The sequence below is a fragment of the Lissotriton helveticus genome, chromosome 7 (assembly GCF_964261635.1).
Source record: "Lissotriton helveticus chromosome 7, aLisHel1.1, whole genome shotgun sequence".
NCBI lineage: Eukaryota > Metazoa > Chordata > Amphibia > Caudata > Salamandridae > Lissotriton > Lissotriton helveticus.
In genome coordinates this window covers 1422372292-1422516470 of record NC_136068.1, presented here as the reverse complement: position 1 = coordinate 1422516470, position 144179 = coordinate 1422372292, and the positions used below count along the sequence as shown (strand labels likewise).

General features: G+C 43.0%; 1 protein-coding gene across 1 annotated transcript; it reads right to left on the bottom strand.

The window, feature by feature from the left end:
* Window positions 1–43781: 43781 nt before the first annotated feature.
* Window positions 43782–143958, bottom strand: LOC144770324 (myosin-3). Its single transcript, XM_078654756.1, has 40 exons — window positions 143897–143958; window positions 141778–141989; window positions 140448–140591; window positions 140206–140362; window positions 130754–130781; window positions 128892–129009; window positions 126256–126348; window positions 121452–121515; window positions 121263–121361; window positions 118325–118428; window positions 113560–113698; window positions 111134–111252; window positions 110886–111035; window positions 100360–100530; window positions 99957–100266; window positions 99647–99711; window positions 97539–97626; window positions 97335–97452; window positions 86114–86237; window positions 85073–85209; window positions 84076–84331; window positions 68140–68382; window positions 67074–67250; window positions 66838–66983; window positions 66661–66751; window positions 61816–62205; window positions 61592–61718; window positions 58082–58200; window positions 57373–57569; window positions 55426–55609; window positions 53249–53414; window positions 49209–49333; window positions 47727–48035; window positions 47434–47637; window positions 47218–47343; window positions 46211–46381; window positions 46011–46115; window positions 45827–45922; window positions 45059–45196; window positions 43782–43930 (listed from the first exon to the last, which is right to left on the bottom strand). The coding sequence occupies exons 2-40, from the start codon at window positions 141979–141981 to the stop codon at window positions 43907–43909; spliced, it is 5826 nt and encodes a 1941-aa protein (XP_078510882.1). The 5' UTR covers window positions 141982–141989; window positions 143897–143958; the 3' UTR covers window positions 43782–43906.
* Window positions 143959–144179: the final 221 nt, after the last annotated feature.

Sequence of the window (144179 nt, the reverse complement as noted above, 5' to 3'; positions counted from 1 at the left end):
GAGGAGACTAGTGAGGAAGGAGACGGACACCTGGGGTCCCAAAGCCGGCTGTGATCCGATCCTGCCCACACGGGCTACGCCGATAATTGTGCCACGCCGGATAGAAGCGGAGGGAGAGGTGTGTTGGAGGGCCAATCGAGGCCTGGCTTATTGTCCGAGGTGCGCCGTGGTGATTGAAGCAGCGCTCCATCTTGGAATCATGGGCACTCGGAAGGGGGATAGACCAATACCGAGCAGAGCTATCCCTAATCTACAAGCTGCATTCGGTACATGAGTTATATGATATTTCCAGGAGACGGAGGTGACCACAGTAGAAGCAATTCCCATGTAGAAGACTCCCATGCATGTGAGATATACTAACCTTATCTGCAACAGCTATTCTGAAGGCTAGCACCGTGTTACCCCAGGTAATGCTCATTGAAGCGACTTAACAGAAGCCCAGAGTAAAGTGGGTACTAGAAACAGACAAGGCTGCTGCAAATCTATTTGCCCAACCTGAGCCCCCACATGCTGTGAGGAGCGGAAAGGCACAAAGGGAGATAAGGTAGTGCCAAAACCTTCAGGAGCTGGACGAGGCGGTGGGGAATCCTTCCATTTGTGACAATACTACTCTCCATTGTAAGCTAAGCGGACCACTGGGGGGCCGCTGGCCCCCGGCAGCCAAAGTGGCAGACCACTACTGGTTCCTCAAGTGCTACAGATGGGCTCATTCGACAATGCTGTGTAAGCCACAGCAACTGGTTCCATGCTAAGATCACCTGTTTTTGCCTGGTACTAATGATTACTGTTTTTGGAGATTCTGATCTAAGTTGTCCTTCTCACCACTAGTTTGATTGAGATAATACACACCAGGCAGACTGCTGTTCGGCTATATAGAGGACTCGCTGAAAAGCCTAGGGCTAGAGCAGAGACACAACCTCTCTCCCTACTGCTAAATCGCAGCGCACACTGTGAGAGGAGTGCCACGAAAGCTGCCCAGGCAACAAGAACTGAATTAAAACCCCTTCTGAGACTGGTTCAGAAACTGGGGATCCACCAGCAGACCCGGATCTGAAACAAATCCTAGCTGCCATGCAGCACAGCTTGAGCAAAACAGATGGGAAGATCGACGCGCTCACTTTCCATATGGACAGGATGTCTGAGTGATTGGATAAGCATACAGAAAGGTTGGACACAATAGAAAAAAGGGTCTCAGACACAAAAGCCTTAAACTCTAGCTCACTTTCACAAACAAATATGGACAAACTGTTACATGTCAAGCAAGCCAAAGCTGAAGATTTGGAGGAGCGGTCAAGGCGCAATAATATAAGGATTTTTAGGATAGCAGAGTCAACTAATATTACAAACATGGAACTCTTTGTTGAGCAGCTACTCGTCACTCTCCTGGGCAGATATATGTTCTCTCACATGTTTATAGTAGTGCACACACACCGTTCACTGGCCCCTAGACCGGTGCCAGGTGCTGCCCCACATCCCATCCTTGCCAAACTACTTAACTATAGGAATCGAGTTGCGGCTCTTTGTAGAGCCAGAGAACTTGAACGCTACACTATGGGGTAATGGACATCTCCCTATACCCAGACTTTACGCAGTAGGTGCAGGACTCTTGGCATTGTTCATACCAATAAAGAGGAAGCTCTAAGACCTCAACCTGGTTTACAATGTGATGTATCCTGCACAATTGATAATATAAGTAGACAGAAAAGTGCATATATTTACTGACCCAAAGCAGACACTACAGTTCCTTAAGAAAAGAGACGACAATAGATCTTGGAACAGATCCCCAAGATCTCCCACTTGCGTGGGGGAGGATGCTCCAGACTTGGAAGAGTAGTGAAGACTGTAAAGATGCTTTGCCATCTTTCATGAGGTTATGGGACCCTCTGCAGATTAATAATGGTCAATCTGGCTAATTCTGGGCCTGGTAAAGCCTATGGACATTGTGACAATTAAGATTAAGGTGATTTGGTTTTACTGTAAAAGAAAAGAATAGGCTCGTTGGGTTAGCTGAGGGTCTTATGGCATTTTGCCTAGAACATTGATCTTCAGAGGCATTGCATGGGACAAAGTGACCGGCTGATACCCTTCTAGGGAGGGGATAGCATTGTGTAACCTTTCTTCCCTGTTAGACTGTTTGATGTGATACTGACAAACCTGGCGAGGACTGTGGGGCGGGGGATTAGTCGTAGAGGAAGCATGTAGGACATGATCTGTGTTACAGCACGAGAAGCGCACTATACTTACAACTATGTTAATAGCCAGATAACAGACGTGGTACGTTGCCGGCACGTTGCAACATTCACCCTTGTGTGTTACAGACAGCGTGTTTATGAAATTGTTTTGTTTATTTTCCTAGGAGGGGGATTGTTTCATAAGAGGAGGGTGGGCAAACTATTGACTATGCCATGTTGGGGGGGGGCACAGCGTGGGTGGGGGGTCTTAGCCAGAAGGCTTTTCTATTGAATCAGATGGGTTTATGATCCTAAGCTTTGGCTGGCGATACATCACACACAGTGGTGTAGTATTTCAATATGACAGATAAAATTGCTATGATAGAAGCCACACAAAATATGCGCTGTAGAATTAGATTCCTGACATGGAACATACATGGCCTAAATCATAGGAAAATACGCATAGTAGTTGCATACTTCAAAAGACACCATGTTGATGTAGCATTAAATCAAGAGACACACTTAACCCCTGCTTAAACAAAAACGGCTGCATGGCCACCATTGCACCGCAGGGTTTACTTCATGTGCCAGAGGCATCCTTACGTGGGTGAACTCAAAATCAGGCATTACACTACAGGAAGTCAAAATAGATCCAAATCTCAGGTTTGTTATCTCTAGATATCACAGAGAATGGCTAAATGTAAAGCTAATCAATTTATATGTCCTCAACCACAATGACCCACAGTTTTATCATTCACTTGGCTCCTGCCTGCTCCAAGACATGGATCTTCCACAAATTTGGGGAGAGGACTTCAATTGTGTTTTAGTCCCTGTCCATGATGCTCCAAGGGTCCTCCTTGTCACCCTTCCGCTGCTGCAAGAGCAATAGCAGACATTACTGACCAGCTAGGCTTACTAGATGTATGGCAACTGCTTTCCCCTGGCACCTCAGGATACACTGAATAGATTTCTGGGAAATATCCATGCGTCTGCTCATCTGGGTTATCACCCGTGAACCGCTCCCTCAAACTTATTTAGATCATTCTCTGGTTTTGCTAGATAGTGAACTATCTACTAAGAAATTCAAGCCATTTACTTGGAGGTTCCCCCATACTACCTTATGGATCCAGATATGGGCTCCTCCATTGAGGCGCTCTTTAAAGACAATATAGGCTCAGTCACTAACTTCTCCACTGTCTGGGAGACGTTCAAGGTGTTCATTAGAGGAATGGCTATTTCAAAACACGCAGGAGTGCTCCGCCCACCATGAGATAGACTATCAAGACTAGAAAAAGAGATAGCTCATCCGGAGCTGACCCATCAACAGGACATTTAGGTGAAACATCTTGGCAAATACGCTACAGCTAAGGCATATGGTGAGGTTGAGCGCCCGGTACTGTCCTGGTAGTGCTACAACACCAAAAAAAAATAATCGGGCACGATTGTTGAAAAACAAGAAGAAGGTGGTAGCCTGTTGCATGAGACCTCCCTCATTGTTGAGAGATTTAGTAGATACTATGCGGAGCTATTTGCTCATGGATAACATCGGCTGATGAAGCAATACATGAGTACTTGGAGCATATCCAAACGGGATGTATGACGTTACAACGCATACTTTCACAACGCATACCATTACAACGAAACTTTTACAACGCAGGATCCATTACAATGCATGCCTTTACAACGCATGCCATTACAACGTAGCTGCTATTACAACGCATGCCATTACAACGTAAGTATGGGTAAGTATTTTTTTTTTATTTAATGGGAATGTAATAGTAGTGTAAGTGTTATATAGTGTAGGGGTTAAAATTACTATTCTAACTCCAGGGGGGCGTAATAGTAGGGTAAATTTGGATAGTGTAGGGGTTAAACTATTCTAACTCCAGGGGGGCGTAATTGTAGGGTAAGTGTTTGATGGTGTAGGGGTTAAAATGAAATTAAATACTTACCCATACTTACGTTGTAATGGCATGCGTTGTAATAGCAGCTGCGTTGAAATGGCATTTGTTGTAATGGCATGCGTTGTAATGGATCCTGTGTTGTAAAAGTGTTGTTGTAATGGTAGTGCGTTGTTTTAGTGACCTTGTAAAGGATGTTTCCCATCCAAATGGTATGGTTCACCAATACGCACAGGGAACACCTAATGGCACCTTTCGATACCAGGGAAATTCGGATTGCATTCAAGGCAATGCGCTTTGGGGGTGCTCCTTGTTTAGACGGCCTTACTGTGGCCATTTATAAAGCTTTTCAGTAATTTCTTATACCTCATTTAGCCGACCTATATGAGGAAATGGTTGAAGCTGACATGATGCCCACTTCCATGAGAAAGGCACTGATAATTACTCTCCTGAAACCGGGGAAGCCTCAGGATAACTGCTCTTTCTATAGACCCTTAGCCCTACTAAACGTTGACACTAAGATCTTTGCCAAAAAATTTGCTAATCTGCTAGCCCCATTGGTCCCATTGTTGGTCAGCCCAGCGCAGGCTGGCTTTATTCCAGGACGTAACATAACTTACGATCTCAGAATTATATTTCGGACCATCCAAAGCATTAAACCAGAGGTCAGAGCTGCATCAGTCTTTTTAGATGCTGAAAAGACATTTGACTCAGTAGAGTGGTCATTTATGAAAGCTGGGGCTGGTGAGGTCTTTCTCCATTTAGTTGCAGTATTATATAATGCCCCAGTTGCCAGAATCACATTGGGCAATATAGTCACATCCTCTAAAGCTGTCTCAAGAGATGACCCAAAGGGGTGTCCATTACCTTCTCTTCTATATGCCCTGGTTGCAGCGCCCCTGGTATGTGCACTGAGAGAATGCCATAGACAATGGGGAACGGCGCTTCCCTGGTAACCGCCTAATTGTTTTGGCATACGCTGATGATATGCTCTTTTATGTCCGGGATCCCGAAAGACAACTTACCCCAGTGCTCACAGAGGTGGTCCGTTTTGGGAAACTATCGGGCCTAAGGGTTTATTGGGCCAAATCTATAATTTACCCCTGACACCATCCATGGCTCCATTGAAATTGGATTTCCCTCTACAATGGACCACAGATTTTGTACGTTATTTAGGAATTCAAATTCATACTGACCCTGGGATAGTACTATCTGACAACTATGGAAAGGCACTTTTCAAGTTAGAAAAGGATGTCGCTTGATGGATTAGGCTGCCTCTCTCATTGATCAGACATATCTCACATATGAAAATGATTATTCTCCCCAGATTCCTGTTCCTTTTTCAAAATATCCCATGCTTCTTCTGAATCATATATTAGATACCCTTCCCTCATTGCTGTGAAAATTGGCCTGGGTCGGTAAGCACCTGAGAGTTAAATGGGAATCTCTCACCATGCTATCCTTTAGGGGTTGCTAAATGCCTCAGATTTAGATATACTATAGAACTGCACAGAGCTCACATGCACACTTTTAGATACATGGGCCAAAGGGCTTACCACACCTACATATTGAGAAAGATGTTGCTGACCTCGATGCACTCTCTCTGGTGCTGTTTAGAACCCCAAGCAGGAGATATAGTACCCTAGACTCTCAAAACTCAACGGTACATGCTTTGCGAAACTTGCTGAATAGATAGTCATGAGCTCTTATGTACTCCCCTCTGCCCCCACTAGAATGATGTTCCTGGTTCCCGATGGGGATAGAAAGAGAGGTTTCCCTAGCATTATGGAAATTTGACATCACTAAGATGGCTGACCTTTTTCAAAGGAGTGGTACGGAAGTGGGAAGATATAATGGCAGAAGGACATGAACCCTCGACCCTTGCGCAATACAAGTACCTTAGAGTTCGGCATGCACTACGCGACCTTTATGCGAAGATATGCAGGAGCCACTAGAGATGCCTACGCCCTTCTATATTATACGTTCCGCCACACCCGCTAAGCTGGTAACTAGAATGCATAGCCTTATGCAAGAATCCAGGAGACCACTTAATGAAAGCTCAAATAGGCTGGCAGAAAGACCTAGATATGGCGATTGATGACAACACCTGGCGATATTGCTGCAAAGTCACAAGACATAGTTCTCTTAATGGTAGACACCGACTAATCCACTTTAAGTATATCAATAGAGTGTATTACGCACCTGAATGAATATGTAGATATGGTTTATGTGACTCGCAGCTGGTCAACGCTGCACAGAGCAGGAAGCTAGGTTCTTACACGTGGACTGGTATTGCCCCAAGAGTCTCGAATTCTGGGAGAAGATCTTTCATACTATGAACGAGATTACGGGTCTCTCCCTTACACCAGACCCGCTTCTCGCTTTGCTGAGACATGACAAATAGGTCAACAAAAATGGAAGACGATTACTGGCTATGGGTCTGCTACTTGCCAAACGTAGTGTAGCAATGAGCTGGACTAAAGGCCCAGTTCCGACTATTGATGATTGGACTAAAGATATGCTATATAGCAGCACACAATCGGACACATACAGTGAGTTACTGCCTCCACAGAATCGATCGCCCCAAAGGCTTTTGGGGGTAGTACCAACAATACTTAGTGGGGAAAGAAACAGGGGAGCCAGAGGGAGGTGAAGGTAATTAGATAGAGACTAGATGTGCTGACTGCTAGATAAGGATAGATGACAAACACATGGTGAAGCGAATATATATATTTATCCATCCTTGTCTTAGGAATCATTGATTTTAAATGTATTCACTAACTGCTTGGTGGAACTTGTTAGGGATAACTATTTTGATTGTAGTACATTTTATGCGTTATATGTAGTCACTGTGGGATTGCACTGTACCCAGCCAACGAGAAGATGTAACTGTATTAAATGTTTTGTAACTGGAAAAACATTAAAAACAATAATTTAAACAAAACTGTACAGGTAAGATAGTTTCCATGCCTCCCCTTTAATAACAAAAAAGGAGCATCTCGATGTTGCACAGTTATTTATTGTTAATTAATAAGAAAGGTAGCATATTGGTTTTTTTCACTTAGTAAATCTTTTATATTCGAATGAAGAGAAAATAATATTTTTTTCCATTGCATATTGCCTAATATTTAAAATAGCACAAAATCATATATCTCTGTTAACACAACCATTTTCCTCGTGGCTCTTCTGAGGTGAATCCTCACCTCAGAAACAAGGAACCCACTTGCCCATCAATGAAAGAGTAGATATTTCCCAAAAGTTAACTTTTTTTTACATAAACTCCTCCTTATCTGATCACAGAAATCCTTTTTTTGTTTGTATCTGTAAGCCAGGACTTAACAAGGTCCTTTTCTTTTCAGCGTTTCAGCGTGACAGTGGATATGTTTACTACATATTGGCATTTGTCATTCAGTTTTAAATATTAATGTAGGGAGGATATGTGACCTAAAGGCTGGAGCTGCTGACTTTGGTACCAGGGAACCACTGGCCAGATGTACTAGGAAATGTCACAACAGTAGTTGCTCCCCTTACCTTGCTAGACATCCTTAGGGATCAATAGGCAGAGAGCTTTTGAATGTAGCTCTCTGTATGTTTAGCTCTAAAGAGACATATCTCCGTATGGCTTGGTTGCCTGCTGCTCTGTGCTCGCCATACCCTCTGTCATCCAGAGGGTATGGCGAGCACGGATGTATCCAAATGGGATCTATTGCAAAGCTGGCCACCATTATAGAGCCAATATTATTGATGCCATTAGGTATCAGGAAAGTGAGGGCAAACTTTAGGGATTATGTGCATGCATTGGTGACTATGTATTGACAAGTCACAAGTGACTTCCGTCGATTCATTCTGCTACCTGGGAATCACTTTCTCTGGTAGTGGTTACTGGACTCATGAAATTACCAATGTCAGGAGCAAAATGGACAGAAGTACTCATGGCATTTTCAGATTTTCAGCCAAGCTGGGTTTTAGGCCGGTCAAGTAGATGTGTGCAATTTATAGGGCAAGGGTTTTATCCACAGCGACATAAGGGGCTGGTGTGTGGGGCCACTATGATAGTAAAGAATTGCAGACTAAGGAAAATGGTTTTCCTAAACGTCTCCTTAGTCTGCCCACTTCTGCTTCATCTGAGATTACTCACAGAGAAGTAGGGCTCCAGGACCTCGCAGATATAGTCGCATCACGCCCCATATTGCTATGGCGCTCTATATGGTCCAAAGAAGAAACTAGTTTTATAAAAGCTATTTTACAAGAATGTTTTACCTTGGATAGTTCCATGGGGATCCCTTGACTAAGTTATATTAATACTGTGTATAGCAAATTATTAAATATGTCAGTCCGGACTAACCCCCTACAAGTGTTATCACTTAGCAAGCTGTCTATTAGATAACCTTTTAGGAATAACAGAAGGGAAATCTGGCTTTCTAGTGAAAGCAGGAAATCAACTGTCATGTTTTATTTAACACTTACTCTAGCAGCTGGCTGTCAGGATTATCTAATTCATATTCCCAATCTTATGCACTGTTTTGTCCTAGTCCGATTCAGAATGGGAATTGTCCATCATTTAGTTGCCTTTTCCCACAACCAAAACCTGTCCTTCGGACGGGTTTTCTTGCCAATGCGATGGATGTAGTAAACAGAGCACTGTGCACTTTATACTGTTTTGTTACTTTTATTCTAGTTTAAGAAGTTATTACTTAAAACCACTTCTGCTTGCATACGGCAATGGATCGCATTTCGCTGCTGTAAAATATTTGTCTGAACTTAATGATAACAGGGTCTATCGTAACATGGCGCTTTTTTGTTATAAATGTATTATTATACGTAAAAGTATAATTGTTCCAATATAGCGCTGAGCCCATGATGATTTGACGAAACTGTATTGCTTTTTTAAATTGATATTTTATGTGTTCTTATAATATGAGTGACTTTGACCCCATGTTGTCTAACAAGTGTTATTCAACATGTTTTTATTTGATATTAATCATTAGCAACGTAATTTGTTTTTATGCATACTTTTGTGGTTGTTTCATACACACCGAATGAAGTTTATAAAGAAAAAAAAGAAAGACTATGTATGCCAAAACTTGTAAGTGTGTGTATGTGTTTGTTTATGTATGAGTAGCATGTGTTTGAAAAACAAAGTGTGGTGTGTGTGTATGTGTTTGTCAGTGTGTTTGTGCTTGTTTTTGTTTGTTTCATGGTGTGTACTCAGCACCAAAATCCTTGGCTATCTGAGATTCTATGTACCAAAATATGTCTCCAGGCTTTACCACGGTGCAATAGCAATCCACCCTTAAATGCCTATTTGCCTTAATGTATGTGTTCCCTGATAAACAAGACCTATTGCCTTTGTAGCCATTTTTCATGATAAACATATCAAATTAGGCATCTGACAAAACGTTTCACAATGATTAGGTCTATAGCCTTTATCATTGACTTGTCTCCATAATAAACTAATGCTTAATGTATTGAGCATACACTTTCCCTCAAGCCAACCTTCAGGTATACTTTTTATTTTTTTGTTTTTTAAATTGTACAAGTTCGATTGATATTTAGTGAACTTAAAAGTACATTTCAAGTCAGTATTCTTCAGAAATAAATCAAAGGACTGGACACACCCAGCTGGGAAAAATGGTAATAATTAGATGGCAACTGATTCATTTTATTATCCTACTTCATGGTGAGTTTCATTGGGGCAGCTAGAGTAACTGCAGTTAATAAAAACCCTGTCTTAGTACCAACAATCAACACAAAATAGATTTTATTCTGCAACACATCTCTGTGAGCAAGCATTAAGGTGTACTGAAGATGCCGAATTTTAGTTTCTCACAGTAATTTATGTATGAAATAGAGAACTGAATCAATATAGTTGAAGGGCTAACAAAATAGCCATAAAAGTATATTCTGGCATTTCTGACCATGCTAGCTGTAGCTCAACTACCACAGCAACAAATTCTACACATTCAGAGAAGAACACACCAATGTAACATTACTATTTTGATGTTGGCTTGGGGCACTGCAACTGACCGTTATAGTACATATATCTCTCTAGCATAAATCATTGTGTCTATCTCTGATTTCTTATCATCCCTAATTGATTTTTTTTTTTACTTTATTTTTATTTTGCGATTTAATAGGAGGCAAACAGACAAGCATTGAGTTTAAGGAAACACAAAAATACATCAAATAAGTACACGAACATAAATCAAAAAGAGAAAAAATTTAACAATCGGTTTTCAATTATAAATCGATAAATAGGATTAAGAAAAGAAACAGTCAATTAAAGCGGTAAAAAAAGTAAAGAACACTATATTTCAGTGCGAGAGCCAATCCTCGAAAGGAGCCCAATTCTTAGATGCAATTATACGCCTTCTCATACCCCTCAGCAAATAGACAGATGATTCTAATTTATACCATGCAAGCATCCTAGCTTTCCAATGACTGAAGGTAGGAGCCTCAGGGCTTAGCCACTGTGATGTTATACATAGTCTGATCATAGCCATTACATAAACAAAAATGAGCGAATATATCTTGTTCTTTCGACGACACTTGAGTATTCATACCTGGTGATAATTAACTCTGGTGTAAACTGGACCTGAATCTTAAGTACATGATTAAGAAAAACCTCAATTTCATTCAGAAATATATTCAAATCCGGACATGCATAAAACATATGAATTGCGTCTGCAGAGAATAGTTTACATCTGGAACAAGAGTCGCCCCTAGATCCTCTAATGCCACCCCAACTTGCGATCTTAGAGGGGGTATAATAAAGGTTAAACAAAGCCATATAACTTTGAGTTCTTAAAGTGCCAGAGACTAAAACGAATCTGGCTAGTTCAAGTGGAAATGTCAGATCTATTATTGGGACACCAAATTTAGCGGCTAGTTTGATATTTTGAGCCTCCAGGTCATCCGGAAGTTCGGATAACATATATTGATAAAGGACACCTATTCTGGATTTTTTCTTTATCAATTCTACAAGAGGGATCTTGACATACATATTGGTATTTCGAGAAAAATGTTTGTCCAAATAGCTTCTGACTTGCAAATATTTGAAAAAGTGATTATAATGAAGCTAAAACTTCTCCTTGAGAAAGGAGAAGGAAGCCATTTGCCCATCCTGGGCAAGGTCACCGATTTCCTTCAAGCCTAACAACCTCCATTTGAGCATTATCCCATCCTGAAAAATTGATAGTAACAAACCAGAGGCACTGAATGGGGTATAACAATTAAAATTTGGAATAGCAAAGCAGAGACGGATTTTATGCCAGATAGAAAACAGGGTCCAACAGGTCCTAAATTTAATATTCTTAAAATAGCTTGGTTCCAGGACACGCATTAAAACCCCCTCCGCAGCATCACCAAGTACTATATCGTAAACAGATGGACAACAACTCAAAGGAATATTAGCTTGATCGCCCACCAACGGCGAGCCAAAGTGTTGAATCAAGCTGCCCAATAATAGTATGATAAGCTGGGGACGGACCAACCTTCAGGTATACAGTAGTAAAATTATAAATAAGCACAAAATTACAATTGTCAAAACAATGTAAAACTTCTAATAAGAGGGCATATTAAGGATTATCATAGTGCAATTCTTCTCTTTCCGCAGTTTGTGAAAATGGATCAACAACAAACCCCTTGCCTACGATGGGAATCTGTGAGATTCCATTTAATAAAATACTTGACTAAAGGCTTTTGCACTGTGTAATAACAATCAACCCTTAAAAGCCTGTTTTGCTTACTACGCATGCTTTTCACAATACTTAAGTGAGGCCTGCTATCTTTGTCATGGCGTTTCATAATAAATATATGGAATCTGTGGATTCTGATATAACTTTTTGTAAAGAACCAGTAGGGCCTACAGCCTTATGAAAGAGAGTAGCCAGAAAATTAAAATGCCCGACTTTGATCCATACCGTGAATGGAATTGGGTGAGCGAAGCGAGTACGCCCTACCCACTCTAGATAAGGTCCCTTCTTAACGCTTTCCATTCATCTTTAAGACTTTCATATATCCATCCATCTATTCATACTTTTATCCATCCTTTCACAATTTCATCCATCCACCCTTTCATTATTACAGTCTTCCATCCATGCATCCATACATCCTTTCACCATCCGTGTATCCATCCATTCCTGTTCATTTATCCACCAATTCTCCCTCCTATTATCAACCCAGCAATCCATCCTTCCACACCTCCATCCAGGTATCTATTTATCCAGACGTTCATCATTCCAGCCACTTTCTTTCTCTCACTCATGCTAATATTGTATTATCCTTACAACCATCAGTCCTTTCACCCTTGCTTTCATCCTGTCATACTTTTTACCCTTCCTTCTTGTCACCGTTTCTTCCTTTTCTTCATATACCCTTCATTTTACTCCTCCTTCCAGCCCTCTCTCCCTCATTTTCTCTTTCCCTCTCTTTCCCTCTTTATTTCTTTTGTGTAATTAACTTTGCTTGCTTGGCCTCTGTTATCAGTTTTCTACTTTCGTATTTTAAGAGCTTTTATCTGCAGAGGTGCAGACAGAAAAGGCTCATAAATAACTGCAAGTGTCAATACCAACCAAGCATAAGCAGGAAAATGGGGAGTTCACAATGCCACTGTCCTTATGGTTTGACAACATAAACAAGAGTTCTACTGAAGGCAGGGCGTGGCTAAATGCAGAGGAAAATGGCTGCTTTTTCCTGCGGCTCCACGACTCCACTTCCCCATCCAAGAATCTGCCCATACATTAAACTCTTTACCAGCTGCGGTTGGGTAGACATCTGGAGCACTTGAGACACGAGGAGTCAGGCTACCTTCTATTGGCCCCAGGAACGGAGCGTCGTGGGACCTGACGAGCGGCTGGGTCCAAGCCCTTGCACCCAAACCAGACCGAGCAGAGGCAGCTTCTGGGTTGGAGCTCCAGCCGGTTTCGGTCGACATTCAGGATCTCAACCTGAGGAGTGCCCCCTCTTGTATCAGGAGGGCCCACCTACAGCACCAATATGAGTACTAAGCAAGCCTGGCACTGAGTCATCAGGGCAACCAGGGCAACAACAGAGAAGACATCTTGAAGTCAACTAAAACACAATGAGAGGCATGATGCAGGTGATGTCTTGCGATTGTAAATTCGGAGAGAGGGTCAGCTAAACCCACAGGGGAAGCGTGGCATGTGTGGGGGAACCTGACAGGTCGCAGAGATTGCCTAAGGCAACTACTGACAGGCAGCAGAGACCGTTCCCATGACCCACTCACCCCACATCGTACGAGCATGCTGGGATGCCCCACAATGACAGGGGGGAAGAGCATGAAGAGAACCCCTCAAAGTAGCAGAAGCCCAGGAGGGACCACATGAGCACATATCCCCCAACCATTTGCCTGACCCCCTGGGAACACCCTATCCATGACATTATTGAAGCCACACAGAGGTCGGCAAAGCACTAGAGGGCCGCATGGACTCAATTGGGGTGGAGGTCTCGGTGATTCGGGCAGACCTACGTAACATCGGGGCAAGAGTGAAGGAAGTGGAAGACTCTACTATGACCCTGCTCCAAGACACCAAAATCCTTAAGACCCAGGTGACTGAACTCCAGATGGCCAAGTCCACTCTAGAGGTGAGACTGGAGGACTACGAGGGGAGGTCCAGATGTAACAATGTACGCATCCTGGGGGTTCCAAGAGGGAGGAGGGTCCAGCAGCAGACCTGTTTGTGGAAAAACTCATCCTTAAGCACCTCCAACTGAAAGGCCTCTCTAGGTTTTTCTCTGTGGAAAGGGCTCACCAAGTGTAGCAATATACGCATCCTGGGGGTTCCAAAGAAGGAGGAGGGTCCAGCAGCAGACCTGTTTGTGAAAAAACTCATCCTTAAGCACCTCCAACTGAAAGGCCTCTCTAGGTTTTTCTCTGTGGAAAGGGCTTACCAAGTACCAGGGGCCAGGCCCAACCGTGCGCCCGCCAAGACCCATCCTCGCCGCCTCTTCAATTTCTGAGATGTGATTTTGCAAACGGGGCGCACTCATCCACCTGTCCTCTCCGAGAACACACAAATCACCATCTTTAGCAACTTCACCCTAAAGGTTCAGAGAGTAAGACACAGCTTCCTGGAAGTAAAGAAAGCACTGACAGACAAAGGGGTGAAGTACTTCATGCTCTTTCCGGCTCGATTGTGGAGTGAGGTTAAAGTCTGGTTCTTTATGGCACAAAAGGATGCATGGAAATGGCTTGAAGGGTGGAGGATGGTGGGAGGCCCTGGTGCAAAGTAGTGCCGAACAGACAGAGGAAGACTGTCTCAACACCAAAGGATCAGTTGACTGATGAGACATCCCAGGGTGCGGGGAGTCCTGAGTGAGTCACCATGAAACGTACTGCCTGGGTTCTGTGGAGGCGAGTTGGGTGGAGTTTCCCTTGTTGATACAACTTATAATGTCCAGGCTGTGCTGTGGCAGGATCTGAGGGGGGATCCTAAATATTCGTGGGGATGTGGGTTCAGCCCCCACCCAACTCAGACTTCGCAGAAGTTGGAGATTAAAAAAGGTCTAGACTATCTTTGATGGGTTACAGACATGTCAGATTAACGGGTATGGATGATGATAATAAAGGGGTCGGGTGCAGTTGCAAGGAAAGTTCACATTCCCCTATGTTAGAAATGTTGGAAGGGATCGACAGGCCCTTTGCTGAGTTCAGGGAGCAGGTAGTTGTAAGTCCGTCCGGCAGGGATGCGGGGAGCGGGGTTGGTTCTAATGGGGAACAGAGGGGTAAAGTTCTAGGGCAGTTAAAGTTATTGCATTGTTTTCTTTTCCTTAACTTCATTTATTTATTTATTTTATTTATTTAGGCGTTTTATAAAGCGCATGGCATTACGCACACCGGCGTGTCCCCGCGCTGAGAGAGAGAGTGAAGAGACAAAACAGGGAGATTACATCAGAGCTGAGCGAAAAAGATACGTTTTTAGAGCTCTGCGGAATTTTGCTTCAGAAGGTTCGAGACGCATCTCCATCGGAAGCGTATTCCAGCTCTTGGCCGCCAGTAGCCTGAAGGATCTACCTCCCATTCGGATTTTATGAATTTTGGGGACTACAAGTAGGCCGGTACCATAGGATCTAAGCCTGCGTCCTGGACTATAGGGAGTGATGAGGGATTGTAGGGGATTAGGCGCCTTGCCATTGATGATACGATGACAGACGCATAATGCTTTAAAAGTAATCCTCTCCTTTACCGGAAGCCAGTGGAGGGATTTCAAAGCGATTCTAGAGGCAGTTCTTCTTGGGAGCCTTAGCACCAGCCGGGCTGTGGCATTTTGCAGTACCTGGAGGCGATTGAGGCTTTTTGCTGTTATTCCCAGGTAGAGGAGGTTGGAATAGTCCAAGGCGTGCACAAGAGTCTGTCTGGCACCGACAGGAAGTAGGTCCAGGATCTTTCGTAGACTTTTGAGTATACCGAAGCACATCCCGGCTACCCGGTCTACCTGGGGAGCAAATGTCAGGGCGGAGTCAAACATTACCCCAAGATTTTTCGCCTGTTGGCAGGGCACTGGAATGGAGCCCAGGCAAGCAGGCCACCATGCCGAGGACCACACATCCGGACCACCTCCTACCACGAGCACCTCAGTTTTGGACCCATTCAGCTTCAGGCAGTTGTCAGACATCCAGGATGCAAGCTCCTGCATGCAAGCACTGAAGCTGACCGCCGCAACATCCGGCGCTCGTGACAGTGAGATGGCCAGTTGTTTGTCATCGGCATATGACACTAGTTGGATTCCATAGCGTTCAACAATGGTGGCCACCGGGGAAGCATAAAGGTTAAACAGGGTGGGACTCAGGGCCGAGCCCTGAGGCACCCCCTGCTCAAGATTGAACATACGGGAGTAGTGTTCACCCTGTCTAACCTGAAAACCCCGGTCAGTGAGGAAAGATTGAATCCATCTCAGCGCTGACCCCGTGACTCCCCATTTGTTTAGACACTGTAGCAGAGTATAATGTGCTACAGTGTCAAACGCTGCGCTTAGGTCTAGTAGAATGAGGGCCATAGTTTGACCCTCATCTACCCCTTGCCTGATGGTCTCAGTGGCCATCAGCAGCGCAGATTCCGTGGAATGGCGGGACCGGAAGCCAAATTGAGTGGGATGAAGCAGATTGGCTTGCTCAACGAATGCCATAAGCTGGAGGTTCACCACCTTTTCAGCCACTTTGGCCAGGTAAGGGAGGAGTGAAATGGGGCGTAGATTATCTAGCCGGTCCCAACTAAGATTGGATTTTTTTTGAAGAGGGAGGACTACCGCCTGCTTCCAGTTTTCAGGTACTGTATCGTATTTAAAGGAAAGATCAAGAACATCCCTAATATAGGGTTCTAGAGTCTCAATACTTTCTCCAAGAAGTTTAGGTGACGCCGGATCACGAGGAGATCCAGACTTAATTGAGCGGCATATCTGCTGGAGCCTGTCGGGGGATAGAGTGAAAAAGTGGTCCAACCTGTTGGCTCCATCAACCTCCAGCGTATTTTCTCTAAACTCAATTCCCTTTTTCTTTCCCCCCGTGAAGGTAGAGTAGATGGTAGCCACTTTATCAAAAAAGAAAGCGGCGATGCGGTTGCAAGATTCTTCCGAGACCAAGGGCGGGTCCACAGAAGAGCCGCAGAAAGAGATCTCTTTATACATTTTAAACAGCTCTTTGGTTGAGTTCTTGGCTTCTCCTATCCTACCTGAGAAATAAGTTGTTTTAGCACGCCTGATGGAATTATGATATTCTCTGCGTTTGTCCAAATACCTCTGTTTAGTTTGGTCGAGGTATGCCACCCGCCACTGTCTTTCCAATTTCTTACATTGTGATTTTTCTAAGCGAAGCTCATCACTGAACAAGGGGGCGGATTTCTGGGGTCTACTGCCGAGGTTTTTCTGACAAAGAGGGGCTATTTCATCTGAGGCTTTATTAATGCGGCCTTCTAGTCTGTCTGACGCCGTGTCAGCATCCACACCTCCTGGTCTGCCACCTTTAGTCAGTGCAGTTTGGAACTTAGCTTTGGAAAAAGCCGACCATTTACGGCTCATATATTTAGAGTTAGTACATTTATGAGTATTGCCAGCAGAAATATTAATGGTAAAAGGTACTAACAGGTGGTCAGACCAAGGAATAGGGACGGGGGCCTTAACTTCAATGCCTTCCCAATTGGCAAAAATAGGGTCTAATAAATAGCCCATTTGGTGGGTGGGGGCATTAGATTTAATGTGTAATAGGAGGGATAGTAATTGTTGACAGAAGTCGGTAGCACCTTTGTCAAGTTGGTCATCCAAGTGAGTGTTTAAGTCACCTAAAAGCATAAACTTGTCCCTACTTGTCCCACCAGTGCCAGACACTCGATAAAATGATCCTCACGCTGTCAGCGCCAGCTCACACTGCTCTCACCAGCGCAGCAGAAATTACAGGCAGCTATGTAGGCAGCAGGAGGAGGAGTTGCGTCCCTCCGTTCAATCGGCACAAGATCGCCGTGACGGACCGGGGACTGAATCAGGTGGGTGCTAGGTGCAAGCAGAGATGTAATCAGCACACAGTTCACCCCCCAATAGAAGTTTTTAGATTTTAAAAGGAAGTGCACCAAGGCGCTACACAAAAGAAAGAAAGTTGCGCTGGCCGGTTTGCAATCAACCGCACCAGTGCCAGACACTCGATAAAATGATCCTCACGCTGTCAGCGCCAGCTCACACTGCTCTCACCAGCGCGGCAGAAATTACAGGCAGCTATGTAGGCAGCAGGGGGAGGAGTCGCGTCCCTCCGTTCAATTGGCACAAGATCGCCGTGACGGACCGGGGACTGAATCAGGTGGGTGCTAGGTGCAAGCAGAGATGTAATCAGCACACAGTTCACCCCCCAATAGAAGTTTTTAGATTTTAAAAGTAAGTGCACCAAGGCGCTACACAAAAGAAAGAAAGTTGCGCTGGCCGGTTTGCAATCAACCGCACCAGTGCCAGACACTCGATAACATGATCCTCACGCTGTCAGCGCCAGCTCACACTGCTCTCACCAGCGCGGCAGAATTACAGGCAGCTATGTAGGCAGCAGGGGGAGGAGTTGCGTCCCTCCGTTCAATCGGCACAAGATCGCCGTGACGGACCGGGGACTGAATCAGGTGGGTGCTAGGTGCAAGCAGAGATGTAATCAGCACACAGTTCACCCCCCCAATAGAAGTTTTTAGATTTTAAAAGTAAGTGCACCAAGGCGCTACACAAAAGAAAGAAAGTTGCGCTGGCCGGTTTGCAATCAACCGCACCAGTGCCAGACACTCGATAAAATGATCCTCACGCTGTCAGCGCCAGCTCACACTGCTCTCACCAGCGCGGCAGAAATTACAGGCAGCTATGTAGGCAGCAGGGGGAGGAGTCGCGTCCCTCCGTTCAATTGGCACAAGATCGCCGTTACGGACCGGGGACTGAATCAGGTGGGTGCTAGGTGCAAGCAGAGATGTAATCAGCACACAGTCTGTCTGACGCCGTGTCAGCATCCACACCTCCTGGTCTGCCACCTTTAGTCAGTGCAGTTTGGAACTTAGCTTTGGAAGAAGCCGACCATTTACGGCTCATATATTTAGAGTTAGTACATTTATGAGTATTGCCAGCAGAAATATTAATGGTAAAAGGTACTAACAGGTGGTCAGACCAAGGAATAGGGACGGGGGCCTTAACTTCAATGCCTTCCCAATTGGCAAAAATAGGGTCTAATAAATAGCCCATTTGGTGGGTGGGGGCATTAGATTTAATGTGTAATAGGAGGGATAGTAATTGTTGACAGAAGTCGGTAGCACCTTTGTCAAGTTGGTCATCCAAGTGGGTGTTTAAGTCACCTAAAAGCATAAACTTGTCCCTACTTGTCCCACCAGTGCCAGACACTCGATAAAATGATCCTCACGCTGTCAGCGCCAGCTCACACTGCTCTCACCAGCGCAGCAGAAATTACAGGCAGCTATGTAGGCAGCAGGAGGAGGAGTCACGTCCCTCCGTTCAATCGGCACAAGATCGCCGTGACGGACCGGGAACTGAATCAGGTGGGTGCTAGGTGCAAGCAGAAATGTAATCAGCACACAGTTCACCCCCCAATAGAAGTTTTTAGATTTTAAAAGTAAGTGCACCAAGGCGCTACACAAAAGAAAGAAAGTTGCGCTGGCTGGTTTGCAATCAACCGCACCAGTGCCAGACACTCGATAAAATGATCCTCACGCTGTCAGCGGCAGCTCACACTGCTCTCACCAGCGCGGCAGAATTACAGGCAGCTATGTAGGCAGCAGGGGGAGGAGTTGCGTCCCTCCGTTCAATCGGCACAAGATCGCCGTGACGGACCGGGGACTGAATCAGGTGGGTGCTAGGTGCAAGCAGAGATGTAATCAGCACACAGTTCACCCCCCAATAGAAGTTTTTAGATTTTAAAAGTAAGTGCACCAAGGCGCTACACAAAAGAAAGAAAGTTGCGCTGGCCGGTTTGCAATCAACCGCACCAGTGCCAGACACTCGATAAAATGATCCTCACGCTGTCAGCGCCAGCTCACACTGCTCTCACCAGCGCGGCAGAAATTACAGGCAGCTATGTAGGCAGCAGGGGGAGGAGTCGCGTCCCTCCGTTCAATTGGCACAAGATCGCCGTGACGGACCGGGGACTGAATCAGGTGGGTGCTAGGTGCAAGCAGAGATGTAATCAGCACACAGTTCACCCCCTAATAGAAGTTTTTAGATTTTAAAAGTAAGTGCACCAAGGCGCTACACAAAAGAAAGAAAGTTGCGCTGGCCGGTTTGCAATCAACCTCACCAGTGCCAGACACTCGATAAAATGATCCTCACGCTGTCAGCGCCAGCTAACACTGCTCTCACCAGCGCGGCAGAAATTAGAGGCAGCTATGTAGGCAGCAGGGGGAGGAGTCGCGTCCCTCCGTTCAATCGGCACAAGATCGCCGTGACGGACCGGGGACTGAATCAGGTGGGTGCTAGGTGCACGCAGAGATGTAATCAGCACACAGTTCACCCCCCAATAGAAGTTTTTAGATTTTAAAAGTAAGTGCACCAAGGCGCTACACAAAAGAAAGAAAGTTGCGCTGGCCAGTTTGCAATCAACCGCACCAGTGCCAGACACTCGATAAAATGATCCTCACGCTGTCAGCGCCAGCTCACACTGCTCTCACCAGTGCGGCAGAAATTACAGGCAGCTATGTAGGCAGCAGGGGGAGGAGTCGCGTCCCTCTGTTCAATCGGCACAAGATCGCCGTGACGGACCGGGGACTGAATCAGGTGGGTGCTAGGTGCAAGCAGAGATGTAAACAGCACACAGTTCAACCCCCAATAGAAGTTTTTAGATTTTAAAAGTAAGTGCACCAAGGCGCTACACAAAAGAAAGAAAGTTGCGCTGGCCGGTTTGCAATCAACCGCACCAGTGCCAGACACTCGATAAAATGATCCTCACGCTGTCAGCGCCAGCTCACACTGCTCTCACGAGACAGATAATAGACTAGCATCATTTCACTTTTCATGAACAGTGCACCACGATTTACTGGGGTCACCCGTGTTGAACTCCTCGAGGGTGTGACGTCAGATAATGCCTTAGATGTATTGCTACACTCCCTATGGCGGGACAACCCCGCAAAGAAGTCCGAGTGATGTCCAGGAATGTCAGCGGTCTAGGGGATAATATTAAGTATGGAATAGCTCTCTAATTCGTTGAAAGACATTCCCCCATCATCATCCTATTACAAGTAACTCATCTCATGGGCAACAATTAGGGAAGAGGTGTGGCGCAGAGGCCAGTGGGGCTGACTCCGGAAACCCGGGGACTCACGGTTCGATCCCCGGTGCCGGCGGCAGATCAGCCCAGCACCATGTGACTCTGGGCAATAGCTCGCTTAATCTTCCCGACGGCCTCTGGGGGCGCGAATATTTACCAGAGGATGCCAAGGCTCTGGGACCTGCTGGTAATTGTTTGCGATTTGCAAAAATACTGGACAATTGCAAAGCACTGGACCGGGGGGGGATACAAAATGAAAGTGCATGCTGGCTACACATACGGGTCCAGTGGTACAGGTATTCTTCTCAAAAAACGATTTCCCTTCATAATTGACACAACTTGGTCCGATAAACTGGGCAGGTTTGTGGCTCTATCGGGGGCATGGGCGGGTGAAACGCTCAATATCCTGTTGGTATATGCCCCTGACATTTAGGGACTCGACTGTCTGACTTGGGGACCCTTCTGCTTGAACTTCCAGCTGGACGGCTCATAACGGGGGGTAATTTTAACATGGCAGGATGTGTGGGTTTAGACTGACTGCCCCCAAGGAAGAAAAATCCCTGCCGTACCCCCATGGCGGAATTTCGCTCCACGTTGGGACGTGTAGGCATCTGGAGTTCCCTAAACCCCAACACAAAAAATACACCTTCCACTCAGGAGCACATGGAAGTCGCTCAAGAATTGATTTCCAAAAAGCCTTACGATACAGATACCTCACTTCGGAAATGTCAGAAACCTAGCAAGAGGTATATCCGATCACTCTCCAATATGGACGAGATATATGGTGGGGAGTGGTATTTCACCGGACCTGTTGCTGTTAACCCTTGTATATTAAAAAGCCGCAGATCGGGTAGAAACTGGTGGAGACCACAAACCACTATTTCTGTGAAAATGAACACTCGGTCGAATCGTCAGTAATACTTTGGGAGGCCTACAAGATAGTGATAAGGGGCAAGCCCTGTCATTGATAGCAGGACATAAATGGGACAAAAGAGCAAGAGTGATGGACATAGAACAGCACATACAATACCTTGAAGCCAGATAGTGGGTAAAGATGATGAGGACATACAACACACACTAAATCTAAAACAGCAGGAATATAGAGCCTGCATAACGGAAAAGACCCAGTGCGAAATAAGGGAGACACAACATAGGGCGTTAAAGCTTGGTGACAAGACGGGAACCTGCTGGCGTTGCTTGATAAATGCGAGAGAGCATGATGTTGGGTAGCAGCCATAGATATACTGGAAGGGGAGACAATCCGGAAACCCCAAGTGATCGCCAATGCATTCACAGACTACACCATAACTCCAAAATGACACTGCGGCATTACTGGCAGATATTCCACTTCTGTCCCTTGATATACAGAAGACCCGACTATTATAAGAAGAGCCCATTGAAGAGGAAGTGATAGAGGCAATAATGGCTGTTAATTCGGGGAAAGTGGTGGGACCAAATGGTATCTCCATCGAATTATACAAACTCACGGCGTCCTCAATGGCAACGCAGAGATCAGAGACTAGCGACCATAATGGTTATCCATAAAGAAGGAAAGCCTGCCAAACACTGCACTTCCTACCGCCCTATTTCATTATAAATGCAGAAGATAAAATTCTAGCCAAACTTTTGGCTCTTTAGCTTTTCCCTCTCCTTTTTGGATTGGTCTACCCAGACCAATCTGGTTTCATGCTATGGCACAGCACTGCCCTTAATCTGAGATGTCTCCAGGGAGTTTTAGGGCGCACACACAGAATTAGGTAGGAAACAGTGGTTCTCTCACTTGATGCATGCACAGCCTTTGATTCTATTGAATGGTCATATCTCTTCGGGGTGCTGAGACGAATAAGCTGTGGCCCTCATTTATTGTCCTGGATACGTCTCCTATATGCTGACCCATTAGCACTGGTAGTGATTAATTGAGTAACATCCCAGGTTTTTCTCCTACAGCGAGGGACACTGCAGAGCTGTCCCTTACAGACCCTTATGTTCGCCCTGAAGCTCCAACCGCTGGTGACATGGATTCAAGGGGACCCATCGATCAGAGGCCTCTGCTGGACGGGGGACTAGGAAGACAAAATATCATTCTATGCAGATGACATACTACTTTATGTAGCAGCACCCGGAACCTTGATCCCCAGAATATTAAATATTTTTGCGACATTTAGCAAATACTCCAGCTATTTGATACATTGGTCTAAATCAACAGTATTCATTCTTCATGGCCAAGACCCTTGCTAGTCCTCAGAGTTTGAGGCACGAATAGTAAAGGAGGGCTACAGCTATTTAGGAATCTGTGTCACCATTGAACCGACTCTCTTCCATATATACAACCTACAGGGTCCCCCTGACTCAACTCAAGAACGATGTCAGACACTGGTGCTCGCTCACCCTGTCATTGCTAGGTAGTGCAGCACTTTTCAAGATGATGGTACTATCAAGGTTCCCCTATGTCATGCAAAATACTCTTTTTCCAATACCAGAGTCATTCTCTAAAAATATATAAGGAGAGGTAATGGCCCTTCTATGGGATGGAGGCCCTCCACCAATTTCGTTGAGTGAACTAACACGAGGGTGGTACAATGGGGGAATAGGCTATATCATTGGAAACAAGAACTGAATAAAGATCAAGTTTTAAACTTCCAGAACTTGTGACTTACTTCACTTTGGGAAATTAATATGAACTTTCAAATTTGCTAATAGTACTGTATAAGGATTGTTATCTACAAATACATGTGAGATTGACTTACTAGAAGGGTGCAGATCCATAATTTTGCATATTTAATTTGAGGAGACAATGGAAAAAATGTTCTCTTAATCTTCATGGACTATAGGGGATTGTGTCTCAGGCTACCAGCACCTTCGTTCTGTATTCCAGAAAGTGTAGGAGACGTTAGATCGGTGAAGGAATTCGTGCTTTGATCCCCTTTTTTTGTTGGTTACAATGGGGGAATAGCCCTGCCAAACATCAAATCAGAGCAGCGCAGCTAGCAACAATCAATCACAGACCAAACCGACTTATCGAATGGACAGGCTAGTCCTCCAACCAAGGAGGTACCTTGGGGCCCTAAATGCCAACGCTCGACATCTGTGCCTGGAGGGCCCTATAGCCTTTACGATCCAGCAATGGCATCAGACTCTTGCAACACTAGGGTAGAAATGTAAAATCACGCAAGCTACACCTCTGTGGGAGCAGAACAATTAGGCGCTATAGGCACAAGAAAGTTATTTGATAAATGGGACCTAATTGGACTTTCCAGAGTTGGGGATCTACACTCTGGGATGACGATATTAATGTTCTCAAAGCTCCAAGCATCCCATGCCTTGGCCCCCACCGAGGCCTTTAGGTACTTACAGATCAGACATGCCCTAGAGGTGACATTGCCTCGTGGTGAAACCCTGCCTGAGGGGTCGCCACTAGAATCCAGACTCCTTTAACATGTGCTGCACTAGGCGGTCTCATTGACATATGAAAACCTCATTAATAACTACCCCGATACCCTTGCACATATTCGAGAGCACTGGGAAAGAGACATTCTCGACCTCCAAGAGGAGGACTGGCCAGATACCCTGGCCTTCACTATGGAAGTAGCCATTAGGGCACTGTTAGAACTGGGGGTCTCTAGTTGGCTGAGGTAGGTACCTTAGTCCAAATAGGGACCCCTGCTTCTAGTCAGGGAAAGGAGCGACACACTCTTAGATAAAACCTGCTCACCCTCCGATAGTTTGGCACGAGCAGCCAGGCTTAACTCCAAGGCAATGTGTAAAGTATTTGCAACCACACTCCCAGTAACACAGTGATAACAGCACAAATGGACACCACACTGATTTTAGGAAAATAGCAGTGTCTTTATCAAGAAGAAATATGATGAGACCAAACAATAAAAATTTCCAGCATATGCATATTCGTAATATTTCATTGGGCCGGTTATTAGGCTAACAATTACTTGTAGGTTCTTGCGGTATTAATAAACAGTTCACAGTGATCTAATGCGATGCTATGCAGTTCGTAATGTAGAAATAAGACTGTCCATAATGCAAGTACTAATGCGGATCGTAAAAGCAAGTAATAATGCAGTTCGTAATGCAAGTACTAATGCAGATCGTAAAAGTAAGATATAATGCAGTTCATAATGCCAGTACTAATGCGGATTGTAAAAGCAAGTAATAATGCAGTTTGGCACCGATCTTGGTGCTAGTGAAGGTCTCTATGCCACTCTTGGCTGACTTGCAGTCGGCGACTGCCAAAATATGCCCCCAATACTGTCACGAAGGAAACAAAGTCCAGCTCCACAATCGGACCCCGGTACTGCCACTCCTCGGCGAGTATGGGCCACGATACTGACTTGAGTGGAGGCTCGCACTGCAAAGATGGGAAAGGCCGAGAGCGGTCTCTCGTAGCACACACTCCGCCCCAGGCGGCGACACACGTTCGCTAAGTGTTACTTGGGGGGGGGGGGCAGTCTTTCTCTCCTCTCCTCGTGGCTTGGGTGTCAAGCTGTGTGGCTTTGAGTTGGCGGCAGCTGCTCCTCGCAGTGAGAGTCAGGATACCAGGTGACGGCCTCGCAGCTGATTGGCTCCCGGCATGACTCCATTGATCTTGGGCAAAAGACCTCGGACCCACAATGGTGAAGGTTCACATGTCTCTCCTTGACAAAGGCAGGCTTGGGCCGGCGGCAGTGATTTCTCACGGCTCGCCCTTGGGACGACAGTCTGGGCCAATGGCGATAACGATCACAGCACTTCTGGTCACGCTGTTGATGGAAGCAGAGCGCAAGACTGATCGGGGCACACTGTCACGGGGCAATTCTCACAAAGGTCTCAGGCTGCAAAAAGCGCACAGCATTGCTGAGACACACTTGGAAACTTTGAGTTTCCACAACCGTGAGCCAGCTCCTCTCGGGCCCTTGGAGACAAGTTATTTCAGGACACAGCACACAGCAAAGTCCTTTCAAGCAGGGTGCGCAGCACACTGCAAAATCCATTGTCCTCTCCTTAGTCAAATCAGCAAACTGCAGGCCAGCCCCAGAACACACAGCAATGGCAGTACTTCTTTTCAGTCTCTTCAGCTGTTCTTCCTTTGCAGAGGTTCCTCTTGATCCTGAAGTAGTTTCAATTCTTTTCAGGCTTGAGTTCAGTATTGAGTTCAGGGGTTTCAGCTCTCACATTTTACCCCTAAATGCCTTTGAAGTCTTTGTGTTCAAGGGGCTCTGAGCCCGGTCCAAACCAGTAGTGGGTGACTTCCTGCCAGTGCACACCTTCTTTCTTTGATAGTGGAGGTCTGGGTCTCAGACACTCTGCAGGAGGTGGAGCCATTCTTTTGTGGCAGCAGCACAGCCCTCTTTGCATCAAAGGGGCTACTCCTCCCACCACACCAAATGCAGGCCAGCCTGTTGCTGTCTCACCTACTCCTCCCTGGTGTTAGGACACCTCCCAAGACCCTGTCACAGTCAATACACAACCTGGCAAAGGCACACAGGATGGTTAGGACAATATACCAGCCACTTCTAAAAGCGTGGTTTCTAAACACACAATTTAAAAACCATCTTCACAAAAAGATGATATTAAATTCTGAGTTCAGTCACACTAAACTCCATCTCTCCATCTTATGCCTATGGGAAGCTTTGCTGGAAACATGTGACACAGCATTCCCCATTCTGTCCAATGGGCAAGATGGCCTTGCAACAGTAAAAAACGAATTTGGCAGTATTTCACTGTCAGGACATGGTACACATCTCAGTACATGTCCTACCTTTCACATACACTGCACCCTACCCAGGGGGGTACCCAGGGCCTACTATAGGGGTGTCTGATGCACATAAAAGGGGAAGGGTAAGGCCTGGAAAGTGAGTGCACTTGTCAGAACAATAAGGCAGTTAACAAACTGCGCACAGGTACTGCAGTGGCAGGCCTGAGATCTCTATTTAGGGCTACTTGTGTGGGTGGCACAATTAGTGCAGCAGGCCCAATACTAGCATTTGCATTACCAGCCCTGGCACACATAGTACACTTTACTGGGGACTTTACTAGTAAAACAAACGTGCCAGTTATAGATATCCAATTACCATAACACTTTATACAGGGAGCACTTGCACTTTGACACTTATTAGCAGTGGCAAAGTGCCTAAAGCATCTAAGTCAGCAACACAATGTCAGAAAAAGGTCTAGGAGGAAGTTTAAGGAACTTTAGCCAAAAAAGGGCCAAGTCCAACAGGCACGCTTTAGACTAATACAACTTAAAATACTATATAGATCCTACATCTCATGTAACACTCTTGCTAAAATGGAAAGGAGAGCAGATTCACTTTGTCTCAGACAATGTGGCGAGGACCACATTTAATGGGTGAGTCCAAAAATACAGGTTTATTGGGAAGCTGTGATATGAAGTATGATAGAGATTGGAGAGGTGTGGTGCAGAGGCCAGAGAAGCTGGCTCTGGAGCGAAGGGCTCACAGTTCGATCCCCAGCGCCGGCAGCAGCTCAGTATCATGGGTCTCTGGGCAATAGCTCACTTAATCTCTCTGACAGCCCCCAGTGCCTTGAGACCCTTAGGGGTAATTAGTTCATCCTTTTCAAATACCGGATTTATTTATATGGTGTAATTGTATAGCTCTCAGCTAAATGGTACCTGCTTAGTGTCTGGAAATCCACGGGTCTGGGACAAAGCGATCAAATCTGGGTCAGTTTAGGCCTGATGCTGGCAAAGCACAACATAGCACAGTGCTGGGGGGCAGAGAATACCCCAACCCTGCGGGACTGGAAAAGAGACATGGATTGGTACATGGTAATGGAAATAGCAGTCTTTGTGAACAGAGGATGTCCGCAGAAATGGGGGAAAGTCTAGGACAAATGGAATACATATAGAGCTAGTCCATGTATGGCTTCGAGGGTGAGGGTGAGGGTGAGTCATCTCCTGACACAGGAAGATAAGGAATAATGGGGACTGCAGAGGGGGGAATGCATGGAAATATCCCGGGCTAAACTTAAGGTAGCTGATATGGGACAATGATGGGTAATTTTACTCTACTGTTATGTGTGTAATGAGGCTAAAAAACGACATTTGGCACTGAGGTTCCTTTCTTTGCCTAACGCGTTTCAGACCTTCTTTGGTCCTTGGTCACAGGAAGAATTACAGCTTTCCACAAACACTCCTGCAGCACCTCCTATTAGCATGATAATTAGCAGAAATGCCCCTAGTGAGCCTCCCAAGTGAGCTTTTAAACTTTACAGAGCATGCTGGGATTCGTAGTGCTAACATTTTTTTATATCCTGTGGGTGTGCACTCCCATATAGAATATTTTCCATATTTCATAGCCCTCCAGTGGGCATTTCAGTGTCATTTGTTGAATAAAATCTGCTCATCCTGCCGTTCCGCAGCTTGACTACAAACAATTCAGAGTCAATGCAGACTTACCTTTCAGTTGCAGTGGTGGTGCTGTCTTCACAACAGGACTGCCGCTTTAAACATCCAAACCAAGTTTGTCCACAAGTTTGAAGACGCACTCCCAGGCACGTAATGTGTGTAGTGAGGCTAAAAATCGGCATTTACCACTGAAGTTCCTTTCTTTAGGGTTGAGCGTTTCAGACCTTTCGTGGTCCTTGGTCACAGGCAGAAATACAGCTTTGCACATACACTCCTCCAGCAGTTTTTTGTATTTCCTTTAGTAGGTGTGACCTGCCATATAGAATCATTTCCATAATTCATAGCCCTCCAGTGGGCATTTCAGTGTCATTTGTCAAACAAAATAAGAACGGCAAGGGGAACAGATTTTAAAGTTATCATTAGCACCCCAAAACCCATACCCACCATGAAACCTAAGATTACCCTTGGCACCGCAAAACCCAAACACACCCTGAACCCTAAAATTACCCTTGGCACCCCAAAACCCAAACCTACCCTGAACCCTAAAATTAACCCAAAACACATACCCACCCTGAACTCGAAAATTACCCCTACATCTCCAAACTCACCCTGAACCATAAAATTACCCATACACCCCAAAACCCAAACCAACCCTGAACTCTAAAATTACCCTTGGGACTGTAAAACCCAAACCCACCCTGAATTCTAAAATTACCCCTACACGCCAAAACCCATAGCAAACCCTAAAATTACCCTTGGCACCCCAAAACCCAAATCAAGCCTGAACCCTGAAATTACCCTTGGCACCCCGAAACCCATACCCACCCTAAAACTTAAAATGTCAGGGGCGTGGCCGACTGCCGAGCATGGTGGCAGCCTGATCCGGGAGCTCCCCACGGCATAGCGGCCCTTGAGTGAAATCCGATCAATAATCCGTCACATCGCCTGCCCGAAGTAGCGGCGCCGACTCCGCAACCTGTGCGGCACTGCCTGATCCGATCCCGGTGTAAATTGGAGGCCGGGAGCTGCTCCGTTCAACACTTCCGTCTTGCGGCCTGCGCTTGCCTGGAGGCGCCGGCCTTGCGTGCAGGAGGGGTCCCGGCGGAAGTGCGCCCTCCCCGGCCTCGGCGAGGTGGGAGGCCCCGCCTTCCCCCCCCCTCCTTGTGGAACTTCGGCGTGGGTCAATCCGGCCCTGCGCATTGCACCTGATGGCCCCCTGGGAGGAGGCGGCACCCTGACCTGCCGGATTAAGCGGCCTGAAGGGGAGACCTGAGGACTGCGGGGTCCGGGACCCTGCAACGCCGGCGGCCGCCATCTTGGGCGCGAGGCCGGCGCACACATCCTGGGGCCGGGCGGCCAGCACTGAAGGACGTGACATCCCTGTGTGAGTACGACCTTATTTGATACCCCGCAAGTGGTGGATAGGTGGGGAACATTACTCAGAGCCCCCGGCTACTAACACAATTGCCCGCAGCAGAGACGGCCGGGAGTGGCTAGCGCCTGGAGGCAAACGACGCTCACCACATTGAAGACGCCGTGGGGTGATAAGTTGAGGCACATCCACCTGCTCTGAGGTGAAAAACTGACCACCGTTTGGCGGGGGGCACCTTTCCTGGGGATCGCCGCCTCCGACACAGTTGCCATTCAAAGCGGCTGGGCCCTACACCATCTGGACATTCAGCGCACGCGCTCTCCTCTGCAGCGCAAGGGGGTCCAGCTTTGTTACAACCGGATGGGGTGCTCTCCGACCGGGGTGGAGTGGAGGGACTGAACCAGGTGTGCTGTGCAGGACAGTCTACTGGGCGCCACTTCTGCAATCCGGCCTCTAGCTGAGGACCTTGTGTGGAGCGGTCTGAGATCCTGCCACCGGCTCGAACAGGCCTGACTAGACACCTCGCCCCAGGCCTACGGACACAACCCCGCAGCTAGTTGAATTGTGGTGCCAAGAGTGCCACTGTACACGGGCCCCCCCGCAATCCAGACTCACCGAGTCATGGCGGGTAAGGGGACCAGGAGCACCTCGACGCAGGCTAAACTGGACAAATTTGCGTATTCGCAACACGGCCACCCCCAGACGGGTGGGCGACACTCCGCGGGCTCTCCTCCGGAAACGGAGGGGGCCAAAAAAGTGACTTTGGAGGATGTAATGAAAACCCTCACAGCGGTGCAAACGACAGTGGGATCCATTTCCTCAGAGGTTACCCTGTTGCGGGCCGACCTCCACAAGATGTCGGAAAGGGTGTCCCAGGTCGAGGTGGTAACGAAAGCGCTGGTGGAGGACACGTCGGACTTGCAGGCAGCAATGGAGCGCATGGAAAACATCAATAAACAACTACGGGAGAAGCTCGACGACCAAGAGGGGCGCTCCAGGAGAAACAACATACGCATCCTTGGCCTGCCGGAAACAGAGGGGAAGGGTGCAATGGATTTGTACGTCGAGGACCTCATCCAAAATGGACTGCGGCCGAAAGGCCTATCTAACTTTTTTTCAGTTGAAAGGGCGCACCGGGTACCTGGCGGGACACCCAAGCCTGGAGCCTCGCCGAGACCTGTACTGGCCAGACTTTTTAACTTTAGGGACAGAGACGCAATCCTGCAGGCGGCGAGAGGTTCACCGCCTATAAAAATCCAAAACTCGACTCTGGCTTTCTTTCCGGATTATACGGCAGAGGTGGCCAGGCGCCGGAAGTCCTTCACTGAGGTCAAAAAGGCCCTGCGAGATAAAGGCCTGCCCTACTCGATGCTGTTCCCTGCCAAATTGAGGATTGTGGCCGATGGAAAGGCGTGGTTCTTTGACAACCCGGAGGTGGCACGAGACTGGCTTGATGGATGGAGACAGGTGGGGCAGCCCCGGCGCCCACGGAGAGATCGACAGGAACACCACAGCGGCCGATCGGCGGAGCAGAGACCCGTGCCTCCTTCCCGCGGAGAAGATGATGCAGGACTGGGATCGGATTTGGAGAGAGACCCATTTGATTCAGGACAGCCGGCCGAACTTTGAGTGGAGCATTGCCGACTCGTTCACGTCTTTGAGACATGTTGAAACCTGGAGTTGGCGGGGCTGAGTAGGGTAGGCATTGGCCGATGCCTGTGGGGGACTCACCAACCCCACGAGCAAGTAAGATGGTTGGGGACGGGATTAAGCACTCTGCCAAGTTGGGGATGCGGGCGGGGAACAGTCCGTGGTGCAGGGGAGCAGGGAGGTGGGGAGGGGGGGAATTTAAGATGTTCTTCACATTGTACTTATTAATGGTTGTAATGTTATGGTTATTGTTCTTGGTCATCACCACTTCAATGGGACACGTGGTCTGGCGACAGGCTGTACACTCATGGTGCCCTAGCGCACGTCGTTGCATATATGTTACACTCCGACTCCACACGTCAGTGGAGCTGTTCATACTCCCGAATGGCACAGCAAGTTAGTGGCGCACTCACAGGCAGGGGCCCGCCGATGGCAGTGGTGACCCCCTTGAAATTACTTACATGGAATGTTAGAGGATTAGGGGACAAGATCAAACGGGGGTTGGTCCTCCAGACCGTCAAACGCCACGGGCCTGACTTGGTGATGTTGCAGGAGACGCACCTGGCTGGGTCTACCTGCAAAGCACTCGACAGACGGGGTTATGCCATGGCGGTACATGCGGAATTCACTACGGGTTCCAGGGGCACCGGGATACTCCTTAAGAAAAACTCCTCCTTTATGGTCGAAAGCCGCAAGAGGGACGACCAGGGTCGATTTGCGGCGCTGTATGGTCAGTGGGAAGGGAGACCCCTCAACATAGTGTCCGTATACATCCCACCAGCGCTACACTCTACGGCACTGCCGGCGCTGGGTCAATTTCTACTTGACCTCCCAGAGGGTGACATGATCATTGGGGGGGACTTCAATGCCATAACTGATCCACAGTTAGACACCTTTCCCGTACGAGAACGTCTGAGGGGGACGGCCGCGCTTCCTGGTTTTCTGACCGCGCTAGGCCTCACTGATGCTTGGCGTCAACTAAACCCCACGGCGACGCAATACACGCACTACTCAGCTGCACACAATAGTCTCTCACGTATTGATTACTTTTTCTTTTTGGGGTTGGGACTGGGATCGGTGGACAAACTAGAGATTCTGCCTAGAGGGGTCTCTGATCACTCCCCTATATCCCTCCACATTACGACTAAAGAGAGGAAGCGCGCTAGGATCTATCCAATATACCCCAATTACTTGCAAGTCCCTGATATTAGGAAAAAGCTTAAATTGGCCACTTCACACTATTTTACGGAAAATGTGGGCACAGTTTCCTCACCCTCGGTGCTCTGGGAGGCATACAAAACAGTCTTGCGAGGCGCAGCGATAGCGGCTATCACAGGGCACAAACGGGACTCCAGAAGTGACCTCGCACAATTGGAATTGGCACTACAGGCGGCGAACGCGGTGCACATGGACGACCCCACCCCTGCCACTGCGCATGCGCTACACCTCAGTCAACAACAACACTTGGCCCATCTCACAACGGTTACCAAGGGACACTTGGCGAACACCGCACACAGGGTATATGACTTGGGCGATAAGGCAGGGAAGATGCTGGCGTGGTTAGACAAAAGGAGTGGATGCCACAGGGGTATTCCGAGAATATACGCACAGGATGGCCAGCTGCAGACACACCCAGAGCAAATAGTTAGCACCCTGGCACGTCATTATCAGGAAATATACACACCGGTTCGGGCTGTCACAGAACGGGAGGCGATAGCGTCGCTTGATCATATTGCTGTCCCCGAGCTTTCACACGACGCACAACAGGAACTAGACACTGATTTAACCGAAGATGAAATCCAATTGGCAATACAGTCGTTGCGGCCCGGGAAGGCACTGGGCCCTAACGGGATACCCGTGGAATGGTACAAAGCGTCGGCTCCCCTGTTGAGCAAACCCCTGCTAGATATGTATGTAGAGAGTTTAGACAAGGCTGAACTCCCTCTGGACCAACGTACAGCCACGATAGTCGCCATCCCTAAGCCAGACAAGCCGCAGACGGCGTGCTCCTCGTACCGGCCTATTTCCTTGCTCAACGTGGAAGCAAAGGTCCTAGCGAAACTCCTGGCGGGTCGCCTGATTAAGCATCTACAGGCGCTAATCCACCCCGACCAGTCAGGTTTCATGCCGCACAGAAGCACGGCACTGAATTTGCGGAGAGTACATGGAGTCCTGGCACGAGCACATCTCCTCTCGGAACAGGCAGTCATTTTATCTCTTGACGCCAAAATGGCCTTCGATCTGGTGGAATGGGAGTATCTGTTCGCGGTCCTTGCTCGTATGGGCTTCGGCCCGAAATTTATAGCGTGGATACGGCTGCTCTATAGGTCACCCATGGCACAGGTGGTGGCGAATGGCCACATTTCACAGGCCTTCCCCCTGGGTCGTGGGACCAGACAGGGGTGCCCGCTATCCCCCCTACTCTTTGCGCTGGTGCTGGAGCCGCTGGCTATTCTGCTAAGAGCGACACCACTGTTTCGGGGCATCGCTTGGGAGGACGGGTGGGAAGATAAAGTGTCCTTGTATGCGGACGACATGCTGATTTACATGACCAATCCCAATGAGGGTGTCCCTGCCCTTTTGGCTCTATGCGATGAGCACGGGAAAGCGTCCGGTTACACCTTAAATTGGTCCAAATCCATACTATTCGTCCTTAAGGGCCCGGAGCCGTCGTTGCGGAATGACTGCCCCCTGCAAATTGCGGCCGGCTCGTTTAAATACTTGGGCATCTTTGTCACCACCAATGCGGCGGACTTCTATACAGCGAACTTGGTGCCTCCTCTGACGCGTCTACGTGCGGACGTTAAATATTGGGCTACCCTTCCGCTGACCCTCCTTGGGCGAGCAGCGTTATATAAAATGATGGCTCTCCCTAGATTTCTCTATGTGTTGGAAAACACCCCGCATGTAGTGGCTCCACGTTACTTCCAACAAGTCGCTGCGCTGGTGTCTGCCCTGTTGTGGGGCAGTGGCCCAGCCCGCATTTCACATGACAAACTAGTTCAAAGCTGGTACGACGGAGGGATTGCACTGCCCAACCTTCAACTGTATTATTGGGCGTCCCAACTTAAGGTAATTAATTGCTGGATCCATGTCCCGCGGGATGACCCCGCATACAAAGCGGACTGGTCACAGTTGGGGACGGACGGCATGCTATCAGTCTTATATAACCACTCCCAGGTCCGGAAGTTGATTGGACCAACATTGCATACGGCTACCTTATGGCACACAGCACAAGCTCGGCTGGGGTGGAAGGGGAAGATCACTAGAATGACGCCGTTGTGGGACGCGAAATCGTTAGGAAACTTGAGATCCAGTAAGGGCTTCACTAGCTGGGACCAAATTGGGATTTCGGTGGTGGGGGACCTATGGGATAAGGGCTCGGTGGTGGCGTTCTCACAGCTACAGCGGCAGTATGGTATGGGCCCCACTGAAACGTTCCGGTATGTGCAAATCCGTCACGCCCTACTACACGCCATTCCACCCGACACCATACTCCCGGAATCGTCCCCACTAGAGGACAGGTTGTTAACGGAATTTATGGAACAGAAGGCGACCTCTCTTACGTACAAAAAACTGGTTAACAACCTGACTAACCCCACACAGAAACTTAGAGAGCGGTGGGATGGAGACATAGGGGATATGGATGACACAGAATGGAATGAGGCGCTGGCATCACCGAGGGAGGTGGGCATCTCAGCTAGGTTCAGATTAGTCCAGCTCAAGATCCTACACCGCACCTATTACACCAGGACACTTCTACACAGGATACACAGAGCACCACACCCCTTCTGTCTGAGAGGATGCGGGGAGGAGGGAACTTTACTCCACACACTATGGGACTGCCCATTGATCCAGGAAGTCTGGAGGCAAATTATGCGCACAGTGTCCCAAGTCCTTGGGGTGTCCCTCCTTCCTGAGCCCCGTAAATGCCTGTTAAACATTTGGGACCCTACTGACCTGAGCAGATATGGCCAATTGTGGGTCACGTTGGCTGTGACAGTGGCCAAAAGAGACATTGCACAGAAATGGGGTGCTCCAGAAGTTCCTACAGTACATGGCTGGATTAGAAATATGGACCTTCTAATGGTAAAAGAGAGGGCGGTGTATGTGCTACGGGCTTGTCCCCGTAAATGGAATAAAGTGTGGTTGCCATGGAATACATACAGGGGGGAACCATGTGCGCCTTTGCCAGAAGACGAGGACTTAGAGTCGGAAGAAGAAGAGGATTGTGAGGGATGACCTAGTATATGAAACTTTGAGTTGTGGTGGGTTGGAGTGGGAACACGATGATGTCTTGAAAGAGTGTACGGACTAAATGCAGTATATGGACAAGTTCTGTGCAGGGATGTACCATTCTAGTGTGATGATGACATTAGTTGGGGTTTTTTGTAGATGTGATTTTTGTTTTATTAGATGACCTTGCCGAACACCAATTGCTATGTTATCAGTGGGCAAATTAAGAACTGGAACAGGGAATGATGTATTGACGAGTAAGGATTTGTGCAATACGATAGCGTTTATTTCCTTCGTATCAGTATTAGTAAACAGGACTTTGACATCGGAACACACGGGGGATCATCCGTAACTTTGACACCTGTATGTAACAATGTGAAATTGCAACTCAATGATATTACTGTCAATGTCTTCTTTGCCTTCTTGAAAATAAAGTTTAAAAAAAAAAAAAAAAAAAACTTAAAATGTCCTTTGGCACCCCATAACCTATATCCGCCATGAACCCTAAAATTACCCCTACACCCCAAAACCCAAACCTACTCAAATCCCTATACTTACATTATACTTACATGTAAAAAACATATGCCTTTACCATTCATGCCTGCACAACGAAATTCGTTTTAAAGGCATGAGTTGTAAAGGCATATGTGTTGTAATGCCATGAGTTGTAATGGCTGTATCCTCACCCCTTGTCATGCAATAAAACCAAAAGGTCATCTGCATATAAGGCAATATAATGTGTCTGAACTCCGCTAGTTATGCCCGCAAAAGCGGGTTCGAGACCTTGCATAACTAGTCAGAGTCTCAATTGCCTAGGCAAAAAGTAGAGTCGATCCATGGCAACCCTGTCTAGTTTCACACTCTACTCTGTAGCAATTCGAGATAACCCTACCTGCTCACTCTCTAGCCAAGGGTTCTATATATAATAGTTGGGTTCAGGCTACAAAACCCCAGTCCAGGCCAAAGTGATTTATTACACAATAGTGGAAGGCCCATTCCAGGCTTTGAAATGCCTTTTCAATGTTTACTTCAGGGAATGCTGTATATCTGTTCTCCAACGTATCATCCTCCAACTGTACAACAAAGATGCTAATGTTCAGTGCTGTGTTGCAGCCCAGGATGAATCCCTCCTGGTCGGCATGTATGAGGGTGGGCATATGGTGCAAGAGGTGAGTGGCCAAATTCCTGCTGAGGATTTTGTAATCAGTGTTCATCATTGATAATGGCCAGTAACATTTTTTTGTCATGGGCTACGTTTCCCGGTTTCCGTAGTGGCACTATCAGGGCTTCCCATGTGGAGATGACAGTATTCCCATATTCTAGCAGCCTTATATAGATCAAGGAGCTTGGGGCCAAAGTATCAACGAAGGGCTAGTAAAATTCAACTGGCAACCCGCCTGTGCTAGGTGTTTCATTCCGGGCCATAGACTTTATCACTGCTGAAATATCTGGCAGCATAACATCCCTACCCAACACCTCAACATCTTCTGTTAAGACTGTAGGGAACGTCAGGGGTTCTTGAAATACCTCTACATCAGCGGTGTAGCACACGTTAGTACTGTAATACCGGGCAGTATAATAGTCTTTGCAAATGATTTTAATAATGTACCTAACCCAATATTTTTCGAATTAACCAATTTTCTCACCAAGCTGTCTGATAAGGTTGTTACTCGGGGCAAGGGAATATATTCATGCCTCGCTGGTGATTTTAATGTACACTTTTCAAATGACAGGAATACGATGAGGAATATACGAGGGGTCAGGTCATTGAAGCCAGGAGTTGGGTTTAATAGCGGAATACCACGACCTACTAGATATTATGGCAACTGCAGGTAAAGATGAAACCATCCCCCCAACCTATAAAGGAAGATGGTATCCATCTACGATTGACTTTATATTTATTACTCGGAGCCTGGAACAAACCCTGCTCTATGGATCAGGTGTTGAATCTACCTTTAGCGTTCATAATCCACTAGAGGCTGTCTTCCTAATGGCCCCAAGGAAAGGATATGAGTGTCAGATAGGGGCGTGCAATCTTAAACCCACAACGGATAACTTCAAATTGGTCTGGAGAATGCACGATCCTGTACAAACCTTAGAGAAAATTGTGGGAGAGAATACGAGATCTGGGGAGGCCTGTTTATCTGAAGAGGATAGTGCCATTAACCCGTTTACCTCGGTGATAATTTCGCCTCAGTGCGGGGAATTCTATTATGTGGGCGGGCCGCGTCAGCCAACGGACGTGCGCAGCACTACCAAGGTAGTGCTCGCGATGGACGTTGGCCGATGGCAGCAAGGGAAGGGTTAATATAGTGGATGTTTGTAATGAACTTTGTCTAGGTAGAAAAAACACCCTTCTCAGACCTATATGCCCATCCAATAAGCTCCATGGCTGGTTTGACCCTGACTGTACAGCAGCCAATCAAGAACTAAAGAAGGCCCTAGGGAAGAAGCCTATAATCAAGGTACTAACCACTTCGCTGAGGAAACATTATCAGGCTGTTACAGCCAAGCGCTGGCAGCAGATTCTCACAGACCAATGGGAGACATTAGCACAAGCAGCTAATACGTAGGATAGCAAGCACGTCTGGGCCACAGTCTCTGGCATGAGATGTAAAAACCTGACAGTCTCCCTAATCCCTTGTCACATCACTAGCGAATCCTGGGAAGAGCATTTTAGCAAGGTCTATGCTTCCCCCCTTAATGTAGATAGATTTACTGTAGATAATAGTAAGCTAATAGATGTTAGATTTAGGGTAAAGGAGCTAGAAGAGGCCTTCTTTCAAAGTACGGGCAGTGAAGTTTTGGGCCTTGATGGAGTACCAATTGATTTACTAAAAATTCATACCAAACCTAGGGCTCCAATTCTAACAAATGTGTTCAGCAGATTACCTTATACAGATATACCAGACTCTTGGTGCACCTCTATTATTGTCCCTATATTCAAGAGAGGCAATCAAGAAGACCCCAGTTGCTACAGGCCAATATTGTTAATTGACACAACTGTAAAAGTTCTGGGACGTGTGATTTACAATAAGTTCCAAGAGTGGGCCCAAACAAAGTTGATTTTATATCGTGCCCAGCATGTATTTAGAAGCAAGATAGGGATAATTGAGCCGCCAACCTGAACATAATAATAAGTAAGTGAAGAGTCATTAAGCGTGTGCCTTTATACATGGCATTCATGGATTTAAGCGCTGCTTTCGACTGTGTGAACTGGTCAAAATTATGGCACATGTTGATACTTAAGGGTCTGGAAGTCCCCCTTGGTCATTTCCTCGCATTTTTCATAGGGGTAAGAGAGCAAAAGTCAGAATAAATAACAATGGGAATATATCCAAGGGTATTGAGTTTGGTCAGGGAGTTCGACAGGGGTGTATGTTAGCCCCACTCCTGTTCTTACTATATAATAACTATCTCTACCCATCCCTATCCCCTATAACCAGGGATGTTCCGTCTGTCAAAGGGAAACCCCTTTCTACACTTTTATATGGGGATGATGCAGTTTTAATGGCTCGAACCCCCAGAGCACTGCGTCTTCTAGTGTCAGCATTTATTGATTTTATGTCTAATCTGAATCTCTGAACAGATTTTGCAAAATCTCATGTTATGACATGTGGGCCACATTGTATTCAATTGTCTTCTATGCAAGTAGGATATAACTCCTTAAAAAGCGTTAAGAGCTTCCCTTACCTAGGAGTTATGTTTTCAGCTTCTGGAGCTTGGTCACCTAATATCGCACACCGTAGAATGTTATTTTCAAAAGCAATTGGATCATTGCTTTCCCTTCCTCATCCTCGTGGCGGGGGGCAGTTGAAAGCAATACTACAAATATATAAGTCTCAATGTGTTCCAATTGCTACCTGCGGTTTTGCCATTTGGGGGAGTGAGAATTGCGTAACCATACTGTCAGAGGAAAATAGGTTCTGTTGGCGTCTGTTGGGTGTACCAATTTCTTCCCCCCATGTCATCTGCCATAAAGAGTTAAATTTGCTATACTAATCCGATTTTATCGGAGTGAGACAATTGCAACTTTGTCCATCTCTTTGGAGTAATGACTAGGCATTGCTCACAAGAGATATAATAAATGACTGTATCTCTTGCGATAATGGCCTTCAAATTCCGTGGCTGGCATATATTAAATCAGAATTTGGGAAATGGCATGGAGCGAGCTTTTATATCGAGAGATTCATTCCCTACCTTTAACAAAAGGGAAGCTAGTAACTTCAGCTTTTTATAATCTAGCTCGTTTTAATACTGTAGTAGTGAAACCATTGATAACTGCATATTTGTCCGAGAGAATTTTCGTGTTATCACCTGTTTATTCAGAACAGTCTTGTGAGAGATGGGAAAGTTCCCGCTATTTAGGTATTGTGCTGATACTGTAAAATATTTATTGTGTTTCCCTTCTGGGTACCAACCAAATCTCGCTGCTATCCCCTGCCCTAGCAATAATATGTCAGGCCAAAACATGATACATTTTTTACTGTTTTGTACATTTTATGAATTGTATACAACGTCATTTTTGCTTCCACTTTTTAAAAGGAGCAATCCCGACATTAGTCAGAGTGAGCAATGTTTTCACCAACTGTCTGATGGTGAAACATGTTTATATGTAGGTTCATTTTCAAGACATGCTGTGAGGGCACGTGGCACTTTACAATTATAAAAACGTGTTGCTATTTCTTGTTTTTAATTTTTGTTTTTAATATCTAGTGTTATGGATAGATATGTTTTTATCTGATTTATAATAATGAAATAATGTTCATGTAGTGATGATTGTTTTATATGCATGTACTTTTATGGACGGGTGAACTTTGAGAATAAAGAAATCAAACTGAACAGTATAATAGTCATACAATTCCAGATTAATTTCCTCCTGACAGTGGAGTTTAGAGCCCTGTTGGGAGTCCAGGTCCACTATGATTGAGCCACGTTTTGCTGTGTTAGTGAGCCACGCTAAGAGCGAGCCAGGACGGTCCCTCTCCACGTACGCGCTCCCCCACAGTGGTCGCCATTAAGTAGGGGAGGTGGGCGGGACCCGAGAAGGTAGGGAAGCGGGAGCAGGGCTGTGTCGGGGGAGGGGCCATAGGGGTAACAGCGATGGGAAAGTACAGTAAACGAACACACAGTGGTAAACAAAATACCACAGAGTAAACAGCAAGGCACACAGAATGCCAGTAATATTACGAACAACGAGGAGGAATCGGGGAGAAAACAGAATAGCGAGTGAGCTATGTCAGACTCTGTGCTCAGATGATAATTGACAGAGATCAGCTTCCTGTTTGCTGCTTTTGTGAAACTAAGAAGGCATGCACTGGACGTTGTTCCCTTTAGAAAGTGTACTGTCGCTTGAGCTGATTTTTTCTTTGTATTTCGCCATTGTCATTAGGGATCCTTGGCTTTTCTAGGGAATTTGTATACCTTAATTTCTGGTGGGTAAAGGGTCAGTGTTAGTATCAGTTTTTTGCATTTGTCTTCAGGCATTATGTTGATGGACGTTCCATTGTCAATGATAAATGATATGGAGCTACCATTTATTTTGAGTTGAATGTCAGGTAACTTGGGCTTGGTTTCACTTGACTTGCACTTTCATGTTGATGACAGATGGTGGATGTTCGGAGTTGATTTGCTAAATCAAGTTCATGTATTGGGGTCATGTCCATCCTCATCACTAGTAGATATCCTTCCATCTCACTTTACCTTGACATTGAGGCAGAGGACCCACTGTTGCAATGTGAAGAGGATCTTGGACTAACATTGGATTTAATTTGTGGTATATGATGTCTCTGCCTTCTCTTCACACTATTGTTGGACTGTATCTGAATGTCCCTAATGTGCGTGCTTTTTCTCGTGTCTAGCTGGCCTTTCTTCTGGCGAGCGAGACATACAGCCTTGAAGTAGTTCTCCTTACCAGATCCTTTACAGGTTTGTATGGGGGCCGGGCATTGACCCCCATGTGGGAACGAAAATCCCCACCAGTTTGTTGTGAGTTGATATGCATGTGTCAGAGATAGTCTTGTGACAGGTTCTCACGGCAAGTGGTGTTTCTCAAGACGAGGATTCTGCCTTAATGGCAGCAGCTTGTCATTCTGCTCTCTCTTCTGCCTGAGAAGCCAGTAGCATTTTGTTCAATGTGAGAGTGTCAAGGAGCATGCAGCATCGAAATGAGTCAGACTGACACCCATCTCTGATGCGATAGCACAAGGCTTCTTCGTCGTTGAACTCTTTGAATTTGCAAAGCTTGATGAGGATTTCAAGTTTTTTTACGAACTCATCCATTGTCTCACCCTCTTGCTGACGCATTCCGTTGAAGATGTAGCATTCATAATCAACGTTTGGTGAAGGATCACATTTTTTCACCAGCGTTTGCTTCACTTTCTGTTAGGAGGTAGCATTTTCACCTAGTAGTTTCTTGGTGGCGTCTTTGACCCACTCCCCAGCTAAGTTTTTCAGATACTTAATTATCTTGGCATCATTGTCTTCATCCAGAGTGACAATGGAGCTGTCAAATGTGTCGATCCATGCGGGCCCTCTGGCATCGATATTTTGTTGCTTAGCAGTGTCAAATGGAAATGGCAGCTTCAAGATAGCCGCTGTGTGGTACTTGTCTCCTCCCACCTGCGCCATTGTGAGGTGAGGTAGTGTTCGTGATAGGATGAGGCAGAAGTATGGGTGTTTGTGGGTCATCAGGGTGCTCTTAGCACTGGTCATTGTACATAGAAGGGTCAGCAGGTCCAGAAAATGGAGTGTCACTGTGGCGATGCTAATACAGGTATTGGTTATGTAAAGAGGGAAATGTGCAAAAATCTGCTAGTGTCTTTCAGCAGTAGTGTCAAGAGTAGGAATGGCAGCCCCTTTAGGTAAGCAGTTGAGAGTTCCACAGGCTCAAAAGCAAAGCATGTAAAAGAAAGACTTACAGAAGGCAGGCCAGGCGTACCTTTATGCATAAAATAAACCTCCAACACGTTCGAAAGCAAGCCATGTGAGAGGGAGATTGAAAAATGGGCCTCAGCAGCATGCGGCAGTGGAGTTCCATGTGTTAATGACCAGACCAGAAAAAACAGATAGGTGACACCAACAGCGTGCAGGTGAGGAGAGCCAGCACGTGCTATGAAGAGCCTACAGTCACTCAGGAATCCATGCGGCAGCATGCAGGGCTACTCAGCACAGTCTGCTGCCATGTGAGCTGTCACTGCACACGTGCTCCCACCTGCCCACTCCAACTAAGTGTTGGAGCAGCCACCAGCACCACGAGAAATCCTTGAGGTAAGAGAAGAGAGAGCGGACAGGGTCCTGCGGTGAGAGCGAGGGCTCCGATGCAAGCACGATTGCTCCTCATCACCAGTTGCTCGGGACACAGGAGTATCATCTCCTACTACTTTCTTTGTACTGTGACCTCCCTATGTCAGTTCCCCTTCCTCTCGGTGCCCACACACATCCTAGTCTTGCTATATGTGGGGGGAGCACTCCCACATGGTCTTAGGGGCACGGCCACATGTACAAAGCTTTTTTGAGGACGCAAGTGGGCCGTTTGCAAACGCAGAAAGCCATTTGACATGTACCAAACCCAAATAACGATTCAGTACCCTGCTGCCGAATCACAATTTAAGTTTGTGATTTGATATTGGAAAGGGGTGTTTTGAGGGCATCCCTTCCTAATACCAAATCGCAGTAGTATGCATGAATGTTTTGTGACCAAAATAAAGTCGCAAAACATTTGCATTTTATCACAAAATTCAATTTGGCGCTAACCCATTCACAAATAAGAAGGGGCTCCTGACCTCATCCCGTCTGTGAATGTTTGTAAAAGCATTTATTAATAGCAGGCAGTGGTCATTTGGACTTCTGCCTACTCTTAAAAATGAAATGAAAACTTTTCATTTTAGTTTTTTAAAAGCATCCCATTTTCCTTGAAGGAAAACGGGTCGCAAATCGAGCCCTAACTTATTAATATTCATGCCGACCCACTGGGAATCGCAAATGAAACTCTAAAGAATTTCATACTTATGAAATGGTGATTTCCTAATTGTGATTCACATTAAATAGTAATTAGGAACTCGCTATTTCAAACTTTTTTACATGTGGTCCTAAATTCCCAAACACTCTCCACTCAGTCGTTGATTCCATCTTTGCCTTTGACCCTTTACACCACTCCGCTGCCTTTCAACTAGGTTTGCGCCATATAAATATGACATACGTATGTATGTATATATATATATTTATATATATATATATATATATGTTTCATCCCATCCACATCTACATTAAAATCCATAAATTCCAAAGAAAAGTTGAACTCAAAGAAAATAATGCTCTTTGCACAATATCATGGAACAATTACACAATTTTTGAATCCATGGAACGTTTATTTTCTAAGTACAGTGGACTGAAAAGGCATCTACTATTAAGACTATTAGCTTCAGGAACCTTCACATTTTGTGCAATTTCCCACTATTTCTCAGACCCGAACTCATTCTTCATTTGATATGACCACCTGGAGAAAGAAATAGAAAGAGTTCAAAGGGTTTGTAATGCGTGACAGCCCACATTTAAAATATATAAAACAATGTTTATCTTTTGTTACGATTACCTTGCTTGCATAACATTACAGGAAATCTTATTAATCTTAATTTTTAATAATCCAAAACATACATATTAGCTGTAAAAATCTTTTGTTCGGCACTACTATGTGAGAATGTGTTGTGTTGCTTTTTGTTGTGTTGTTACATATGCTTGTAAATTGTGAACCAAATCAGCAGTAGGTTCAGTAATGCTGCTAGGTAGGCTGTACTAAAACACTACAAATGGTGTTGTAAGGAAGATCAGACAAATGAGGGCTCTCATGGAGCCAATAAGGCATAAAGAGCGGTAAATACAAGTAGAACTACCAAAATTAGTGTGCTGTTATATATGTGGAAAATAAACAAGTTAATATGAACATTTGAGTGAGCAAATCAACCATGTAGCACCATTGTTAGTGGGAAGACAAGCCTGACAGCATAATATCTATGCTTGGATGAAATTCCGAAAAATAAATTGTGCACAATTATTGAAAATGCTGGCTACGGCATGTTGCACTATTTGTAGCTACAACATGTCCTCGTGTCTATTTTTGGTGCAGAAACACAATTTATGCTAAAAATAAATTCACACCTAATGCGAAAAACAGCTGCTCGCATTCGGTTTGTTTGTGTGCTTCCCATGATCCCACTATTGGATTTTTACTCAAACGAAGACTCGATTATGCGCCTTGGCATAATGGTGTATTCTCAGCCATGTTGTCTACCAATCAAAATGCAAAAACCTGAAAATTGCACAAGATTACACAGGCAAAATTGAAATTTCATGCAGGCTTAATAATAACCCAGGTAATGGTGATAGTTACAAATGTTTTCATTGGGTTACAGGCTGTATAACATACTTCTACCTACACTCACCTCCAGATTTCGGTGGATGGATGGATGGGTGGATGTATAGATGGATGGATGGATGGATAAATGGATGGATAAATGGATGGATGAATGGATAGATATCAATTTGCGTCTTCTGATATAAAGAATAAGTCTGAGTTATAGTTTCCAGAAATATGATTATCTGTCTTGGTTAATGAATGTTTGCTTACCTTTGAGGTAGTAACTTCACGTGTCTTGACTCTCAGCTTATTAACCTGTGACTCTGCAATATCCGCACGCTCCTCTGCCTCTTCCAGCTCATGTTGGTATTTCCTGCACTTGGACAGGTGAGTATTAGAATGCTCCTCCTATTGGAGAAACACAAATTTGAAACCATTCAATAAGTGCCTTGTATGAAAGTTCACATTTTCACATGCAATAAAACTTAAGGGTTTGTGCACCTCATAGAAAGATCAGCACTTTAATAAGTGCAGAACTCAAGTACTCTTTTCAGTCACAAAAAAACAAGATTTGGGAAACTAGAGCGTGGTGTGGAATGCTAAAATGGGTGAGTCACTTAGAGAATATGACATGGGTTGATTATCAATATCGGTAATCATGCTATTATTGCATATATCGCTTTATATGAGGAATAACATTTGAAAACGGCATTTTTACATCCTTTTCTACCTTTGATGGTGCAGAATAAGCACTAGATGGTTGCTGCTGCTAATGGATATGAATTTCTAATGCTTATTTTGGTTCCATAATTCCAGAGAAAATCATGTGACAAGCGCTGAAGTCCAATTACTGTACATTTCTGACTTTCTCAAAATGGCTTCCAGAGTGTCCACATATGCTCAATTAAAAACAGTTACATTGTGACATCTGGTCCTCAGCTGCAAATACCACTCTTGTTATCCAATCTCATACCAAGACCACCCATCTCTGAAAACTTTTCAAAGTTTACACACATTTATTGGCTGTACTGCACTTACCGCCTCTTCAGCCTGCCTCTTGTAAGATTTGACTTTGAGCTGAAGTTTGTCCACCAGGTCGGTCAGTCTTAGAATGTTCTTTCTGTCTTCCTCAGCCTATTAAAATACAATTTAAGTGAGTTACAGATTGTTGAGGGTCTTGAAAAAGAAGCCAGGCATGACATAATATCCCTCCAAAACCAACCTGGAAGGACAGCTCCTTGACGCGTCTTTCATATTTGCGCACACCCTTTATGGCTTCTGCACCTCGCTTCTGCTCTGCATCAACTTCCCCCTCTAGTTCGCGAATCTGTTAGGAGAAAAGGAGAATCATTTTGCTGGTTCACAAATGCAAGGAGATTGGCCACACTACTTAGTTGGCGCTGAGCTGGACCAGGCTCTCACCCTAGCCTCCATTTTCTGGAGCTGCTTCTTTCCTCCTTTCAGGGCCAGTTGTTCGGCCTCGTCCAGCCGAAGCTGCAGGTCCTTCACAGTCTGGTCCATATTCTTCTTCATCCTCTCTAGGTGAGCGCTGGTATCTTGTTCCTTCTTTAATTCTTCAGCCATCATGGCAGCCTGGTTGGAAAAGAAGCATTAATTGTAAAACCAATCAAAGATATATTTGACATCATACATTAAGAGAAAAGATCTGTGAAAATGAAAAACACATGAAACAGTATGTACATCATAAAGTATCATTTGCCAAAACATAATAATCTGTTAGAGATTTATAAAAATTGATTTCAGTCTTTTAGATTAAATGTTTTTTATTATTCTCATATGAAACTGCTGCCTCCTTCGGCACTGTTTGTGGTCTTTTAACTAATGATGGCATGCATGAATTACCACAGTGGTACACAAACATGGAATAGCATGGTGCTTGAGTTGGAAGTATAGACATCATCTGATGGTCCTATACAGTGAACAAGCAGTAAACAGAAGTCAACCTTCATCTAATAAAGAAGTGGTCATTTTTAATTACTTTGGTTGCACTCTGTGACCAGTATGTTACAGCACTCCCCATGCAGAGACTTTCATAACTACACACGTAGGGATTTCTCATGCACTGTATCAGGGTTGTTAGAACTGCCCAGTGTTTACTTCTGTGAGCTACAATCCTAAATGTAGTGCCATCACATACAATGCGATAGTGCCGAAGGTAATGTGCATGCAATCAACACGACATTGCACTGAAGTAGAAGTCTGAAATCATAAAATGTTTCTTTGTGATGTCAAAGTGTATGTATGGTCGTAAAATGACAATGAATAATCATGAATATGCATTTACAGCATTGATCAGCCTGTTAAGTACGCGGCCATGTTGTTTGGTTTTGGCCAATAATCTTTAAAATCATGAAAGCAATCTTGTAAATATCATTTTGCAAAAGCAGTAAAGCAATGTAAATTCTTACATCTGTTATCGCCTTCTTAGCTTTCTCTTCTGCATTTTTCGCATCCCGTGTGGAGTCCTCAACCTCCCCTTGCAGTTGTGAAATATCAGTTTCAAGCTTCTTCTTTGTGTTTATAAGGCTGGTATTCTGTAAAGAAAACATATTCAATTATGTTTTTACACATTTCTTCTCTTTGGTAGTACCCAAGCAGTCCAATCCATCAATTTTTCAACTTACCTGAGTGTGGAGCAGCTGTACACGTTCCGTGACATCCAAAAGTTCCTGCTCAGCAATTTTCCGAGCCCTTTCAGTTTGCTCTAGGGAAGCCCTCAGCTCCTCAATTTCAGCCAGAAGCAAGTTGTTTCGGCGTTCAACCATCGCCAACTGCTCCTTCAAATCTTCCTGGCCTCGGAGAGCATCATCCAGATGTAGCTGTGCATCCTTTATACAAAAATAAAGAATGCATATTAGATACTGTGAAAATGTCTTGATTCAGCAATTAGAATGCATTAATTAAAAACCTAGAAGACCTTAAGTTGTGCCTGAACGATCCTGAGGTGTTTCTGAGCTTCAGCCGCCTGCCGGTTGGAATGACTTAACTGGATCTCCATTTCGTTCAGGTCCCCCTCCATCTTCTTTTTGATCCTCACTGCTTCATTCCTACTGCGGATCTCAGATTCTAGGGCGGTCTGCATTGTCTCCATCACCCTCTGGTGGTTTCTCTTCAGCTGATCAATTTCCTCGTCTTTCTCTGCAATTTTCCTGTCAATATCAGCTCTCACCTGAGTCAATTCAAGTTGAATACGAAGGATTTTTGCCTCTTCGTGCTCAAGAGCTGCCTGTTATTGAAATAAAGAGGTGAAGACATAAAGTGTTAATGAAACATGCATTGTTTTTAGATGTATCAAGACGACCAAGTGAGAAAAGTGATACCAGTTCACCTGGTAGAGAATTTCATGAAATGAAGCCTTAAAATGCTAACTATTTTCAGCAAAAACTGAATAGATTAGTACTTGGACACAATGACGTACTTAGATGCCAGTAATTGGTAAGTTGCTAGGACCCAAATTATTTCCAGATACTTACACTAGACAAGTGCTTTCAGATACTCAACAAAGAAATATCCTAAAAAAATCTTGTTGGAGGAGAGGTACGATGCCAGGTGATATACCATCTAAAAGCTAAGTGATAACACTAACTGGCTCATTTAGATGGATAAGTTAGACGTAAAATGTCATTTGGCAAGCTTCAAGAAACAACGTAAGTTAGCAGTTGAACACAAATTGCATTCCTCCTGTACTTGTGCGGACAGTGAGCGCCAGCTTTTATCCGATTGTAATTGTCATTACGGTTGTAATTGCAAATCTGCGCTCAAGTAGCAACAATTAACCGATGACTGACCCATCATCCATTTACTAGTGCACAAGTGTTGACTGGGCTCAAGAGTAGACACAAGTCTTGGTGCAAATGTAATATATTCCAGCGTGCTTTAGACTCACATGGGTGTAACTTGGCCCACAGGTAACAGGACACCCAAATCACCTATCCAGCTAGTGCAAGAGAGCTTAATATCTCATGAAAATGGTTATCTTAATCAAAATATAAGAAATAAGTAGCAGATTTTCCTCATTCAAGTTTCAAGTTTCAATGTAGGTATCATCGTCCACTAAACCACTAAAAACACCGACTTCTGTAATTAATTATTAGATTAAACAACTAAGGGCCTGATGGATTAAATGCTTTGTGTGGTCGCAAAGCATGCAAAACCACAAGTCACAATGTGTGAAAGGAACACTGGGAATCAGAAATATCTTCCTAAATCACAATGTTCACTTTGTGACTCATTCGGGGAGATGGGGGCGTGAAAGGGGCACTCCCTTTTCCCCAACGGAAATGCAATGTGTCAAGGAAAGGAACTCGCAAAGTGGAAACTGCTCATGTCAGCCAGATTCTATTTTGTGAATCTAGTCAGCCAGCAACGGGCGGAGCGTACAGCTGTTAACGTATCTTACCTCAGCTTCTTCCAAGGCACTTTGCATCTCACTCCTTTCTTGCTCCACCTGCTTTTTGGATTTCTCCAGCTCATGAATGGTTTTGGTACTTTCCACAATTTGTTCTGTTAAATCTGTTATTTCACCTGTTAAAATGCAAGTCACGCCGTTAGAGCGAGAGCATCAGCCACAGACCATAGTAGAAAGTTCGAAGTTGCATTTACCAAACAATGCAAGATAATCCGATATTTTATGTCACGACTTGAATACAACATGCACCAAAACCATTGCAATCAAAACAGCAGGTAAATTTCAGGAAGCTCTGCCCTCTCCAAATAAAACCCCCAAACTCGTTCTGCCTTTCTGTAAATGCAACAGAATATTACAGTAGTGGGAAGGATGCAGGCATTGTGGTAGGGGTCTTCCTGAGATCTTGTGACAACTGTACAATATCGTTCACAAAATCAAGGCCATTTGGACTACATGCACCCGTTTTAGGATTTTCTCCAATTACCAACTGAGCAAAATTGCAACTGCTCTGGTTTTTCCTCATTCTATTACCGCCAGCTTGTTGCTGCTGATAATTGCTTGAAGAAAGTAGTGTGTAAGGCAGGGGTCTTCAAACTTGGGGGCAGCCCCGCCCCCACCTCCCAAGGGGGCTTCAAGTAATTCCAGGGGGTCTCTAGGCCCTGGCCAAAAGAAGCATTATGCTGATAACAGTTTTTTGTTGTCAGTGGAAAAAAATGAGCACCAATAAGCCGCTCTATAATGGGAAATGACTAACCTCTTTCGTCATTTACATCCTGGCTGGGAGAATTTTCAAAAGGGGAGATACTTCAAATTACTCTTGAAAACCCCTACCTCCATTCTAACAATCACTCAGTGGATACTTTTACATGTTAGTAAGGCCTGCATGACCAGAATAGTATGCTTAGTAATCATGTGTTTGATGGCATTTTTAAAACGATAAAATAGCTTAACTGCTAGTTTACAAAAGTCTAGACATATTTAAACATCGCCAGATAGATATATAATAGATAATTGTGAAAAATGTTGAGGGAGGGCGATGATTTATTAATTTTTTTTCACTAGTGGGGTGCGGCTTTAAAAAGTATGAAGGCCACTGGTGTAAGGGGTAAACACACGGCAAACAGATACAAAAACTTTTTTCGTCATTATTCTCCATTATTTAACACTGAGGTAATAATCAGCCACAAAAACACCTTCGATATGAGAGGTGTGTTTGTGTTTTGCAGCAATGATTGGTCTTCGCATTTGTTTTTAGGTGTTGGGTCCAAATGGGCAGACTGTCAGACTGTGCATAGCAAAAGAAACCCCTTGGACTTTAGCTGAATGTATATTGCAAAGATTGTTTTTCCCTTAACGCTGCACTACTAGAAAAGGAGAATTTGAATAGTGTGGGATCATTATGGATAACAATAAGGAGAGCTATGTTCACCTGCAATCGAATGTAAAAAGAAACTATAATAAGGTGCTCAAGGGAAGAGGGATTGACCTAATGACCGGAGTAGTCAGAAACTCAACTGAACACGAAATTATAAAGGGATATAGACATCTAGTCAGATTTAAAAGAGTAGTTAAGGATGCCATGACACCATGCCACCAACAAAGAGACGGATTCAAAATCTAAGCAGCATAGATACAAAATATGTTGTGCTTTTTAAGTGCAACAATAAGGTGCAGATGTAGGATTTTAAGAGCCACGTGGGAAGTGTGTAGAAGACCAAGGAAACAACAGGCAAAACAATACTGTGTTCAGAGCTCACAACAGAATGTGTCGAACAAGGTCTGTGAGTGACCTGCAGTGGAAACAACAGAACAGTTTGTCTCTTTTCAGTGCCTCTTGGGAGATTATAAACGTGATTGGTAAGGAAATGAAGTCATAGTGGCTGCATTCTTGGGTGTCTGGAGGGGTGGCATTTGCCCAAGTAAAACCCATGTTTAATAATGCTTTATATAGGTAGCGGTCCTAAAGGCAAGAAAAGGGCGAATGGAGTCCCAAATCGCAAACATTAGAACCAGGTTTGAAAGTACAAGCAAGTTAGTCTGATCTGACCTCTGACAAATTATTGTAGTATTTCTAAAGGAAAGATGAATTGCATTTCCTGAATCAATTTCCACTATTAGTCAGTCTTTGTCTTGTATTCATATTCATTATAGCTTTATGGGCTACCGTAGCGGGTTAAACAGGCTATTGAAGTCCTGCTACCGCGTTAAAGGCCTGAGCCAAAGGCGGGCTATAAAGCTTATAGAATATTACACCCAATGAGGGCAGAATGTTCTAATTAGAAAAACAAACCCCTCTTGGAGCTCGGGTGGTTGACAACTCTTGCTGTTAAAGTTCCTTGAGTTAACAGCCACACACAGGGCAACAGCTGTTAGCTGATAAACATTCACAGCAATAGCTGTGAAATAGGTGGAAACCAGCCCCTAGTCCTCCCTGCCTTGACTAAACTTCTTTTAGTAGTTCAGCCAGGCCAGGGAGACCCCAGACCTGTGCAGCATTCTGAAGCCCTAATGGCACTGAACGACAGGAGGGGGGAAAGGGGAAGGCTGCGTGTGTCCTCCGTTGTTTTCTTAACATTCTATAAATCTTATACACCTCTACAATAAGTATTGGTCAAGGTTAGCAATAAAGGCTTACATAGCACATTGGTGATACATTGTTTTCAGAACTCAAATGAGGTGCTAAGTGGGTTAATAAAGCAATAGTGCAAGACAAAGCACTCTATAATATCTAAATCCAATGGGTCAGCATCCTATTCCTGTTGAAGTTTCTAGAGCAGCGTGCGCCATCTGAAGTGGTGGGTGGCAAGCGATAATGCACGATGTAGGCTTGCATTGAGGTAGGTCGGTAGAGTTGACCGAGTGGTCATTAGAGTCATCAAACTAGATGAGGTTGCTTGCTTTGGAAGTGGACTTACAGGTTTTCAGGCAAGGGGGAGGGAGAAATATTGTCGGGCAAATGGTATGAATTTGAGTTTGATTGGGGATAGAAAATGGCAGACACGCAGGTTTGCTGAATGGGACAAGGGGTAAAGAAGGAACAATTAATTTAGGTGTTTTTAATAAAAGAAGATGTGAATCAAAGGTCGAGAAAAATACATAATGTCAATATGTTTTTGTTTTTCAGAAGCAAAGAGCTTCCAGTACAATGTAGATGAAAGGTTTTCTGGAGATTGCTACTACAACAACCTGTGGGGATATAGATGGGGGTGTCAGACTGCATTAGCATGCGGTTAAACTCATGAGCATTCTAGTGTCTATGATAAAACGTCACAGTCCATCCCTGACCCTATCTCCGGATTGTTGGGCTTCAAAACTCATCAGTAATTCGCTTTGGATTTGGATCTAGTGCCTGCTATAAATATCACAACTTGAGAAGCTGTGTAAGATCATTCTTGGTACTTTATGTCTTGTATTCCTTTATAAATTTCCAAGGCACCCTCAATCTTGCCCTCATATTAAGAGAGACAGACCTCCATTTCAGCGAGGACTGTACTTTTTTATTACAGTATGCTTGTCAAAAACTCCTTATGATTGGTATTTCTGCTAGATATGGGGAGGAGCTTTCAACAAAAACATCCAAAGCCACTCAGTTGCGTCAGCTCATAAAATAGATCCGTGGACAAAACAGTAGTAATAATAGCTTCACAGGGAAATAATGTTTGTTGAAACAAGCTGATCTCAACCACTTTCATTTTAAAGTGCTAAATCTACAAATTAAATGACTTTATATACTGTATATAAATATGTCGCACACCGTGCACATTTGGGCCAAAAGACATTTCGATACCTTGTTTTCCCACCTACAACACTAAAAATGGATTTTTGTATTGTTTCTCTATTTATCAACAAAAATAGAAATGATGGCCTCGTTGTAAGGCACTCTGTGGCAATTAATTTCTTTAAGGAAGAAGAATATTTATTTTGCCCTCAACTCTTCCATCGACCACAGCACATCCCTTCCTGTGTAAGCACCACAGCTTCAGGATAACAGCAACGAATTTAAATAATCGAATGCTGCACAACAATCTTACTTTGCAGGTTTTTGTTTTCTCGCTTCATTGTCTCCAGCTGGTCCAGTGATTCCTCATAGGCGTTTTTCATTTTGAAAAGCTCTGTGCTGAGGGATCGAGATTCCTTCACCGAGGCCTCAAGCTCTGCCTGGGTTTCTTCATACTTTTGCTTCCATTCCGCCAGAACCTTTGTGGGAATAAAGGAGAATCCATGTTGGAAGGTCTGTATCTGACATTTTTACTGAATTTGATTGAAATAATAATTTTGATAACCATGGGTTTTTGTTAGATTTGCTCATACCCAATCTCTGCACTACACTTTGCTAAATCGGCGTACGTTGCTGTAAAGCACGGCTATGGGTAGCAGCAGTGCCCCCTCCATGCCACACTCTAACCTGTTGCAGTCAGGCCGCCCTACACCAATGGCAAAGGAGTTGTAGTCCTCTATGTGGAAACCAGAAGATGTGAGATGTTTGGTATTGCAGATAGTTCTTAGCAATTCTGCTTCATCACTCAGTAATACCAGAGATGTTTTCCATGGTGTTTAGATAGAATATAAGAAACCGAAATATCGTGGGACAAAATATTGTGTCAAGAATATTGAGGACACACATATTGTGAAGGTAAAGGTAAGCAAATGTTTACTATATATAGCTCCACATATATGTACCTTGGTAATATATATATGGCGACTGGTGGGCTGTTATTCACGAATAAAGAGCACTGAAAACGAGAGCACGGAGTTTGTGGGTTTTCTCAATTTTCGTTGTCAGCGTGAGTGCAAGCTGGGTTGATTTCGGACTTTTGATATATATATATATATATATATATATATATATATATATATATATATATATATATATATATATATATATATATATATATATATATATATATATATATATGTATGTTCTATTTGTGAATCCTACCTTCTCCTATTGCAATCCCTGGAGGGACGATTTTAACATACTTGCAAGTAAATCCGTGCTCTGGGAGTTTATCCGACTTCACAGATTAAACAACTTCCGCTCTATTTATCTAATTAAAGGCCATTAAGCAGCTCTGTTGAATGCTAAGGCCGAACAGAATTCCTGTCCAATTACACGACTGGAATGGTGTTCCTGCATCTGCAAGTCTGGCAAGCAGGGATTTAAGTGGGTCGAGTCGGGTAAGTGCTCAGTACTGGCAGTTATAAAAAGCAGGTGCTGAGACAGGTCTCTATCTGGCTCTCCTTTTTTACCTTCACTCTCAGGGTGAAAAAAAATCTTAACTCTGCAGCAGTACCACCCTTGACTGACTCTGATGTAACTTCAAAGCGACTTGTTATAATTCTTGCACAGTCCCATCATTTTGGAACTAAAGCATTTTCAATACTATATACAACGAAGCCATAATTGTTGCTTATTTATCTTATGCAACTAACATCCATTGACAAAGCCAATAGTCCTGGCTTGTTGTAGGTGTAATGTTACGTGTTGAATTATATATCTGGATGCAATGACAGAAGCAGCACAATACTAGTCAGGCAGCACACTATACTAAGCACATATTTGTAGCTTACGTGTTTCTCAGCCACGCCCTTAATTACACTTACCATGCCCCTTTAAAAGACCCCCCCCCCCCAGTTGTTTCATCCCACTTAAACCCCTGCTGGCCAGTAAATTGCTTGAGGGTTCAGCTGCAATCACAGCCAGATCTCTGTCTGTGTCCCCACCTGGCCATCTCTCTACGGCAAGGAGGGACCATATAATATAATGTTCTACCCATGAGGGCACTTTTACCCATTCACTCTCATAGCCTCACAACCGCCTTCCTCCACCCAGCCACGTAGAATAGCACCTACTCAGAGCAAATTGTAAATGGGGCATTAAATTCCCCAGAACCGAGATTAGAATGCAGAATTCCTGCATGGTATTCCATGCCCACACAGTTAATCTTCATTCCAAGTGGTCTAAATCATAACTGCATGGTACTGGCGAGGTATTGACCTCATGGTACCAGTACATATGATTACAGATTATGTCCCCTGCAAGTACCCATCAATTTGTGATCGTGTATTTATGGTATTAATGCACAATGCAAATATTTGTGTAGATATTAGACCTTGCCTTCCACCCTTCCCTTTGTTGGTAGTCAAATGCCAGAAAACCCACATAGATCCGACTGTCCCTGAATCGCCCAATGATTTATCTGTGTACCTTGTCGAAGTTTCTCTGCTTTTTGTCAAGAGCCGCTGAAAAGGCGTTTGATCTCTCAACGTCAATCATCAAATCTTCAACCTCTCCTTGAAGTCTCTGCTTTGTCTTCTCTAATGAGGAGCATTTAGAATTCACAGCTTCGATTTGTTCTTCAGCCTCCTGGAGTCGCTGAGCAAGTTTCTTCCTGGAATATAAGCACACGTCAAATGAGAGTGGATGACGATTTTACCTTTGCAGAAAAATATAGCAACACTTCCATTTCATGAGGTTCGATACCGGGAAGCAAATGTGTGTTGCAAAATGTTATCAATAGACTACATGTAAACTGTAATTCAAATATCTCTTGAAAAAGACCTTCTCATTGAATTAACTGAAATGTAAAGTAAATTCTGACAGTCTGGGTTGATCTCCCTGTGCTTTATCATCACAAAAGTTCGCCTAGACCTAGACAACAGAAGGTCTCTGATATATCACAATTCAAACGCATCCTAAGACTTGGGATTAGTCCGCTTGAAGACCAGTAGCGGTCGGTGGTGGGAGTAGCTGCCAGGCGGTGACGTGGGGAGGGGGAGGGGCAGGGTGGGGGCAGCCGCAGTCGGCAGTAGGAGTTCCTGCAGGGCGGTGACGTGGGGAGGGGGAGGGGCAGGGTGGGGGGTAGTAATGTATGGATTACGGAGTTTAACAGGTAAGTAAACATATTAATAAATAAAACGAATTTAGTTGCGTGCACTGCATCACCAAATGTGATGCAGTGCGTGCAACGAAATAATAATACAAAAACACACACTTACATGCCGCTCCCTGTCCCGCTGCCGGCCACCTCGGTGCTACTCTGGTCCCGCAGGCACACAGCACAGGCTCCCTGACTCCCCACCCAATCCAGACGCAGCACTTATGCTATTAATCATCATGAGAGCAGTGCCAGGTTTGGCCTGGGTAGGCTGGTCTGACACTCACTTATGCACAGGGATCCTGTGCCTTTTCTCCACCCAGCTGTAAAACACAGCTGGGATGGAGAAATCTAAGTGCGCATGTTGGTTTGGCCGCCCTAGGAAAGCCAGCAAACCTGATATGCGCACTTACAGTACCCACAACTCCTTCTCCCTGGACAATAGAGGATTGCCCGGACCCTACCCCTCCCTACACTCTTCGCATCATAACTGTTTATCAGCCAAACTTTAGGGAACTCTAGACTTGCGCTGCCCCTGGTTGCTGGAGCTGAGCAGTGGGGCTGCGTTCCTCCGCCGTTACGGAAGAGCCGCCTCTGGGACCACAACTGTTCCTAATAATGGGGAATGCCAGGGATTGATTTGTAGAAAACCCCACCCACAGGCAGCAGGTGCAGTCTCATGAGTTTGAGGGAGAACTACTCAGATGAGAGAGAGCAACACAAAAAGGTATGAGAAGCACACAAAGGAGATCGCTGCAAAACACATGCATTTGTGGAGGGCTTAAGCAAACAGAAAAAGGGAGTTCACCAGAGTGAAACTGTGGAAGAACACAAGTAAAGAGGCTACACTCCAGTAGACGAACATACACAAGATGGACAAGGCAGGATATTGAATAAGAAGCAAACAAATGAAAGTGGCAGTAATGCCAACCAATAGTAAGCAATAGGTGGGCTTAAGCCTACTGTAAGATTTGGTAAGCCGCCCACAGGTTTTTTCCACCCAGACAGTTTGTGCTGGACTCAACTTAAAATTTGTGTTTTATTCACCTCCTATACTACTTATAAATAAGCATATGTCTGAACATGGATTTATAGGAATTATACCTGAGTGGCAATGCAATGTAAGATGATAATTTAAGTAATTGTATCACGATTTTAAAGATCAGCATTTATGTAGGGCATATAGTAACAGTATGAACTGTGGTGTATTTATTTTTACCAGAAATTAACATGCAGTTAATTTTATTTTTAATAAAAAAATATTTAAATATCCGTACTTAGCTTCTTCTAGCTCCTCAGTGCGCTGGATGGCGTCTGTCTCATACTTGGTCCTCCACTGAGCAACCTCTGCATTGGCTTTGGACAATGCGCGTTGAAGCTCAGATTTGGCCTCTTGCTCCTCTTCATACTGTTCACGCAGTAAGTCGCAATCATGGCGGGATGATTGCAGGCCATGTGCAATAGAATTCTTAGCCTAATACAGAAAAGAATCAATGTGAAATATTAATATTTCTAAAGACGGGCCCTTTTTTTCAACTAGTTAACTGCAAATGTGAGGATAGAGGCAACCTGGAATTAGTTTAGGGGGTGCTCAGCCAGCAATAATGAGATCTACCGCAAAATTAGCCCCACAAGAGTAAATCCTCTCTGGTGAAAATTCGTACAGTTGCAGCAGTACGTATATTTAGCAAATATTTCCTTCCGGGTCTGTATGTGAAATACCTGTTCCTTAAAGTGCATTTGAATTTTTACACAATGGAGGGCCTCTTTTGTTAAAGTTCTACATTTTTGTCACTGCAATGCAGAATGTTAGGCATGAAAAGTGAATATGATTTTTTTGGAACAAGTTTTAAAGAATGCACACTATGTTTTTTTATTTAATGGTGTTGCATGAAGTGGAGTTAATGGACCTTTTCGGTTAAAAGGGCATTATAGGACGTTGCACCATTATCTGTATCAAAATAGTCATTTCTGTCTAATTCATACCTTGATTTCTTCTTCCAGTTGTCTTTTTAGTTCTTCAATCTGCTGGGTGAATGCTTGCTTGCTCCTGGAGAGCTGAGACACTATACTTTCTCTTTCTTCCAGTTGACGGGCCAATTCACCTATGACCAAACGATATAAGGTTGGCTAAATCACAAAAAACTTTATTCATTTTATCTTCAATAAATACTATACAAAAACAAGTAAACAGTGCATACAGTTGGCCACGTGGGTTCATCTTTTAGCTCTCACTGGAGGTTAAACTGATGTAATCTGTCGGTTCAAATGAGGACATTTTAGGGGGCAAGAGTTTGGTCCACGTTTGGTAGTGAAACTGGAACAGGGAGGGAGCTACCACTACTGTTGAGGTCGTTGAACTCAAGCAGTGATAAGCACCACTTCTGGAGGTACAGAATCTTTACATCGTGGGCCTGACACATAATTGTTAATACGATTGGCGTTCAGTCTCTACTTTAACTAGAACTTAATGAGACGCTGGAGGAGAGAAAATACCAAAGTTCCTGGCGACGCGCAGCCTTCTAAAATATTTGTTCAAATCAAAAGAACAAAATTATATTCCAAATAGCCCCAATATGAACAAGCCATGCTAGAAAGACTTCCGGGTTCTCCTCTCCTTTGCTCGGTGGTCTAAGATTGGCTAAGTCAAGAAACATGTTGCACATTTTAAAATCTTGTTCATGATGTTAAATCCATTTCTGTAACAATATTGGATGAAATCTAACCAAAATAACAGTATCGGTGCACGAGAGGAACACTAGATTATCTGCCATCCCACCAAGAGAGCTGTTTTCTCTTTTCAACAGGTATACAGCAGAAAAAAAAACACCTGCTGAAGAACGCATTTTTATTTTGCTTTGCAATGGAATGTCACCATAGTTCTTTTATTCCTTTCATTTCATCAGCACATCCAATGTACTTTAACCACTGATCAGAAAATAAATTATTATCTAGAAAATGATTTACCCAATTATGTAAATTCGGATTTCTCAATTAAGTTTAATGCTTTTCAGAATCCGCGTTTGATAAACGTTTCCCACAACTATTAGTCTTCCAACAGGAAAATGTAACATCATTCGACCAAATCTTAAAGTCTGAATTTCGACTGAAAGCTGGCAGAATATAAATGAAACCGAAGTACAAAATGACACTAATTTCAACTTAATGTTCCCTTTGTGTGAACTTTTCCACTGACTAACTTATTTGTAATTTGTGCATGCCTATTGTCCTATTTGTTCTCTTGTAGTATTTTATTTTTATGAGTCCCTATTATTACACGAGTACATAAACTTACAAGTTAAAATTAATAACTGTATTGCAACTGACGAAGAAGTCTTGCATAAAGAGATACCACCACCTAGTGGTTTCTCAATGCAATTCATGATTGGTACATAAAATTCAATATAAATTATTAATAGCAGTATCCGTTTAACACTTTGTTTTTCCTGAAATTGCTCCGTTTACAGTTATCACATAACATTAACCTAGAAAATAGACTCCTTTCTGGGTATTATCCCATAATATATTGTACCCGTTTTTTTTAAGGGAACATTTGAGAGCATACGATAATTATTACGCAACTCATGGTTGCCGAACATGTTTTCCGAAGGGATTAGAATATTTACAATCTTGCTAATTCTCAGGCCCTTAATCTATGCACTGTGTACAGTGTAATATAAAAAAGGCAATTTCATGGGCCAAAATCTGCTCCTGCACGTGGCACTGCATATGATCAATATATTACACCAAGACCCAGATTTACAAAGATGCCAGGCAACTTAGCGTATCACCTGAAGTTGCTCTGCTGTGTTGCGTGACAAGGAGAGAGCATGAAAGCGCCATATCTACAGAAATAGGGCACTGTCATCCCCGCCCCCGAGCACTATCAGGCAGTCGTGTGCCACGCACACCATTGCACCATAGTGCAAGAGTGTCTGCATGAGTCTAGCGTAGTTTTTATACTGGAGGGGTACCCTTCCAACACAAAATACAATGCTTGGACTAACTTTAAACAGCCACGGCCCGTGGAGGGAGTTCCTTTGGGGCAGAAAGGTGAGGCGGGGGAGGGGCAGGGTGAGGGCTGATAAAACCTGGAATATGGATATTTGGAGGTAAGTAATCAATTTAATTATTAAAATGAATTTCGTAGCGCGCGCTGCAACACATTTTGCGATGCAGGACGCGCTACGAAATTCGTTTTATTTATTAAATTGTTTACTTACCTCCAATTGTCCATATTCCGGTTTTTAGCAGCCCCCACTCTGCCCCTCCCCCGCCCCACCTTCCTGCCCCAAAGGAACTCCCTCCACGGGCCGTGGCTGTTTAAAGTTAGTCCAAGCGGCTGACTTTAAACCTTTTCTGAGTGTGTGTGCTGTACAGTGCAGCACATAAGAATAGTCAGAAAAGAAAGAAGAAATAAAAATGCTTTTCTTTTTAACATCTGCTGTGAATCGGCATTATTTTTTGGTATAGAACCTTGTCTACTATAGTTCGTAGATAGGGTTTTGCATCAAAAAGCATGGTTGGTATCACAGAAACGCCCATGTACCACCCAGTTAACCCCCTTCTGGTGCATAGTAACGCAAAGCAGCACAGTGCTGCTTTGCGTTACTTTTTGGCGAATAGAATGTGGGACAGAGAGAATGATTAACAGGCGATACATAAGGGAGAAAGAGACAGAGAGAAAAGAGGGAATAATAGAGAAAGAGAATGGACTTTCTGACTCATGCATTTGAAATAATCAATGTTGCAAACAGGCATTGGAAAAATTGTATAATTTGCTCAATGTAAATCTATTTTTCTTCATTCATTGGGTAAAAACAAATTGTATTTCTAATTGTAGATCTACGGACATAAAAGATAAAGAAGATAACATATCAATTTTCATCCTACCCTGAACATTTCACCCTTCACATAGTGTTTTTCCACAATATTTGTAACCCCCCCCCCCCCCCCCCCCCCCCCGTCATGTGTGGCAGCCCGGGATGAGACAGATCCCGGGCACACACAGAGCCGCACCCGAACGTTTCACAGGTCTTTAAAAGACCATTTGAATGTTAATTAGGCCTTGCAGTTGTTTCACCCCTTCTAAGAGCCCCTGCAGCTCCACTCTGCCTACTGATTAAAGGTTCAGCCCCCCCCCGAAATTTTTTCTTAGCCCCCCCCGAAATTTGGGTCTAGTTGCGCCTCTGGGAAGGACATGGGCAGCTTGGAAGCTAAGGGAAGCAGCTACGCCCCTAATTGGCGTCCATGACAGGAAGGTGCAGCAGAAACAGGCACCCCTATCTTCTGCAGTTTGTCTCCCTGATTCAAGTGGTTTGATGGGGCTGCACAATAACTCTGAAAGTATAATACATTTCCTCAAGATTTCATGATCTCAGAGCATGGTCTCCCCACTCACTGACTATAATGTTATAAAAATCCTGCAGAGACTGTACAGCAAGCCTTGACATTTCAAAGGGTATTATTTCATCCATTGATATAAAACAGCATTACCTGATTCGGTCTGCAGGCGCGCCTTCTGAGCTGCCAGGTCCGTTATCCCGCGCTGGTTCTCTTCGCTTTTGGACTTCACCTCGCTCAGCTGGTCCTCAAGGGTGCGACACATTTTTTCCAGATTAGCCTGAAAGCAAATCAGGTTACGTGGTCATTCTTTATCCTACTAACACCCCTGTAATATTTTAGACAATATGCATCTTGCAGAAATCTGTGTACCATACCTTTAATTTCGAAATATTTTCCATGTTACTGGTGAGGTCATCAATCTCCATCCGAAATTCGCTCTTCTCTTTTTCTAGTTTCTGCTTGACACGCTGCAGGCTGTCGATCTGCTCCGAAAACTCTGTGGCGCTGTCCGCGTGCTTCTTGCGGAGGGCGGCCATCGTTGCCTCGTGCTGCAGCGTTGCCTCTTCCAAATCCCGGCGCATCTTCTGGAACTCAGCCTCCCGCTTCTTGTTCAGCTCAATTTGGACCGAGGTGGCGCCACCAGCCTCCTCGAGGCGCTCGCTGATCTCCTCGAGCTCACGTGCGTAGTCTGACCTCTGCTTCTCGGCCTTGGCGCGAGTCGCCCTCTCGGCTTCCATTTCTTCCTCCAGCTCTTCCACCCGCGCCTATCGGAAGTGAAATGACCACTTAGAGACAAAGAAAAGCTATATTGTTGAGATTTTGTTGTAATATTTAAACTGAGCGTAAACTGAATATCCGTTTCATAGTGGAATGGAAGTCGGCTTCAAATATGTTCAACATTTTATTTATTTGCAAAATGCAAGCACTTTTTAAAGTTTTTCAGAAACAGGTATGGAAAGTGTTGCCATTAAAAGTCAACTGAGCCACCTAACAGGGAATAATCTTCACTTGATTAATCCAGTGCCTTCTAATTGATTTATTTATCTATTTAATTTCACTTTGTGCAAAGCTGTACACGCAGTGGGCTTCAAAGAGTGCAATGGATACAGAGGTTGCCGCAGTCAACAGTGGACAAGCGCAGAGGTGTTGCCTACCCAAACTGCAAGAGTAAGCATGGTGGAACCAGGGCTTTATCAACTAAGAGGAGAAACCCTGAGGGTAGACCCGATGATCTGGAGAATTGAGATTGGTTTGAATGTGTTCAGTTTACACTTCCTTGAAGCCAGCTGATGATGTAAAGTAAGAAGATAAAGACTCGGTGGACGATAAGTAAATAAAATATTTGAATCCTATCCAAAGATTTGGCTGGTCTTAGACTTCTGGTAAACTGAATGCATATGATTCATACACATCCTTTTAGAGTGTTAGTTTCAGTGCAGATCATCCATCATGGGCATTTGACTGCACACACAGATGAATGGGATTGTAATGAGGTACCCAACCCAACAAATCATGGCGCACGCCACTTGCAGCTTTTAGCTCTTTTTCTGCCCTGTTGATACAGAGCCTCATTGAACATTGGTAAAGATGTTCACATGGACTATGAATTGCTCAATTCTAACTAATGCTCTACTAGGAGTTTTCAACTATTGCTCAACAGTATTGGAACTAACCATCAATGAGTAAAGATAGATAATTTCAACAGAAAATGTTATGTTATGTTATGTTATGTCATGTCATGTTATGTCATGTTATGTTATGTTATGTTATGTTATGTTATGTTACCAGGGTATTTGTAGAGAGCGCAGCTACTCAAAAGAGTATCCCGGTGCTAGGGGTGTGTGACAAAGCTTGCAAAGACAATGCAGAGGCTATTGCTGGAACAACCAAGTTTTTAGGGACTTCCTGAAAGAGAGAATATCGTGCATCTGTCTTAGAGTTGGCGGCATACAGTTCCAGAGTTTGGCAACTTGCACCTGGAAAGATCGACCTCCTATTCAAGAGCAAAGGAACACAGGGGGGCGTGCTAGCGACAACGACGAGGAGCACTGGGTGTGCCGAGGATGGTAGAACTGGACTCTTTTTCTAAGATAAGGGGCTCCAGTGTCATGTAAGGCCTTAAAGGCCAGGACAAGAGCTTTAACCCCTTCGGCGCTCATGACGAGCTCAGCTCGTCATGAGCGTAACCTGCCCTACGCTGATGACGAGCTGAGCTCGTCATGTAACGCGGGTTTTTGCGAATCGCAGCGCACAGCGGGAAAACCGCTAGCGCGCATGCGGTTAAAGACAGTGAAGGGATTTCAGTAGGGGAGACATTCGGTTCCTAGGGCCGAGTAAGAGTAAATGTAAATGTTGGATACTTGTAAAGCGCACTGTTACTCTACCCGAGTGTCCTGGCGCTGTAGACCGCTGGGGAACCCGTGCTGGTTTTCCCTGTGAGATGGTCCCTTTTCTGGGTATCTCCAGGGTGAAACCAGGCATCCCCGGTGTCTGTGGGGGGCCGTTGTAGAGATGAGGCAAGCTTAATGCCCAGAGTTACCGAGTGTGTTCCCTGGTTAGAGTAGGCACTGAGGCGAGAATTATCGAGTCCGTTGACCCTGGTCCAAGACCCTGCCGCGTCGGGAATTGAACCCTGGTCCCGGGCCATTCTCTGCTTACAGGTCTGCCGCCTCAAACCAGTGAGCCACACCTCTCCTCTAACCAGTGAGCCACACCAGTATCGACCTGGCTGCAGCGTTTTGCACCACCTGTAAACGGGTAAGTAAGTATTCCGGTAGTCCTAGGTACAGGATGTTAACAAAATCCAACCTAGATCCAATCAGGGCCTTGACCACTGTTTTCCTGTGGGGGACTGGAATGAGGGGTACAAACTGTTTTAGCATTTTCAGGAGACCATATTCCTCAATTTTACGCACCTTCCACCAAGACCCTAACCTGAAGAACTTGTTTTCTCCTTAATGTGTGCTTCAATCAATGAAATGTTTGTAGAAAATAAGTCAGAGTTCAACTACATTTACACCACAAAAAATTAGTTATGTCATTTAAATATTCTCTAATCCCATTTGTACTGAGGATTAGTTAAGCGTTAGATTAATAAAGTTATTCATTTATGACGATGATTAAGTAGTTAATGTCTGTTCATTTAAAAAGTTTGTTCAGTTTAAAAAGTCTTGATACCTAAAAAATCCAACATATTTGGTTATCAATTGTGTATAACTAATGTCCGCATAATGATTTCAACGTGACAATCCTCCTGCAGATAAATAAGATTATCCTATTTCGTATTCCATGTGGCACACCATCATAAACCCTATAAAACTCTAACATTCCTTTCAACCTATATAAGCACTGCTACCAAAAAACCTGCTATGTACCGCTACAAGAGGGCTCACAGTTTACCTCCTATCCCCTCCTGGTACCAGTCCTCTCCGTACCAAGCACCAGGTGCTCCTGGCTCATAACTCACAGTAACAAGTGTGGTGAATGGCTAAGTCTTCCATCTTTGGGAGCAGCTAGGCATTCCTGAGAGCAAACACTCCTGTGACCATGCCCTTTCTACTAGTGGGGACTTCCTGTGTTCGAGAACATCCTATTAATGAGGAGTTTGTTTTGGAGAGTTCCTGTGACTTCAAATATAGTTTACTGGGAACTGAAAGAAAGTTTTACCATATACTTTATTTACAAGCCATTGCAACATTGTAGAGGCCTTGCTTGCTGCCAGCTTCTAACAGGACACAATGCACCCTAATCATAGACTATGCAGCTACATTATCAATTTATGTTAGTTATTTACTCCTTGAGTATGTAATTGGCATTTTACTTTAGTGCTTTGCTCATGTTTTGTGATTGGTTAAAAGCCTGCATTCTCAAAATACAATGGTTGTAAATCTAACAAGAGGGTATTGCTGTATTGCAGTGCTGAGACTTCAGATGACAGGCTGGAGTCTCTGAAAGGTAAGCAGGGTAGGTTTAATCAAAAACCTGTGAGTGGCACAGGGCTAGCCTTTCAGGCAGTTCAGAGGCATTGATATTCTAGCAAATGGCTGGCCTTCGTTAAGGCTAGTGAGCCTTTGCGTCCTAAGCAACAAGTTATACTATTGACTTGGCACTCTATCACCACTCAATGCAGGATATTGTAATCTTTGGCCATTGTTATTAGTTAACTTAAGTAAGCTTCCGCTCTTCCCCACAAAGCAAATATTGAGACAAGCAATGTCAGTGTATACGTTAGGTCCTTTCATGTCCCCTCAAATCTATTTCCATATCAGCATTAGGAGAGTCCTTCTACTTCTTTAATGTGAATAATTTACCTTATACTGTCTCTACATGACAAGTGGCTTCACATGTAGCTAAATTTGTAAATCGTCTGCCGTACTACATATATAAATGTAAATAATAGAAGATACTCTTGTTCATCCACAGGGGAATGTTTTCCTTAAGGTCGCCGTACCAGAACACAGCTCTCTTTTCTTTCTGGAAGTGTACTGTTCACTCTTTCAAGTAAAAGGTAGCTAAACATGTTTTTAACTCTTTATCCAGAATGGAAGCATGTCAAAGATAGCCTACCCAAGCTTCGCTGGTCTGCTTCTAGTCCCTACTATCAGTCACTTTGTTCTTGCTTGCTCATCCCCTCTACCACCACCTCCAACTCACCATCACCTCCCCAATGCAACACCAACATGTAAAGCAAAATGACAAGATTACATGTACAGTTTTCTGCATGATTTTGGAAGAGATCTTGCAAGGAGTGCTGCCCACTATGCCAGGGTAATGGTATACCTGCACAGCAGATATACGCATTGGGTGAGACAATTCTACAACAAAGGCAAGATGATCTGTGCTATGTTGTATTCAACTTCTTTCATAGATTTATTATGAACAACATACTCTCCTTTCAAACTACAGGCATATGTTAGACAAAACCCCATTGCAATAAGAACAACTTTAGTACTTTAAAAAAGTACTACAGGATGCACTAGAATACCCAGAAATACTAGAATTGTGTTTCAATGTCACAATACTATGCATCTGAGGAGAACGTTTTTGGTACTAAACATACCTCTCTTATTATTTGAATTATCATTATCATTTAGAATTTCAAGGCAATGCTTTTGCATAATATTGAAAAGTAAGCGCTTTGATCAAAAAATTAACCACCATAAGGAAAATTAAGATAAAGTACAGTACAGTGGATGGAGTGAACAAACTAAAACACTAACCTGTAGTTCTTTGATTTTCTTCTGTAGTTGGTTATCCAGTGTTTGCTCATCCTCAATTTTGCTAAGCAGCTGGCTTATCTCAAAGTCCTTTCTGCAAAACAATTAGAGACATCTTGAGTTAGGAGAATATGATTATTATAAACATATTTAAATTAACCAGACTGGTATTTAGTTTACTTCTTTAGTCTTTCATCCATTTGCTGCTTGTCATTTTCTAAATCCATAATGGTGTCTTGGGCAAGCTTCAAATCCCCTTCCAGTTTTCTTTTCGACCTTTCATGGTCCATGCGAAGTTTCTTTTCCTGTTCCAGGGAACCTTCCAGCTGCAGAAAAACAATAGATTTAGATCAATGTTGCTCCTGGTGTAACTGTACTTTCCATGAGTGCAATATTCCCAATAATGAAATGCTTACATCGTCTACTTGCTGTTCCAATTTTGATTTGATTTTGGTCAAAGAATTGACTTTGTCTTCTTCTGCCTGCAGGTCGTCCAAGGCTTGTTGGTGGGCCTCTTGAAGAGCTTTCTTTTCCTTTGTTAATTTTACAATAGTCTCATCTAGACCCGCCATTTCCTCAGTGAGATTTTTCACCTGTGACAATAATTGAAATCAATATTTGTAAGCTACACTCTTGTACATATTTTCTTAGATTCTTTAGTTGATATTGCTATTTTGTTCATGCAATGAACTCAGTTTGGAGGATGATGGCCCTTATTGTAGCTATAGGCTATCAGACGTTAACTCTACACTGTAAGCACTATTAAATTAAAAGAATGGTTACCTGAGATTCCAGAAAAGGGCCTATCTTGGTCTTGAGAAGGTCCAATAGTCTTCACATTAACAAAATCTAAGCCTTTTGTCTAAATTAAATTCACAAAGATTTCCTCCAGAACCATGGTCCACTCTACCTCCTCCAAATACTCTGCCACCCTCCATGACTCCTCTCTTTCATTTATTTACTCTCCTATCATTGTCTTCTCTATAACCTCTTTTTTCTTTACTTGTGTTCTAATTGTCATTCCTTCCTACTATACACTGCACACTTACAGCTGTGGGAGCTGTATTCTGCCAGAATTTTGGAATGCTGCCAAATTAATTGCCAGTGACATAATGCTCAAAATCAAGTGTAAGCTCAGATGTCACACAACAGGATGTGAAACACACATATTATAATGAGATGCGGTTGATGCTTAGGCTTTTGGTGACAATTTTCAAACGCAAGTTAATTTACAATGAATTAAGAATTTCAAAATAATTAAAACCTAGGAATGAGATGTACATGAATGATCAATTAACTTCTTTGTTCATCTTTTGATTGTATTGCTGAAAGTCAGGGACATCCCATGCGAGTACAATACAATAGGTAAAATGCTTTTATAAGTGTAGTCACTGAGACTGAACTGTCAGTTTGATTCCCATGATGTTGCCTATCATTAAAACATTTTTTCCATACAATAAACAGTAAAGTATGACAGCGCACCTTGTTTTCTGTGGCATGTTTCTCTTTCTCTACTTTGGCCAATGTTAGCTCAAGGTCATCAATGTCTTTCTTCAGCTCAGAGCATTCATCCTCTAGCTTCCTCTTCTTCCCTGTTAATTCAGCGTTGGACTCTTCTTCATCCTCAAGGCGTTCGTTGAGCTCCTTGATCTTAGCCTCCAACTGAATTTTGCTTTTAATCAGCTGGTCGCATCTTTCCTCCGCATCCATCAAATTGTCATTTTCCTTTGCAAAAATGAGTGAAATTAAATTTGCGCATATTACCTAATTAGAATATTTTGAAACATATTGCTGAAATAATGACATGAAACTTCTATAAGCCCTTGATTTCTTTCTTTGATTAGGATTTTGATTTAGCGTAACTTCTACTTGGCCATTCCATGTTTAGATTACTATGTGAGTAGGAAACCTAAATGATTTCACTAGGGTGATCACTGTGATAAAAAAAAGGTCACTTTTGACTTGCAATACTCAGTGGAGAAGGCTTACACTACTGAATATCGCCACCAGAATATTACACAGGATATTGAGGGACAAATTACAGAAAGTAAGGGCATTTAGAGAAGTGTAGCTTTGTTATTCCTAACTCCGCATCTGAGAACCTTCAAGCTATATGTACCATGAACTACGTATATCTGGAGTTAGGTATAGAAAGTCTAGACTTAATTATCTGTTGATATTTTGTTTCGATATTTTACCCTCAATATTGTGTCCCATCAATATTCTATGGTCGATTTTCTGGGTGCAAAGTCTGAGGAAGCTCAGAATAGAGAAATGTAGAAGACACAGAAGCTAGGCAAATAATTTCACTGTCAACTACAAGCTACACATGCAAAACAGTAAACATAATGCTGATTTCTTCTTGCTTCGTGATTTTAAAAATAACTAAATTGTTACTTTTTAGCATCTGAGTAAACGGAGACCATAATCTACCCGTTCCCCTAAAAATGTACTTAATGGAATCTGAAGAGCTACACATTATTCTACAATTGCATTTGTTGCTGTTCTTGTGTGCTTCACCTAATTGCTTTATCCTCAGTAGATTTTGGTAGTTGCCATAGTTACTATATCTTTCAAAAGCTCATCAATAACATGGTGTTCACATTCTGTTTAAGAAGTGTGTTAAGCCTTTAGTTCTAGCCTACAACAAAACATGAGGCAGCTAAGACGGTCGTTACCCCACATCTTAGAGGTTCAAGGAAAACATGTTTTTTCGATTTGTGGATCTGGCCTTTGATCCTGTAAGAAATTGTGTTATTATTTGCAAAGGACGTGAGTCCACAACTTTCTCTTTATTGGGAGCCAAGTACCCCATAGTGGCACTTAACTCTCTCAGGGTAGCGATGTAGAGCAGTGCAAGATCTACTCAGGGGACGTGGTGTGAGTTAGTACCCTGGCTTGCTGGAATGCAATAAATAACACTAAATAAATGACTGTCCGTTCAGAGTTTTTTCTTACAGAGAGGAAAAGTTCCTTTATCGTGAAACACTACTAAATAATACACATTAATTCCACACATACATAATCAGGTAAATAGAAATACCTTTGGTGACACCTTCAGAACAGTGTACATCCCCAGAAAGCCCTCATCGCACAATCACAATCCCCCACGTATATTACATAGAATATCATAATATAAGATGGGTGTCAGTATCAATAATGCATGCCTATAGACTTTGTACAGATGTCACCACATAAGGAAAAGCAGAAACCATGTTATAATCCACCACTGCAACACAATTTAAATCAATGGTGATAATACCAACATATAATACTGTCATTTATAATGTAAAATCTTGCATTACCAACCATCAAAATTGTCTTTAAAGCATTGTGCTGAATAACGTGTCCCAGAGACTTATTTCTAACTTGAATATGCTGCTACTGCAGTTTTAGGACCAACCAAAAAAGCCCCACTCCAGAATCTCTGTGCCAAAGTTAGGCTCTAGCATTGCATGAAACTGAAAAATCAACTTCCCCTGGGGTCATGGATGCAACCCCGGGAGTCTTTTTAGGAGCATCTTTTGAGGGCTTCTGTGTTTCTTACAGCCCAAAAAACACTCCTCAGAATGGTTGGTGGTGCCCCTGTCCCTCCTGAGCCACCACAGGACACATGTAGGCATATTTTGGGAGTGCTCCAGAGGACTATGTGGTGCTCAATTATCCCAAGGGATGAATTTTATGTGAGCTGGGGCATTGCCAATGATGCTTTATTTTGTTAAGATGCAGCCTCGCGTTGTGTTTTAAACCCTTTTTTTGGTACAAATATGTTTATTTACATGTAAGAGCTGGGTGCCCCTTTAATGGGACACCTGGTGTGTGGCAATTCTAGGGGGTACATGGGGAGCCCCTACACTATCCCAGATAGCTTCCGGCCCATCTGACACAATCGGGTGCCTGCGAGGGAGCCAATAGCCTCTATTTCTCCCATCTGTATGACTTGTGTGCAGGTGGTGATGTGGTGTACCACCGTCCACCACCACACAGGCCTGGGGAATGAGGGACACACACTTTGGCTGCATGGTTGCACTCAATATTTGGCGTTCTGTCTCAGGGAGATATGGTCTCCTGGAACGCATTCTTGCAGCTGAATCTGGGAGATGGGCCCCAGAAGCCGAATGTGGCTCTGGGAAGGGGACTCACACAACTCCCCACTTCCCATTCAAATTATGAATAAAGCCAACCACCATGGGCTTGGCCCTTCCCCAGGGAATTCTTGGAAATATGGGGTGCTTTGGCTCATTTTCCCATCCAGTACCAGACTTTAGAGTTGAGTTTCTCTGGCCTCATATGGATTATTTTTTTAATTGTCATGTAGTTTTACTCCTAATGGCAAGTTTTAGCCAGAAGGAACACTGTTGTCATGTCTCCTGACCTCTAAATTGGATTGGCATTTGGGGAGCTTGATTTTTGCTGCTCCTTTGCCAGAAATGTCCTCTGCCCGGACCCCTGATGCTCTACTGCTACAACGCGTCTTCAACAGCCCAACCACAGCCAACACATAGAACATTACCCCTGCCACAAGTTCCAGTCCACAGACATCTTAGGGGAACACTCCAGGATCCCCAGCAGGTTTATTCTACCAAATGTTCCTCGGGAGGCATAAGTTGGCCAACCACTTGCCCTGAATAGACTCGTCCTAGTACTGGGTGCCAACTGGAGTCAAAGTCCTTCAGTCCATCTTCTCAGTTGGGCCAGGTGGTTTCTCCTTCCAGCCAAGCATTCTTTGCCTCATCGCTCCCATGAAACTTCCCATGTGCACAGGTTTTTAAGTGAGGATGGTAAGTTCTAGAAGCCAGGCATCCCTGGCCAATCCATGTGTGCCACATCATCGCTCCTCCCCTGTCGCAACCTCCTGCACAGTATTCTAGACCATTTTAAGATGGCAACATCAAGTTGTCTAAGTAAAGATCTTCCCTCGGAGTCTCAGCTCCACTCCCAACTGACACATTTGCCAATACCCTTCCCATCAAAACTTCAAAAAGGAGCCCCTCCTGTGTTTGTCTCCAGAGGTCTAGCCTTCCTCCTTTGTTTCTGTGGGCTTCAGCATGCCCCAGCCAGGTACAGTGGGAACAGTTAATTCGCAGATGCAGATTTCCTTTCCACACCTTCACAGGAACTGGGCCAAGCACTGTTAATGGCTATATTGTGCGGGGAAGCATACGACTCTCCTGCTGGTCAGCAGATTAATTAACTTGGACCAGTAAGGGTGATAAACGCCTAAAATATGATTATGGCTGAGTCAAGGAAATATGAAAAATCTCACAGTGTCATAAGAAGTGTAGTTATGACAACAGTGACAATTGATCTACATTCAAGGTTTATGCTAAGATTAATACTGCACAGGAGCTGTAGGCCTATGTGGAGCAAATCTGTATGTTGGTGCAGATTTCACTTATAATGTGTCATTTAGCGAATCACCACAGACTTTCAGTAAGCACTACAGACCTACACTATGAATGCCCCCACCCATTAAAAAGGCTTACTCCAGGTCAGCTCCAGTCCTCGGAGGGTCCCTTCCATGAGAGGCTACCCATGCGAAGATACCAGACTGCACAACATGGTAGTCCGATACGTAGAGCCCATTCACATGCATGTGCTCACATGTTCTTGTGTGACCAACCCAGAGCCCCTCCCCAGTGGTGCAGCAGTGTCCTTATCTGGTGGACAGCACATTCATTCCATTTCTTTTAAATTTACTGTGCATGAGACTCAGTTAGTGAGACTCGCTCACAGTAAACATTCAAAACTGAGTCCGAACATGAAAACCCCAGAGGGGTTAAATGGGCAGAACCCACTTTGCTACAGCCCCTCTATTTCAGGGCTGATCTCTATATAATCCAGTATTAGGCCTTAAGGTGAAATGTATGAGCTAATGAAACTATTCAGCAGGGTCCTTACAGTAGTAATCTAGGCCACTGGTGAAGGACTGGGCTATTTAAGGCCCAGCGGTGCCAGGGAACAACACCTAAAACCTTCGTGGGATACCTGTTCCGGCGCACTAAAGACAGAGACACGGGAGATTTTTCCCGCGAAGATTCCCGCCTCCTGACGGCTGCGACGGACTGATGCCCCGACTGTCGACCTGTTTTCGACGCCTGGCGTAGACCTTTCGTACAAGCGAGACGATAGACGGGCCTTCCGGGTGACGCCATTGTATTTTCAGTTAAGTATTTGTGGGTCGCTCCCAGTCCTTAGTGGTTGTTGCAGCTTATTGAAGCTTTGTTGTATTGCATGGTTCCATTGCATTTGTGGTTCTTAGTTGTTGGTTCTTAGTTGTTATTTGACAGTTGCAATTGCCAAAAACCGAGGGTTTTGTCTTTCACGAAGATTTAGTACTTTGGTAACCCTTGAAGTTTGATACTAGGTTAGTGTGCACGATGCCTAGCCACAGTGGTTTTCTTGGTTTCTTTAAATGTTGCAACAAGGATTCCCGGTTGGAGGACTCGTGTCCGATACCTCCAGTTGGAACTCCGATATATGAGCTCTATAGTCGACATGGTGTGGGCCCTATTATATATAATAAATACTGGGTCCGTTACACGAAAAAAGATGGTGTCCTTAGTTGGCCACCGCACGGAAGTTTTGACCTCACGATCTTAGATAATCTAGAAGCTAAGCTGTTTAAAAGGAAAGCTAGGCCAGCTATGTTTGATTCCTTTCGGTTATGGCGTAAAGAGGCCAAACAGAAAGAAATCAAACAGCTTAAAAAGAATCAAAGAGAAGGTATCGTTCCGATAATGCAAGTTGTACAACAATGTCAGCGAGATAAAGAAGAAAAAGAAATAGAAGTTTCTACTAGATTACATCATATGAGGATAGACAAATGTTATCCGGTTTTACCAACTAGTCAGGATAAGAAAGAAGAGGATTCAAAGGAGGATCCCCTGTTAGCGTATTTGATTAAATCGCCACCCCCTTATGCACAGGGTGCTACGGCCTCTGTAGTTCCTCCTGTAGTTCCGCCTGTTGTTCCTCCTGTTGTCCCTCCTGTTGTTCCGGCGGCTGCGGGTCAGCCGTTGTTGGTCCTACGTTTGTCGCACCACCTGTCTCTATTCCTACTGCTCCTTTGCCTGTACCCTCTCAGCCTCTTGTCCCTGCCACCCCGACTACCTTGCCTGTTTCTGCTGTGTCTGCCTTCACTTCAAACGTTGTGGCTCCTGCTCTTCTTTCTCCTTCTGTTCGTAATCGTATCCCTAACACTGTTGCTACCCTTTATTCACCGCTTTCTGGTCAGTTATTTCCATCCGATACTTCTGAAACTCCCCAAAGACGGAGTCAGATCCCTAGTGGAAGGGAGAAAGAGACGTTAGTGACAATGGCACGTAGGTGGATAAGACATCCTGCCAACTACCCCCCACGCATGGTTTTCGAGACGTTTTCTCAGTTTAATGAGCCGACACAGAGATTCGTGTTCGAAGAAATGTGTAACTTTTTGAGGGAACAATGATTGAACTTCAGAGTCAATTTTCGAGCGGTATGATCGTAGGTGGCGAAGTACGACGTGCCTTAGAGCGATTGTTATAGTTTAGATCCACAGTGCCTTCTAGCGTGTCATTTAATGATGACGACTTAGAAACTTGGAAAACGGCTCCTGGTCAGTATCCTATGAGGGAGGTTCCGCCAGTATGGATGCCAGGTGATCCTGGTGCTGCCCCTCCGGTCCTTCCACATTTCCAAAGAGTTTGGATACACCTCCCATGGAAGCGATCAGAAGTCTTACAAGTCAAACAGTCCTTGCCTGATCCACGCAAGAATCCGGCGGGTTACTACAAGGAGTTGTCTCAATTAGTAGATGCTACTATTATGAACCTTGCCGACATCGACATGCTGTTCGGTAATGTTGTACCACAGCCCGTTTGGGCGAAAATTCGTCAGAAAAATCATGCGAATGAGTTAGGCGGTGATTGGGCTGCAATAATAGCGGCTGATGGCCGACAAGTTGGTGGGGCTAAGCCAGAGCAGGTAATTTCGGATCTGCCCCAGAGAATAATTACGTTCATGAAAACGCTTATGCCGGCGATGAGGGTAAACTGGGATAAATTAGCAGCTTGTAAGCAGAAGAAGGACGAGAGTGTCTCTGATTTCTTTACTAGATTCGAAGAGGCATTTGTCGATCATAGTGGTCAGGATATGAGCACTGAGGGAGGCCAACGGTTGTTTGTTGACAAATTCGTGTTGAATTTGTTGCCAGAACTATGCAACAAATTGAAAAATTCAGAAAGTGCATGGGCTGTTTCAACCACTGCACAGATATTAGCGACGGCTCAATATTATGAGAATAGGGAAAAAGAAGAAAGTGATCGTGTAGATAAGAAAACGAAGGAGCTGAAAACGAAGGTTTTGTTGCAGCAGGCATATCCTCCGCGTTCAAATCACACTGATTTGCAACAGCAATATAGACCACAATCACAATCCTCCAGAATACAGTCACGTCCTGACTCCTCTGACTTTAGATCTATGCTTGGGTATAACCAATGTGCATATTGTAGAAGAGAGGGACATATAAAATATGATTGTCCAGCTTTGCGTGACCGCCTTAATGGTGTGTCAGCACGAGGGGGTCGTGGTGGTCCTCAACAAGCATCTCGAGGTAGAGGTCGCGGTGCCTTTCAAAATCAGACTGAGCGCCCTAATACGTCCTCGGACGCGAATAATTGTTTTGACCAGCGAAATGTAAGGTCCGATAAATCAGCGCAGTATTACGCGGACGACTATTACGTTGAACATGAGACTGTTGTAAACGATCGTTACTAGGACAGCCACCGACAGAGAGAGGGAGTAGTATCAGTTCCGGTTGATCAGAGTGGGCCTTACGTCGCAGTTGCTACATCTGGCATAGTTGAGCCTTTTCTGTTAGACACTGGTGCGACGAAAAGTTCCATCATGCATTCGAAACTCCCTGGCGCACCTTTGTCCGGCTTAACAAATGTTTCCGTTGGATTCTCTGGCGCCCCGGTTAGCAATCCTGTCTCCAGCCCTTTGCCCCTCACTATTGGTCCACATGAGTTGGAGGCTCCATTGATTCTATCTACTGGTTGTGGTGAGAATCTTTTGGGCTTGGATTTGTTAAAACGGTTATATGCGACATTGTATTGCTCTCCTGAAGGAGTGGAGCTTACATTAGGTCGGAGAGTAATCTCTCCTATGTATTTATCGATCGATAAACTCCCGCCGGAATTGAGCTCCCTTCCCGCGTCTCTATGGGCCACAGGTCCCAATGATGTGGGTCTTTTGGACATCCCACCTTATACGATCAAGCTGAAACCAAATGTGCGATTGCCACGTATACCACAGTACCGTATCTCCATTGAGGGAGAACGGGCGCTAATAACGATTGTACACGATCTGATCGAAAAGGATGTCGTTGAAGAAACTAGGGGAAATGTGTGTAATAGTCCTGTGTTACCCATTTTAAAATGCACTGATCCATCTAAACCTCATGTGTATCGTTTCATAATTGATTTGAGAGAAGTAAATAAAATTGTGATTCCACAATACCCCGTGGTCCCTGATATCACGACTTTGTTGACCCTGATTCCAGTGTCTGCCTCCTGGTTCACAGTGATTGACCTAAAGAATGCTTTCTTTAGTATCCCGATTGCTGAGGAAAGCAGAGACCTATTTGGATTCTCATTAGGTGGTCGCAGTTTTAGACTGAAACGCGCACCACAGGGCTATTGTGAGAGCCCGTCGATCTACAGTCAAGCCCTTAAAAGTCAACTTGACTCATTTGTATTACCGGCAGGCGCAGCCTTGATTCAGTACGTTGACGACCTGTTGGTAGCTGCTGATACCGAAGATATTTGTAGAACTGCTACAGTGTCGTTGTTGCGGCATTTATGTGACTTACATCACAAGGTGTCACCTTCCAAGCTGCAATATTGTTGCCAAGAAGTAACCTACTTAGGTCACTTATTGTCAAAAGAAGGGAGAAGGTTGACCCCAGAGAGAATTGCAGCGATTACCCGAATGACTGTGCCAAAAACTCAGAGAGATGTACGTGCCTTTCTAGGTATTACGTCATACTGCAGACAATGGATCCCACATTTTTTCACTATTGGCGAAGCCATTGTTAGCTCTCACGTGCAAGAATGTTCCGACTCCTTTGCCATGGACTGAAGAGTGTCAAAAAGGTTTTTCTGAATTACGTGATGCGTTGTGTTCGGCTCCTGTGTTAGGTACTCCTGATTACAGTAAGCCGTTTACACTGTACGTTCACGAGAGGGATGGTTGTGCGTTGAGTGTTCTGGCGCAACAATTTGGTGACAAACAGCGTCCCTGCGCATATTTTTCTTTGACCTTAGACCCAGTAGCTAGAGCTTTGCCGAGTTGTTTAAGAGCAACGGTGGCAGCTGCGGCGTCCATTCGACAGTCCGCAGGTCTGGTCATGGATAATATGCTCACGGTGATGGTTCCGCATGCAGTTGACACTCTCTTGAACCGAACGAAAACTCAACATTTGACGAGCGCAAGGTTGTCTGGGTATGAGCTGACGTTACTGGCTAGTCACATACGGATAAAAAGGTGTAATGTGTTGAATCCAGCAACATTATTGCCGATCAACACGGAGTCAAGTGATGTAGCACCACATGACTGTTATCTAAGAACTGAAGAAGAAACGAAGGGTCGTATTGACCTAAAAGATACTCCATTGGTAGATCCCGATGGTACTTTGTATGTTGATGGTTCCTCTTTTAAGTTACCGAATGGTGATGTGACGACTGCGTATGCTGTAGTGACGTTGAGTACGATTGTGGAAACTGCGAGATTGAGTCAGAACTCGGCCCAGGCAGCTGAGTTGGTCGCCTTGATGAGAGCGTGTGTGTTGTCCAGAGGAAAGCGGGTGAATGTGTTTACAGACAGTCAGTATGCTTTTGGTGTGGCACACAGTTTTGGGCGATTGTGGAAAGAAAGAGGATTCTTAACGTCGCATGGCACAAAGATTCAGCATGGACAGCTTGTGAATGATCTTTTAGATGCACTCACATTGCCTAAACAGGTGGCCATAATTAAATGTAGTGCGCATCGAAAAGTGACAGATGATGTTGGTCACGGTAATGCGTTTGCAGACAAAACTGCTAAAGAGACAGCTAGAGATCTGACAAATCGAATGTACGTTGCGAATTCAATAAGATGGCCAGCAGAGACTAGCATGTGTGAGGACACAGTGGAGAGTGTGAAGGAAATACAGAATGAGGCCACTGAAATGGAAAAGACTAAGTGGAAAGAAAGCACGGGAAAGTTAGACGAGAATGGATGTTGGGTTGACTTGTCAGAGAAACAGAGATGGATGTTACCGGATGCATATGTGCTTGCTGTTGTTACAATGGCCCATGGCACAGCACATATTAGCTCGAAGGGCATATGCAAGTTATTGTCTCCTGTATGGAAGAATGATGGGATTACTAAATGTGCAGAGAGAGTGGTTAAGAATTGCATGGTATGTTTGATGCATAATCCCGGTAAGGGCACCCCCACTCCACCTGGTCATTTTGCCCCTCCTACATGTCCTTTCGAAGTTATCCAATTGGACTTCATCCATATGGAGAGATGCAACAATTTGAAGTATGTTTTGGTCATAGTATGCGCATTCTCCAGATGGATTGAGGCTTACCCTCTTAAGGATAATACTGCCCTATCCATAGCTAAAATTCTGCTCAAAGAGTATTTCCCCAGGTACGGCATGCCTCGGATTGTATGGTCGGACAACGGAAGTGAGTTTGTGGGAAGCGTGATGAAGAGTGTGTGTCGTGGTTTAGGAATATCCCAGAAATTCCATAGTGCTAATCATCCTCAGTCAGCGGGTTTGGTTGAAGGATACAATGGCACCCTGAAACTAAAACTTGCTAAAATTCAGGCAGCAACTGATTTATCATGGCCCGACGCTTTGCCTCTAGCTCTCTTATCGACCAGGGCTACTGTACACTCTCGAGTAGGGCTTAGCCCATATGAGATTGTGTTCGGCCGTCCTGCGAACATTTGGGGGGTTCCAAGGCCTAAAGAATTGAACAGACTTGAATATCCGATGTTAATCGGCTATCTATATGATCTGACTGCTAAATTGAGTTTGATTCATCAACAGGTCTTTGAGGCTCTGCCGTCACAAACAGAGGGTCCTGGTCATCGGCTCCAACCAGGGGACTGGGTCCTCACCCGTAATTTCGGACGAAAACGTCACCTTGAGCCGAGATTTGTGGGACCTTTCCAGGTGCTACTAGCCACGAGGACGGCGGTTCGGCTGGAGGGGCGAAAACACTGGGTGCATGCCACCCACACCAAGAAGGTTCCGCTTCCTCTGCCGGCAGACACATGGATACGTAAAGGTTTTTCCTCGTCTGAAACTGACGTTCCCCAGCGCTTTGTCCCATTTAGCGAAGCTCAGACCATAGGGAACACTTCAGTGTTATCTGACACCCCTGTTGATTCCCCTCAAACAATTTCCCTTCCTTCAACATTGGGGAATACAAGTACTGAACAATTGCCTGGACCATCGAACACTCGTTCGCCATCCAATCCATTGTTTGAAGATCAGACTCAACCCGGGAGAAGTCGATACTTTCTTCGACCGCGCGTTAAGGACAAATAAAAGAGTTCTGTTTTTTATTCCCTTTTTGAATTTACAGTACCCCTTACTGTGGTCATGAACATTGTGGACATTATATATTGTGTTTACCTTTTCGTTTCATGCAGCTAAGAGACTATTATTGAATTGATTCTAATTCATTTAACCTATCATCTGGGTTGGCCGTAGGGCCGTGCGGGTACTTCCTTCTGTTTAGCAGCTATCGACACTAGGTCGGTTTCTTTTGTCGATTTCTGGGAACTCCTGGGAATTGGCAATCGCTACTCAGAACGAAGTGCGTCAAGAACGTCACGGACGGTTTTTTAGAGGATGGACTTCTCGAAGCTGTCAGAAAGAGAGAAAATGTTGGCGCAAAGATCAAAAGTGTTTTGTACAAAATGTTTTCTATTTCAGATCTTTATGTTGTTCCTAACCGTTTCAATGCTACTGGTGGGTGGAGTATATTTTGGGATTCAATTATTATTACCCTCCATTTCACCTACTCCTCCTTCCTATAATCTGAATTTCGCTTCTACTGTTTCTCCACATTCCTTTCATCTCCTGCCCCAACATGAACAAGTCAGACGTGCAGAATTTAGAAACAATTCCTTTGTGCAACTTTTGCATCAGCATCAGTTGGTGGTAAATACTACAAATTGTTGGGTGTGTGGGCTAATGCCACATACCATGGACAGGGGTATCCCATATTTGGTTCTTCCGTACAGCCCCCAAGGGTCAGCTCGGGCATTCCAAACCATGTTCCGTAGTGCACTAGATTCCTACCCCCATCGAGAGCCACGCTCAGCAAGCTTTGGTCCTGGCCCGTACCATAAGTCTCTGGCGACAGCGATTGCTGATCTAGATAGAGGCACTTTTGATGTTTCGCTTATCCCAGAGGAGAAAGTGCAGGCCTATAAGTACCTTAGTGAGGCTGAGTATAGTATATCAGTGGGTGATAGGCAGCTTAAAAGCTCATCTCCAATCTGGATTGTACCTCACCTAGGCCACTTTTGTCTGCAAGGTCGTGGCCGAAATCCAAGAGCCCAGCTTGGGAAGAGTGCTTGTGTGGATACTTACGTTCTACCGATGCTCTCTTCCCCTGTCTTTCTGACTGCCAAGGGTACCTATTTTGTATGTTATGACCGAGCATATACGTGGTTACCACATGACTTCTCAGGTACCTGCTATATTGCAAATCTCTTGCCCCCGACTTTCACTGTTGCCGCCGACTATCACAAAACCAGAGTTGTGAGAGGTGTCATTAGTAAAGAGGATACTTCCGGTCAAGAAGCAGGAGACTTCTTCAAGGCTTTTCTACCGTTTTGGGGCCCTATGGTCAATAGCCGAAATCTGAGACAGTTAACTCGTGTAGTAGAGTCACTGAAGGACTGGGCTATTTAAGGCCCAGCGGTGCCAGGGAACAACACCTAAAACCTTCGTGGGATACCTGTTCCGGCGCACTAAAGACAGAGACACGGGAGACTTCCTTCGGCGTCAAAGATCAGCGTTTATTACTGCAGGGAGGCAAAAGTCACAAGAAGTACAACAGCATGTAGGTTCTGCGAGTCTGCTTCAATTGTATTTGTGGGTCGCTCTCTTTTATACAAGATTTTGTCATTGCACAATATGTAAGCAAAAGGTTACAGCTCAGTTCCCACAGTAAAGTTTAAAAGGATCGCTTTCATGTATTGGGAACCCCGGAACATAATTACATTAACATCACCAGTTCCAACTGTAAAAGCACATCTTCCCACCATTAGGTACATTCCACTTGAGTTGTAAATGAGCAAGAGGAAAAGACAAGAACAGCTGCAAGGAAGTCAGACAACAGGGAAGAGAGAGTGGGAGGATAATATTGGATGCGTAATCGTAGCTTAAAAGGGCTTGATCCCAGCACGTGCGAGGCTGAAACAATAGACCGGCTTGGCAGAATCACCTTTGAGCGGAGGCAACTGCCTTAGCAGTTGTCCTCCCCCTAGCCATAAAAGACGCATGAAAGGAATATGCTTCTACCGTGAAGCTTGGGAACTAGAGGGTCACGATGCGGGCAGTTGCCTGTTCGCTGACTACGTGAGGGCAAGGAACAAAATGGATGTCGTATCTAAAATGGAACCCGAGGGTTCATTGGAGAAACCTGTAAATGAGACGAACATATCTGGGTAGCATGACGAAACCGCGTACACTTACTAAACTCGTCATTTACGGTTCATAGGTACCACACTCGTCCATATTCGGCGATGCCCAAAACGTCGTAACGATTTTCACGGAACCTCACTGGTACGCCTGTATTCTTGGTGATTTACTTGTTTAAATGTTGTAACTGTGTGATACTGTGAGCCTCATAGCATAAATTGTGCTGGAGGAGCAAGTGATTGCATTGTGGCAGAGTAGGTGAATATCAAAATATTTTGGATTTCCAACTCAAATATATAATTAACAAAAGGTCTAGTCAGTTCTTCTGTCATTCTGAATGATCCAGGTGAACGCTGTCTGTGCAGACAAACTCACTTTTGGGGTCCCTGCACAATCTACACAAGGGCTACTCACAAACAGCATACAGGGGGAGTGGGTGAGACCACAGCTAAAGTAGCAGTGCACCTGAGCATTAGGACTGTCATATTTAATCATGGTAGGTGCATAGCTGATTGATGTCTGTAAACTTGAACAGAGTAAAACAACATCACAAGCATTTAAGTTTTAGAAACTTGGTAGTTTACTGCATACTAGATAAAGATGATGGGATGTAAAACACTAGGATCACTGGATCTCTGAAATTTACAACTTAATTCTGCCTGTTTGGATCTATAATGGTCCTAAATGGGCCTACCTTTCCACATTTACAAGTAGATATATTCAGAGCAAGCATCTCTTCTGCAAAACAAGATCAAATGCATGACGTGAACTTGATGAATGACCCCTTTTAGCACAACGAAATGTTTATTTTATTACAAACCTCTCTTTATCAAAAAAAAGAGAGCACAAGAAGTGTTCAAGTCATCAGCTGAAGAACTGGTGGAAAAGAGATGGGACACTGTCTTCCTGACTAAATGATGGGGACAAACTTTGGCAAATTACATTTATCTAACGATGTCTCAGCCCCTTATCTGTAACAATAGGACGCCTCAGAAATAGGCGGAATACATATGTTAGACAATATGTACAACAACATGAAAGAGCATGTACTCTAAGATGTTCAGGGAAACAGTGAAGCGTGTAATTGAAACACATCTCCATTGGAAATGGGGTTAAAATGGACAATAAGAACTTTCCCTTTTCAACAGATTATTTCCTTAGACTTACGCTATGACTCTATTTTAAAAATAATAACATAGTTATCATGGTTAGACGAGATTTGGAGAAGCCAGCACCTTAGCAATATTTGTGAAAGGCCAGCTCATACGGCCAGAGTGTCATGTACTCAAAATGCTAAACAAACTAAATACAGTTGAAAATTCTGAATGTTTACTATTGTTAATTGTAACATATGTTTACATGCAAAAGACCATAATGGGGCAATTAATGTATTGACTAATTATTTGAAAACCAAAGTTCTACGGTAAAATAAATTAAGCATGTCATTTATTTTTCAATTCACACAATCAAACAAACAAGTTTATTGATTGCATGAGTGATTCAATAGCTGAAGATGGGCCTCATTTGGGTGTTGGTGGAATGCAACATCCAGCATAAATTGATGGATATCCCATTCCACCACACTCACAATTTTGCTGACTCACTTAGGGGTCCTTTAGGATGGGGGGCGGACTTCAGTCCGCCCGCCATCCTCGCGGTGCTGGGACCTGCCGCCAGGCGTGCGGCGGTCCCGCACCGCTTATTAGGATGCGACCTCCAACCTGGCGGTCGCATTATGCATATTTGGCATTGCGGCGGGTGCATATTTGGCATTGCGGCGCGCGGTGCCTGCCACCTAGTGCATGGGAATGTAGCCACGAGCACATCCCCCATCCCCCCCAATCCCTGTGGGGGCCCGCAACGGCCCCCAAAGCACATCCCTGCCAGCCTTTCCATGGTGGCATCGCCGCCATGGAAAGGCCAGTTACCGCACCCATCCTAATATGGTTGGCGGTGCCTGGTAGGCACCGCCACCATATTAGTGGCCAAGTCCGCCCGGCTGGCAATCGTAACGATTGCCGACTGGCAGAAAAGCGGCGGACGGACTTTCCATCCGCCACGAAATCCCCCGCCATAATAATATTGCAGGGAGTAAATCAAGTTGGGATGGCAGGCAGATCGCCATCAGAATGACCCCCTTAGTGTCAGGGAAACAGCTGAGTTTCCAGGAGCAGAGTCTCAGGTTTCTCCCCATTGAAAACGTCTAACTAGTAGCCTATCTGCCACTTATTGTGGCCCTTTCAATGCTGATTTTGGCTGTGTGGCTCGACAATGCTATGCATGACAATTCCAGGTAAGAAAACATGCCCCAAATGAAAATGGAAAAACCCTCGATCTCTGGGACATCTGATTTTTTTAGAAACAAATCCCTTATTTTGGCTGAGTCACAAACTTGTGGCCAATCGAATATTATTATTTTCACTGAAAATGCCCCCCTCTGCATTCACAAAGCAGTTTGACTGAAATTTCCCCACTAAAGTGGCAGGAAGCCCACTATTTTAATAGTGGGCAGCCTTCAGATTGCTGGAGGCTAGGACCGGACTCCGCCACATAAGTGGTTTGGCGGTCTAGCCACAAAATTAGCAAAACATGCATGTCTTTTGAGAGCAATTTCTCAAACACGAGCTCATCTATAGACATATTTACATGGCTACAGTTGTATTTTTAAAAAATATCACCAATAACTAAAAAAAATCAATAACAGAGACGTGGTTACTTACAGATTGGACTTGAAGCATTAGGTCATTCTTTTCTTGGAGAAGTTTTACCATTTTTTCCTCTAGTTCTTTCCGCCTGGCCTCTGATTTGGCAAGGTTTTCTTTTGTTTTCGCAAATTCTTCCTTCATGTTGGCAAACTCTTTCTCATTCTCAGCGCTCCTCAGTAGAGGCTTTATCTTGAAGAAAAGTTTCATCCAGGACCAGTGTTTGACATTCATGAATGAACGGATATTATACTGGATGGTGAATATTGCTTCCCTGAAATACAATTATATTTTAAGAAACTAAGTATCCAGGTGATCAAAATATTTTTACGTGCATTAGTCATGGGCACACTAATAAGCATTTTTTTTTTTTTTTATATCTATATACCATGTAACCTCTTGCCAGTGACAACATAGGACGGTTTAACAAAATGCCTAGAAATAACGGGTGGTGATACTGGGGTTAAGATAAATGGATTCCAGCTGGTATCTCCAACCATGATTCTGGGCATAACAAGATAATGACCCTTGACAGGAATTTCATGTGCTAAGTTTACTCTAGTAAGGAACCACCAACAGTATAGCACTAGTGTACCACTAGTTACACTGCTACCCTGCACAGAAGCGTATGTGTGTGAGTACATACTAACTGCACTCCTGACTTACCCCTATGCTTCTGCAAAGTAGGATGACCTTCTCCAGATTACAGAATCAATATCAAAGTGTGTGGCTATTAGTGTATCACACATATGGAACTTACAATCACTACTCAACAGCCATATGAAGGGGTATGTCCAGCACTGAAAGGGTCTACAGCAGTACCTATTTTGAAAATTATAAGAAGGATCATGCAGGAAGTATTATCACTCCTTGAGGCAGAAAGGGTTTCATAAATGTCTGTTTGGTCCTAAGTCCTTAATATGAATGGTAAAGGAATGAAAGGAAGGTCCTTTATTTGTGAGGAATACTTTCACATGATTGAATGCTGTTTCAGGACAAATAATATGTATGTTACCTTCTTTCCATCATCTTTTTGAATTCAACTCTCATTAAATAACCTCTGCAAAGAGCCTGCGTGCGTCTAATTAAGAGCGCTAAACGGTCATCTCGCATTTCTTCCAGTGTACCGAGCAAACCAGCTTTGAAAAACACCTGAATGAGAAGATAATAATCAACATTTGTAAGTACATCTCAAACATAGAAACAGGCAAACCCATAAAGACAGACTACACTTGGACACATTGATTTGTTTAAAAAAAATGTAGATAGGAATAAAATGCATTTCAATGAACCACTGAAACTGGCGAACATTGGCAAAACTTATATAGTGTAACCACTTCTCATATCTTTCCAATAATAGAACACATACATAACTGCAGATATTGAATAGTTGGAAGAGACTAGTTGGTCATCATGTCTTAGTTGCAGGTATCAACATTTATGTGTGGTGTATATGGTACAACGGTGACTTTGTCTGCCTTTCCTGACAGAGATAAACTAATGCAAATATTTTTAGGGTCCCTATAGTTAAAACACAATCTCACTAAAAGCCAAGCCTTGGCGGTTCAGGAAGTCAAGTTATGGGCCTCTACCTTTGTGTTACCACAGACTAACTGCCTGTTTTTTTTCTAAAACAAATGTCAGTTTGCTAGCTAGTGTCGTTTTTTTGTTGACCCTCAATTTCACCTATTTTAGGTTTAGCATGCTTTACAAAATTAACAGATGATAAATCTGAGACAACAACAATAATCACTATTGTAGTATTATACCTAAATTATTTCTAATACATCCATGCTTTAAAAGTATTGTACATACATTTTTGTTATTATGCTTTTTTATTGTACGTGTTCAATTGTGATTTAAAATATGCTGTATTTGAATTCCTTGTTTCTGCCAACGTGGCATATTGTGCAAGAGCAAACACCTCTATTATGCTCTCTACCCTCCACAGTGATAACACAGCAATGTTACAATTCATAAACCCCCTTATAAAAATTGTCACACCATCTAATCGTGGCTCATCCCTGATCAGACATTAAAGACAAGGAATAACTACCTTTGTGTGTCCAAATTTGTATTGGGTATGATCAATTTCTATGGTCCCCAGTAACTTTTCGCATCCCTTCTTGCTATCTATAAACTGTCCTTCTGGAATGGCGCTGGGATTCAGAATACGGTATCTGAAAGTTTAAAAACACAATGGTTATTGAAACATCTATTTCAGTTCAATTCTAACTACAAAACACACCTAACCAAAATAACATATAGAAGTTATTTTAAATATTAATAGATGAAAACATAGAAACTAAAGTACAGGAATGCAAAAGAAGATTCTATCATCTATATGAACTATCAGAAGAAAGCAATTGGCAAGTAAGCTGTTTCTAAGGCTGTGATGATTAATGAACAAAGCTAACAAACTAACTTCAGCATCGTCAGAGATGGACAAAATAGCATTTTTGTGCAGGTCATTTGGGAGAAAATGCATTTTTTGCACTTTGTGATGATGCAGCTTTCACAGCACATTTGTGAAATGATAAACTGTGAAATATTAAATAAGTGCTAACAAAATAAACTGTGAAAGAATGTTGTGGAATATAGCAAAAAATTCTTAACAACCATCAAAATATAAAGAAAAAAAATTCTGGTAATTGCAATATTAGAGGAATCTCCATGTATTACCAAATGCCTCTTTGATTTTTTGCAGTTCATATTTTAGTTCGTAATTAGCTATAATGTGTCAGTGTTTATTTGATGGTGCTGCCTCACCATTGACAACTGAAAGGCAAGCCCTGTACAGACAAGAAGCATTGTCCACATATGCAGGTCAGGTTCTGAGAATCCCTTTTGCTTGCTGAATACCTTTCAGACTTTTCTGGATTTCTAGTCGTTTTTTGATCTCTCAGTTTCCAGATTGTTTCAAAATGTTATTTTTCTTTATTTAAAAATATTTGTCAGAGTATGATAATTTGGGGAATTATTGCTGTTTAGAATGTGTCACTTTGTTCACTATTTTGTAGATTTATAGGATTTCTATGTTTTTTTAATTAGTATTATACTGATATCATGTACATTTTTGTGTTTCTAATATCTAACCCATTATATAGGCTATTGAAGATTGAAAGATGTTAAAATATATGTAAAGAAGGCGCACCAGAAAGGGAGAGGACAGTGAAACCTAACAAAATGATCACTGCCAATGAAATTAGAGTTGACACTGGATTTGGATGAGAACTTTATTTTGATGTTTAAGCACAATTTATTTTGATTTGATAGTTTGATATTTGAAAAATAATCAGGAAGTACAAGAACACAGGAATATGCTTTAATTTGTTTTCTTATGCATACGTTGATTAATATAGATGATAGAAGTCTCTTACAAATATATATTCTTGTCAATGAATTGTGCTTCCTGCTTTTTCTGGCCTAAATATTTTCAGAAATAAGGGTTCCTTGGACTAAGAAACTATTTTAGGGGTTTCTATATGTTTCTCTATGTAAAAATGATTTCAAGAATAAAGCTGATGACGTTATAGAAGAAATGTTACTGTGGAAGCAGAGATCGAGTACTAGTAGGTGAACATGAGTATTGAGAAACAAGTCAAGAGAGTTGTTTGGAAAAGGAAGAATATGTGTGTACATATAGGTTGCAGCAATGAGGGAGAAAGGGCATTCAAAACAGCAAAATGATACACTCAAATTGAGATGAAATATGTAATTTATAGATTGATTAAGTAGTTAACACAAACAATAGTGTACCTCAAAACAGTCTAGTTCATACTGTCTCGAACACAAAATAGTTAATAAAATACAATTTAGAAAAGAAAATAGAGACATCATTATCCATATGAAAAAAGTAAATGATTGATAGAAGGCATGACTGGAAAAATGGCTGATCAATGGGATTCCTTTAAAAGATATGATTCATTGTGTCATTGTAAGCCTAATATTCAGTGAATAACTTAAACGTGGTTCCATGATTAGTGAGTTAAGCATTGTGAAAGCTTCTAATCTAGAGAGGGTACTAGGAAATAGGAGACAACCAGCATTAGCCTACTACAGAAGCAGCTGTAGCCTGCATGATGTGAATGCTTCTGAGACAGTAGAGGTGAAGATGGGAATATCAAATGAAACAGCAATGTATATATCAAGATAATGTAGGAAGGAAGTGGCAGTGTTGAATAACAGAATTAATGAGGAGTGAAATGAAGAACTTGCAGAGTTCTTCAGCAGACATCCTCTTCACCAGTAAAGGAGAATAGAAGGTGATTAGGGCAAAATATGCAGGAATTGTAGTAGATGATAGTAGTTAGGATTTACACTAAGGCAAGCAAACAAGAAGGGATGACGGTGCAAATTAATAAAATGATCAGTGAATGAAGTGAGTAAGCGAGGAAGTGACTAAGCCTACTTATTGTATATGATAAGAACAGACCCACCTGAATGTTGATATGACCAAATGGATTTTGACTTCCCCTTAATACCACCCACACTAAAATCCTAAAACTCCATTTCGTTCAATCGTATGTTATTAATTTGGATGTGGAACCTCAAGTGATTACCACATGCCATAATATGCTTTTTAAGTGTACTCTGGTCCAACGCATAAGTGGGTCTGGATCAATGTGTATGTTTACCATATTCATTATGTTTGACAATTAACATATCATAACTATATACATATACTTTTAATTCACTTGACATCTAATAATTGTAGTCATTTTAATTGAATGTTAAACAGTTTACCAATCCATAGTCTATAGATCTGTGATATTGATCATTACCACACCTTTCATTTAAATACCTAGAAAGAAGCATTGGCTAGCTGAATAACAAACAGCTCTCTTGAACTCGCTTACATCACTGTTAGATATGGACCATTTGTTTCTCAAAATAATTGTTAAGAGTCAGCCTTCTACTGAGTAAACAATAAAGGGACCAGGTCCTTGTGGCAGTTCTCCTGTCCAGCCTGCCTATAGTTTGCTAGCCTCTGCTGTCTGTCTACCTGCTGGCAAGACCCGCTTGGTGTGGGAGTGGAGCGCAGGAGCACGCAATGGAGAAAAAAATATATTTATTCACTTACCTTGAAGCCGGTCCCGCGTCTCTGCTCCTGCTCTCCTCCTTATTAAGCCAAGAAGAACAGCCAAGCTCCCCAGACCAATCGCAATGCTACAATGCAGCATTGTGATTGGTAGGCACCCAGGCTCCCCTGACCAATCAAAACGCTGTAATGCAGCGTTGTGATTGGTTTTGAGATCCTGATCGGACGCTCAACCAGGGAATGGAGAACTGGGCATGTTATCCATGCAGGCTGTAATGCAGCCTGTATGGAGAACAGGTTAAGTGCAGCATGACTGGTTTGGGGGGCCCGAGAGGGCTGACCAAACAGTCATTGCTCACTAAGAAGTGGGCAAACTACTCCTCCCCTGCTCTGCTCCGACAGCAGAGCAGCACCGCCCACCCGCCGCAAAGGAAACATAAAATGATAATAATTTAAAGTTATTATCATTTTATATTTCCTTTACTGTGCACTGCTCAAAAGCAGTGGGGCAATGCTCCTCTGCCATATCGGAGAAGCCGCCAATGCCTGCTACCCTCAATTTGTGCCTCCTCATAAGTCATAAGTCATAAGTCATAAATTCTTATATAGCGCACATATCACCAAAAAGGTCTCGAGGCTCTTAGCAGGGAGAGATAGCAACCATGAATTAAAAGAAGTGACGCAGGTTAATTAGGGAAAAGCCATGTTTTCAGACCCTTCCGAAATGCCGAGTGATTGGATATGGATGACAGAAGAAGGGGCAGTTAGTTCCAGAGTAGGGGGGCTATATAGGAAAAAGCCCGACAGCTGTTTCTCGTGGTTCTGGCCCTTGGCTGGACCAGAAGGCATTTAGAACTAGATCTTAAAAGTCTGGGAGGATTATACCAAACCAATTTATTTGCTAGGTAGGAAGGACCAATTCCCATAAGAAGCTTATGAACGATACTAAGTATCTTAAAGTGACTTCTTTGGCTCACCGGGAGCCAGTGTAGTTCCCTGAGACTAGGCAGGGCTGATGACCTGGGGAACAGGCCAAGCACCAAACGAGCTGCGGCGTTCTGAACCGTTTGTAGCTTGGTCAACAGGCATTCATTTATAGAGGCAAACAGAGCATTACCATAGTCTAAACGACTGATAATGAGCCCCCGAATCAAAGGTTTCCTAGACTCAAGGGGAAGCCACTTAAATATTTTACGCAGCCTGCGTAGGATGCCATAGCAGGTACGGGACACAAGATTGATGTGGGACTTCATAGAAAGGGTAGATTCAATCATGATTCCCAGATCACGTACCACCTCCTTAGGCTCTGGGCAGAGTCCCATTTCTGGCGGCCACCAATCTTGTGACCATATCTGCTTGGCTTTACCAAACAGCACTATTTCTGTCTTGCTGCAGTTCAGTTGGAGTTTATTGGTACTCATCCCGTCCTTAATCGCGATCATGCATTTCTGGAATCTGGAACGGGTATCAAGAAAGTCCAAACTGCAGGTAATCAACACCTGAGTGTCATCTGCGTAAGACACTGTTGAAAACACAAATGATTTTATTATGTTGGCTAGGGGGGTAAGATAAAGATTAAAAAGCAGGGGACTTAGGATAGATTCATGAGGGACTCCTACAGAGAGGGGGATCCTACTGGATTTGAGGGTGCCAACCTTTACATAGGTGAGCCGGTCTGCAAGATAACTCTCAAACCAAGCACGGGCTTTGCCTCTGACACCAATCTCCCACAGTCGTTGACAGAGAACGCTGTGGGAGACGGTGTCAAAGGCGCCGATAAATCCAATAGGATAAGGACAGCAGACTCACCCCTGTCAAGAGTGAGACGAATGTTGTCCACTACCTCCATCACAGCAGTCTCGGTCCCGTGGGCAGGGCGGAACCCTGACTGCGAGGGATCAAAGAGACCCTGTTCTTCTATAAAAGTTGAAACTCGCGTATTAACAAGATGTTCCAGTACCTTCCCGAAGTAAGGCAGAAGCGAGATCGGCCTATAATTGGACAAAGTGGTAGGGTCACTATTGTTTTTTTTTTAGAATAGGCTTAATCTGGGCCACCTTCCAACAACTGGGAAACGAGGCTGAATTAAAAGAGGCATTGAAAATGTTGGTAAGGGGGCCAACCAGTGACGGAAAGATCTTATCACACTTACGCGGGAGCAAGGCATCTGTGGGGGAACCAGATTTCACCTTCATGAAAGCTTCTAATACTTCCACCGTGGTGGTGGGCTCAAACTCCACAATGGATGGAGACTCAATGTGGGAGGGGGAAGAGAGGTGGCGGGGAGAGATTTCACCAATTTGACGGATATCTGGTTTAAGGACAGCAAATGTGGAGTAGATAGTCTTTATTTTATTATCAAAATAGACTGCAAGCGAGTCAACCCACTGAGCAGTGGGCAAAAATGCCGGCTGCTCCACCTGTGGAGAAGTAAACTCATTAACTATTTTATATAGTTCTTTACTCGAGTGGGCGGCTTTATTAATCCTTAGGGTGAGATAAGCGGATTTGGCAGCTTTTATGTTTTTTAAGTATTTAGCATGAACCCGTTTATAGTTCAACCGATTTTCAGATGTTCCAGTCTTTCTCCACAGTCTTTCCGCCGACCTACTCGCGGATTTATCCGCTTTGAGTTCACCCGTGAACCAAGGCGAAGCTATTGATTTCACCTTGACTGTGGTTTCAGGTATAATGGTGTCCAGAGTGCCCCTAATCGATGCTTCTAGTTGGGCTACAGTTGAATTGATGTTTGTGATATGGGGGTTAGGGGGTATAAAAACAGAAGAAAATGCTTCTGGGGTCAGGTTTCGCCAGGGCCGTATTAGTTTAGTGTCCGAGCAAGCGGAGGGCCTGGAGTCAGTTGGTGTACAAAAACTAAACTTGACAAGGTGGTGGTCAGTCCAAGTCATAGGCAATGGGAGGCTCACAATTAAGGCTGGGAAAATTAGAGAAGATCAGATCGAGAGGGTGCCCCGCCTGATGTGTAGGTCCAGTAACTCTTTGAAATAATGATAGCGTTTCTAAGGTAGAAATTAGGTGGCGTTATCTTCATCAGCTCATTTCTTTATCTGTTTTGCCTTTTCTGCTTATTTTTCTGCCCTCTAGTTTGGTTTTTTTGTGCTAATTTCCTGTACATTATTGACTTCTCTGCATGTTTTTCTGCCCCCTGTTCTGGCTTGTTCTGCTCATTTCCTGCTCTGTTTTGCCTTTTCTTCTTGTTTTTCTGCCAGCTGTTTTGCCCTCTTCTGCTCTGTTTTGCCTTTTCTACTCATTTTTCTGCCTTCTGTTTTACCCTTCCTGTTAATTTTTTGCCCTGTTTTGCCTTTTTCTGCTAGTTTTTCTGACTTCCGTTTTGCCTTTTCTGCTTGTTTTTCTGACCTTTATTTTTCCCTCCTCTGCCTTTTCTGCTCATTTTTCTGCCCTCTCTATTTTGCTTTTTTCTGCTCGTCTATATGCCCTCTGTTTTATCTTTTCTATTTGTTTTTTCTGCTGTCTGTTTTGCCTTTTTCTGCTACTTTCTTCCCTCTTTCCGTCATTTCTCTCTTCCCGCTGTTTCCCTCCTCCCACCACCCAGCGCCCTGACTCCCCCAGCACCTACTTAATAGAGGCCGCATCCTGATCCCATTGAGCAGGTTCTCTTGCCATACCCCCTGCTACAGTTCTCCTGTCCAGCTCACCCGCAGTCCACATATCTACCGGATGACCTCTGTTTGTACCTACTCTTCTCGTTTCTTGCTCTGTTTTCGGCTTTTCAGCTCCTTATTCTGCCCTCTGTTTTGCCCTCTTCTGTCTAATTTACCCGCTCATTTTTCTACCCTCTGCTTTGCCTTTTCTGCTATTTTTTCAGCCTTCCATTTTGCCTTTTCAGCTTGTTTTTCTGCCCTCTGTTATACCTTTTCTGCTAATTTTTCTGCCCTATTTTTGTGCCTCCTGTGCTCATTTCGTGCTCTGTTGTTATCTTTTCTGCTCGTTTCTTGCACTGTTTTGCCTTTTATGCTAGTTTTTCTGCCCCTGTTTTGTGCATTTTCTGCCCTCTGTTTGCCCTTTTCTGCAAATTTTTCTGCCCTCTGTTTTGCCTTCTTCTGCTCTGTTTCCCTTCTCATGTTTCTGCCCTCTGTTTTGCCTTTGCTGCTTATTTTTCTGCCTTCTGTTTTGCTTTTTCTGCTTGTTTTTCTGCCCTCTGATATGCCTGTTTCTGCCCTATGTTTGTGTCTCATGTGCTCGTTTCTTGCTCTGTTATACCATTTTCTGCTCGGTTTGTGTACTGTTTTGCCTTTCATGCTAGATTTTCTGCCCTCTGCTTTGACTATTGCCTTTTGCTTTTTCTGTTTGTTTTTATGCCATCTGTTTTGCCTTTTTCTGCTTGTTTCTTCCCTCTTCCCGCTAATTCCCTCTTCCTGACATCCAGTACCCTGCCCTCCCCCAGGACCATCCTAATGGAGGCCGCATCCTGACCTCACTGACCAGGTTCTCGTATCAGCCCCCCTGCTACAGTTCTCCTGTCCAGCTTGCCCGCAGTCCACTACCCTCTGCTCCCTGTCTACCTTCTGACCTCTGGTTGTACCTCTTCTGCTCATTTCTTGCTCTGTTTTGCCTTTTTCTGCTCATTTTCTGCTCTCTGTTTTGCCCTCTTGCCTTTTCTGCTTGTTTTTCTGCCCTCTGTTTTGCCTTTTCTGCTCGATTTTCTGCCCTCTGTTTGGCCTTTCTGCTCGTTTTTCTACCCTCTCTTTTGCCTTCTTCTACTCTGTTTTCCTGGTCATTTTTCTGTCCTCTGCTTTGCCTTTTCTGCTTATATTTCTGCCTTCTGTTTCGCCTTTTCTGCTTGGTTTTCTGCCCTCTGTTATGCCTTTTTCTGCCCTATGTTTGTGCCTCATGTGTTAGTTTCTTGCTTTGTTATTACGTTTTTTGCTAGTTTCCTGCACTGCTTTGCATTTTCTGTTTGTTTGTTTCCCTTTTACTTTTTCTGTTTGTTTCTCTGCCGTCTGTTTTGACTTTTTCTGCATGTTTCTTCCTTCTTCCCACCAATTCCCTTTTCCTGACACCCAGCACCATGCCCTCCCTAGGACCTACTTAATGGAGGCCGCAACCTGACCTCATTGAGCAGGTTCTCGTGCCAGCCCCCCGCTACACTTCTCCCCCGTCCAGTTTGCCCGCAGTCCACTCCCCTCTGCTGCCTGTCTACTTGCTGAACTCTGTTTGTATCTCCTCTACTCGTTTCTTGTTCTGTTTTACCTTTCTGCTCATTTTTCTGCCTTTTGTTTTGCCCTGTTTTCCCACTTATTTTTCTGCCCCCTCTCTTGGCTTTTCTGCTTGTTTTTCTGCTTTCCATTTTGCCTTTTCTGCTTGCTTTTCTGCCCACTGTTATGCCTTTTTCAGCTAATTTTTCTGGCCTATGTTTGTGCCTTCTGTGCTCATTTCCTGCTCTGTTGTTACCTTTCTGCTCGTTTCTTGCACTGTTTTGCCTTTTATGCTTGTTTTTCTGCCCTCTGTTTTGCCTTTTCTGCCCTCTGTTTGGCCTTTCTGCTCATTTTCCTGACCTCTGTTTTGCCTTTTCTGCCTTCTGTTTTGCCTTTTCTGCTTGTTTTTCTGCCCTCTGTTTTGCCTTTTCTGCCCTCTGTTTGGCCTTTCTGCTCATTTTCCTGACCTCTGTTTTGCCTTTTCTGCCTTCTGTTTTGCCTTTTCCGCTTGTTTTTCTGCCCTCTGTTATGCCTTTTTCTGCCCTATGTTTGGGCCTCCTATGCTCGTTTCTTGCTCTGTTGTTACCTTTGCTTCTCATTTCTTGCACAGTTTTACCCTTAATGCTAGTTTTTCTGCCCTCTGCTTTGGCTTTTCTGCTCGGTTTTTTGCCTTTTGATTTTTCTGCCCCCCTCTTTTGGCTTTTCTGCTTGATTTTCTGCTTTCAATTTTGCCTTTTCTGCTTGCTTTTCTGCCCACTGTTATGCCTTTTTCCGCAAATTTTTCTGCCCTATGTTTGTGCCTCCTGTGCTCATTTCCTGCTCTGTTGTTACCTTTCTGCTCGTTTCTTGCACTGTTTTGCCTTTTATGCTTGTTTTTCTGCCCCTGTTTTGCCTCTTGCCTTTTCTGCTTGTTTTTCTGCCATCTGTTTTGCCTTTTCTGCCCTCTGTTTGACCTTTCTGCTAATTTTCCTGACGTCTGTTTTGCCTTTTCTGCCTTCTGTTTTGCCTTTTCCGCTTGTTTTTCTGCCCTCTGTTATGCCTTTTTCTTCCCTATGTTTGTGCCTCCTGTGCTCGTTTCTTGCTCTGTTGTTACCTGTGTTTCTCATTTCTTGCACTGTTTTACCCTTAATGCTAGTTTTTCTGCCCTCTGCTTTGCCTTTTCTGCTTTTTTTTTGCCTTTTGCTTTTTCTGTTTGTTTCTCTGCTGTCTGTTTTGCCTTTTTCTGCTTGTTTCTTCCCTCTTCCCACCAATTCCCTCTTCCTGCCACCTAGCACTGTGCCCTCCCCCAGGACCTAATTTATGGAAGCCGCATCCTGACCTCAATGAAAAGGTTCTCGTGCCCGCCACCCTACTACAGTTCTCCTTTCCAGTTTGCCCGCAGCCCACTACCCTCGCTGCCTGTCTACCTGCTGACCTCTGTTTGTACCTCCTATGGTTGTTTCTTGCTCTGTTTTGCCTTTTCTGTTAATTTTTCTACCCTTTGGTTTGCCCTGTTTTCCCGCTTATTTTTCTGCCCCGTTTTGCCTTTTCTGCTTGTTTTCTGATTTCCATTTTGCCTTTTCTGTCCTCTGTAATGCCTTTTCCTGCTAATTTTTCTGCTGTATGATTGTGCCTCATGTGCTCTTTCTTGCTCTGTTGTTAACTTTTCTGGTAGTTTCTTGCACTTATTTGCCTTTTATGCTCATTTTCTACCCCTGTTATGCCTCTTGCCTTTTCTGCTTGTTTTTCTTCCCTCTGTTTTGCCTTCTCTGCCCTCTGTGTGGCTTTTCTGCCCGTTGTTCTGCCCTCTGTTTTGCCTTTGTCTGCTCTGTTTTCCTGCTCATTTTTCTGCCCTCTGTTTTGCCTTTTCTGCTTCTATTTTCTGCTTTCTGTTTTGCCTTTTCTCTTGCTTCTCTGTCCTCTGTTATGCCTTTTTCTGCCCTATGTTTGTGCCTCTTGTGCTTGTTTCTTGCTCGCTGTTACCTTTGCTGCTCATTTCTTGCACTGTTTTGCCTTTAATGCTAATTTTTCTTCCCTCTGCTTTGCCTTTTCTGCTTTTTATTTTGCCTTTTGCTTTTTCTGTTTGTGTTTCTGCCATCTGTTTTGCCTTTTCTGCTTGTTTCTACCCTCTTCACACCAATTCCCTCTTCCTGCCACCTAGCACCCTGCCCTCCCCCAGGACCTAATTAATGGAGGCCGCATCCTGACCTCATTGAGCAGGCTCTCGTGCCAGCTCCCCTGCTACAGTTCTCCTGTCCAGTTTGCCCGCAGTCCACTACCCTCTGCTGCCTGTCTACCTGCTGCCCTCTGTTTGTACCTCCTCTGCTCGTTTATTGCTCTGTTTTGCCCTTTCTGCTCATTTTCTGCCCTCTTTTGCCCTGTTTTCCTGCCCCCTGTTTTGCCTTTTCTGCTTGTTTTCTGATTTCTGCCATTGTACCAAACACATGTTGGCTACCAGTGTGTTTTTCAAATGAATCTTTGAGAAGAAAAAAATAAGAAAAAAAAGGGAAAGAAATACTTGAACGGACTCCCAGTGATTACTGCATTGGTTACTGCCTAAGTTACAATATGGACTAATTCTGTGTGCCTCGGCATATGTTCATGTTATCCGTTAACTCTACAGAGACGTTTCTCCTTAAAGTGTTGTTTCTTTGAGGGTGGATGGAGACTTATTGCTTGGAGAGCACCACATTGTACTGCATAGATATATATACAACTTTCCGGCTGATTTGGTGTATAGATGTGCATTCGCAAATAGGTATTGCCACCTCTGTGGTTTGTGGAATGACACATAACATATAATGGTAAAGTGACTTGTGCAGAAGTAACTCAAATGTACCTCTAGGTAATTAAATGTGTACAGATAATGATGTCGTAAGTATGAGATCATAATACTTGGAATGAAGGGAACAACTTCACCTGGTCAGAAAAATAACTTGTAAAAAGGAACTGAAACTCATGTCTGTCTATCGCTTTAGAAAACATATTCATATTATTACCTGCATATGCTTCTATTTGCTATTGAATTTAAGCAAACCACAAAACTTTTAAAGATAAACAATTTTGATTATGTCACCTACCGTTGCTTGAAATCCCCATACGCGATCCTGTTTGGAAAGCCCTTTCTGCAAATTCTAATACCTTCCAGTACACCATTGCATCGCAACTGATGTAAAACCAGATGGTGGTCCATGGCACCTTGATACAATAAAGGTCATGAGTATATGTGATAATGCACATTCAGAATTTTTACGTCTTATATGTTTTCAAATGTTGTAGGTTACCTGGGGTTTTAGTTTCATTGGGGATGATGCAACGGACAAAATGTGGATGGGTGCTTCTAAGATTTGTCATCAGCTTATTCAGGTTTTCCTGGAATTTGTGCACAATATTTAGAATTTAGCAATGAGGGGCATTCTTTGAATTTTATCTCTTTGTTGACATGTATTAATTTGTGCAAGAAATGGCATGCATAATAATGAACAATTACAATAAAAGTACTAATTAAGATATGTTTGAAAACGTGTGTCATGCACAATGATAAAGCATGTTACAGTAACTTAGGGTTGAATTATGATAGCGGGTGGTCGGAGACCGCCCGACAAGAAGTCGGTGGTCCGACCACTGAATAAGGATGTGACTGCCATGCTGGCGGTCGGAAAAGTGCTCATTAACAAAGCAGCTGGTGCTGCGGCCCAGGAAAGGGCCACAGCACAAGCCACAGTGTAAAAGAGCACTTTGTGCACATCCATGCACGGTGTGGGGTGCACCATGTGGTGCATGGCACATCGTGTGCTGATATGCTTGGGACACTACATGCGCCCCCAGGGCCACTTTACAGTGGACCACGAGGGACGGGGTCCCTGTTTGGGACCACCTAAAGTCCCTTTCCAAAAGCCTTTTCATGGCGGTCAGACTGCCATGAAGAGGCTGTCGGTAAGGGATATTGTAATCCCAACGGCGGTCCCTACCTCAGCACTGCCACCATTCAAAAGGTAGGCAGCAGTCTTCCCCCCAATGGTGTTGGTCTAACCGCCTGCATCATAATGCCGCGGTCGGACCAAAGGTCTGTCTGTCATGGGAACGCCACCGCCAACTTGTCGGTGGTGGCCCCACCGACATAAAAATCAGCCCTTAAAGTTCAATGCATTTTAATGCCATTCGCACTGATCTTCATAAGTCTAGATCTGTGTTTTGGTTAGACTGTTTGCAGCATGAAGTGGGTAAGAACAACAAACTTTCTAGTCACAAAACTTAGCTGGTTAATTAATTCTATCACAATAAATATTAAATTGTCAAAATATCATGTGCAGTCAGTGAAGTATTCAGAATTCTAGCTTCATGTCATGGTTAGTTGGCATGAACTGCATTTCCAAACTACTTCCGTAACGATATTTTCCATCTGAACTGTATTAATGGCTAATCTGATTGCCCATTTTTTACTTTAAATTTCATATAAATGTCACGACAGTAAAGTCTGGTAAGCTTTTGTTTTTCTAAAAGAGCATTTTATCTTCAGAGAGTACTCTTCCCGCAGCAACAAGTGATGGCAACTGGCCTCTAGATGAATGAGACGTTGCACACATTAAAGCCAAAATGTACAATGATGTCTGTCTCCTCTGGCCCTTCAGTTATGATAATGGCAGTCCTAGATTACATTTTGTATCAGCGCACAGGTAATTGATAGTAAACACTGCACACCTCCTAATGTATTCATCTCATTATTTCCTGGAGTATTATATGGTATGTGGTAAAATGTGATAACATTGGAAATAAATGAATTAATATAGTAGCATCTATTGTACTTTGGGAATTGTTTTTAGAGAGGTTTGGTATTTTTTAATGTAATTATTTGATGTTCTTTTTTTAAAGTCCCATATCCCATCATGCTCCCTTATAGAATCATGTTGCATTACCCCTTATTACTTTCTGTTCTATGTTCCTGACACAAATTCCTCACTAACTGCCATTCTGCAAATATTTTTCTGAAAATATTCTGAAAAACACATGTTTTACATATTTTCATGTTTCTCATTAAATTATGACATGGCACTTTGCAAACAGCTTACATCTTGGTTCGGAAACAATCTTATAGTGGATAGAATTTGTATAGTGTAGAAATAGTGCCACTTCAATCTCCCCCCTCCCCGCCCCCTATAAATTTTGGATCAATGTTTTCTATTCCCTAACTTTTAGTGCGTCAAGTCTCTCAATGCTTCGGGTTGCATTGCTCATAAACTGGAGAAAATGTCCAGGAATGGTCAACAAATCCATTTTGCATAAAGTGTGAGTTCGTATGGCTTATTAATGAGAATTTAAGTTTAAGTCACAGACAGAATAGAGGTAAGACGCATTCAAAGTGAAGCACATATATTCAATAAAATAGACATACCCTGAAGAGTGCAGAGACGGTTTGAAAGGAAGAACCCTTCTTTTTAGCTCCTTTTTTGGTACCTTCTGTTGCGAAATGTGCATATATAGGTCAGAAGTGAAAAACAACATGCATTATTGGTATGTCAGTGATACTTTTGCAAAAATGTTAATTTAAACAATCTTATAGCTGTGCAATTGTAAGAGGAAACCCAATTGTGAACAGCCTGAAGTTATGATACCAAAGATAACTATCAATTACTAAAAAGGAAAAACAAAATATAAATTCAGAATCTCCACACATTTTCGTTAAAAAAAACATGATTTTATACCATTTTCTGTTCCAGCAAACGTTGCATAAAGATTGGCCAAAATCTTCATGGATGACTTTTGATATAATCCAACAACTGTTTCGTTCAGTGGATCCTTGTTCTTCTCCAGCCATCCCTTGACATTGTAATCTACTGTGCCGGCATAATGGACCAAAGAAAAATGAGCTTCAGGCTTTCCTTTGACCGCCTTGGGCTTCTGGAAATTGTTGGACTTGCCCAGGTGCTGATCATAGAGCTTGTTTTTGAAGGAAACATCTGAGGCCTTGGGGAACATGCACTCCTCCTCCAAAATTGAGAAGATACCCATTGGCTTGAACAATAAAAAGGATGAATTAGTCAAAAGGAATGGTTGCTTAGAAATGTAATATATATTTACATTTTAGCATTACTAGGTAATATCTACCTTCTCGATGAGCTCAATGCAAGCAGCCAGGTCCATCCCAAAGTCAATGAACTCCCACTCGATCCCTTCCTTCTTGTACTCCTCTTGTTCCAGGACAAACATGTGGTGGTTAAAAAACTGTTGCAGTTTTTCATTGGTAAAGTTGATGCACAGCTGTTCCAAACTGTTCAGCTACCACCAAATGCAAAATAAACAATAGTCAACTCAATGTAGAATTAGGCCCAACTGATACAGAACTACATATTTAGGAGAAAGGAGTTGCAAAGTAATGTCATAGAGCCAAAATATACTGATTTATTCTTTTTCTTCAAATGCGCACTTTCTGTATTGAAATTAGTATATAGAATTTAAATGTAAATTACATTTTTTAAACATATTTTTTAGGTTAAGGGACCTAAGGGAAAACTTTTATCTTTGCAAGTCAGGATCACATTGTATAAGCATACGTCTATTAGTCTTGATGGAGGTGGTTTTACATGTTTTAATTAGTTGGAATCGTGCTGCTTTAGCTATATTGCTAATGATGGCCTCCATCTTCATTGATGTTTTAAAATGACACGAAAGTTACTAGTTGATAAGGTTAATTTCAGTGAATCGGGGGGGAACGGAGTCGTTCAGAGAGAAAGGTGAATAGGAAGAGGGGATGACTGCTGCTCCAGTTTTGGCAGAATATAGGATCAACAATTGTAGTGAACATCCAGTGACAGATAGCTGTGAGAAAATCGGTTATATATGCTTGAAGGTCAAATGTGAAGTTTGGAAAGAAGAAGAAAATCTGGTTATAATAAGAATTAAGATGATAATGAGAAATCGAGGAGGGAAAGATATCTCAAAGGGAGGTGGTTATAAAGAGAAAAGAAGAGGCTCAAAGGATGCCCCTTGTGGGACACGCCCTGGCAGAGGAGTGGTTACAGGTGTCTTTGAGTCCCATGTGATTGTAAAGGAGTGGTTGGAGACAAATGAGGTATACTCAGTGGCGTAGCAAGGGGGTGGTGAGCGGTCCGCCCTGGGTGGCATGAGTTTTGGGGGCGCCGTCCTCCAACCCCACCCTCTCTTACCTGCAGCCGTCACAGGCGGCAAACGCAGGGGCCGCCGATGGTGGCAAAAATCCTAGCTATGCCACTGACTATTCCAGGGAATGCTTCTCTCTATGATGAAAGACAAATAGCCCTAACCACATGCCCAGACATGTCTAGCACTAGCTGCGCCTATATGGGATGGTGAATACCTTCTACTGTGAGTACAAATACTGCATATACTATAATGCACTTGGAAGGACTAGGATTAGCATGCAAGCAGCGTGCTCCCACCCCCTTGTAATCTAGGTGTTTGCTAGACCGGTGATGCAATTAGAGTGAAGAGAGGACAGAAGTGTGTGACAGTATCAAAGTGATCAGAAAGATTTAGACGTTTTGGGATTAGTGCAAGGCAGTTGTGGAAAGTCTCAGAGGGATTGGTTAAGGAGATGAGATGAAGTTCTGAAAGTAAGAGGATTTGGCATTGCCGATTGCAGTTGACAGTAGATGTGCCCTGGTAAGTTTGCTGCACAATTTGTGTAGCAAGGCAGTCCTCTTGATTTGTGCAGCTCAGATGTCTGGTGAGGTACATGTCTGTGAAAGGAGGATAATGGTAGTCAGTGGGTTACTGAATATTGAAATTCTGAAGTGTAGCTGAGATTTGAGTTAAAACAATTACATTATGTATTGTCCAAGAGTGAGATGAGGGCATTGTGAGCTTGATGAAGGAACGCTGGGAGAACGTCGGTGTGTTTTGTCACAGAGATTGGTATGTCTGTAGGGAGAGAAGGTTCAGGATTAATATTATCTGTCATTTATATCATGTCATGATGTAATGAGAAGATGGAAGGTTTAGAGTGTGTTAATGTATTAGATTATGAGTAGAAGATCTAGGGGTGTTAAGTTTAGATGTGAGGTGTGTGTTGATTCAGAAAAGATTAGAGTGTAGTGGAGAGAAGTGGGTGTACTGTATATTGTTAGAGAAATGAGTGTATTTAGAGGTTTACGAGCTTTGGGAATTAAATCACAGTGAGGAAAAAAGAGGAGAGGCTGACAGAACTTTGTCAGCTGAGTGCTGATATTGATACTGAGAAAATACAGACAAGAAACCAGGGATATGAATAAACATGAGGAAGAATATATTTGAAGCTGAATCATACAAAATAGAATTTGAAGGTTTAGGGAGTTTTTAAGACAAGAAACAATAGGTTGAATATATTGGAAAGCATAGTGAGGTTGGCCAAATTAGAGGTGTGGAATAGCTGTTCAGGTGTCATTCACAGGGAAATTGATGAAATGGTAAACTCGAATATCAGATTTGAAACTGATCGGAGATGAATCTATGTCTATAGAGAAGCAAAGTTCGAAGGACATCGCATCAAGATAATGAAAAGGAAAGGAAGGAGGGATACAGGAATTAGGAGAAGATAAAGTAGAGTGGGAACAGTGAAATGGAGAGGCACAGGGATGAATGTGCCTCTATAATGTGCATAGATAAAGGCAAATAGATACTCAGAGAATGAAACTTTAGACAAAAGAGAATCAAAATGAGGTGAAGATAGTGAAACAGCAATTGAAGGTGGTTATATACCAAACCTTGATGTTTTCATACGCCATCGAAAATGATGAACAATTAGAGTATAGCACCAAAAAGGAGTGCTAACAAAGGCAACAGGATTGCCAATGAAGGACTGAGTTTGAAGTTCTAAAATAACAAAGACTTGGATCATCAACTCTAACAAAAAAAGAGAAAAGGGTACTGAGGATCGCAATGGAAATGAGTCTATAGTGACATGGGAAAGGAGTTTCAGTGAAATGTATAGAGTGGAAAGTACCTCACGGCAAAGCAAGTTTGGAAATCGAGACATGAGCATGAGAAAAAGCACCAAAGAAGTTAAGAAATAGAAAGAATGGAAACACGATCAACATTAGCTACAAAGTGTGAAAATGAAGAGGTGGTTTCTTGAGAAAATAAGTTTTGAAGCATGTTTAAAGAACCGAGGAAAGATCCAAGACGTATTTATAAAGACATTGAAATAAAAAACAGTATTACTGACAGCCAGAGTTCATATCGTTAGAAGAAGGCCAAGAGTTCATAATGTAGGATTAGCAAGAACAAAAGAAGGGGTGCATGTTGGTACAATCAGGCAGAAGCAGAAAAAGGGGATATCAGCCAGGGAGGAGAGATTGTATTTGCGACGTAATTGTCAAAGTCAGAGGCTGTGAGAGAAAAACAAGAATAAGAAGAGGATTCAGAAAGATAAGGGATGAGTAGCTGGTTCAGACATGACAACAAGAGGAAAGAAAAGAAATGAGAGGTCTGAAGTAAAATGATTTAATAGATCAGCAGACAGAAGAGTACCGAGAAATAAGGTCAACAAAAGAAAATCAATGGAAGGAGATATTTGAAATGTCTCTTTATATTTCAAAGAAAGCAGCCTTCCGGAGAGCAGACAAGTGGTTCCGACAAGGAGAAAGCCAATGTTCAGCTTGCTTCATGGGGGTTGCTAAGTAGATTTAAGGTGAAATTTCAAGAGCATAACAGATAGAGAGAGCAGAGTATAAGCACATTGACGTCTGGATTAGAACGGTCAGTATGGAGGAGAGGTTAGATGAAGGCAGAATTTGCAACGTTTGAGTGAACAAAGGAAAGGAGACCACAAACAGGTAGAGTTCTAGAGCAAGTGAAGACTGGGTGCCCATCTACTAAACAACCCACAACCAGATGAACTTCCCCTCAAGGCGGCCTTTGATAAGGTCCCTAGACAAGCCTTGTGGGCAAAAATTGAATCTTGGGGCGCACCTACAAATTTATTGAATGCAATCATAGACCTTTATTCAAAAACATGGGTTCAAATAAAAATGGGAGATGGTCGAAGCCTAACAAACAAAATCACTACCATCAATAGCCTAAAACAGGGGTGCGTCTTGGCCCCCTGTTTCTTTAATATACATACAGCTGACCTAGACAACCACCTACGTTCAACATTAGGCGATCCTCCAAAACTGGGGAATGTGAGAACAGTAAGTTTGCAATACGCAGATGATATTGTGTTGCTCTCCCAAACACCCCGTGGTCTACAACGACTAATAAACAAATTGGCACAATACACAGACCTAAACCAACTACAGATAAACTTTAAAAAAACAAAGGTCATGTGTTTTTCCAGTCCACAGAAAAAATACCAAAATTCATTTGGACGATTAACAGCAATAGTTTGGACCGCGAGGAGACATACAAGTACCTGGGATTAACTCTGGATAGCCATCTTAATTACAAGCAACACCAAGAACATCGGAAAACAAAAGCTAAACAACTACAGTTTGCATTTAAAACCTTGCAAAAAAAACTTAGTGACAGCTCCACTACTCACTTATTAAAGGTCGTGGCATCAAAATTTGTACCCGCAATTATATACGGTTCCGAACTATTAAATGGAAAGGATGCAACATCCTTGAATATCGCCCAAACCAGCCTCTTCAAAAAACTGTTCAACATCCCGCGCCGTATCTCACAAGACCGGATAAGACTTGAATTTGGGCTAAAGAATCAGACCATGGCAAGACAGGGAGCGCTGGTCAAATATTATTGGAGAATGCGAGCAGCAGAGGACGACTCCCCGGTACATTACTGCTGGCTGGAGGTCGAAAAGTAATCAAAATTGACTAATTCGGTTCATTTGTTCTTAAAAACATCGATTGAGGCTTTAAAGATAGAGGAAGCATGGCATACTACACCGTCCTACTCGGAGTTTAAACAATCGGTAAACAAAACAGTTATCCAAATGTCCCAAGACCAGGATAAAGCCATGTTGTCCAAGAAAACAAATGCATGGACGGTGCTTCCGACATATAAAAAGCTAAAGCCCCAACCATACCTTTTGGAACACTTTGTAAACCGAATGAAACAGCAATTAATTCTACTGAGACTGGGAGTGTACCCAACTAAATATTTAACTCCCAAATGGAAACACACCTGGCTTTCAATGGACTGTCGCCTTTGCGGACAAGGTGATGAATCAGTGCTCCACCTACTTTGTATTTGTCCGGCACTATTATCCGAACGGAAACAACTGCTGCGGCCGTTGTTGAAAAAAGAGCAGATAAGAACATGCAGATCCGCAGTAATAAAATGTTTAGGAGGGTCAACAGTGCAATTGGCATGTAAATCATTAAAGCTTTTAAGTCTAGCTGCAAAAGCGCTAGAAAAGAAAGACACGGAACTTGATTCAGAAAATGCTTAGACATTTACTTCAAAGCAAATATAAGTAAAAGAATCAGATTCCTCAAGCCAGAACAACTCCATAAGACTAAAAGGCACTAACTGTACTATTTTCCTTTGCTTTCCTTTGGTTTAATAATCAAAATGCTTTAAACGGAAAGTTTACTAACTAACTAGTGTTTATACATGAATTTTAAGTCACAAGTGTTTACGTGTTTTTTGCGGTTAATCTGCTCTTTGTATGATTTAAACCAAATCAAATAAAGTATTTTCTTACTTGCCAGTCTGTATGCGACTAGGTAGCCTTGAGGTGAAGATAGTGAAACAGCAATTGAAGGTGGTTATATACCAAACCTTGATGTTTTCATACGGCATCGAAAATTAGGAACAATTAGAGTATAGCACCAAAAAGGAGTGCTAACAAAGGCAACAGGATTGCCAATGAAGGACTGAGTTTGAAGTTCTAAAATAACAAAGACTTGGATCATCAATTCTATCAAAAAAAGAGAAATGGGTACTGAGGATCGCAATGGAAATGAGTCTATAGTGACATGGGAAAGGAGTTTCAGTGAAATGTATAGAGTGGAAAGTACCTCACGGCAAAGCAAGTTTGGAAATCGAGACATGAGCATGAGAAAAAGCACAAAAGAAGTTAAGAAATAGAAAGAATAGAAACACGATCAACATTAGCTACAAAGTGTGAAAATGAAGAGGTGGTTTCTTGAGAACAGTAGTTTTGAAGCATGTTTAAAGAACTGAGGAAAGATCCAAGACGTATTTACAAAGACATTGAAATAAAAAACAGTATTACTGACAGCCAGAGTTCATATCGTTAGAAGAAGGCCAAGAGTTCATAATGTAGGATTAGCAAGAACAAAAGAAGGGGTGCATGTTGGTACAATCAGGCAGAATCAGAAAAAAGGGATAGGAGCCAGGGAGGAGAGATTGCATTTGCGACGTAATTGTCAAAGTCAGATGCTGTGAGAGAAAAACAAGAATAAAAAGAGGATTCAGACAGATAAGGGATGAGTAGCTGGTTCAGACATGACAACAAGAGGAAAGAAAAGAAATGAGAGGTCTGAAGTAAAATGATTTAATAGATCAGCGGACAGAAGAGTACCCAGAAATAAGGTCAACGAAAGAAAATCAATGGAAGGAGATATTTGAAATGTCTCTTTATATTTCAAAGAAAGCAGCCTTCCGGAGAGCAGCATATGGTTCAGACAAGGAGAAAGCCAATGTTCAGCTTGTTTCATGGGGGTTGCTAAGTAGATTTAAGGTGTAATTTCAAGAGCATAACAGATAGAGAGAGCAGAGTATAAGCACATTGACGTCTGGATTAGAACGGTCAGTATGAAGGAGAGGTTAGATGAAGGCATAATTTGCAACGTTTGAGTGAACAAAGGAAAGGAGACCACAAACAGGTAGAGTTCTAGAGCAAGTGAAGACTGGCTGCCCATCTACTAAACAACCCACTACCAGATGAACTTCCCCTCAAGGCGGCCTTTAATAAGGTCCCTAGACAAGCCTTGTGTGCAAAAATGGAATCTTGGGGCGCACCTACAAATTTATTAAATGCAATCATAGACCTTTATTCGAAAACATGGGTTCAAATAAAAATGGGAGATGGTTGAAGCCTAACAAACAAAATCACTACCATCAATTGCCTAAAACAGGGGTGCGTCTTGGCCCCCTGTTTATTTAATATATATACAGCTGACCTAGACAACCACCTACGTTCAACATTAGGTGATCCTCCAAAACTGGGGAATATGAGAATAGTAAGTTTGCAGATGATATTGTGTTGCTCTCCCAAATGCCCCGTGGCCTACAACGAATAATAAACAAATTGGCAGAATACACAGACCTAAACCAACTACAGATAAACTTTAAAAAAACAAAGGTCATGTGTTTTTCCAGTCCACAGAAAAAAATACCAAAATTCATTTGGACGATTAACAGCAATAGTTTGGACCGCGAGGAGACATACAAGTACTTGGGATTAACTCTGGATAGCCATCTTAATTACAAGCAAAACCAAGAACATCGGAAAACAAAAGCTAAACAACTACTGTTTGCATTTAAAACCTTGCAAAAAAACTTAGTGACAGCTCCACTACTCACTTATTAAAGGTCGTGGCATCGAAATTTTTACCCGCAATTATATACGGTTTCGAACTATTAAATGGAAAGGATGCAACATCCTTGAATATCACCCAAACCAGCCTCTTCAAAAAACTGTTCAACATCCCGCGCCATATCTCACAAGACCAGATAAGACTTGAATTTGGGCTAAAGAATCAGACCATGGCAAGACAGGGAGCGCTGGTCAAATATTATTGGAGAATGCGAGCAGCAGAGGACGACTCCCTGGTACATTACTGCTGGCTGGAGGTCGAACAGCAATCAAAATTGACTAATTCGGTTCATTTGTTCTTAAAAAAATTGATTGAGGCTTTAAAGTTAGAGGAAGCATGGCATACTACACCGTCCTACTCGGAGTTTAAACAATTGGTCAACAAAACAGTTAACCAAATGTCCCAAGACCAGGATAAAGCCACGTTGTCCAAGAAAACAAATGCATGGACGGTGCTTCCGACATATAAAAAGCTAAAGCCCCAACCATACCTTTTGGAACACTTTGTAAACCGAATGAAACAGCAATTAATTCTACTGAGACTGGGAGTGTACCCAACTAAATATTTAACTCCCAAATGGAAACACACCTGGCTTTCAATGGACTGTCGCCTTTGCGGACAAGGTGATGAATCAGTGCTCCACCTACTTTGTATTTGTCCGGCACTATTATCCGAACAGAAAAAACTGCTGCGGCCGTTGTTTAAAAAAGAGCAGATAAGGACATGCAGATTCGCAGTAATTAAATGTTTAGGAGGGTCAACAGTGCAATTGGCATGTAAATCATTAAAGCTTTTAAGTCTAGCTGCAAAAGCGCTAGAAAAGAAAGACACGGAACTTGATTCAGAAAATGCTTAGACATTTACTTCAAAGCAAATATAAGTAAAAGAATCAGATTCCTCAAGCCACAACAACTCCATAAGACTAAAAGGCACTAACTGTACTATTTTCCTTTGCTTTCCTTTGTTTTAATAATCAAAATGTTTTAAACTGAAAGTTTACTAACTAACTAGTGTTTATACATGAATTTTAAGTCACAAGTGTTTATGTGTTTTTTGCGGTTAATCCGCTCTTTGTATAATTTAAACCAAATCAAATAAAGTATTTTCTTACTTGCCAGTCTGTATGCGACTAGGCAACCTTGAGGTGAAGATAGTGAAACAGCAATTGAAGGTGGGTATATAACAAACCTTGATGTTTTCATACGGCATCGAAAATGAGGAACAATTAGAGTATAGCACCAAAAAGGAGTGCTAACAAAGGCAACAGGATTGCCAATGAAGGACTGAGTTTGAAGTTCTAAAATAACAAAGACTTGGATCATCAACTCTATCAAAAAAAGAGGAAAGGGTACTGAGGATCGCAATGGAAATGAGTCTATAGTGACATGGGAAAGGAGTTTCAGTGAAATGTATAGAGTGGAAAGTACCTCCCGGCAAAGCAAGTTTGGAAATCGAGACATGAGCATGAGAAAAAGCACAAAAGAAGTTAAGAAATAGAAAGAATGGAAACACGATCAGCATTAGCTACAAAGTGTGAAAATGAAGAGGTGGTTTCTTGAGAAAATAAGTTTTGAAGCATGTTTAAAGAACCGAGGAAAGATCCAAGACGTATTTACAAAGACATTGAAATAAAAAACAGTATTACTGACAGCCAGAGTTCATATCGTTAGAAGAAGGCCAAGAGTTCATAATGTAGGATTAGCAAGAACAAAAGAAGGGGTGCATGTTGGTACAATCAGGCAGAAGCAGAAAAAAGGGAGATCAGCCAGGGAGGAGAGATTGTATTTGCGACGTAATTGTCAAACTCAGAGGCTGTGAGAGAAAAACAAGAATAAGAAGAGGATTCAGACAGATAAGGGATGAGTAGCTGGTTCAGACATGACAACCAGAGGACAGAAAAGAAATGAGAGGTCTGAAGTAAAATGATTTAATAGATCAGCGGGCAGAAGAGTACCGAGAAATAAGGTCAACGAAAGAAAATCAATGGAAGGAGATATTTGAAATGTCTCTTTATATTTCAAAGAAAGCAGCCTTCCGGAGAGCAGCATATGGTTCAGACAAGGAGAAAGCCAATGTTCAGCTTGTTTCATGGGGGTTGCTAAGTAGATGTAAGGTGAAATTTCAAGAGCATAACAGATAGAGAGAGCAGAGTATAAGCACATTGACGTCTGGATTAGAACGGTCAGTATGGAGGAGAGGTTAGATGAAGGCAGAATTTGCAACGTTTGAGTGAACAAAGGAAAGGAGACCACAAACAGGTAGAGTTCTAGAGCAAGTGAAGACTGGGTGCCCATCTACTAAACAACCCACAACCAGATGAACTTCCCCCAAGTGGTGCGGTAAAATATAAAGAGTGAGAGGCATAATAAGGGAAGGAAAATCAGGTGGTGGGCACTGTTGGTGATCTCAACAGAGAAGTATGAAGGTCTGATGGAAAATCGAGCAGGGGAGGGGGGGATGGCTCAGATGATTTGTTGAAGTGGAATTTTACTTTATCAATTGTAGAGGAAGACAAACGAACTCAAGAGAGGAATATCGATGAACAAGATAACGAAGAAAGACAGGACAATAGAATTAGGTTTGTGAAAAGTGGATTTGAGATTTTCATAAAGGTAAATGAATTGAATATTTTGAATGAAAATTACTAAATGTAAAAGTAGACTTTTTGCAATCTGAATCACAATGTCACAGAATTTAGGCGAATCAAAACAAAACAACAGATTATTTCACAGTCAAATGACAGTGCAAAACATATTTAGACCTATGTGAAAGACATCCCAGTTGGCCTAGATCCATTTATATGGCAAGAATGAAGAGAAATCTATTTAAAAAAGAAAAAGCAATACACAACCTTACAGCTCTTTAGTTTTTAGAAAGGTCACTATGATGTAGTATTCCAGTTAGGCCAGAAGAGGGTGCCCGACTCAGGTAATTCTGGACTAGTCAGTTTTAAAAACGTGACCCTTTCCATCCTAGCAAAGCAAGATGCTGCTTTTGTACATTCACAGCAAACATTGAGGACAACAAAGTGAATTAAGAGAATTCCAACACCTTAGTTGCCATTTAGCTGAGTTTGTGACATAAAAAAGTAGGGTTTTCATTTATCAGCCTGAGATAACTGCAAGCGAATGCTGAAACAAAGGTACAAACCTCGAAAATTTCAAAGCCAGCAATGTCCAACACTCCGATGAAATGCTGTCGTGCAAGTTTGGTGTCTAGTTGCTGGTTGATGCGGGTTACCATCCACAAGAACAGCTTTTCGTAAACCGATTTGCAAAGGGCATTTACATTTTGCTGAACCTGAATATGAAAAGGTCCCAAAGACATGTCAGCCAGTTGCACAACAAGTCATTAGTCTTCAGACATAATCTTTCAACATGGTTCATGCCTTCACTTACCTGTTCTGCCGTTTGGCCTTTGGTCACATACTCATTCCCAACCTTGACTCTTGGGTAGCACAGTCCCTTTAGTAACTCTGCTGAATTTAAACCCATCAGGTATGATGCTTTGTCAGCCTCTGCATAGAGGAAAGAGATATACAGTAAATAATGAATTATGTGGAATGTGCACACACTATATACACAAGGTATTCCCACAATTATTCCACATATACATCAAGAGCACCTCTAACTAGCTTGGTCAAATCATAGCTGAATATACTCGGTTTCCGTAGACGGTGCCTTGCCCATGATGCCATGTAAATGTGACGGGAAGCTTAGAAGTCATCAAGGGATACACATCCCAGGCACACAGAATGCAGCTGCATTTAAAGACATGCAACGCTTTAGCAAGCAATAACTTCAGAACATGCTTAAGGGCAGTAAGTTTCATGTTTAGCGGAGGTGGTCTGATTATGACCAAATAAGCAGGGCACAAGTCCTATAAAAAGAAGTGGGGGACTGACCAAGTAAGACAATATGCAAATGACCTCATGAAGTCACGAAGTATTGCTATAAAAGAAATAAAATAGTGCTATTTAAATTATTTGTGTAAATACTGGGACAGACTAACCCATCTGACAGTCGTACAGTGTCTGCATTTATATACAGGGACAGAACAAAGGCAAAAGCATGCCTCTCTTAAGTACCTGTGAAGAGAAGGCAGGCTGTGTGCCTTTGTTTCCCTTTGTGGCATTCACATTTAAATGTAAGGTTCCAGGCGGCCCGAGTCAGCCTATACAAACCAAAGGAGGCGGAATGGCCCCTTAACTTCAGCCCAGCTGGAGGTGAAAAAAGGCTCCCTCCCTGCCTGAACGTTGCTGCTGGGAATGGAAAGCAGGCAACGTGTAGGTGCTGCTGAACGTGTCCCCTTGTCTGGAAATTACAACGGGAAAACTTCAGCATATTTCTGTGGGGCCCAACTTCTTGGCAGGGGGGACGGCGTCCAACCTGGGAAACGAGTGGGGAGACGCCGTGTACCTGCGTGTACCCCCAACTCAAGCCCTGCAAATAAGAATCTAAGTATGCTCAGAAATAACTGTCTGTTGTGATTGTATTCAATGACTAAAGGGTCATCTCTTTGACTAACGCGTTGTATTCTAGTTTCTAGTTCTAATTAAGAATTCCAATTGAGCAAAATGGAAATGTTCACTGAGCACAAGACGGGAACGTTCTCTGTGCAGACAGTAAATTGCAAGTAATACCGATTCGCAATTTGCAATTGTTTATGTGTAATGTAGTCAAATGGATTCAATAAAAGTGGTAGCAGCCTGCGCCTTCTACAGAACACATTGGTATTTTGCAAACCGATATATGTACTAATCAGCCGGTTCACAAAATCGTTTTGGGTAGCGATTCAGCTCACCTCCTCAATATTCATGAGGCAGGTCGCATATTGCGATCCACTATGACTGGCCATAATTACAGGGAGGGTGGCCTGCTGGGGTCAGCCGACCACCATGTCTGTGAGTGCTTTTTAAATAAAGCAATCTTTTTTTGTGCAGCAAAACTAGATGTGTTAAAAAATGAAGAGTTACCCAAACCATTTTTAGAAGTAGGTAGTGAGTAGGTAGTGGTCCCATGATCCTACATCTAAAAACGATGTTAGCAACATTCACAAAGGGGATCTGCTGGGATTCAGAAAACTGGAGGCTCTGGAAGCGGACGTTTGTTAATGGTGCTCACATTTTGCTTCTGGGTTTAAAATCCCTGAAGAGCTGAGATCCTTGGCATCGAGATTTCTGTAAACTAATAGTCCATGTGATCAAGTCTATTGTATACACATGGTTAATGTTTTTGAAAACCCCTGAGGCCCATGATCCATGCTTTTAGGAACTCTGGCCACTAATTGCAGACATGTTTGTGAAAGCTGGAGACTCCTGCCTCCTTTGCAAACAATCTATTTGGCTTATTGCGATTGCAATTTACAATGGCTAGAGGAAATATGTATGCACGAGGCTCATGACTCATGGAGGTGAGAGATCTTTTCAACCAGGACTAATGGTATTATGTATAGCTCATCAATGTGAGAACCCTAGACAATCACTGCTTATGGGTCTGAGGCCACTGAAACCTCTGGATACATGACTTTGGCAACACCACAGATTTATTGCTCATGGATTCGAGAAAACTTGCCATATGTTTGTGGTTCAAGAACACCAGAAATTCACGGGTTATTAAAGGATTATGGGATTGCCCCTCGTGGGATTGATAATACTTGTGACTCATGAATTAAATATTAAGATTCTTGAATCATGAGCATGGGGATAGTGGAGAGGCTTTGCTACCAAAATTAGGAATGTTAAAAGTTAAGGCTCTTCCACATAATCTCACTGGCACTACAGAAAGTGAACTTTTCACTCTGCACAAAGCAGGATCCTGCTTACCTTCTGTACCATCAGGCTCTCCCTGCTCTTCACGGGCCTTCTGTCTGAATTTCATGTTGCCATAGTGCATCACAGCTCCAGTTAGCTTGTAAATGCCCATCTTTTCTTCTTGAGTGAAGCCGAGGATGTCAATAGCAGACTAGGTTAAAAAAAATCACATACATATCAGAACACTATTGTGTTGAATCGCAATATATATTACTAACACATTCCTGCAAACATCCATGGAATACATTTAGTATGAACCATTTGGTAGGATGCTATACACTTTAAGACAGACAGACTTTTAGAACTAGCATGTGCACAAATACTATATCTCAGCCAAGTGCAGCTTGACTGTAATGCAAAGACAATAACTAAAACAATTAAACTCACAGTTCTACATGATGAGGCAAGGAGAGTAACATATATTGTGCTATATTCAACATCTCACCACACATGGACTTCACTGATTTAGGAAAATTACAGAAGTCTCCTGAAGAGTAAAACCATGCAGTCTGTGATGTGGATGACAGTAACAACAGAACACGGTTCAAAAATCAGTTTAGAGCCAGTTTAGAGCCTGCCTACTGGAGGAACTTTATCCAAGAAGCCTTAAGCAAGTCTTGATAAGATACCCTTAGCTCACCATGAATTCTCCATGCTAAGCGCAGAACGACGCAGCTCGGATACTTTGATGTGCATGCTCTATGAAAGGTTATGTTTGCCCATTAGGACCTTCCTCTGAGTTACCTGAGTGTTCAGGGAATGCAGGTGGGCCTGTGACCAGAAGGACCTTCTGAGACAGAATGCTAAAGGAGGTTGGTTTAAATGCAAATCTTCATGCCTTGGGACCTCCATGTTATGCGTTTGAGCCAAGATAATCCTAATGAATGCACATGCTTCCTATCTTTAAGATGATCATATGTGAAAAAGTTGATTTTAAAATCAACTATTGTACACATACCACATGAGTTTTCTCAGAAGAAACCCTTGCTCTTTGATCCAAGTTGCTAAGGAGAGCCAAGGATTACTTACAGAATCTAAGTTAAGATGCGGGTCAGATGGTTTGACTTTGAGGAAGATTAAACTTCTCTAAGATTATGATTTCTCGTCCCATTCTCAAAAGTTCAAATTAAGTTCAGCTTGGAATGGGAAACTGCTAAAAAGTCATCCTTTTGCCCTGTTTACCCCCATGTTTTTGATGAATGATACTAGTGTTAACTGGCTCTGTCTGTATCCTGGGCTCTGCTAACCAGGCCCAGTGCCAGTGCTATTTGTAAAAAGGAAAATGTAATAGGGAACACTTACAATTGGCAATGACAGACCCTATCAGTCTCTATTAGATAATAGGGCCAGGGGGTGCAATCTACCTAAGTCCCTAGTATATAATGGGGCATGAAGGTTTAGAGGCCCAGCAGATGTCATGCATGTGCATGATTGTGCTGCTGTGTGCCTGCTGTCCTTTAAAAGGCTGTCCTACCTTACGGCCTGTCTTTAAAAGTAAATTCTTACAATTAGTATCAACAGACACTATAAGTCCCTATTATATATTAGGGCTGTGGTGTTAAAAATACCTGTAGGTCCCGACTTTGTTATAAGACTTGGATGTTTAGAGACCCAGCATATTTCTTGCATTTGCATGTGTGCACTGCTGAGTGTCTGCTGTCATTTTAAAGGCAGCCTGGCTTTGCAGACTGTTTTTAAAAGCAAATTGTGTGTAAACTAGACTTTGGTGGTATGAACCCTTTAAAAGTGATAATAGATCTTATTTTTACATATTAGGCATCCTCCAGGTGTCCTCAAGGTGTCCTAGGGGTGGGGGTCATGTAACCTTAAGCAAGGACCTAATACAATATTGTTTTATGTGCCCTGGTGAGTTAAAAACTGCCCATGTAATTTTTCTTCTATTGTAGATACTGAGCTCCACGCTAACATTACAATATTTTATGTAGATATAACTTTTGCTAGGAAAGGAGTAAAACATTATAATTCTTAGGACTAAAAGATTGGTGTTGATAAATGCAACTTGCCACTGTTGAATTTATCATAACTAGTAGAGAAGAAAAGTTATGGAACTTTCTCTTCTGTAAGCCAAAATCCAGCCTTCTAGTGTTCTCTGCTAATTGGTCAGTATTAAAAAGGGTTAGACAGGCTGGTTTGATTAGGTGATAAGTGGCCTGACGGAGCAGATGTTATCTGATGGAGTGTGATGTGGTCGTCGCCATTTTCTGTAACCCGGAAGGGGTAGCGGTGGACCACCTGGTGCATATATAGTTTATGTTCGTTAATTGATTTATTGGGGGCGGGGTTTGTTACTAAATAAAAGGATCCTGGTGTGGACAGGATATTGAACAGTCCCACCTGACTAGGTGTGTTTCTTTCACTACGACGTAACACTGCAGAGTGGGCTGGTAATTTAAACTGAGCTTAAAGAGAGAGCAGATCAGTAAGGAAAACCAGGCGTACCTACCCCCACATCCTGTGCCCCAGCCAGATGACAGACTTTGCGCAGGAATTTGAAGAGGTCAGTGATAGGAGAGCTAATGGAGATGAGCCACACTGTGGGTTGGTTAAACTAGCTCTTACTCCTCAGGAGAGAAATCATCAATGTTGGATTTTGGAAGTTCAGTGCTTTGTGGGACAAAAAGATGACACACTTTGGAGGGAGTTGGCATGCTTTTGGGTGGCACCCAACATCTCTTTGGATAGTGGTGCCCCCTGCTGGTCACCCCAGAACACTGAATAAACATGTGAGAGCTGCATAGTCCCCCAGATCTGCTGCCTGAAACTACAAGGAAAAGATGGACTGCCGTGCTGGAATCTGGATTTGCACACAAAGATCTCTGAATGGCTGAGCTAGCTGCACAATCTGGTACTACAGACCTGGGGACTGTGCCTTCCTTCAAGAAGGATTAAGAAGTGAACTCCCTGCAAGCTACCGGAATGTGGTAATGGAGCCCACCTACATCATCTCCACAAAGTGTCACTATCAACACCATCTTTGGAAAGGGTCAGTTTGCATTTTTAAAATGAGGCAGAGTGGCACAGCATGGGTAGTGCTGAGTTTTAGCAAAAATGTTTTAGGTCTGATCTAAACATTGCTTGCTTTACGATGTTTGAGGTCCAATATATATCTATAATGTCAATTAGAGAAATGGCAAAACAATTTAGCACATTACGCATATTGCCATATCAAACAAACTGTGGCCACCATTGCTATGGCCTGATAATTTCCTATATGTTCTGTAACTCCTGCTACCGCACATATGAGAACTATGAGTTTTGCATGTTTTATTACACCTGGTCTACGCTCCAATAATTTCCGGCTGGTCAAACCTGACAGAATTGAAAGTAAGGACCAGGCCTAAAGTTCTGTGATATGGAAATCTTAGTGTGTTAAGGACCAAAATACCCATGTTCTGCCCATTTTAGCAAAAGATATGTAATAGAAGTTATTTATCAGACCTGATAAATAAGGTTTCCCTTTGTTTTACTACACTTGATCCTCTGATGGCCTACATGTGCTTTCGTACAGCGGGTCAGTAATGGAAACTTTTAAAAGAAAACACTGGCATCATGACAGAGGGGTAATGTCAAACGAGTGTTGTAATAGCCGGAAAGGCTCATTAAAGAACATTTTGGATACAGACACAGATTATAATGATTAAATCTAATAGGAGCATAGGAAGTGCCAGTAAGCTATCCATATACTTTAGTGTTGCGCTGTTCTGAGTCTATTGCGGCCAGAATAATGCCAGAAAAGCTGTGCTGTAATTTCGCTGCATGGTAAATCCATTCCTGCATTTTACGTTTTTCCTGGGGTGAATTCACCACTTCAATCTGAGTTGTTTCAAAATTAACACTAAAGTATGAAATCCGTTTAACTAATTCTGCACAGTGTCCCCTTTTCTGCCTCTTATTCCCATTGATATTCCTTCATACATACGTGGAGGAATCTGTGTGTGGATAAGTCATTGAAAGCAAGGTTACCCCACAACTAGTAATCTGGATTCAGGAGCAAGCACTGTTCAGAACAACTGCAACTCGAAATGATAGCCTTGTGTCTATCATGAGCCTACTGTTTTATGTCAAAGTTCTGTTACTTTCTCTGCCAGCATTGCACAGCAAACTGTCATAGGCATGCAATAATTGAATAGGTAGTGTTTAACAAGATTTTTCTGATTCAAAGACCCCTGTATCCAGTGGCTGCAGCGTCACCCTACTGTTTTGAAGCAGTGAAAGAAAGGAAATATAAAATTATAAAAACATATTCTTATCATTTTATTTTGTCCTGCTGCTGCAGCTTTGTGTGACAGGATGGGCTGCTCTGCTCTGCTCACAGAGCAGGGCAGGGGAGGAGTGGTAGCACACTCCTAAGTGCGCAATGACTGTTAGGCCAGACCGAGACAGACTTTGCATGTTCTCCAGGCAGGCTGCATTACAGCCTGCCTGGAGAACATGCCAGGCCCCCAGTCCCTGGTTGAGGGCTGAACTACGGAACTCCGAACAATCACAATGCAGAATGCAGCATTGTGATTGGTCTGGGGCGCCCGACTGCTTCCTGTTCCTTTCCCTTCACTAGGAGAGACGATAGGGGGACGTGGCGGTAAGGTATGTTTTTTTTCTTTTTTTATATATCCCCTTACCCCCTCCTGGCCCCCTGTTACGCCACCCCTGATCCGTTCCAGCCGCTACCGCCCACATCCAACATTTGGAGTTTTTGAACCGAAGGGTCTCTCTTGAGCAGGTCATGTGTACAATGCCAAACACAGCGAGTACTTACATCTGTTGCCATCAGTTCATCGCTGTCGTCAATGCTGGCCACAGTGATCTGCCCGTGACTGACCATCGGGTAGTCATAGGGATTGGTGGTAATAAGGAGCATGTCTGAAAGGAAGAACAGGCGGTATAGCAATGTATAAAAGAAGGCAGACTTCCTGACACGTTAGTAATGTGCACAAGGCTGTTACACACATGAACTCCGCTCTACATGGACATTATTTAGTGCGTGAGATGTATGAGATGATGATGGTGAGATTTTTGTCCTGCATTGTTTTCTCAGGGTTTCATATGCCATTCGAATAGCATGCCCACACTTCTCACAATGGACACAAATCCCGCCTCAACATGTTTAATGTTTACGTATCTCTTGTTCGTTCTGCTTTCCTTTCCATTCTGCCTTTGTATTGGTAATCTGTTTTACTCTTTTTTACTGTCCCCTGTCCCTTCACCTTCTCCTCATTCTGCTGTGATTAAGAGACTTATATCTTCAAGTCTGTACTTTCACACACCCAAACACCTTCAATAGAATGCTCGTTTTTGTCTTGGTGCAAGAGGAATTTCAAATGTGTCAAGATTTCCTTAAACATTTAACAGGTAAAATAAACCCCACAACTTCATGTTCTTTAGCTGATGCTTACTGCCGGTAATGCACGCCCTGTCGGTTTGTTAAAATAGCTGATGGAACAATACTCCTGGCCTTTTTTCCCCCATGTCTCTTACACCCAAGTTAACGGTGGTGGTTAAGGGCAGGGAAAATAAGTTATGGGAGTCTCACCCTCGCTAGGGTAGGACGACTGTCGCTGTGACGCAACGACTCTGGCAGACAGACTGCTGGATCGGGTTACCACTGGCAGAACCAGCGGGAGCTCCCCTGAGGGTCCCCAGCAGATTCCTGGACTCAAGGATGGAGACACTGTGGTTGGGAAGGAGGACATGCCTTCCTCTACGCCCAGCCCTAAGGCCCTGAGTGTTCATCTGTCAGATGACTTCAGTTAGGAGTATGCCATTTAAAGAAAGCCCAGGCAAGATAAATGCAAGGGCTGTAGAAGTAACAGGAATTGTCTGATTTGATATGCATGCACGTCATTAAAGTTCTGTAACACAACTGTCATCACACTGTCTGTTTATAGTCAAGAAGATCATCTTGATTGTTGTGCAGTGCTAGGTTCTAGATGTAGACAGATGCAGCATTGGTAATGGAGCAGGTCAATGCCATTAGTATATGGGTAGGCTCCAGTCTTTTCTAAATTACTATCAACACTCAGCCATACTAAAGTTTACACTTAACATATACAAATTATCTGGTTAATGCCTGAGAGATTCATTCGGCTGCCCCTGTTGTGCAACTTTAAAACTGGAGCATCTGGTGGTCAGGTTTGGCGAGTCCTGGTCTGCACTGCAATCATAGCACAAAGGTATGCCAAATATACAGATATACCTTCACTCCAAGACAATGGTCTTCTGAAACAAATGCTGAGCTCCATGACCTTGTCTCAGACTTTTTCCACTTAAAGTAAATCAATTCTCTTGTTACCCTTGTCATGAAGATTTACTATAAAACCTGGTAAGGATAATTGGCAGCAAACTAGGCCATCCCTTCACTGGTCTCCTAAGCACTTTTAGAAGGGTTCCTGCTAGGATATAAACCGCGTGTGACCCCCACATAACTGCCCCATCAGCCCAATTATTGTATCTGCTACGAACGATCCAGAAATGCATGTAATCCACTAATCACTACATCCCACATTGCATTCTAGGGCTGAGTGTATTAACACTCTACTAATTGGATTCTCAGATTATGCAAATAGGCTCTGTAGAATGCAGTCCACCGTATCGCATGCTGCCATACTTTGGACCACATGACTGCAATTTAAGAACCGTGCACTATCTCAGCCTGGAAACTAAGAGCCAGATTTAGATGTTGGCGGACAGATTACTTCTCACAGAGGTGACGGATATCCCGTCCGCCAAGATGTAAATACTGTATCCTTACTTTCAGTTGAATTCATGTACACTAGCCAATGAACCTTATCAAATAACAAGCACACCTGAAAGCACCAGATCCCTCTTAAGAGAAATCATACTTTAGCTATAAAAACTGTTCCTCCGAAGGTGGCGTTGCCTCTTTAATATTCTCAGACTGTGCAAGCAAAATCTAAAGCCCTCTCTCCGACCCTCCAATATAACACCAAGTGCAATGACTTCCACCAGTCATTAACACATCCACACGTCATTGTGCACATACACAACCCACATATAGACATACATCCTGTACCACTCAATGCTACCCACACACTCTCTGTAAAACACAAACACACACTACATGCATTAACACAATACACAAGAATTCAACTCACACACTACTCAAACATCCCAGACACACAGTTAACACACTATTTCCATTTCCAGTAGAAAGTGTGAACCACAATGTTAATATCAAGGCTGGTGGAGTCACCTGTGCTGTGCTCCATAGCATACACATAATATTCCACAACAATTACGGTTTACATGTGTGTACATTTAGTCATACAGAGGCTCTCTACCTATTCCCCTAAAAGAGCGCTTCGCTCCGCAGGCACTAATTTAGCTAACATCCCAAAATTCAAATATCAACCCAAGGGAGGGAAATCTCTCACGGTGCTAGCCTCTAAGGCCTGGAATACCCTCCCGGTAGGTATCAGACTCCATACCATGGAAAGTAAGTTCCGCAAGGCTCTGAAAACATGGATTTTTAAAGCAACTGACTCAGTGGTCTGGGCTGCAATCTAACTCTCTCCAGCTTAATCTCTCGTGCACATCAGCGCCTGGATGCTGCTTTCGGAGCGACAGTACGCGCTTTATAAATAGCACATTACATTACCTATAGGTATTTCCAGATAACTTGCAAATAGCACAATATTGCACTTTATGTAATGGACTTTAAAGGCCCAATCACTTACCAATTAGCTCTGGCTTCTTATTTGATGTTATCTGATAAAAGATGTGGTAGCTTCTTTCAGCTTGCAACTGGAAAGTGACTCTAGACTTTTCCAGCAAATCTACAGAAGAGATATAACAATGTCACTTCACAGCAAATCAACTATCTCATTTATAGACTAAAGTAAACGACACAGAAAAAAGCAACTTACATGTTTCTATGTCAGCAGAAGCCAGCTTCCCCGTGGTGCCGAAATGAATTCGAATGAATTTACCCTGTTATGAAGTGGAAAGCGATAAGACACAGGTTTAACATTTTCCATATGAGAGTTCACTACTTATGCAATGTTTATTCACTAGTTCAGTTTGAAAAAGATGTTTAAATTCATAACTTTATGACCACTTTTATGGAACATCATCTCGCGGCACTGAAAATCACACCATCTGCAGGAAAGTCATCCTTGGGTTTAATCTTTTCCCAGAATATTTCACATACCCTTAATTTGCAAAATATCAAAGTCGTGCCTTGCCACTCTAGCCGCGTGATATATAACAATAAATGTGTAGCTTTATAGCAGTTATGGGATGTGAGAGACCGAGCTCCACCAGGGCATAAATCATATCTTCATCGAAAAACTGGCAAACATACCATTAAAGGGAATAGCAGCACCTGGTTACAGATTGGAAGTGTTTGTCTTCACTCTGTTATCACTTAAGTCTGTGAGGGGTTGTAGTGGAAGTCGAATGAAAAGGCAGGTAAGCAGCTTTATTCCCCCACCAGCTGTACAGATTGCCCATCTCCCCTAACTATTGTATAAGGTGATGGAATGTACCACCAGCGGGAAAGGGTGTTACAATCATGGCAAAACCCAACACATAACGAGGGTTCAGAACAAGAACAATATACATCAAAACTACTCTAAAGCAATGGTCAAGGTCTAAATTGGCCCTGCAATTTCTTGTTAATGCCCTGAAGCATGTCCCATGTGCACATATTCAATACATGTCAAGTCAATTACACGGTATACTTTCAAAAGAACCAATGATAAAATAGGATAACCTACAGATGAAATGGGATTTTTTGAGTATTTGGGTGGAAAAGCACGACCTTCCGTCCGATCTACAATATAGGATTATGGCCTGGACGGCTGTGGTCCATGATGATGCAGATGGGGGTTGAGCCCACATTAGTCACTTTCTTGTGTGATTTGCACAATGGCCTATCGACATCAGTTAGATACGGTGCCAATGTGGAATGCACATCGCACTTTAACTTGAAGCATGGGGCCCATCAGGGTTATACACTTGCACCTTTTTTGTTCATTTTTTTATATCTATTGTTTGGGATCAGTTTTAACAGAATTACCCTTGGATGTTCCTAGGGCAGGAGGTCATCAGATCCCTGCTCTGCTTTATGCAAATTACATTGTTTTAATTGTGTGCACTGCTAGGGGATTACAGTGTCTTTTAGATCTTGTTAATGGTTTTATGAATAGCCTTGATCTTTCCACTAATCTCTCAGTTTCAGTTTCAGTAAATCTTTATTTCGATGATAAAAACCATCATAAAAATACAGGTTATAAAAATTCATTTACATTACAATACTGAACTATATGTAAGTTTAAAAACAGATACATAGCTAATAAAATTCATATAGAGAGAATACAGATTTTGTGTACATCATAGCTTAATCCCGTGTGTTCCGTAGCCTGACAGCAATTTTTAAAAAGCTTATCACAGAACATAAAGTGCGAGTATCATTTGCTCTTTGTAAAAATGGTAATGCAGCTTCAGCATGACGCAATTTTTTCTCTCTTAAAATGTCGACTAGGAAGCTACGCCTAGGGGTCTGGTAAAATAAACAAAGGAGTACAAAATGAAGGGTGTCCTGCGGAGACCTATTGTCGCAGCCGCAGGCACCCTTCTGCTCAATCGTTACAGTAAAACCAGAGGGATAAGATAATATATTATGTAACAAATTGAGCCTAAAACGGCACATTAAAAACCTGTCCTGCTGATTATGAATCAGCCATAAGTAGGGTTCCATACCCTTCCCGTTGTCAATTAAAGAATGGGCCACTACTGAACGCTTTAATGACTCAGTGCCTGCTCTGATCATGTTATAATTTTCCAGCAGCAGTTTCCTGACTAATGGTTTACAATTGGTGGCAATCGTGGAGGGATTACTAAAAAGAGTATGCTGGCCAATGGACTCTAGTGTGTTTTTGACAAAATTTAGCCATGGGATATGCAGGCCCCTATCCCTTTGCAGACAATCTGCAACAATTTCCCTACTCAATCCCGCCTCTGGATTAATCCAGATTCTGAGCCATGCCATAATTGGCCTCATCTTTTTCAAATCTGTGATGTATGGGGTACCAAGTTCCCTATGGGCAATCTCAGCTAGAATGGCCTGAGAGATCTTTAGGATTGTCTGGAGAAATTTATCTTCCTCCAACTGTAATTTTTTAGAGTCCCTAAAACCCCAAACCTCGGCACCATATATAGCCTTTGCCGTGCCTTTCGAGCCATATAAACACATCACTTGTTCGGGAGACCAGCGGCCCAGCCTACGTGCAAAATTTAAAATGGCGCCGTTTGCGGAAACCAACTTCGTGCAACGTTCCTCAATTAGGGAACTAAACTGAATCTCACCATCAAACAAAAGGCCCAGGTAGGGAAAGGTGCTTACAGTGTCCAATATGTGATTCCCTATTTTAAATACAAATTTCTTGGAGGGTTTTTTACCTGCCACCATGATGAAGGATTTGCTTAGGTTCACCGACAAATCAAGATTTTCCATGAACTTAACAAATCCGTCCACAAGACTCCGGGCTGTTCGTGCAAGCAGGACCGCGTCATCCGCGTGCAACAGTACTGGGATTTGACGCGTTCCTACTTTGGGACAGTCTACTTCCATTGCACTAAGGGTTTTCTCAAGCTCATTGATGTACAGCGAGAATAAAAAGGGTGCCTTACTCCACTTGAGCACAGGAAAGGGTCAGTCAGTCCCCCCTCCGTGCTAAAACGGACCCTAGCAGTCGTGTTCCAATGCAACTCTTTTAGAATATTTATGAGACCCGGGTCAATTCCCAAATCAAACATCAGGGCCCACAGCTTGTTCCTGTTCGCATTGTCAAAGGCCGCTGCCAGGTCCATAAACCCCATATAAACAGTGCCATTGCTAGCTTTGGTGTACTTAGCGGTTAACAAATACAAATTAAGGCACTGGTCACTGGTCGATTTACCCATTCTGAACCCATAATGTGTGTCAGCTATAGTGTGTTGCTCTTCCGTCCAGGCCATAAGACGGTTCAGTACCACCCGGCCTAATATCTTAGCTGAAATGTCAATTAGCGATATAGGTCTATAGCATTTGGGATTATCCCTACTCCCTTTCTTGAAGATAGGGACAATTCTCTCAAAATCTCATGTGATGGTGTTTAGCTCAAATAAGAATAAAAGCAAGAAATTTGTGGTGAAGGGTTACCATGCCAGCAAGGTTGACAATTTTCGATACTTGGGCATCCAATTGGATTCCTGTCTTAATTGGTACCCGCTGATTCACCACAACGTAATGTTCTTCAACAGGGCTATGTATAGCATTAGTAATTTTTCTTGCAGCTAGGGCACACTCATTTGAAGACAGTTTTGGATATTTTTAAAGCTAAATGCATTCCCGTAGCCATTTATGGATTTGGGCTATGGGCCTATTGCATCCATCCAAATAGCAGAAAACAAGTGTTTTAGGGAGCTCTTAACGATCCCACAAAGTACACCCAGTGAGGTAGCCCACGAAGAATTGGGCACCGGTTACGTTTCTGATTTTATTCGCCTTCGCCCTTGCTTCTCTGGCATTCAGTTAGGATTAAGGGCAAGCTGGGGTTTAATAGATTCATCGTTTATGATTGCTTTGCCTTGGATAATTCGTTACAAACTCACTCGCTATATTATATCTCATCCAACCTGAAAACCTTTGGGAAACCTGAGCTTTTTTTGAACCAGGTTGTATTGTTAAAACTGTTTTTCCTTGGGTTAAATGGGCCTTTAGTGGCAAGGTGGTAGCAGAACGTGAGGCACTTTCTCTGACCAAGTATGTCACTCTATATTAGTCAAAACTATGAGTCGCAAGGAAGATTATGTAAATATTGATATGTCTAGCTACCATCGAAGTCATTTTAGGCTCAGTCTTCTTTCCATGTCATATGTCCCCCAGCTGTTGCTGCTACGAAGATTCTGTTTTAACTGCATGTATATGAGATACTGTCTCAATCACCGATACTTTGCATATAGTCATGATCTGCCCTAGGTATAGTAATTCGTGTCACAAATTTTTCCAGCTGTGTTTGCTATCTATGAATTTTAATCAAGTGAGACCGGCGCTGTTATTTTTACAGTTTTTATCTACACCCCTCCTCCCCCCACAGTGTTTTTTTTTTATCATGGTATGTCTCAAGCGTTCTGAAGCTGGGTAAACTGTGACCTCATCAATTCTGTATTGCTGCTTCTGTGTATTTATATTATTGTTTTGTGCTTGACTTTTATAATCTTAATTCTAAAATCAAATTTAGTGTATTGATTGATTAATTGATTGACTGGTTGATTGATTAAGTATATTGGGTCAGGCATCATAAAATCATAACATGTCATAGAATGATTCTAGCCTAATTCTGGTCCCACAATTATTGTTTCTTTCTCTGTTTAATCATGGGATACTCGAAATGGCACCTGGGAAAGGTTTAAAAAAACAATTGTCTTGGTCAAACCTCTATCAAAGCATCTCTTTAAAAGGTATCTTATGGCACTAATACACATATGAAATCAAATGGCTGCAAAGAGAATCATGTGGCTTTTAGCTGTATGTTGTATAAAGGTGTTTCAAATGGTTTCCTAATGTAAATGTGTAGTCATTTTTGGGGGGTGCTATGCCCCCTACAGTGCCCCCTCCACCTTCTTATCCTGAGAATTACTCACAGAAACTAAACAATTCAGATTTGGTTTACATGGTGAACTTACAAATCGTGATGAGTTGTCATTTCTCACGGTCTTGGCATTCCCAAAAGCTTCCAAGAGTGGGTTAGCTGAAATGATTTGATCTTCCAGTGTACCCTTAAAAGTATTACAAATATATGTTAGAATAATCTTGATGCAGGTGATAGCAAAACAATACAGAAAAAAATAACAATATGTAACATTTATCTATGACATATATGGACCTTTATCATCAAATCACTAAACACGAGTTTCAAACCCAATACTTTTAGTACCAACATTTGACACTAGTTTCAAATACGTTGACTGGTTGAAATGATACCTATACATATTTTCTCAGAAACTATTGTCATACAATTACCAATCTTTACTAAAACATTCCTCATATTAGCTCTAATTTTTGAATTCTAAAACGGGCCCTTTTATAAACCAACTGAAGAAATTGCTGCTTTTTATGTGAAGTTCACAATCTCTTTTATGAACAAGTAAAAATTGTAGTATGTTACCATATGTTGTAATCATTTGAAAATCACACTACCTAGTTTAATTGCTCTAAATATTATGTACATTTTGCCATATCAATAGCATTATAGGAAATGTTATTTTGCAAGTCTTTGAGTGATTATACCCTGAACCTAAACTTAGTGTTCAATAAAAAAAATTATGATTTTGTTATAGGTTTTAGTTAATCAAATCTCAGTTGAAAAAAGATGCCTCAACAGAATTAAACAAACCCTATTTATAATTGTTTTTTATATTTTTGTTTGAAATATGTATTTTCAAATCAAATATATGTTTATTATTGACTTCATCAAATCTTCCAAGGATTTCAATAATTCACTAAACAGTACCTTATACATATTTTCCTATTATGGCCTAATTGCAAATTCGACATAAAAAACAATACATTAAAAAACACTTAACTAATGTACTTAACATTCTCAAATCCACACTTCTTAATAAAGTGCATGTACTAGCCTTCACACATTATACATCCAAAATATCAACATGGGACACAGAATATTTAGGACTGAGTTCTTTAACAGAGGCTCTCCACACCTCAGGAGAGCCAACTATATGGCGGGGAGCCATGGGCCAGCGGCACGAACAGGCATGGGCGCCCTGTCTTGTTGGCGAGGGATTGCCCTATTTTGGTTATCGGCGGCCGCTGCCCCGGAAGCACTAAATGCTTCCAGGGCAGTGTATGTTGGTCCCGCCCCTATTTAAGCATCTCTTGTTTCCTGCTCGTGGCCTGAGAAGATGCGGTCGCCGTTTGGATGCCACACCACCCCCCCGCAGGAACCACGTGCTGCAGGTAGTTTGTGGGCCCCCTCCACTTGGCACTGCCCTTCTGAGAGCCACGCGGACTCAAACTTTTTCCCACCCACCAACCCCAGAGCAAGGGGCCCACGGGGTTGCTCATAGGGGTCGGGCGAAGAAGTTTTTTTTTTAATGATAACATTGTAAGTATTGTGCTAGTGATTGATCATGACACAGGTATGGTATTTAATAATCTTTGTTTGGTTCCCTTGGTTTGGTCTATCAGTAGCAGTATTTTGCTTCTCTTGAATTGTCATATTTAAGTTTGGCGGGTGAGGTCAAGATTGGGGGGAACACTTCGGACCCTTTACGGCATCCTGTTTACCAATTTTCACTTCTACGTCCCTGGACCCTCCAAGGGGTGCTGCTACCATGTCGAAAGGAGGTGGCTGGGACGTGGGGGGTTCTGGGCAGTCGCTGACATGCGATCCTTACCTATCAACAACCCACTCAGGCGCATTTGTGCACAACCTACCACTGGCCCTTGGAGGATGACAAACCTGGGTGTAGGAAATGCCTATGGTAGTATCCTAAGGGCAGCCGGGCCCGTGCACAAGAACTTCAGAGGTTGGAGACATTCCTGTAGGGAGGGGAGAGGGAAGTGGGCTCATCCCATAAGGAGGTCTTTTGGGACGGAGGAATGGGGTAAAAGAAGGGGCAGAGCAGGTCTTGATCTCACTCGGAACAGTTAAGGAATGTTTTTGTTGGTTGCACAGGAACAGACTAGTTATGGTTAGGTGATACCCATGTACTAGAGTGTCTGTTAAGGCTAGGTAAGCAAATTGTAAATAATGTGGTTACTGTGTAAAAGGGTTATAAAATGTGTTATTTATTGTGTGAGAAATTATAATAAACACGTCCAGGGGTCTTACGACCCCTATCCCAAAGAAATAAGAAATGGGCTAATTGCATTGCTGTGTCATGAGGTATCTGGGTTATGGTAAGTATTCATATTCATGGGACATCGGCGAATCCCTGGCCACACAGTGTACAGACTTTCAAATACAGCATGATGCACAGTGTCAATTGACCTATGGCTTAAACTAAGAAGTCAGCACTTTCTGTGAACCTCTTGCCAAAATTCCTCGATCTCTGCCATTAGGATCCCCCCAAACCTCGTCTTTATACAGTCTTTTTCACAGAAAATGGGAGGAAATACTAAATAGACACTATGGATTACTAGATACTTCATAATCTTTCTGATACTACTAAATTTACCTTTTTAATTTCCACTGCAATTTGTTAATTGTATTGATTCTTGTAATGCAAATGCAGTTTTTATGCACATTGATCTTTGCTAATGAAGTGTTAGGAATTACTAAAACTAAGAGGTGAGATACCTTTAAGCCACCTGATTCCTCCTTCTTCTTTTTGGCCACATCACCAACAGCTGCAATTGTTGCAAAGTATTGGATGACACGTTTTGTGTTGACAGTCTTTCCAGCACCGGATTCTCCACTGTGATAAAAAGTAAACAAATTTAATAATTTGATGTATTCTAGAGTGCTGAAAATGGAAGCCCATATCTTGAAAAAGCTTCTAATAGCAGGAAGCTATATGTCGGAAACCCCCCAAATTTTTTTTAGACGTAGCACATAACTGTTACAAAGCCATGCAATTAATTTCTAGCATGTGCTTCTGGAGTTGAGTAATGCAAACAGAGTCATGAAGAAAGATGTAAGGCTTTAGATGAAACGGATGGCATTGATCGTTAATCCCTATGCCCATACCTGTGTATGTTATTTAACCAGTCTTTCTTGAATTATTGATTATGCCGCATTTTACTTAATAATAATAATAATCCACATTTGTAAAGCGCACAATCACCCGTAAGGGTCTCTAGGCGCTGGGGCCGTCGGGAAGATTAAGCAAACTATTGCCCAGAGTCACATGGTGCTGGGCTAATCTGCCGCCGGATCCAGGGATCGAACCGTGATCCCCAAATTCCAGAGTCCGTCGCCCTAGCCGCTGCGCCACACCACTTAACCAACTAAGCAAAAATAACTTGCAACTAAAAGTTGATTTAAGTGCAGAATGGAATGCTAATACAGTCCCCACATCTTCAAATTAAACTTAAAGAATTGCATTAAAGCTAAGGTTAGCAGGTGCCTCCATGACACCAGAGACACCAGTTTCCAGTCCTGGGCTCTCTCTTTGCACCTTAATGCATTTTGAGAGTTGTTTTCTTGGTGCACTTCAATGAGGTGTAGAAAGGAAAGCCCATTGTATGTCCCTGATGTCATGGATACATTATAAATAGTCACAAATGTACAGAATGTATTAGCACGGATTGGTTCATATCAAGAGCCCAACGGGCACTGTACTCTTACTTCAGTGTGAAAAAGAAAGAAAGCGACAACTTACTCCCACCAACACCAGAGCATAACCAAATCATTGCTCATATTGCTTCTACTGACCAAAAGACTACAGTTAAAAAAAGGCTCTGCAAGAAGCATCAACAACAATATCCCAACTCTGGGCCTGATTTAGAGTAGGGTGGGCGTCATCATCGCCTCAGCTCTCTAGCAAAGGAGCTGTCTCCATATTTGGAGATCCCAGCCATCAGACAGGGATGTAAGTGCTTTCAGTGGAGCCACCACTGTGAGGTCATTAAAGTTTTACAACGCGGGGCCATGTTTGTTATGTTGCTGCAGGAGTTTGTTTTCAGCAAAAAAAAAATAATGGCCATGCACACAGAGACATTTCTCACTGTACATGGGAGCTATTCTGCATTTTTCCTACCAGTGACAACCATGCCTCACATGGCGTTCCCGGGTAGAGTACTGTCAGTCTGAACTGTGAGTACTTTGGTGGACCAGCTCAGGTTAAGGGTTTACGCTGGTGGAGCTAGCTGAGTGTCTGCGTTTGTAAACCCAATGCTTCCCCTTTATGTCAACAGAGTGGAAGAATGCTGAGTTTGGCAGGGTGGGGTCACTGTGATTCTGCTCTATCAAACTCTAAATTGTCCCCACTCTCTCTTTACCCCTTCATTCACTTGTCCAATCATCCCTCTCTAGTTCTCTGCAATTATAGAGATATTTCTAAAATAACCGGTGCCTTAGAACCAAGGAGGGATGCAGCACATGAAAAAGTAACAATAATTATTATAGGATTATATAACTTTGGCCCAGATAAACAGAAGAGCAAAGAAGTGATTGGCATGTAAATTGTATTGAAGAATAAAACGTGAGTAAACACTTACGTGATAAGAATTGACTGGTTCTCACGATCTGTTAAAGCAATACAAATATGTATTAGAAAAAAAACACAAAGAAGTTCAATGAAAAGTCTCTCTAGTGTTCATAACCTTCAATCCGCAAACCTAAAAAAGAAAAGCATGACGGAACAGATCGATATGCAGAATACAATCTGCAAGCAATCTACGCATCTGTTGAGCAGCCATGCATAAACTGAGATTATATTGAAAAAAACACGAGTGAGTAGCTACAACTCGGTGTAGCTGGAAGGAGTGAGTATTTAAGAATATTTGAAAATTAAATTCACAGACCTAGTTTGAAAATCTTGCATCACTTAAGCCAATCATTGATCTAACCATGGTGCTCCTCTACAAAACAAAGATCTATTTCATGGAATTGCGAAGGTGACCTCAAAATATTCACTGGCCACTGTGTGAACATCCAACAGGCACTGCTTTTTAGCTCTACTGTGAATGAGTGATTATGCTCTTCAATGACTAGTAACCATTTAAATGAAGAAGTTATATACCTTGTACATCTTTGCACCAGGTCTTCTTTTAGGGTCAAAGTGATTGCCCATCCAAAACCAATCCCCATTTTCAGTTTCCTGTAAATATGATGAAGGAGAAGTGGGCTCGGTCTGGGGAGCAGGAGAGACTCTATGGGTGGGTGAGCAGAGGAGGGGACCACAACACAGGCCTGTGGAGGAGCCGCAGGTGTGATCCAGAAGAAAGATAGGGGCATCAAGGAAGTGGAATGGCGGTGTCATTGGAGGAGATGGAAGCTAATCTAGCTCCAGATGGCACATCTAAGCCACCAATAGCAACAGATTTGGCAAAGGCAGGAGCCAGCTTTGCACCCATCAGATAATTTGATGTAAAACCCATTTTATATTTTCTCCAGCGACATATTCTGCATGTTTAAGCCACCAACAGCGACAGGCAGTATAAAAGCAAAGGTACGCCTGTGTGTGCCTCTATGTGCAAGCATACGTAAGGGGGGTTTGCAAATATCTTTCGGGATAAATGGTAGGATCCGAACATAATATGAGAGCATGCTCCAGAACAAAACCCATGGCACTCCAACGGGGCTTTCAGCCAGTGGTTGGCGACATACTCCATCATCGTGTGAAACTCGTCCCTGGATAGAAGCGTAAAAGACACTGAACTATATCACTCCTCATCATTACATAAAACATTGTTTCAGAACTATGTTTCAAACATCAGCATACACCTTAAATAACTCAGGATTCTGCACAATTCAAATAAGAACATTTTCCAAAGATGAAAACCTGAGGGTCAATTACAATATGGTCATTACATTCTGACCTGCAGTAATTGTAAACTACTTCTGGGCACACTATATTGATAAAATGCTGATTGTATTTCAAATGGCCGCCTTCTTGCACTCATACACCCCTAGCCACCCCTTCACAGGTTAACAATCTTGGCATACACATTAATGCAAATCTTGGAATTAATTTCCACACAGCAACTTGTCCAAGACCTGCTTCTTTCATTGAAAGTCCTTAAGGAAAATGTCCCACTATTTGTATCAGGAACGTATGACCCCGTGATCACTGCAGTAATGTAATCTGGTTTTGAATTCCGGAATCGCCTGACTTTTAAACGCTCAGAAACGCTTCATCACGAGGGACCTCCTGATCCGACTGCCCACCTTCACTGTGACCTCAAGATGCACGATTCTATCTGCCTTGTCCTTAAACCTTTCCACTGGCTCCAAGTACATAGATGTATTGTTTTAAAGCTATGGCATTGCACACAAAGATGTTTTACAAATAAATCAGCATTTCTTGAGGAGAAGTTTACCTGGTATGAGACAACCTTACAACTCCATTCTGAGGAAAAGATGTCTTTTCGTGGTTCTTAGAGTTAGACCACCGACATTTGGAAACAACTCGTTTTTGTTGTCTCCAAAAGTGGCTGCTAAAATTTGGAACATTACCTCTGCATTTCAGAGGCATCGCCATCATTTCTTATTTTGCTTTTAAATGCTGAAGACTTGCTGAGGGCACAAAGGGATGCCGGGGAGGAAAAATTTAATTCAGGCCATTGCGCATACAGAAAGATTTATGTTAGTACATGGAAGTAAAGGGTCATCTAAAGAGGCATTAAAAAGAGGTCGGTGTGGTCAGTTAATAGAAGAAGTGATCCACGTGGTACAGGGATATTCAAGACTTTGGTTCTGCAGATAGTAAGAAAGAAAAGTTGTAGTGATAAAAAGAACAGACAAAGAAAAAACAGAAGCCTGGAGAGAGAATATGGGTTGAAAGATGTTCCTAGAAGATGGATAGAGCGAGGCATAAAATGGCATAAGAAGAGCATAGGGAAAGAGACAGAAAGGTATGGCCAAAGCAAAGGTACCGTCAAGAACAGGCAGTCGGGTTTTAGTGGGTTGTTATATGGGGAATAGAGAAGTATGTAGAATTTACAAGTTTAAAGATAGCGATATGGTCGCGAAGTAATTGAGAAAAAGAGAAGGAAAGAAAGAAAGAACTGGCAGTCGTACACACAGAAGTGGTTTGACAGCCCAAGGCAGAAATATTAACAATATTGTGCAGAGGGTAGCGGCTTAATAGGCTGATGCATCCACCTCAGGGGTCTTTATTTGACTCTTAGGTCACCTGTTCTAATCCCAGTGTTTGTCCTCTCAGTCGTTCATCCTTCTGATGTTGAAGAAAATAAGTGTAATTGAGATAGCTATCAATACACATATGGTATTTGTCGACATATGGTATTTGTTGATAGTACCAAGAAACCACTTGAATCGTTATGTTATGTTTGGGAGTTAGTGACAAGTAAACAGAATGATGATCTTACTACAGATCTTGCAGGCACCCAATGTCATAGAAGTATGATGACTACTAGCATGATAAAACTGGTCAGAAAGGTGCAAGAAGAACAACTGAGAACAAGGTCACGGAGAGGGAATTACATGAATAACAGTGTAAAGCGGAGCAGAAAACAAGCATTAAATCTTAGTCTGCTTGACGACATGAGGGACTAGAACACTTAAAATATTGTTGAAGCACACACATGTCAGACTGAAAAGAAGAAAGGTCAGACTGCAAAGAAGAAGTGGGTAACAGGATGCCAGGAAAGAGAAGTTGAGATAAAAAAGTGATTAAATATTGAGGGAAGGTTTCCATGCAATGCTGCAAAGACAAAGAGGAGAACCTATGGAGAGTATAAAGAAAGCAGATCAGCTAGGAAGGAATACTTCTTGCAATAGCAAATGTTCCAGAATCTGCAAATGGTAGTAGTGGAAAAGGATTGCATGAGAGAGAGTTTGAATGGAAGGTAGTAGGAAATGAATTAAGACAGTAAGCAAGGAGAGAAAAAAGAATAAGAAAACAGTGTGATTAGCGTAAAACGTAGATGAAATATCAAAAGAAAGTAGGGAAAATAGGATCACAATGTCTAGAGAAGCAGGTTCAAGCATGTGAAGGTGATGATAGTGTAAGGGCAGAAGAGAAATAAGTTTAGGGGATGAAAAAAGGGGATGGGTAAAGTTAATTGAAGAGTTAAGGATCAGCAGAGCTAAGCGAAGGTAGATGGGAATTCTGAAAGATTCTGCCTAATGATATGCCATAAGTATGGAAGGAGGTAAGTTGGGACTCTTATGAAATCAGGAACAGGCATAAATTGAAAGGTGAAATTAATAATAGTCAGAAGCAAACTTCAATCTCCAAGAAGAAATTAGGGCATTCAACATGAAAAGGAAATAGAGGGGAAATGGTTAAGAATATCACAAAATTTAAGAGAAACCCAGAAGGCAGGAAATAATGGGTAAAGAATGTGGGAAGGCACATAGGAAATAGATGGGACACTGCTTGAATGAGACAACTGATGGGCAGGTAGATTAGTGTAACTGGGAACCCAAATGGCTGACACAGGCTACTGCTGACACTCCCAATTGCCTGCATATGATGGTTGAGCTAGGGGATGCAGAACACATAGCACAAGGAAGAGCGTGCATCATGGAATCTTGTCTGAATGAAGTAATCCATGATTCTGTAATACACAGGAATTGTACTTATGTCAAGTTAAAGATCAATTGTGAAATGAGATTTAATATAGATAGAACAACTGGGCCATAGAGCTAGATGGAGAAACGCATATATCAATGAGGGGTATACAAACTTGCTAGTGAAGAGGGAGTCAGAGAACGAGCAGCACTTATAGTGGGTATATGCAATGCTATATGAAAGACAGAAGTGAGACATATTGCTACATCCCGCTAAAGATGTTATTTGATCAAAGACACTGAAGGGTAGCAAGAAAGAGACCGGTAGGAGGTGATCAGAACAGAGTTATATGGCCCAACCTAATCAGGCCTAAGCAGCAATTTATGTTCTCTCAGGCACCATTCTGCAACAGTACCCTAATAAATGATGTTTCTCTAAGTATATAAAAAAGATGAAGTATACTTGTGCAGCGATTGTGATATTGCTAGAATAGAGGCATGGATAATAAAAACAGGGCTACCACTGCTTGAAGAAGAGGCAGAGCTCCTCAAAGAAGATTAGAAGTTGCAGGAAATGCTCTTCGTTAGGTGACATTGACAACCAAGCCATGAGAAGGAAGCTGGACATGAAAACAGCTGCCAAGGAAAATCTTGGAGAAATATGCTTTTGTCTACATTGTAGAGAGTCTATGGTGCCGAATAGTTGAAATAACGGAAAAGGGCATGTGAAGATTTACATCTCCTTCTCGATGTAATTGTATGTATTATTCATTCCCAGACGTTTGTTTGGAAAGTTGTGCCAGGCCCAGGCTTCCAGGTTTACTACTATTTTTTTATTTATTTATAAAGTTTTATAATGTGGCATCTACTATGGGCTCCTTCCTATTTCCGCTGTGCGGATTTCTATGTAGCATTCTTTTTGGCATAGGTGAAATTCATGTATCATCAAGGGGATAGGGAGGTAGAGAGAAGATCCTTTCAGTCTCCGTAGTTAACTCTTCTAATCACAAAGGGGAAAGGATCACTTGTCCTGCTTAAACCTTGGGTTTCACAAGTCGAGGAAATGATATCTCCCAAATATAACTCTCATACACGTGTATTTTTGGATGGTTCTCTCTCAGCGGTATATAGTGGGTACCCGCTATTTTACACGTGCGTGCGTAATCATCGAGTTATTTTATAGTATTGTGCACCCTCCACCAGGAGGTTTGGCCTTAGGTTTAAGGCAGTAGTGATCGTGAATAGTAGGGGAGGGGTTGTGGTGATGATAAGACTTAAAAAATCCGGACAGCCAGACTTAGGCAATTTTAATAGGTCTGGATTCGGACTTGGTTAAAAATTAATGGTGCACTTTTTGAATTGGTAAGGGGTTCAAGTGCATATCATGTATAAAAAGAGGTCAACATGTTTCAGCCTTTGGTAGTCAGAGGATCTTAGGCTTTCGTCAGGACCAATGGGGGTGAATAAATAGTGAAAAACAAACTTAGTGAGAAAGAAAAGGTAAATTGACCTGATCCTTCGGAATTCAAGGTTTCATTGTACCTGAATAATGAAAAAACACACACAAACAACAACAAATAGGGAGACAGGGTGCGGGAAAAACACGTATTATATACAGTAGTTCCTCGTAGTTTTTTAGGAACTCATAAATGGCAATGTTAAACCTCATACTCATTTCAGGCGTCAACTCTTCCTTTTCCATACTCCGATAGGTAGGGCTAGTACTGTATTGTAGTGCCCATAGTTTTAAAATGGTACTTTCTCAGTGCGTGGTTTAAGGTGAAAACTAGAAGGTGTGGCCGGTCTATGGTGGCTTGCATACCTCATACATACCATGCTCACTATCGCATATCACACGTGTGGTTATAAATGAATATAAGCATGCTCGTTTCATTGTCAGAATACATCTAGCAGTCGTTGTTGCAAAGTGCGTGGTGGGAGGCTATAATTGTGCCCAATGCGTAGCGCGCACTAATGCATACCTTGTTTGGGATGAAGAAATACTTCATCGGGGATGAAGGCTTACCGAGAGAGGATTACTAGGAAAGTATCAAAAGACAAGTAGTTACAAGCCGCGGTGTATACTTGCGGTTTGGTTCCCGTGTTGTAGACGGAATGCGCATCGCGTTACCTGTATTCCTTCTAACTCGGACTCTGCCGCATGTGCTGGCGCTGCCTCTCAATCACCCGGAACTACCAGGAGGTGCGGTTCCGGGTGAGATTTAACACAACAATAATGGAAATGGAAGAGATACTTCCCGCTTTTTCAGTAACTTGTTGTTCTGATCAGATACCGGGCAAATGAAACTAATTTAAAAATAAATATAAAGAATACCGAATTAGTTCTGATCAGATATTGGATTTAATTATGAAGTGTGATATTGCACGTCCAATGATTATGCACGTTAATTTTGCCCGAGTGGTTCTTCAAGGAATTATGAACCTTTTGGACAGCCAAGGGGTTATTACCAAAATGGGAAATGCGGCCCTTGTAAGGCACTGCTAATGTGCTAATGCTTATGTTGAGCAGATCTCATACAGGGCAAGGGTAGGCCAGTATATTGGGAGGCATTAAGATGGTTACTCTTATGACAATGTGACTGGGGTCAGTGGACGGCTGCGTTTGGTAGAGCCACTGATGTTTTCACTCTAAGTACTGTAATGCAATGGGGCTTAGGTTCATCTGTTTAGGGATAACCACGGGACAGAATCGTTAAGGCCCTGGGTATCCGTTTTGAGCCTGTGGACCCAGCGCTGCTCCTTTTCAAATAATATTTGTGTAGCATTTCTGTCCACTGTGTCCAGGCTTTCTAGGATCACCCAGTGCAGGTCACTGGCTGTGTGTTGTTTCTCTTTGGTATTGCAATTTGTGTGTTGCAACTACTTCCAAACTTTTTGTGGAAATTAAGAAAACACACAAATTGCAATACCAGTCACATCATATACATGATCACATGTCCTTGTGACATGCGATACATTGGGATGACCTGTCGAAAAGCGAAACAGAGACTCTGCGAGCACAGGAGCAACGTGAACTGTAAAAGAACTACGACAAAGATGTCGTCCCATTACAAAGAGAAACAACACACAGCCAGTGACCTGCACTGGGTGATCCTAGAAAGCCTGGACACAGTGGACAGAAATGCTACACAAATATTATTTGAAAAGGAGCAGCGCTGGGTCCACAGGCTCAAAACGGATACCCAGGGCCTTAACGATTCTGTCCCGTGGTTATCCCTAAACAGATGAACCTAAGCCCCATTGCATTACAGTACTTAGAGTGAAAACATCAGTGGCTCTACCAAACGCAGCCGTCCACTGACCCCAGTCACATTGTCATAGGAGTAACCATCTTAATGCCTCCCAATATACTGGCCTACCCTTGCCCTGTATGAGATCTGCTCAACATAAGCATTAGCACATTAGCAGTGCCTTACAAGGGCCGCATTTCCCATTTTGGTAATAACCCCTTGGCTGTCCAAAAGGTTCATAATTCCTTGAAGAACCACTCGGGCAAAATTAACGTGCATAATCATTGGACGTGCAATATCACACTTCATAATTAAATCCAATATCTGATCAGAACTAATTCGGTATTCTTTATATTTATTTTTAAATTAGTTTCATTTGCCCGGTATCTGATCAGAACAACAAGTTACTGAAAAAGCGGGAAGTATCTCTTCCATTTCCATTATTGTTGTGTTAAATCTCACCCGGAACCGCACCTCCTGGTAGTTCCGGGTGATTGAGAGGCAGCGCCAGCACATGCGGCAGAGTCCGAGTTAGAAGGAATACAGGTAACGCGATGCGCATTCCGTCTACAACACGGGAACCAAACCGCAAGTATACACCGCGGCTTGTAACTACTTGTCTTTTGATACTTTCCTAGTAATCCTCTCTCGGTAAGCCTTCATCCCCGATGAAGTATTTCTTCATCCCAAACAAGGTATGCATTAGTGCGCGCTACGCATTGGGCACAATTATAGCCTCCCACCACGCACTTTGCAACAACGACTGCTAGATGTATTCTGACAATGAAACGAGCATGCTTATATTCATTTATAACCACACGTGTGATATGCGATAGTGAGCATGGTATGTATGAGGTATGCAAGCCACCATAGACCGGCCACACCTTCTAGTTTTCACCTTAAACCACGCACTGAGAAAGTACCATTTTAAAACTATGGGCACTACAATACAGTACTAGCCCTACCTATCGGAGTATGGAAAAGGAAGAGTTGACGCCTGAAATGAGTATGAGGTTTAACATTGCCATTTATGAGTTCCTAAAAAACTACGAGGAACTACTGTATATAATACGTGTTTTTCCCGCACCCTGTCTCCCTATTTGTTGTTGTTTGTGTGTGTTTTTTCATTATTCAGGTACAATGAAACCTTGAATTCCGAAGGATCAGGTCAATTTACCTTTTCTTTCTCACTAAGTTTGTTTTTCACTATTTATTCACCCCCATTGGTCCTGACGAAAGCCTAAGATCCTCTGACTACCAAAGGCTGAAACATGTTGACCTCTTTTTATACATGATATGCACTTGAACCCCTTACCAATTCAAAAAGTGCACCATTAATTTTTAACCAAGTCCGAATCCAGACCTATTAAAATTGCCTAAGTCTGGCTGTCCGGATTTTTTAAGTCTTATCATCACCACAACCCCTCCCCTACTATTCACGATCACTACTGCCTTAAACCTAAGGCCAAACCTCCTGGTGGAGGGTGCACAATACTATAAAATAACTCGATGATTACGCACGCACGTGTAAAATAGCGGGTACCCACTATATACCGCTGAGAGAGAACCATCCAAAAATACACGTGTATGAGAGTTATATTTGGGAGATATCATTTCCTCGACTTGTGAAACCCAAGGTTTAAGCAGGACAAGTGATCCTTTCCCCTTTGTGATTAGAATAGGTGAAATTCAGTCCACTGTGCAAATGCATACTTTGCTTTTTTCCATTTGTCTCCATGGTACAATCCTTCCCCTACAGCCCCACCAATTGTGAAGGTGATCTGCTCCTCTTGCCATCGTGTAAATGGAGTTACAGCTTCTCTTGGCTGGGGCAACTTTAAGACCATTTCTAAAGTGGGAAGGGGACAGACATTAGTTTGTGAATGCCCACAAACAAACATGATTGCGGGCTAACTACACTTTATTATGCCAACTTCCCAACCTTTTATCTATTCTGGTGGATTCCTCCACACTCATGGTTGAAATAGCTGCAGTAGTAAAACCATTTGCACCTGTCAAGAAACTTTTTGTGAATTCCTGACAGGCATATATGAAGTCACGTTCTGTCCTAGACTTACGTTAACAGACGAAAATGCCTTTGTGAATTGGGCCTAATGTATTCTAGCTGGCACCAGTAACTTCTTTAAATGCCATCCCAGCATGTCCTTCATTTACTCGAAACCATAAGTCATTTAAAAATGTTATCAAAGAATACTTGCCAGTTAACATGAACTGATAGCCATTGTCCGAGATGGAGAAGATGTGTGGTGGGGCCTCTTGGCGCTTCTTGCCTCGGTACGCGTTCACCACCTCCGGGTTGTACACCGGCAGCCACTTGTAGGGGTTCACCGTGACGCAGAAGAGACCTGAGTATGTCTGGTGCAGTGAAATAACAGAATATCATCACCATCCTACATTGGGTGGGTACAGACAAATGTCACTTTAACTGAGTTGCTCTTACATAGATCATCCAGGCTGCATAACGATCTTTGAGGTTATACAGCACGGCTGGTTCGTGGAGATGGGTCAACATAGCCATGTCTTCAATTTTATCAAACTTAGGCGGGTTCATTGGAAACACATCAACAGGCTTCACTGTTACAGTCTGGAATGAAGAGAAGAGATGATTGATGTTTCAGTGCAGAATATTTATTACAGCATAATGTGAGAAAAGTAGCAAGTTTAGTATTATTTGGTGCTGAGATACTAGCGTTCTAAAGCACACTTTTGAGCTCGTGATATATTTTGCTAAAGTAACAAGACTGCAGAAAGGTTACAGCAATGTTTCATTGAGGTGGGAAACTCAGTAAATAATTGTTAGTGTCCTAGCAGGGCCAGGGGACTTGCTTGGTGCAACAGACAAAACACATGCAGAATCATCAAAGATGTAGCGTAAGAATCATACAACAGGTGACGTATAAAGATATCATAAGTGTGGGTGCACCCAAGGCTTGCTACAATGTGGAGTGTGTGGGGGCATTCTATTGAGTAAATGGTTCGAGTGTACGCATATAAAATCTTTGGGTAGTCCACTGTGTATGTCTAAAGCAACAAGGAGGGCAACAACTACAGAAGTGTACTTGTACTGCAATGCCAATTGAGCATGTTATTGTAGCAATTCCAATAAAAGGTATTACACCCTGGAGGCATTAACCTTGCACTAAACACTACCAAGGTACCTAGCCTTTCTTTCTTAAGCAAGATGAAAAGCCAAAGCTGCTCCCAACTTTGGATTTCAAACCCTCCCCGTCACCAGGGCAACCATGCTTCCATTTATATTTTATATTTTTATATACAGGTCCTTCTAGAATTAAACTTGGTCATTCAGATCCTTGTTGCCTGTTAGTAGCAGACAAACTAAACACTCCACAACTGCACTACTTACATTTTCACTCTCGCAGTGATGGGATATGGTATAAATGTCTCTCCATTGATTCCAAACTCACTATTACTGTTAGAGCACATTGGAAATTAGGGTTCATGCCAAGCAAATTGTCACTGATATACAATGCCATGTGCAAGTAACGTAATCCTGGCCGCCAGTATGGGGTCCTACTAAATGTAACAGCTACACAGAGAAATTAAAAAAGTGCGTCAATGCGAGAGCTAGAAACACCTTCTTGGCCCTCATGTTCTAAGTAGGTTGTGACATGCAAAAAGCCCTTGTACTATGTTATAAGGTACTATTTGACTAGCACCTCATACCCCTGACAAGGACCCAAAGGGTTGTGGTGCTCACAAAGAAGGCTGCACATGGCCTTCGTCAGGGCCCCAGAACGTCTCCTGCTTACCCTCTTGTCTTCGGTTTCCACAGTTGTCTTCCCTGCTTCCGTGCCCTTGATTTTTCCCTTGATGTATTCCTCCTTTGCATCAGTCACGTAGCAGTATGTTTTTGCATCGAAGGGCTGGTTCTGGGCTTCTATTCTATCCTTCTCAGACTTGCGGAGGAAGGGAGCCGCAATCCCGTAGGAAGCCATCTCGGCATCACTGCTCATGGCTGCAACTGCGAGTGATAAATATGGACATATCATTCCAGAGTACTAGTACATGAGGGAGACATGTTTACAACATACACCAATGTTCACTGGAACCACTACAAAGGAATCAGGTCACAGTTATACACTAAATGTATTGTACAAAGGGCTATCCTTTTAAAACCATGCAAGGAAGAGCAATCAATATACACTGATCCTCCCCTACAGATTGATGATTTAATACACGTTGTGCAATCAATGGTTCTACTTGTGTCTTCATTCTGAGGTACAATATCTAAATAGGAGGCTGCACTGAGTAGGGTGATATAGTATTAGAAATAAATGTATTGTATACTATGTAATGTACATTTTTTATGTTGCCATAATCACCACTTTCCGACGACCTAACAATTTACCATCTCACGTGAGTAACCACCCAAACCAACATTGACCTGTTGACAGGTAGTTTGTTGCTAAGTGCAATGTTTCTTGTACTAAAGCTCTGTTGCTGAAGTAATTATAAAATAAAAAGCTGCAACTTCATGGAGCAACCTCTCGCTAGCAGTTAAATAATTTAGATATTACACCGTCTGGTGGTGTCTACACGCATGTACCTATACATGTAGAAGTATATTTAGAATATGGGGTGAAAAGTGTTTCATTTTAATAGTGGAAAAGGGAATATATTAGGTCACTTATTACACCTGTCGCCAAGAGTGGCAATGTGAACACTCTGTGTCAAATGCAGATGTAGATATTACTGGTCACTGAACCAATCAATCATTAAAGCCTATCCCAGGGGTGGAGTGCTTGCCTTCCTAAGTCAACCAAACATGGCCTTCAATAATCCTTTGCTTATTAAAGGTCAACTGGTCCTGTTACCACCGGGCTTTATCATTACACACAGTGCTTTAAATGGGCCCGTACTGTCCAGGTATGAGTGCCGGCACTTTTTTATTTTAAAAGGGAGAGTACCAGCATTTCTCAAAAGAAATGCAATACCTTTAATTGGAGACTACCAGCACTTTTCAGAAACAAGCAGGTACTCTGGTATAGAGCACCTGCACTTCTATTTTTCCATTTCAAGCACTGATTACACACGTAGTTTACCATGAGGCTGCAGACATTTACTACGAGAAGGATTTATTACACAACTATCTAACTCTTTTCGTAAACAATAATCAAACCGTTAATCATGCAAGCACATCCAATTATGCAGTTACACACGGTGGACGAGGGGAGGAGCTGTATCTGCAGATATATTAACCTGTGCGGTGCAGCAGCTGCGCATGTGCAGAAATCACCGCACTCAGCTCTGCAAAGGCTGCTCTAGACTAGTCACCGCTACCACATAAGCCACAAGGTGGCGCTGCGTATCGCACATAGTTCTATTGCGTGCTGGCGGCTCTCCGCTTCATAGCAGCTCCACACCCGGAAATAAGGGCACTCTGAGCTCAGCTCACTTTTGGAGTCTAATATCTGCAGCAGAACTTTCAAGCACAGCGGCAATACATAATTTATGAAATATTCACGGCATCCAGCGCCTCGTCTCTACGTGCTTAATTTAAATCAGATAGAGGATTGTACAGGAGAAGGGAAGACCTGAGAAGGTGAATCAGCTGCGAATACCGAGGTCCGGGGCTGCACGTGCCCCTCCCCGCGAGAAGCTCATTCTGTAGTATCAAGTTTGGCATCTGGTAGCTTATCGGACCCCACAAGTGTTCAAACATGCCATGCCAACCACTCCCCTTCTTAGATGTCCCCCACCGTTGAGCAGATTTTACACCCAGAACATTAAAATATGCCGGTATGTGTATAGCTGTAGAGGCAGCGTATATTCAAGTAAGACACACGAGCAATATGTTTAAACTGCATCATGCTCTACAGCGTATAAAATGACACAAAACTGCAATGCCATGGGATCATAGATGCTCACCTTATTGTGAAATTGCGAGTACAAGAAAGTAGGGAGATAGTTGAAGTTTTGACCTGTAAAAACGTTTTGAAAAAAACCCTGCTTTTAATGCAAGCTTTGCTAAACTTCAAAAGAGACAGCGGTCGCGTCTTACATCGTTTTCATGATGCTCTTCAATGCACAGGGAAAATACATGCTTTTACTAAAATTTAAAGTACATATGAAAGAATTTCATAATAAAATAGGCAGTAGATATAATGAAAATATAATATATTCCTAAAACATGTTTTTTGCAATTAAAATA

Excerpts from the sequence above, each read along its gene's own strand:
- LOC144770324 (XM_078654756.1), bottom strand. The coding sequence starts at position 141,981 with ATGAGCAGTGATGCCGAGATGGCTTCCTACGGGATTGCGGCTCCCTTC. Across the intron at positions 126,349-128,891 it reads AGGAATCAGGTGGCTTAAAG|GGTACACTGGAAGATCAAAT; the intron begins GTATCTCACCTC and ends AATACTTTTAAG. Across the intron at positions 55,610-57,372 it reads GAGGAGCTAGAAGAAGCTAA|GAAGAAACTTGCTCAGCGAC; the intron begins GTACGGATATTT and ends CTTATATTCCAG.